Source organism: Myotis myotis, unplaced genomic scaffold (genome assembly GCF_014108235.1).
Source record: "Myotis myotis isolate mMyoMyo1 unplaced genomic scaffold, mMyoMyo1.p scaffold_m19_p_21, whole genome shotgun sequence".
Lineage (NCBI taxonomy): Eukaryota > Metazoa > Chordata > Mammalia > Chiroptera > Vespertilionidae > Myotis > Myotis myotis.
The window spans coordinates 15,427,752-15,571,274 of record NW_023416326.1 but is presented as its reverse complement, the minus strand read 5'-3'; the positions used below and the strand labels follow the sequence as shown (position 1 = coordinate 15,571,274).

The window sequence follows — 143,523 nt, the reverse complement described above, 5'->3', positions numbered from 1 at the left end:
CCTGAATGGTGACACAGGGAAGCAGGACCAAGACCAGAGCCAACCTGGAGGAGACAGGAAGCCAAGAGCCTCCGTGGAACAGGCTGGGCAGGGCCCAGGCCCAGGGCAGGGAACATGCAGAGGGTACGGGCAGTGGGCTGCGCGGAGATCAGCCAGGAGGACAGCCCCCAGCCCAGGGCCAGGGGACACAGCAGGCCTGCCTGGGGCACAGCCTCCGGCCTGGGCTGGGCTGAATAAGGGGTCTGCGCTGGGGTGGGCTGGGCCAAAGGTGGCTGAAGTGGACAGAGTTGTTTAAAGGGAGATGGGGTATCCTCGGCTCAGCTGGGCCAGGTTGGTCAATCTGGGCTGTGCTTGGCCATGCTGGGTTGAGCTGGGCTGGACTAAGCTGGGCTGGACTGGGCTGCTCCCTGCTGAGCTTGAGCTTTAGCTGAGCCAAGCTGAACTGGGCTGAGCTGGGCCCACCACCCTCATGGGATGGGATGGGCTGAGTGAACTGGGCTGAGCTGGGCTGAACTGAGCTGGGCTGAGCTGAGCTGGGCTGAGCTGGGCTGAACTGAGCTGGGCTGAGCTGAGCTGGGCTGAGCTGAACTGGGTTGAGCTGGGCTGAGCTGAGCTGAGCTGAGCTGAACTGGGCTGAGCAGAGCTGGGCTGAGCTGGGCTGAGCTAAGCTGGGCTGATCTGGGCTGAGCTGAGCTGAACTGGGTTGAGCTGGGCTGAGCTGAGCTGGGCTGAGCTGGGCTGGGCTGATCTGGGCTGAGCTGAGCTGGGCTGAGCTGAGCTGAGCTGGGCTGAGCTGAGCTGAGCTGAGCTGAGCTGGGCTGAGCTGGGCTGAGCTGAGCTGGGCTGAGCTGGGCTGGGCTGAGCTGGGCTGAGCTGGGCTGATATGGGCTGATCTGAGATGGGCTGAGCTGGGCTGAGCTGAGCTGGGCTGAGCTGAGCTGAGCTGGGCTGAGCTGGGCTGATATGGGCTGATCTGAGATGGGCTGAGCTGGGCTGATATGGGCTGATCTGAGATGGGCTGAGCTGGGCTGAGCTGAGCTGGGCTGAGCTGAGCTGAGCTGGGCTGAGCTGGGCTGGGCTGAGCTGGGCTGAGCTGGGCTGATATGGGCTGATCTGAGATGGGCTGAGCTGGGCTGAGCTGAGCTGGGCTGAGCTGAGCTGAGCTGATCTGGGCTGAACTGGGCTGAGCTAAGCTGGGCTGAGCTGGGCTTAGCTGAGCTGGGCTGAGCTGGGCTGAACTGGGCTGAGCTAAGCTGGGCTGAGCTGGGCTTAGCTGAGCTGGGCTGAGCTGGGCTGAACTGGGCTGAGCTAAGCTGGGCTGAGCTGGGCTTAGCTGAGCTGGGCTGAGCTGGGCTGAGCTGAGCTGGGCTGAGCTGGGCTGATATGGGCTGATCTGAGATGGGCTGAGCTGAGCTGAGCTGAGCTGGGCTGAGCTGGGCTGATCTGGGCTGAGCTGGGCTGGGCTGGGCTGGGCTGAGCTGGGCTGAGCTGGGCTGAGCTGGGCTGGGCTGGGCTGAGCTGGGCTGGGCTGAGCTGGGCTGATCTGGGCTGAGCTGGGCTGAACTGGGCTGGGCTGAGCTGGGCTGAGCTGGGCTGAGCTGGGCTGAGCTGGGCTGGGCTGATCTGGGCTGAGCTGGGCTGCGCTGGGCTGGGCTGAGCTGGGCTGGGCTGAGCTGGGCTGAGCTGGGCTGAGCTGGGCTGAGCTGGGCTGGGCTGATCTGGGCTGAGCTGGGCTGAGCTGGGCTGGGCTGATCTGGGCTGAGCTGGGCTGAGCTGGGCTGGGCTGAGCTGGGCTGAGCTGGGCTGGGCTGAGCTGGGCTGAGCTGGGCTGAGCTGGGCTGAGCTGGGCTGGGCTGATCTGGGCTGAGCTGGGCTGAGCTGGGCTGGGCTGATCTGGGCTGAGCTGGGCTGAGCTGGGCTGGGCTGAGCTGGGCTGATCTGGGCTGAGCTGGGCTGAGCTGGGCTGGGCTGAGCTGGGCTGAGCTGGGCTGAGCTGGGCTGGGCTGGGCTGGTCTGGGCTGGTGAGCTGAGCTGGGCTGGGCTGGGCTGAGCTGGGCTGGTGAGCTGAGCTGGGCTGGGCTGGGCTGAGCTGGGCTGAGCTGAGCTGGGCTGGGCTGAGCTGAGCTGAGCTGGCCTGGGCTGGGCTCTGCCTGGTCCTACAGAGTAGTGCTGTTTTCTGAGATCCTCCTGACTTGGCTCAGTTGTGCTAAATGTACCCCATCCGTGAGAAAGGTTGTCCTCGGCTGGCCGGTGGAGATGGATGAGGTAGAATGCATTAGGTTTGACTTTGTAGACAGAGATAAGATTAGTTTCATGGCTTGAAATGTCTATCCTGGGTTGATTTGGGCCAAGATGGACCCAGGTGGGCTCTCTGGAGCTGAGCTGGACTGGGGCTGAGCTGGATTGGCTGCACAGAGATAGGCCCGGGTTCGATGGGCTGAGGTCTGGGGTTCCCAGGCCAGGGGACGGCAGGCAGGGTCACTGCTGGTGGTGGGCCTGAAGTGAGCTCCCTCGGGCGGTCAGCAGGGAAGCCTGGCTGGTCAGAGAGGTGGGGTGAAGGGGGACCCTCAGCTGCAGAGCGTCCAGCCCAGTGAGCAGGAGGTGGGGGTGGGATGGGCCACACTCATGATTCCTATGGGTTGGGGGCCTCTGGACCCCAGGCCTAAGGGGGGGCCTGAGGGTGGGGTAGAGGAGACATCTTGCTGATCCCTGGGGTCTCGGGGTCCCTGCTCCATAGTGGGGGGGCGATGGCACTGAGCCTCTGCTGCTTGAGGAGCGGAGAGCTCCCCCATGGGCGGGTGGTGTGTACTGCTACTCAAGGCCCAAGGGTCCGACCAGAGGCGGGGACAGCAGCAGCTTCGGGCAGCACAGGCTTTGTCACAGGGTCTGGGAGGAACCAGGGATGAGCCCCAAACGAGCCAGGGCTGCTCCGTGCCCCAGGCTGGAAGGAGGGCCCAGGCTCCCTCCCAGACTCCCGGGGCCCTGGGAGAGGCTGCCCAAGGCCAAGGCGCCAGCACTGACGGGACCCCGTTCCATCCTGCAGTCTCCATGCGGCACCCAGACGTCTTCCCCTTGGCCCCCTGCTCCAGAGGCACCGCCGGGGGGGCCGCCTCTGTGACGTTGGGTTGCCTGGTCAAGGACTACATCCCGGAGCCTGTGACCGTGACCGTGACCTGGGACACGGGGTCCCTGAATACAAGCGTCGTGACCCTCCCCGCCGTCTTCACCTTGAACTCCGGCCTCTACACCACCATCAGCCACATGACCGCCTCTAGCCAATGGGCCGAACAGACGTTCACCTGCAGCGTGAGGCACGCCGGGTCCACAATCGTCAGCAAGCCCAAAGGTAGGCCCAGGCCAGCGGGCGAGGAGCAGGCCGGGCAGGCGGGCGGCGGAGGGGGGCTCAGAGGCTCAGAGAGGCCTCCGTGGGGCCCGCCACCTCTGTCCCCAGCGTGCGCCACGAACGTCACCCAGCCCACGGTGAGGCTCTACCACTCGTCCTGCGACCCCAGCGGCGACACCCACGCCACCATCCAGCTGCTGTGCCTCATCACCGACTTCACCCCGGGCGACCTGGAGGTCACCTGGCTGGTGGACAATCAGAGGGGCGAGAACCTGTTCCCGACCACCGACCCCCCTCGGCAGGAGGGCGCGCTGGCCTCCACCTCCAGCCGGCTCAACATCAGCCAGGGGGAGTGGGTGTCCCAGAGAACCTACACCTGCCAGGTCAGCCTGCACGGCTGCACCGTTAAGGCCCAAGCCCGCACCTGCCCAGGTACAGCCCTCCCCGCACCCACACCCGCCTCTCGGGGCCGGCAGGGGCCGGACGCAGCCTCACGCAGCCCCTCCGCACCCTCCAGAGTCCGAGCCCCGCGGAGTGAGCGTCTACCTGATCCCGCCCAGCCCCCTGGACCTGCACGTCCACAAGTCGCCCAAGGTGGCCTGCCTGGCGGTGGACCTGGCCAGCCTGGAGGGAGTGAGCCTGCAGTGGTCCCGGGAGAGCGGGGCCCCCCTGACCGGGGCCACCCACAGCAGCAAGCGCCACTTCAACATGACTTACTCCATCACGTCCACCCTGCCCGTGGACGCCGGCGACTGGATCGAGGGCGAGACCTACAAGTGCAGGCTGACCCACCCGGACCTGCCCCACGCCATCGTGCGCACCATCGCCAAGGCCCCCGGTGAGCGGCCGGGCCGAGGGGAGGCGGGCGGGCGCCCCTGGAGCCGGAGCCGGCTGACCCCACGCCCGTCCACAGGCAAGCGCGCTGCCCCCGAGGTCTTCGTGTTCCCGCCGCCTGAGAAGGAGCAGGGGGCCCAGGTCACCCTCACCTGCCTGGTCCAGAACTTCTTCCCCGCGGACATCTCGGTGCAGTGGCTGCGGGACGGCGCCCTGGTCCCCAGCCACCAGTACGCCACCACGCAGCCCCTCAGGGACCCGGGCGCCAGCCCCGCCTTCTTCGTCTTCAGCCGCCTGGAGGTCCGCCGGGCCGACTGGGAGAAGAGGAGCAGGTTCACCTGCCGAGTGACCCATGAGGCTCTGCCCAGCTCCCGGACCCTCGAGCGATCAGTGTCCAGAGACCCTGGTAACTAGCGCCTGCCTCCTCCCGTCCAGGGCTCTCACTGGGACGGGGGAGGGCCTGCCGGCCCTGCCCCTGTTGTCAATAAACTCAGTGCCTGCTCAGAGCCTGGTGCACCAGTTCTTGGGGGTAGGACTGGGAGGCTGGGGTGTCTGGCAAAGAGGAAAGGACTTCCGAGAGGGGACAGGAGGGTTGGACGGGGCTGAGCGGGGCTCTGTCCACCATCCTCCTGCCAAGCCCCCATGCATCCTGCCCACTCCAAGGAGCCCTGGGAACCAGAGGGCAGGCCAGGGGAGGACCATGGGGACCCCAGCTCAGCCCACAGCCCCTGCCTCTCCGGAGGCCCTGGAGGCCTTGGTCTCCACCCCAGGCTCCTGCTGGCCCCTCTGGACACAGACAAGCTCCCCCAGGTGCAGCTGCACACGCAGACCCTTCTGGGTGGAGAGACGGGCTGAGTGCGATGCCCACACAGACGCCCTCAAGCAGGGAGCCAGACAGCCCCCGTCAGCCCCACAGCTGGCGTCCCCAGAAACATGGGCAGGGACAGGTCCCAACCCTGAGCCCACCCCACCCTGACCCTCACCTCACTCCACCCAGGCTGTCCCGGGAAAGGCCGGCCCTCACAAGCTCGCAAGCATGCCCCCATGGGCCTCACACGCAGTCATGCCTGCCATGCTGGCCCTGCCCCCACACACTCTGCAGTGACCCAACAGCACAACCCACCACCAACCTCGGTGCCCCATGTGGGCAAACACATTGCCCATGCCCACCTAGGCAGCCTCCCTTGATCTATCTCTTACCCAGGCCACCCCGAACCCTTGCTCCCCATCATGCCTGGGCCACAGGACCCAACACGGGCATGGAGAAAACCCCCCCCTCTCTGGTTGGGAGCCCAGCAGGCCTCCCCCCAAACCCTCCCTGCCAGCTGCGTCCACAGAGGACAGACACATACATGGAACAGACACACACACTGATGAACAGGGCACAGACACAGAGACATATATACATGGACACACACACACACAACACACACAGAAACAGACAGCTACACACACAGATACACATAGACACAATGCAAAGACACACACTGACATACTAACACAGGGAGAGACACATGTGGACACACACATGGTTGCACTGACACACATGGACACACACACACCGCAGAGCAGGCTGCTGGCCCTGTGTCTGGGGCCTGGAGGCTGCAGGGATCAGAGTCAGGGACCAAGCCCTCCCCCACTCCAAGCTCGTGTGCACATCCAACAGCGTAGACCCCCAATCCATCCTGTGCACACACGCGCACATGCATGCACACACACACATGTGCACACACACACATGTGCACACACGCGCGCGCGCACACACACACCCCAGCATTCGGGAGCATTTCTCATGGGAATGCCAGCCCACACCCTGAGGGCACCGCCCAGAGGGACCGGCTGGTGCACTGCCCATGAGCCTGGCTCCTGTACGCAGGCACGCCTCAGTCCTCGAAGCAGGAGGCCAAGGGACAGCGACGGGACCAGCACAGGGCCAGGGGCAGCTCGGGCCCCGCATGGCCAGGCCCCTTGGAGCGATGGCCCAGGCTGAGGGGCTCAGGTCCCCCTGAGGGCTCAGGGCAGCCGCTGTGCACAGTTTAGAGGGGTCTCCGGGCCGCAAGCGAGAAGCTGAGCGAGCACGGGGCGGGGTGGGCGCCGTCCTCCCGGGTAGGGGCTGGGCAGAGCAGGAGCTGCGGTGAGGGCCACAGGCCTGGCTGGGGAGACCAGGGTCCGGATGGCAGCCTGAGGGATGGAGGGAGAGAAAAGGCGCCACTGGAGTGGGGGCAGCAGGCAGCGGGCTGCAGCCCTCCCAGCAGCCACCCTGGGCCAGGCCAGGCAGTCTCAGACCCCAGCCCTCCTGCTGGGCCGGCTGCTCCGGGAAGAGGCCACGGGGCTGGACAGGGACTGCCTGAGCCCCAGGCATCAGGGACCAGGCTGCAGGGCCCTGTGCTGCCCACACTGAGGCTGGGGGCTGACTGACCCCCCACACTGAGGTGGGGCTGACTGACCCCCCACACCCAGGCTGGAGGCTTACTGACTCCCCACACCCAGGCTGGGGGATGACTGACCCCCCACACCAGGCTGGGGCTGACTGACCCCACACCCAGGCTGGGGCTGACTGACCCCCCACACTAGGCTGGAGGGCTGACTGACCCCCCACACCCAGGCTGGGGGCTGACTGACCCCCACACCCAGGCTGGGGGCTCACTGACCCCCACACCCAGGCTGGGGGCTCACTGACCCCCCACACCCAGGCTGGGGGCTCACTGACCCCCACACCCAGGCTGGGGGCTCACTGACCCCCACACCCAGGCTGGGGGCTCACTGACCCCCACACCCAGGCTGGGGGCTCACTGACCTGCACCCGCAGAGCTGGACCTGCAGGACCTGTGTGTGGGGGCGGCCGAGGGTGAGGAGCTGGACGGACTGTGGAGCAGCCTCTTCGTCTTCATCGCGCTCTTCCTGCTTAGTGTGAGCTATGGCGCCTCCGTCACCCTCTTCAAGGTGGGACCCTGCCCCCCTTCCAGGGCCGAGCGGGGAGGGGGTGGGAGACTCCGCAAGATGGACAGAGAGCCCTGGCCAGTGTTTCTTAGTGGGTAGAACGCCGGCCTGTGGACCAAAGGGTCCCGGGTTCGATTCCGGTCAAGGGCACATACCTTGTTTGCAAGTTCCCCGGCCCTGGTGGAGGTGCATGCGGAAGACAGCCAATCGATGTGACTCACATCAATGTTTCTCTCTGTCTCTCCCCTTCCCTTCTACTCTCCCTAACAATCAATGGGAAAAATCCTCGGCTGAGGATTAACAAAAAAACAAAAAAACTAGACTGAGTCGGGCGGAGGCCCTCACAGGCGCCCTCCTTGCAGGTGAAGTGGGTCCTGGGTGCTGTCCTGCCGGGGCCGCCCCAGGCCACCCACGACTACGAGAACATCGAGGACATCGCACGGCCGGCGGCCTGGGTGCGGAGCAGCAGCCCCGGCCTCGCTGCCTTCCTCCCCCGGCCTGAGCGTCCTTGAGGCCGCTCTGCCCCAGGCTGACGGGAGCTGATGCACCTCCAAAGGGGCCAGGGACCAGGACCCAACCACAGCTCACAGACATCCGGAAGGTTCCAGCTCAGGCCCAAGGCCCTGGCACCCAGGGGGCCACCAATCACAGCCCCAGTCCCACCCCATCTGCCCGCCCCCAGAGTGGCCAGGGCTGCTTGACCCCAGCCCTCGAGGTCAGGGCTGCTCCGATTCTTACTGGACAACTCCTGGACCACAGTGAGGCCTGGAGCCATGGCCTGGCCCACCGCCCAGAGTCCGGAGCCAAGCTGAGGACCCAGAGCCACGTCCAGCCCCAGGTCTCACTCCCTGGCCTTCCTCCCAGTCTGAGGGCTCTGCCCCTGGGGCCCTGGGCCCTCTGCTCACCCTCCTGCCGCCACCCTACCCCTGTCCCTGCCGGATGTGGAGGCAGAGAAGCCCTTCTGGGAGAGGCTCCGAGACTGTGTGGGGCTGTGGGCAGGGCCTCACTGGTGGGAAAAGGGGTCCCACAGGCAGAGAAGGGGTCCCACGGCGTCCACACAGCAGCCACACCATCCAGCAGCCCCAACCCCACCCACCACAGCCTCGTCCCACCTCCCACTCTGGCTTGGCAGTTCGGTTTCCTACCCTTTGGGTTTCTTAGTAAAGTTCTTTTTTTACAAATTCCAGGTCCCCTGGGTGTGCTTTGGAGGTGGTGCCTGTGGTCCCATGGGGGTGGTCAGACGAGGGGCACAGGGCACTTCTGGGGCTGCAAGGGGCCCTTCGACGCCCCCAGAAACACCTCACCTGGCCCCCATCATACCCGCTTGCTGGTCTGCGGCCCAGACTCGTTGCCCCTTCCCACACTGACACGAAGCCAGCACCCCGACTCCGGTGGTCAGTGCCGGCCACGGGGACACAGCTTCCAATCCCCAGGCGGGGCCAGGATCAGCCTCCCCCAGTCACCGCTCCAGCCACCCACCCGCTGAGCACACACACACAGGCCGTCCTTGGCCCCCGTCCTCCCCGGGCCAGGCTGGGTGGCTGGGTGGGCTGGGTGGGGCTGGCCGCCATCCTGCTGGAAAAGGAACCAGGTGAGCCCAAGAGACGGCCGGAGGGCCAAGGGCCGTGGGGGCACCAGGCCCTGCTTCCCCAGGTAAAGAGGCAGCTGCCCTGGTTGGGGGACCCGCCCCTGAGGGCCTCTGTGCAGCCGCTGGAAATGGGAGGAGAATGCGTGAACACACATGATGAAGAGCAGGGTTCTCTCACATACAAAGAGCGCTCGGGAGCCAATAAGAGGACAGTGAGCAGTGGGTCCCTCACAGCAAGAAAAAACCAAGTGGCCAAAAACAGGAAGAGCATGTTCAGTAACTAGAAAAGGTGCCATAGGAGGAACCCGGGTGGGGGTGGGGGTGGGGGTGGGGGTGGGGGTGAGGTGGGGGAGTCTGCTCAGGGTCTCACCCCGTCTGTGGTGTGGACAGTGTTAAGGCCACTCTGCAGGCCCAGGGGCCGTGTTGCCAGTATCCAAATGCCCAGGCCCCCTGGACAGGAGACTCCAGCCCCCCAATGTCCCTTCAGAGAGCCTGGCTCCATGTGGGGGAGGGGGGGGAGGGGCCCACATCACACAGCCGATGTGGACGAGGATAGAAACACCAGCGCGCAGCCTGCCAGGCTCAGACCTGGGCACCCAACCCCATTGGAGTAGAGAGGCCATGACCGGGGAACTCTGGGCCTGTCCAGAGACGCTGGGGGCACGCCAAATAGGGCACCGGGGCACAGGGCACTGAGGGCAGGGGCCTTCAGGCTGCGGCCCGCACTGCTGTGCACTCACACAGACACACACTCGGGGACACACACTCACTGACACACTCAGGGACACACGCTGTCACACACTTGGGGACACACACTCTCACACACAGATGCACACACAGCCGCAGGGAGCAAGGTCTCCCCGCCCCCTACACAGGCCTGTCCAGCAGAGCCTGGTGCCCTCCTGCCCTCCTCCTGGTCTCCTGCCCTGGGAGCCCCCAGCCCAGCTCAGCGTCCTTGCTCTCTGACTTGCACCCCAGATCATGAGACACCCCACAGTCCCCAGAGCAAGGACAAGGGCTCGATTCACACATTGAACTGCATCTCTGCCAAGCCCAGGGGGGAGGAGTACGGGTCATCCCACCTGCAGGCCACCCCACCTGGGGGCCAACCCCTGGGGCCTGAGCATGGCAGGGCAGGGAGGGGACAGGACCACCCCCGGGCCATGGGACCTGCCACCCGCCTCCCAGCAGCAAGAGGCTGCCTCCCAGGCCCCCCTCTCCACCCCCTCCCCCTATTAACCCCCACAGTGGCCTGAAGGGTGACCCCAAAACTGGGTCCACATCCCCCTGGAACCTGTGCCTGGAGCCTCATCTGGAAAAAGGGTCCTTGCAGACGTGACTAAAGCTGAGGGTCTTAAGATGAGAGCCTCCCGTGGCCCCCAGTCCGCTGGCTGACAAGCATCGTCACGAGAGAGAAGAGGAGATGCAGACACAGAGGAGACTGGGCACTGTGTCCACCAGCCGAGGGACACGTGGAGCCCGGAGGCTGGGAGTGGGGCCTCCGGAGAGCGCGCTGCCCTGGCCTCCAGACTGAGAATGAATTTCTGTTTGAAGCCACTTAGCCCGTGGTCCTTTGTCATGGACGCCCCACAAGCCGGCAAGGCTTGGACACACAGAGGCCCCCCTCCTTCCAAAGAAGAAGCCCAAGGAGGACCCGTCCCCGCTCTCCCCTCCCAGCGGGCCCCTCGAGCAGCCCGACACTCCCACTCGGGCCTCTGCCAGCTGCCGCCGCCACCAGTTATCACTAGTCAAGGTGGTGTCTCAGGCCCCAGTGGACGCCTCCTCTTCTGCCCCAAGTCACAAGCCCGTCTGCTCCCCCATCTGGGGGGCCGTGCCATCCCTGTGTGAGCCGGCCGAGTCCCCCCATTGCTCCCACTGCCCTCCTTGGTTTCGCCCATGCCAGGCACTGTGCCAGGCATGAGGCCCCATCACGCATCCCTTGCTGGTACCCCTGATCCCTGGGGCCGGGCTTTGGACCCCATGGCCTGGGGGTTCCCGGGCAGGCAGGAAGGCCGAGCCGGGTCTCGCTGATTTTGCTCAGTGGATAGAGTGTCAGCCTGTGGGCCAAAGGGTCCTGGGTTCGATTCCAGTCAAGGGCACGTACCTCAGTTGCAGGCTTCTCCCTGGTCGGGGCTCATGCAGGAGGCAACCAATCGATGTATTTCTCTCTGTCTGTCCTCTCTCTTCCACTCTCCCTAAAAATCAACGGAAAAATATCCTGGGGGGAGGATCAACAACCAAAGAAAGAAGGCGGAGCTGCTGGACACTCATCCCCACGCAGACAGCGCTGGTGCCGGAGGCTGTGCAGGCGGCTTTGGGACAAAACCCAGGCGGCCTGGCGCCCCGGAGTCCTGGGGTCCTAGGAATACCCAGAGGCTCTGAGGTGCCCCAGGCTCTCCGCCTCAGTCCACCCTCTGCCTCCGGCTCCGCCTGCCCTGGGCCCCTGATCCCTGTGAGGACCTGACCTCCCTGGGGCCAGTGTCACTGACCTGGAGGGGACAGTCAGCACCTTCTGCATGTGAAGTAATGACTGACAGGTAAACACAGGCGCCAGCCAAGCCCAGCTGCCCTTGTGTGTCCAGGCCGGGCCACCTTCTGGGAGTGGGGGTCACCGGTGGGGCCCCTGGGGCCTGTGGGAAAGCCCTGGACGGGAAAATGGGCAGATGCGGGCCCAGGCAGCACGTGCTGCCCCAACCTGCAGGGGTGGCCTCATGCCCACCCTGGCTTCAGGCTGGGCCCTAGATGTTCACAGTCTTCTTGCCCACCCTGTGGCCTGCTCACTGGGGGTCAGCCCTGTGCCCGGGACCCCTGCCCCATGGCCCTCACAGCCTGGGGCCACCTCAGCCTGTCCCTCGGCTCCCACTGCACTGCCTCAGCCTCTGCGTCCCTGCAGCTCGGCCCCCGGCCCAGCCCCATGAGCAGCCACCTGAGCCAGGACCCACCGCCAGGCCCAGGCTCCTGAGGGTCACAGCCCAGGCCACACACACCTGGCCTTGCCACAGCCAGACCACAGACCAGACATGACGTGCAGACGGGCAGCCGAGACTGGTGGGACAGGAAGTGGCGAGTGACCCCATCTAGGGTGATGACACGGTCTGAAGCCCCTCCCCAGACTGCCCCTCAGTATCAGCCTTCCCAGAGCGAGCGAGAGCCAGCAGGGGCAGGGGTCTCTGCACCACACAGCCTCGGGCAGGGCAGCTGGCCAGGGGCCTGGCCTCTCAGCCTCAGACCCTCCAGCAGCCTCGAGCAGGTGGGTCCTGGATGCTGCCCCATCTCCTCCTCATCAGGCACTCTGAGCCGTCCTGGGACCAGGGATGCGGAAAGCAGACACCAAGACAGAGGAGAGAGAAAAAGCAAACAGGACTGAGAGCCAAGAGGACCCAGGGCAGGATGCTCTACCCGGACAGGGATGAGCTGGGATACTGTGGCCTGGGCTGGACTGGGGTGGGCTGAGTGAACTGGGCTGGGCTCGGCTAGGCTGGGCTGAGCTGAACTGGGCTGAGCTGAACTGGGCTGAACTGGGCTGAGCTGAGCTGGGCTGAGCTGAACTGGGCTGAGCTGGACTGAGCTGAACTGGGCTGAGCTGGGCTGAACTGGGCTGGACTGAGCTGGGCTGAGCTGGGCTGGACTGAGCTGAACTAGGCTGAGCTGGGCTGAGCCGAACTGGGCTGGACTGAGCTGGGCTGAGCTGGGCTGGGCTGAGCTGAACTGGGCTGAGTTGGGCTGAGCTGAGCTGAGCTGGGCTGGGCTGGGCTGAGTGAACTGGGCTGGGCTGGGTTGGGCTAAACTGGGCTGAGCTGGGCTGGATTGAGCTGAGCTGGGCTGAGCTGGGCTGGATTGAGCTGAGCTGGGCTGAGCTGGGCTGGGCTGGGCTGGGCTGGGCTGAGCTGGGCTGGATTGGGCTGAGTTGGACTGAGTTGGACTGAGCTGAGCTGAGCTGAACTGGGCTGAGCTGGGTGAGCTGAGCTGAGCTGAGTGAACTGGGCTGAGCTGGGCTGAGCTGGGCTGAGCTGAGTGAACTGGCCTGAGCTGGGCTGAGCTGGGCTGAGCTGGGCTGAACTGGGCTGAGCTGAGCTGGGCTGAGCTGGGCTGAGCTGGGCTGAGTGAACTTGGCTGAGCTGGGCTGAGTGAACTTGGCTGAGCTGGGCTGAGCTGGGCTGAACTGGGCTGGATTGGGCTGAACTGGGCTGAGCTGGGCTGAGCTGGGCTGGATTGGACTGAACTGGGCTGAGCTGGGCTGAGCTGGGCTGGATTGGGCTGAGCTGGGCTGAGCTGAGCTGGGCTGAGCTGGGCTGAGCTGAGCTGGGCTGAGCTGAGTGAACTGGGCTGAGCTGGGCTGGGCTGGGCTGAGCTGAGCTGAGCTGGGCTGAGCTGGGCTGGGCTGAACTGGGCTGGGCTGAGTAAACTGGGCTGAGCTGAACTGAGCTGGGCTGAGCTGAGTGAACTGGGCTGAGCTGGGCTGAACTGGGCTGGGCTAAGTGAACTGAGCTGAGCTGGGCTGAGCTGGGCTGAACTGGGCTGGGCTGAGTAAACTGGGCTGAGCTGAACTGAGCTGGGCTGAGCTGAGTGAACTGGGTTGAGCTGGGCTGAGCTGGGCTGAGCTGGGCTGAACTGGGCTGAGCTGAGCTGGGCTGAGCTGGGCTGAACTGGGCTGAGCTGAGCTGGGCTGAGCTGGGCTGAGCTGGGATGGATTGGGCTGAGCTGGGCTGAGCTGAGCTGGGCTGAGCTGGGCTGAGCTGGGATGGATTGGGCTGAGCTGGGCTGAGCTGAGCTGGGCTGAGCTGGGCTGGGCTGAGCTGAGTGAACTGGGCTGAGCTGGGCTGGGCTGAGCTGAGTGAACTGGGCTGAGCTGGGCTGGGCTGGGCTGGCCTAAGCTGGGCTGAGCTGGGCTGAGCTGGGCTGAGCTGGGCTGGGCTGAGCTGAGTGAACTGGGCTGAGCTGGGCTGGGCTGGGCTGAGCTGAGTGAACTGGGCTGAGCTGGGCTGGGCTGAGCTGAGCTGAGTTGAGCTGGGCTGAGCTGAGTGAACTGGGCTGAGCTGGGCTGGGCTGGGCTGAGCTGGGCTGAGCTGGGCTGAGCTGAGCTGAGCTGAGCTGGGCTGAGCTGGGTTGAGCTGAGTGAACTGGGCTGAGCTGGGCTGGGCTGAGCTGAGCTGAGCTGGGCTGAGCTGAGCTGGGCTGAGCTGGGATGGATTGGTCTGAGCTGGGCTGAGCTGGGCTGGATTGGGCTGAGCTGGGCTGAGTGAACTGGGCTAAGCTGGGCTGAGCTGAACTGAGCTGAGCTGAGTGAACTGGGCTAAGCTGAGCTGGTCTGAGCTGAGCTGGGCTGAGCTGGGCTGAGTGAACTGGGCTGAGCTGGGCTGAGCTGGGCTGAGCTGGGCTGGATTGGGCTGAGCTGGGCTGAGTGAACTGGGCTGAGCTGGGCTGAGCTGGGCTGGATTGGGCTGAGCTGGGCTGAGTGAACTGGGCTGAGCGGGGCTGAGCTGGGCTGGATTGGGCTGAGCTGGGCTGAGTGAACTGGGCTGAGCGGGGCTGAGAGGGACTGAGATGAGCCGGCTACCAGTTGTCAAATGGGAAGACGTGGGTTCTGTATGGATCACCTCCAGAGCCAGTTCCCTACCCGGGCTGCCCCCTGTGTTTCCAAGGGCACATGAGGGCCATGCAATCAGAGGTACCTGTGCCCTCTCTTCTCCCACCATGTCCCTGAGAGAATCAGAAACAGACCAGTGGTGTCCTGTGTACCCAGCCTGTCTGGGTGGGACACCTCACAGAGCTGGTTTGGTTGAGTCCCTAATCGCCAGAGCTTCGTACGCCCTGCGGTGGGCCTCTGCTTGCTGGGGGCTGCGGTGGGCCTCTGCTTGCTGGGGGTTGTGGTGGTTTGCAGAGGGGGCTGGTTAGACTGGACTCTGACCAGGGAAGTCTCAGTGGCCCACGGAAGCCCAGGCCCCTCTCCTCTGCGTGTGCCCTCCAGCACAGCAAGGCTGGCCCACGGGGCAGGTCAGCTGTAGGACCAGGCCCCTCGGTGCTCACCTGTGTCCCCCTCTGGGCTCACCTTTCATGACCCCAAAACTCTGGGAGAGACATGGCCATGCCCACTGCACAGAGGGAGCTGAGGCCCCAGTGGTGCCCACTGACTCAGCTGGTCCACGGAGAGCCATGTGGATGACGTGGCTCCATTCGCACGTGGCCTGTGTAAAGAGCGTTTCCCGGTCCACGTGCCGGAGCCCGGAGCAGCGTGTCCAGAAACAATGTGGCTGGACTCAGCAGCGAGTCCCAACCCCGATGCCTGGCCTTCGGGCTGAGTGACCTTCGGGCAGTCACTCGCCCTCTCTGTGCCTGTTTGCCCAGGGCAGAGGGGCGGTGGGCATCGTCTCATCTGCGTGGGGCTGTCCGGGGTCTCACAGCGTGTCCTGTGTTGCAGTGAGCCCCAGCAGCCCCACACTCTTCCCACTGAGCCTCAGGAGCACCGACTCAGCTGGTCACGTGGTCATCGGCTGCCTGGTCCAGGACTTCTTCCCATCGGCGCCCATGAACGTGACCTGGGGCAGCAGCGGGCCGGGCACCTCCATCCGGAACTTTCTCCCCGCACCCACCTCCCGGGGCCTGTACACCATGGTCAGCCAGCTGACCCTGCCAGCCGACCAGTGCCCAGAGGGCGCGACCCAGAGGTGCCACGTGCAGCACCACACCAGCGCCAGCCAGACCAAGGACGTGCCCTGCAAAGGTCAGAGGTCGGGCCAGGGCGGAGTGGAGGCACCACCACACCCACCAGGGCTCCCCTCAGACAGCAGTGGGCTCAGGTGGAGCCCCCGCAGAGCTGGGAGAGGGTGAGGGCGGGGCTGGAGCAGGAGGACGGAAGGGGATGTGGGCCCAGGGGCACTGAGGGCTCTGTCTCCCTCTCAGTTAAGACACCCACATGCTTGAACTGCCAGCCCCGCCTGACCCTGAGCCCGCCAGCCATCGAGGACCTGCTCCTGGGCTCCAGTGCCAACCTCACGTGCACGCTGAGTGGCCTGAGAAAGCCCCAGGGTGCCAGCTTCACCTGGAACCCCACGGGTGGGAAGGATGCCATCCAGGAGGCCCCGCAGAGTGATGCCTGTGGCTGCTACAGCGTGTCCAGTGTCCTGCCAGGCTGTGCCGAGCCCTGGAACCGCGGGCAGAGGTTCACCTGCACCGCCACCCACCCTGAGGCCAAGAGCCCGCTCTCCGCCACCATCGCCAGAGCCTCAGGTGGGCCGGGCCCCACCCCAGGGGCGCCCCAGCATCCCATGGTGGGCCAGGCGCACGCCTAAGCCTGCCTGCCCCAACCCCTGGCGCCCCACTCACATTCTACAGAGGGAAACTGGGCACAGGGCACCCAGTGGGCAGAGGGGCTCTCTCCTCCCTGCCCACACCCCTGACTGGCTCCTCTGTCCCCCAGGGAACACCTTCCCACCCCAGGTCCACCTGCTGCCGCCGCCCGCAGAGGAGCTGGTCCTCAACGAGCTGGTGACGCTGACGTGCGTGGTACGGGGCTTCTACCCCGGCAACGTGCTAGTCCGGTGGCTGCACGAAAACCAGGAGCTGCCCCGAGAGAAGTACCAGACGTGGAGTCCCCTGCCCGAGGCCAGCCAGGGCAGCGCCACGTTCGCCACGACCAGCGTGCTGCGCGTGGACACCGAGGCGTGGAAGAACGGGGACAGCTACTCCTGCATGGTGGGCCACGAGGCCCTGCCCCTGAGCTTCACACAGAAGACCATCAACCGCCTGGCGGGTAAACCCACCCACGTCAACGTGTCTGTGGTCTTGTCAGAGGTGGACGGCATCTGCTACTGAGCCACCCGCCCACCCGCCCCACCCTTGAATAAACTCCGTGCTCGCCCAAAGCAGCCACCATCCCTCCAGCGCCTGACTTGATCCTCTCGGCGGGGCACCTCGAGGTGCCCTCACACCCATGCGCTTGTGTGTGTGTGTGTGTGTGTGTGTGTGAGCGTGAGTGTGAGCGCCTGGATGTGAGCACGTGAGTGTGAGTGTGAGTGCGTGGTGCACAGTGATTGAGGCCAAGCTGGAGTGAAGCCTGAGGCTGGCAGAGCCGTGGGAGGCAGACACGGCTCAGTGGGCCCTGAGGGCATGGACACCACAGATGGTCCCGCTTGTCTCAGAAGCTGCCTTAAGGCTTAGCGGGAGGGAAAGCGGCGGAAGGGAGCAGGGCAGCCAGGGCAGGGTCTGCGCCACCTGCTGGGGCCAGGGCGTGAGAGGAATGGCATGGAAGGAGGGCTGGATTCCAGGGTCCCTCACCCCCGATAGGCACCACACAGAGATGCAGGCCAGCCCACTGACTCACAAAGAAAGGGGACCACACACAGGGATGCACACAGGTGTGCACACATGTTCCCTATGTGCTCACACTCACGTGGGTGCACACACAAACTCCCTGTGCTCACACTCACATGGGTGAGCACACACACAGAGAAACACACACACACACACACTGAGCCTTGCAGGTGCAGGAAGTTCATGGCGTAGGTCCGGCTTCGGGAAGGCAAGGGGAGTCCCCATCCAAGCCCCCAGTGGGTTTTCCCCAGGCCCAGCCCATTGTCCCAGGTCCCTCCTGGCCCAAACCACAGGGCAGGAGCAGGTGTGGGGCGGGCAGAGAGATAGCTCCCACCAGGAACCCCCTCAGCTTCTGTGTGGGGTCTCTGGCAAGGGGAGTGTGGGGGGAACAGAATGGAAAGGGCAGTCCCATGACCACCTGGAACACTGGGCCCTATGGCCCCAAAAGGGGGCAGCGAGGCCCTGCTCTTGTCTTAGACACCTTCTGGGCCTCCCCAGGGGACCTGGCCTTCGGGCTACCTCTGTTCCCAGGGCCAAGGTGGGGTGAGAGTAACAACCCTGCCCACTGCTCCCCTCTCAAGTGTCACATCACCCAAGGGCAGTAGGGAGAGCAAGGTATTGACTGGGGAAATACTGCCATAGTGAAGGTGCCCCAGCCACGAGGGACCCAGGACCTGCCTAAGGAGGAGCTTCCTAAGGAAACCAGGAAAGGAGGAGAAATAAATAGATGAGGGGCTGGACCAGCAGATGGACAGAGGGCAGATAGGTGGATGGACCATAGGACATACGATGGATGAAAGGATGGACAGATTGATGGAGGACGGATGGATAGATAGATAGATGATGGATGGATGGATGGATGGATGGATGGATGGATGGATGGATGAAGGATGGATGGATGATGGATGGCAGATAAATGGATGGTGGATGGAGGATGGATGGAGGATGAATGGAGGATGGATGAAGGATGATGGATGGATGGATGGATGGATGGATAATGGATGGAGGATGGATGGATGATGAATGGTGGATGGAGGATGGATGGAGAATAGGTGGATGATGGATGATGGATGGATGGATGATGGATGGAGGATGGATGGATGATGAATGGTGGATGGAGGATGGATGGAGAATAGATGGATGATGGATGGATGGAAGATGGATGGAGGATGGATGGATGAGTGGATGGGTGATCAGTGGGAGAGTAAATGGATGGATGGGTGGATGGATGGATGATAGGTGGTTGAGTGGGTGGATGGATGGATGGATGGCCGAATGGATGAATAATTGGATGTATCAGCATGTGACAAGCAGGTCCAAATTTCATTTAGCATGGCAGTCTGTGCCCTAGGATCCTGAAGCCAGCAGGGCTACCTGGCCTTCACTGGGCCCTCCTTCATGGTCCTTGTAGCTCATCACTACATTCCCTGGGAGGGTGACAGAGGGTCCTGGTCACGTCCATCCAGCCCTCAGAATATGAACCACAGCTCCAGATCCACGTCTCAAAGTGGGGCAGCTAAGAAGTGGCCTCGTCCATCCTCTCCGGCCCCTTCAGGGCCCATGCCGGCTCAGCCCAAGAGCAGGAGCGTTGTGAGGACACAGATAGGGGTTGGGCTCGAGCTCTCCTTGGAGCAGCAAAGACAGTGCCCACCCTCCTGCCCTGCCAGCTCTCTCTCCCTAAGGCGGCCCAAGACCCTCCCAGACAGAGGCCCTGTGGGCATCTCCAGAGCCACAATGGCCCCAGCCCCTTCCCTAGGGACCTGCCACTCATCCTCTCTAAGGCAGCCTCACCTGTGAGATAAGGAACCACACTGCTGGCCCCGACCCCAGGGGTGCTGGGAGGGGAGGGTGGTGGCTCGGCCCACACCCACACAGGCGCATGCTTCGCAGGCGCTCAGTGTCTTGCAGGTTGCCAGGAGCTGCTTCCCTGGGTGATGATAGACCTGCCACAGGAGGACCTGGAGGAGGACGCCCCAGGAGCCAGCCTGTGGCCCACCACGGTCACCCTGCTCACCCTCTTCCTGCTCAGCCTCTTCTACAGCACAGCACTGACCGTGACAAGCGTCCGGGGCCCACCCAGCAGCAGGGAGGGCCCCTCGTTCTGAGCAGGAGCCAGCCAGGCACAGGTGGGGGTGAGGAGACAGCGTGGTGGGCTAATGGGGCATGGGGCACCTGGCTAGCAGGGAAGCATACGCCACAGGTGGGCTGGAATCTGAGGGAGTCGTTCCTCACAGACATCGAAGACGTGCGCAGACCAGAGCCCGGAGCACAGATGTCCCCCAGACAGGGTCAGGGAATCTGCTTCCCACCTGGTGCATTTGCTGCAGGGTTCAATCCAGTCTGCCCTGAGCCAGCCCAGGGCTGAGGGTGGGGCATTGGCAAGGACCCTGCCCCCTCAGGAGCGACCCCAGGGCCTGACCCTCCTGTGTTTGCAGGAAGGAGCATGGAAGAGCCTCCCAGAGCCCAAGCGGACACCAGAGCCAAGCCCGGGAAGGAAGCATCCACCCAGCCCCACACGAGCCTTCCTCGTACAATAAACTTGTGACAAACACAGTGGTTCTCTGTCTCTGAATGAGGGGAGGGGGAAGGGGCCAGGGAGGCTTCGGGGAGAAGGGAACCAACCTCATGCCCCAAGGCAGGTTCACAGTGAACATAGAGACAGGGCCCCCTGCCAAGGCCACCCGAACAGGTCCTGCATACGGCACAGGTGTGAGCAAAAACAGGTCTCACCAAGGGGAGTATAACCAAGATCATCACAGGAAGTGGGCCCGGCTCACTGGTCCTAATCACTGTGCCCTGGGCCTGAGCCATGAGCGCTAGGCCTGAGCACTGAGCTCTGGGCCTGATCACTGGGCCCTGATCATGGTCACTGGGCCCTGGTCAGTCACTGGGTGATCATGGGCACTGGGCCCTGGTAGGTCATTGGGCCCAGATCAGTCACTGAGACCTGATCAGTCACTGAGCCCTGATCATGGTCACTGGGCCTTGATCAGTCATTGGACCCAGATCAGTCACTGAGACCTGATCAGTCACTGGGCCCTGATCAATCACTGGGCCCTGATCATGGTCACTGGGCCCTGGTCAGTCACTGGGCCCTGATCATGGTCACTGAACCCTGATCAGTCACTGGGCCATGGTCCTGGTCACTGAGTCCTTCTCCTGATCACTGGACCCTGGTCCTTGTCACTGAGCCTTGGTCCTGATCACTGAGCCCTAGTGCTTGTCACTGTGTCCTGTTCAGTCACTGGGCCCTGGTCCTGGTCACTGGACCCTGATCAGTCACTGGGCCCTGGTCCTGATCACTGGGCCCTGATCAGTCATTGGGCCCAGATCAGTCACTGAGACCTGATCAGTCACTGGGCCCTGATCATGGTCACTGGGCCCAGATCAGTCACTGGGCCCTGATCAGTCACTGGGCCCTGATCATGGTCACTGGGCCCTGATCATGGTCACTGGGCCCTCATCAGTCACTGGGCCCTGATCATGGTCATTGGGCCCTGGTCCTGGTCACTGGGCCCTGATCTGTCACTGGGCCCTGATCATGGTCACTGGGCCCTGATCAGTCACTGGGCCCTGATCAGTCACTGGGCCCTGGTCCTGGTCACTGGGCCCTGATCATGATCACTGGGCCCTGATCAGTCACTGGGCTCTGATCAGTCACTGGGCCCTGATCATGGTCACTGGGCCCTGATCATGGTCACTGGGCCCTCATCAGTCACTGGGCCCTGATCAGTCACTGGGACCTGATAGGTCACTGGGCCCTGGTCCTTATCACTGAGTCCTGCTCCTGATCACTGGACCCTGGTTCTTGTCACTGAGCCTTGGTCTTGGTCACTGAGCCCTGGTCCTTGTCAATGGGCCCTGATCAGTCACTGGGCCCTGATCCTGATCACTGAGCCCTGACAGTCACTGGGCCTTGGTCCTGGTCACTGAGTCCTGGTCTTGATCACTGGGCCCTGGTCCTTGTCACTGAGCCTTGGTCCTGATCACTGAGCCCTAGTGCTTGTTGCTGTGCCCTGTTCAGTCACTGGGCCCAGATCAGCCACTGGGCCCTAGTCCTGGTCACTGGGCCCTGATCAGTCACTGAACTCTGATCAGTCACTGGGCCCTGATTCTGGTCCCTGGGCCCTGATCAGTCACTGGGCCCTGATCATGGTCACTGGGCCCTGATCAGTCATTGGGCCCTGATCATGGTCACTCAGCCTTGATCAGTCACTGGGCCCTGATCAGTCACTGAGCCCTGATCATGGTCATTGGGCCCTGATCAGTCATTGGGCCCTAATCATGGTCATTGGGCCCTGGTCCTCATCACTTGGCCAGGTTCTGGTCTTATTTCCACCTGCTCTGCCTCTGAATCCCTATTGTCATCCTGCGTCACTTTATCTCAGATCTTGATTCCGGCCACCATGCCCTGGGTCCCAAGCACTGACTCTCAGCAGGAAGTGACCCACATGGAGAACGAGGAGGCTCTCAGAGGACCTTTCATCCTCTTGGTCTGGGCACTGGATGGAGGATGAAGGGATGACCCACCACCAAGGGTTGTGTGGGTGCCAGGCCCAGGCGGCCTGAGCCAGACCCTGTCCATGAGGGTCCCCGGGCACAGAGGTTACCCGGGGTGGGGCAGGAGGGTGAGGCACTGGTGTTTGTGTTCTCTTGTTTTTCTTGTTCTCAAGGCTCCGGTGCCGCATCACCTGCTGAAACTTCCAAAATTACCCCTCAGGCAGCTGAGTCATTGTGAGCCCGCCAGCCAGGTGTCCCAGCCAGAGCCCGCAGTGCTGAGGTCTCGCCCCAAAGCAAGAGCTGGCCAGGTGGCTGGGCCTGGGCAATGGGCCGGAGCCTAGAGCAGAAGGTCCCCATGGCCTGCAGAATGCCTCCACCCACAGCAGCTCCCACAGAACAGGGTCAGCCGGGCTCACCCAGACCAACCAATGTCAGCCTACATCAGCCAGGTCAACCAGGGTCATCCAAGGACTGCTAGGGTCAGCCTGAATGGCGCCCAGATATGGATGGAACAGGTGGCCAGGGAGACTCCAGGGTGTCCCAACACCAGGCCCACTGGCATTGGCCATCATTTCATAAAGGGTCAGAATGGCCCCATTCCTTTCATTCCTTCCTTACATGTCACCTGGGAACCTTCTGGAAGGAGCAGTCTCCTCGTCACCATCTGGTGATTGTGGAGCCACGACCGGGCCTTACAGAGGCCAAGGTCAGCCTGGATCAGTAAACGTCAGCCAGGCCTGGCTGGTGTGGCTCAGTGGTTGACCCAGGAACCAAGATTTCGCCATTTTATTCCTGGTCAGGGCACAGGCCCGGGATGCAGGCTTAATCCCCAGTGGGGGGTGTGCAGGAGACAGCCGATCAGTCAGGATCCTCTCTCATCATTGATGTTTCTCTCTCTCTATTTCTCTCCTTTCCTCTCTGTCTAAAAATCAATAAAAACATATTTAAGAAAAAGGAGAGAGAGAGAGAGAGAGACAGAGAGAGAGAGAGAGAGAGAGAGAGAGAGAGAGAGAGAGAGAGAGAGAAGGAAGGAAGGAAGGAAGGAAGGAAGGAAGGAAGGAAGGAAGGAAGGAAGGAAGGAAGGAAGGAAAGAAGAAATGGTCAGCCAGGCCTGTGAGCTCAGCCAAGGAGCCACTGCACCTATTGTTCCGACATCACCACTTGGCCAGGTTCTTGGGCGTCTTACTGGCCACTGGACTCTTCAGCCTGCAGCCCCCGAGCCTGTGACCATGACACTGCCAGGCCCGAATGGCATTGCCCACTGCCGGGTTCTACACCCCATGCATCCCTCCTTCCTGCTTCCCCTGTGTTGGGCCCCACAGCCGGGGTAGCGTGGGCACAGCCCTGGGACCCCAGCAGACCTCCCTGTGGGCTCCAGGCCCGGACAGGCATGAACCATAAGGCTCATGGCAGGGCCCACAGCCCACACCCAGGGACACTGCACCAAAGTCAGAGACAGAAGGGACAGAGACAGGGACAGAGAGAGATAGGGACAGGGACAGAGAGAGACAGGGACAAAGAGAGACAGATAGAGACAGAGAGACAGGGACAGGGACAGAGAAAGACAGAGAGACAGGGACAGAGAGAGACAGACAGAGACAGAGAGACAGGGATAGGGACAGAGAGAGATAGGGACAGAGAGAGACAGGGACAGAGAGAGACAGGGACAGGGACAGAGAAAGACAGGGACAGAGAGAGACAGGGACAGAGAGAGACAGGGACAGGGACAGAGAGAGACAAGGACAGAGAGAGACAGGGACAAAGAGAGACAGACAGAGACAGAGAGACAGGTACAGGGACAGAGAGAGACAGAGAGACAGGGACAGAGATAGAGAGAGACAGAGACAGAGAGACAGGGACAGAGAGAGACAGGGAAAAGGACAGAGAGAAACAGGGACAGAGAGAGACAGGGACAGAGAGAGACAGGGACAGGGACAGAGAGAGACAAGGACAGAGAGAGACAGGGACAAAGAGAGACAGACAGAGACAGAGAGACAGGGACAGGGACAGAGAGAGACAGAGAGACAGGGACAGAGATAGAGAGAGACAGAGACAGAGAGACAGGGACAGAGAGAGACAGAGACAGAGAGAAACAGGGACAAGGACAGAGAGAGACAGGGACAAAGAGAGACAGAGAGAGACAGAGAGACAGGGACAGAGAAAGACAGAGAGACAGGGACAGAGAGAGACAGGGACAGAGAGAGACAGACAGAGAAAGAGAGACAGGGACAGGGACAGAGAGAGACAGGGACAGAGAGAGACAGGGACAGGGACAGAGAGAGACAGGGACAGAGAGAGACAGGGACAAGGACAGAGAGAGACAGGGACAAAGAGAGACAGACAGAGACAGAGAGACAGGGACAGGGACAGAGAGAGACAGAGAGACAGGGACAGAGATAGAGAGAGACAGAGACAGAGAGACAGGGACAGAGAGAGACAGGGAAAAGGACAGAGAGAAACAGGGACAGAGAGAGACAGGGAAAAGGACAGAGAGAAACAGGGACAGAGAGAGACAGAGACAGAGAGAGACAGGTAGAGCAACAGAGAGAGACAGACAGAGACAGAGAGACAGGGACAGAGAGAGACAGGGACAAGGACAGAGAGAGACAGAGACAGAGAGACAGGGACAGAGAGAGACAGAGACAGAGAGACAGGGACAGAGAGAGACAGGGAAAAGGACAGAGAGAAACAGGGACAGAGAGAGACAGGGAAAAGGACAGAGAGAAACAGGGACAGAGAGAGACAGAGACAGAGAGAGACAGGTAGAGCAACAGAGAGAGACAGACAGAGACAGAGAGACAGGGACAGAGAGAGACAGGGACAAGGACAGAGAGAGACAGGGACAAGGACAGAGAGAGACAGAGACAGAGAGACAGGGACAGAGAGAGACAGAGACAGAGAGACAGGGACAGAGACAGAGACAGGAACAGAGACAGGGAGAAAGACAGGGACAGAGAGGCAGAGGTGGGAGACACAGAGCCAGGCCAGGAGGACCCAGGGGATAGACAGAGAGAAAGGGGTAGTAAAGGGAGCAGCAGGCCCAGGTGCCAGGTTGGGCCCCTCATCCACATGCACACTCAGCCACACTCCGCTCTGCACACACAGAACATTTACAAGGTCCCCTAGCACTGCCTGGCCTCTTCACACTCAAGTCACAGATTTCACTCACATCCAGAGATGGACAGACTCACACTCACACTCACACATTTGCTTATGGGCACACACTCACGCACTCAACTCATCTATCCCACTCTCACTCACACATTCACTCTCACACTCACATAGTCACATGCTCTATCACACTCAGACACACTCACACTCTCACACACACACAGTCATACATGATTTCACACTCTCACTCACTCACACTCTCACACTCACAGTCACACACTCTCACAGTCACACACTCTCACAATCACATAGTCACATGCTCTATCACACTCAGACACACTCACACTCTCACACACACAGTCATACATGATTTCACACTCTCACTCACTCACACTCTCACACTCACACACTCTCACAGTCACACACTCTCACAATCACATAGTCACATGCTCTATCACACTCAGACACACTCACACTCTCACACACACAGTCATACATGATTTCACACTCTCACTCACTCACACTCTCACACTCACACACTCTCACACTCACACACTTGCACACCCACAGGCTCACTCAGAGTCCCTCTCATGCACAGTCCTCCCTTTGGGCTAAGGGAGAACCACTGAGGCTCACTCCGGCCTGGCTGCTCCCTGTGGGGGGAGAACATACTGAGTGTGGGGTCCACCAGCCCCACGGCTCACTCCCCAAGTGCCCGGTCCTGCCTGGGGTCTCCTCTGGGAGGGGCATGTGCTCTGTGCTGGAGGAAGGCCCCAAGCACGAGTGGAGTGGGAGCCGTGGGGGAGTCAGCAGAGCTGGGAGAGGCCGAGCCAGGCAGAGCCGGGCCTGTGTGGGGTGGGGGCAGAGCAGGCCGGGCCCACCTGCAGCTCCGGGTCTGGCCCCAAGGTTGCTGGGACGCCCACCAGCCCTCTGCCCTGTGCAGGTCGCTGTGCTGGCGAGGCAACTTCCGGCCCTCGGGGAAAACCCAGGCCTGTCTGTGCCCGGACACGGGGCTGGGAGGGGGCCTTGGGGCCAAGGCACCAGGGGAGGCGGGGGACCCCGAGACAAGGGCTCCCGGACCCCAGCCTGGGGCTCAGGCCTGGGGCTGGGGATGGGGCAGGACCCCTAAGAGGTGCTGGCAGCCTAGGGCTTGGGCCTGGGGCTGGGGCAGGACCCCAGGAGGTGCTGGCAGCCTGGGGCCCAGGACTGGGGCTGGGGCAGGACCCCCAGGAGGTGCTGGCAGCCGGGGGCTCTATCACAGAGCAGGACACCAGCCAGCACCACCTGACAGTGATGGGCACTGCCAGGAGTCCCAGAGTGGAGGGAGGGCCTGGTGGGGCTGCCTGTGGGGCTGGGGTTTGGGGGGCAGGTTTATCCTGGGGGTCAGTGAGCAGCGGCAGCTGGCAGGCTGGGTGGACAGAGAGGATGAAAGGCCTGAGGGTGACTGAGCCCAGGCACAGGGAGCCTGGGGAGGTCATGCCACAGGGTCAGTGTGGGTCCCCTTCCTTCCTCAGGTGTCAGCAGGAACCTTGTGGAGAGAAAGGCCCCTCGGCAGTGTCAGGTGCTTATGGACGATGGAGCATTCTGGGAAGAGCAGGGGAGCCTGGCCCTCCCTAGATTCTCCTGTTTTCAGAATAATGAGCCCATTTCCCAGTGTCTTGGTGGCTTGGTGTGGCTCCCTGCCCATGCCCACAGTGGCCCTCAGCCTCAGCTGCCAGCCCCCCAGGCCTGTCACCCCCACGGGCAGCCTCCTGGGCCTGTCACCCCCAAGGGCAGCCCCTGGCCCTCCTCCAGGGCCGCTCCTCTTGGTACCTCCCAGCGTTGGCAGGGGCACCGGCCTGGTTGGCATCCATGACACCAGTGGTGGAGCCGGCCCAGCCCACGCTCAGCAGCCTCCTCCCACCCCCCCAGCACCCTCACTGGTCACTCGTGTGTGCCCCCACGGGACCCAGAGCTCTGGGGCGAGGGAGTCTCACTGTCACTCCCCCACTGCCCAGCCAGGTCCCAGGCCACGTCCTGGCTGCCAAGGGCACGCAGAGCCCTGGCTCCTCATGGCCCAGCCTCAGGCCCAGCCACAGGGTTCCTGTCCTCCTTTGTGGGGGACCCTCAGGGCTCCGTCAGGGAGGCTTCGTGCTAAGCCAGTACCATGGGGGCTGGGGCTTTACTGTCGGGGTCTCTGGGCCCACAGGGCCCACTCCTGCCCCCCCATGCCACCTCCCACAGGGCCCACTCCTGCCCCCCCATGCCACCCCCCACAGGGCCCACTCCTGCCCCCCCATGACACCCCCCACAGGGCCCACTCCTGCCCCCCCATGCCACCCCCCACAGGGCCCACTCCTGCCCCCCCATGCCACCCCCCACAGGGCCCACTCCTGCCCCCCCATGCCACCCCCCACAGGGCCCACTCCTGCCCCCCCATGCCACCCCCACAGGCCCACTCCTGCCCCCCCATGCCACCCCCACAGGGCCCACTCCTGCCCCCCCATGCCACCCCCCAGGCAGGTGCGAGGGGCTCCTCTCAGTTTCTCCCCGAGTGACTCATTCAGGGCAAACATGGCCCCAGAGGGCACATGCAAATGGCTGTTTGTTCCACACGAAACGAAAAACTTCTTTCTCACCCACAGAGGCTGTTCCAGAAATAGCTCGGCCAGTTCCCCACCTGCAGCCCCCGGGTAGGCCTCCTCCCTGCGCCCCCTACCATGGCCAGGCCGCCGGCCTCAGGGCTCAGCGACCTCCCCCCCGCATCCCCGCAGGGCAGAGCCCCCAGCCCACCAGGCCCGTCAGTGACCAGGCGACCACCTGACATGGTGATTTCAGTGAACTGAACGGCTCCTAGCGGGTTTCCATCCCTGTGACCCAGGCCCACGCGCAGCTGCGGGCGTCCAGGGGGCAGAGGACAGGGCTGCTGGGACCACCAGGGACCCTGCCTGTCCCATCCGCAGGCCGCCGGGCTCAGCAGGGGGCTGTCCCGAGGTCTCCCGCTATGGGCACTGTGGGCCCAGGCGGTGGTCAGAGAGCCTGAGCCCTCGTCCTGTCGCCTCCCGGACCCGGCCTGGCCTGTCCTCGCCCTCACCCTGCCCGGCCCTGGCCCTGGACACACACGTCCCCACCTGAGCCTCTGTTCCCTCTCCCGACCCTCTCCTCCTCTCGTCTCTTGCCTTCTCGGCTCTCCCTGTCTCTGCCTCTCTCTCTGCTTCCCTCTGGCTCTCTGACTCCCTGGAGCTCTCTATCTCCGTCTCTCTTTGTCTCTGTCTCTTTCTGTGTCTTCCTCTCTCTGTCTCTTCATTTATCTGTCTCTCTGTCTCTATGTAACTCTGTGTCTCTGTCTCTCTCCCTCTGTCTGTCTGTCTCTCCCTCTGTCTGTCTCTCTCTCCCTCTGTCTGTCTCTCCCTCTGTCTGTCTCTCTCTCCCTCTGTCTGTCTGTCTCTCCCTCTGTCTCTCTCTCTCTCTGTCTGTCTCTCTATCTGTCTGTCTCTCCCTCTCTGTCCGTCTGTGCCTCTCCCCTGTGTCTCTCCTTGTCTTAACCTGGAGGATTAGGGAGGGCCAGGCTGCTCTGCTCTTTCCAGGGTGATCCATGCTCCAAGTCACCAGAAGGTTCCCAGCTGCCCCGTGAGGAAGGAGTGAGAGGAATGGGGCCCATCCCAACCCTCCATGACAGGGTGGCCGAGGCCAGTGGTCCTGGCGCTGGGACACCCTGGAGTCCCCCGGGCTGGCTGGTGCACCCACATCTGGGGGCGACTCTGGGGGCCACACCAGGCAGCCATGGACACAGGCTGCCCACACCCACACCTGCAGCTCCGTGAGCTGCACAGAGAGTCCCTCGTGCCCAGAGCCCGAGGAGCCGGGGCTGCCCCCGGGCCCACCTCCCGGTCCAGGACGGCAGGGCAGGGCGGGCAGCAGGGCACGCACCCCAAGGCGAGGTGGTGGGGAGCCCGGCAGGCCTGTGTGACACCAGATGCTGTGACTCCTCAGAGTGACGAGGATGATAGCTGTGCCCGGCTCCTGTCTCAGACGCCGGCCATGGGCTTGCAGGCGAGGCCGGGGCGTCTGAGCTGCCGGGGCAGGCAGGCACGTAGGGCACCCCAGGCAGGCCTCACCCACACTATCCTCGGCCAGTGTTTTCAGATGGGCCTTCAACGTGCCCGACCAGCACGGAGGAGGGCCCGGCAGGACACGGACACGTGTGACATTGACACGCCAGCCATGGGAGGCGGACAGATGGGGTCCAACACTCCCCACCTCCACCTGGACCCCAGGCATCTGGGCTCAGGTGGACCCCAGGCATCAGGGCAAAGACAACACCCCCCCAGAGGTGCCCACCGGCCCTTTCGCCTCTCCTCACAGCCTCTGCCTCCACCCAGCCTGCCCGCTCCAGCTGCTCACAGGCCCCTCAGGATAAGCCTGGCCTCCCAGACACCCCCCTAACGCCCCCCAGCCCCACACGCAGCCCTGCCAGGCCCTCCCTCCACCCTGGGAATCCTGACAGCTTCTATCACTGTCAGCAGCGCTGGCTGGTGTTCTGCTCAGTGACTGTCCCAGGCACCAGCCGCAGGCCTGAGCCCCCGGCTGCCAGCACGTCCTGGGGTCCTGCCCCAGCCCAGGCTTGAGCCCCCGGGTGCCAGCACCTCCTGGGGTCCTGCTCCAGCCTCAGGCCTGAGCCCCCGGCTGCCAGCACTTCATGGGGATCCTGCCCCAGCCCCAGGCCTGGGCCCCAGGCTGCCAGCACCTCCTGGGGTCCTGCCCCAGCCCCAGGCCTGAGCCCAGGGGCTGGGGTCCAGGAGCTCTTGTCTCGGGGTCTCCCACTTCCCCTGGTGCCCTGGCCCCAAGGCCCCCTCCCAGCCCCATGTCCGGGCCCAGACAGGCCTGGGTTTTCCCCGAGGCCCGGAAGTTGCCTCGCCAGCACAGCGACCTGCACAGGGCAGAGGGCTGGTGGGCGTCCCAGCAACCTCGGGGCCAGACCCGGAGCTGCAGGTGGGCCCGGCCTGCTCTGCCCCCACCCCACACAGGCCCGGCTCTGCCTGGCTCTGCCGCTCCCAGCTCTGCTGACTCCCCCGCGGCTCCCACTCCACTCGTGCTTGGGGCCTTCCTCCAGCACAAAGCACATGCCCCTCCCAGAGGAGACCCCAGGCAGGACCGGGCACTTGGGGAGTGAGCCGTGGGGCTGGTGGACCCCACACTCAGTATGTTCTCCCCCCACAGGGAGCAGCCAGGCCGGAGTGAGCCTCAGTGGTTCTCCCTTAGCCCAAAGGGAGGACTGTGCATGAGAGGGACTCTGAGCGAGCCTGTGGGTGTGCAAGAGTGTGTGACTGTGAGAGTGTGTGACTGTGAGAGTGTGTGACTGTGAGAGTGTGTGAGTGTGAGAGTGTGTGACTGTGAGAGTGTGTGACTGTGAGAGTGTGTGACTGTGAGAGTGTGTGACTGTGAGCGTGTGTGACTGTGAGAGTGTGAGTGAGTGAGAGTGTGAAGTATGGGAGTGAACATGTGTGTGGGTCTCTATGTTCATCTGTGTGGTTTGAGTGTCAGTGTGTTATGAGCGTGTGGAGGGGTGAGTATGAGTCCGAGTGGCTATGTACCTGTGTTTGTGTGTAGGAGGGTGCGGTGGTGTGTTTCTCTCATGTCTGTGCGTGTGGCTGTGCTGGAAGTGGGAGTGGGTTTGTGTGTGTGTGGGCCTTTGTCTCTGTCCAGTGTGGGACCCTGCACTGAGGCCCCGGCTGCCTCTGAGGTGAATCATGGCCCCGTCCCAGGCCCTCCACACACACCAGCCGCACCCCAGGGCCCCTCAGCCCCTACTAAGTGCATGTACACCAGACATGACTGTGTGCAGGCACATGTGGATTCACTCAGGCATGTACACCTGCATGCACACAGAGACACATGTGCACGTACACAGAGGCACATGTGCACGTACACAGAGGCACATGTGCACGTACACAGAGACACATGTGCACGTACACAGAGACACATGTGCACGTACACAAACGCATAGGCACGCACACTCAGAGAGGTGCACATACCAACATGCACACACAGACGCACACACACACAGGCCCGAGATGGGGCTGCACACACCTCACTTGGGGACACCCTCCCAGCCACCGTGCACCGTGCTGCCACGTCATGAGTGTGCATTGGTGCCCACTGTGCTGGGGGCAGGGCCGCCCCTCCAGCCCTGTCACTGCCCAGGGGCTGCGGTCACTGCTGCAGACCCAGGAGGCCTGGGGCGTGGACGGGGGCCTTGTCCTGGGGTGGTGACAGCCAGCCTGGGGGTGGGAGGGGCTGCAGGGTCTCCTGGGAGCCCCACTGTCCACCTTACACACCCCTACACACCACACACACTACACTCAGTACACACTACACATTCGTATGCACACATCTGTACACACACATACACTGCCTGTGCACACACCTGTACACACACATATACACACACCTACACACATCTGTACACACTACACATGCCTGTGCACACATCTGTACAGAGACCTACACACATCTACACACTCCACACACACCTATATGCCACACATACATACGCTCACTACACCTGCCTGTGCACACACCTGTACACACACCTACACACACCTATACACACACCTACACACATCTGTACACACACCTACACTCACTACACACTACACATGCCTGTGCACACATCTGTACAGAGACCTACACACATCTACACACTCCACACACACCTATACGCCACACATACATACGCTCACTACACCTGCCTGTGCACACATCTGTACACACACCATACACACTACACACATTTGTGCACACCCCTGTACATGGACCTACACTAACTATACATATCCACACACACCTAACTATACATATACACACACCACACACACATGTGCACCATCAGCACTCACACCACATACTCACACACGTTCGCACACATCTGTACACACACCTATACACCATGGACGATGCTCCCTCCACTAGCCCCTGCACTCTCGCGTGCTCACGCGCATGGTCACACCCACATGCACAGCGGGCAGTGTGCGGTCCAAGCTCCCAACTTGTATCAGGGAAGGCGGCCCAGGGGCATGTCTGTGCCCAGGGCCGAGGGCAGAGCCGTGAGGCCACGGTGCCAGGGCTGTGGCCGCACAGAGCACAGGAGGGTCAGCTCCTGCCCCTGGGCAGCCAGTGCTGGGCCACAGCATGTGCACACATGTGTGTGTGTGTGTGCGTTTGTGTGTGTGTGTGCACCCACGAGTGTGACTATGGAGCGGGTCCTGCTTTCCATTTGCCCCCAGCCCAGCGACTGTGGTTCTGGAAGTTTCTATGGAGCAGGGCAGGGGACCACACTCAGGGCCTCCTGCAAGGACATGACCGGGCTGGGAGTCCACGCGCTGCCCGGGGTGGGGTCGCACACCTGGCCCCGGGACCCTCCCTGCCCCCACGGGGGAGGCCGGACCCAGCCCCCTCCCCCATGCCCCATCTGAAAAACAAGCCACAGTCCAGCTTGTTTCCACCCCCACCCCCACACACACAGGCACAAACACACACACGCAAATATTTCTAAAAACACCAAGGCCAGAACCGCAGAGCAGGTGGGCCGGGGTGGAAAGCCCCGTGCATTTGCCCCTGAGACCACAACAGCTGAGCCAACTGGGCATTTGCATGGGTGGGGGAGGGGCGGGCAGCTGTTTGGAAGGATTCCTGACTATTCTCCCCCTACCTTGCCCCCCAGCTGCCCAGGCCTGTGTGTGGCCAGGCCCTGAGTGACCAGGCCTGGAGGCCTGCCTGGAGGAGGGAGCCTCCCTGGCGGGAAAATGCAGCTCCTATGAGCAGGTCTCCAGCTCCCTGGGAAGTGGACTTCGCAGGACCCAGGGATGATATCCCGGCCCAATCTCACCCCCACACTCACCTGCACTGCCCTCACAGCCTGTCCTGCTCTGGGCACAGCCACCACCCTCTGTCCTGCTGGCCCAGGACAGGACCTGCCCGCACACCTCTGGCTGCAGCCTCCATGGGGCTCCCAGCCCACCCACCCCCACCCCAGGCCCCACAGGGCCACCCTCGGACAGACCTGCCCCTTGTCCTGTGTGGGCTGTGGAGGCCCCTGAGACCCCACCCTGCACATTGAAACCCTGGAGGGCCAGCAAGGCTGTGGGGGCGATGGGACAGGCAGCCCTGAGGGGGCCCTTGTCTGGGGCTGCGGGACAGGGTGTCCTGGTCAGGTGTGGCCTGGGTGACCGGGGTCAGTAGGGCACCCCCTCCTTACACACAGTCTCCCACACAGTCATGCAGACTCACAGTCACATGGAGACACAAACAGACACACACAGAGACACTCAGAGAACAACAATCACACGGGACACAGATACATACAGACACACAGAGACACGGGGAGACAGACACACACAGACACATAGACATGGGGAGACAGATATACAGACACACAAACACACACAGAGACACAGACACACAGACACACACAGACACATAGACATGGGGAGACAGATATACAGACACACAGACACACACAGAGACACAGGGGGACAGATACACAGAGACACACAAACATGGGGAGACAGATACACAGACACACAATTTCACAGAAAGACAGAGGTACAGACACACACAGAGGGACACAGAGACACAGACACAGAGACATAGAGACACGGAGAGACACAGAGACACAATCATACAGAGACAAACACACAGAGAGACAGACACACAGAGACAAAGAGAGACAGAGACAATCATACAGAGATAAACATAGAGAGGCACACAGAGAGATACAGTCACAAATAGAAAGAGACACAGACACAAGCAGATGTACAGAGACATGGAGACACAGCAAGGCAGACACACACAGACACACCCAGGCTTTCAGACACACGCCTGGACACACACAGACACGCATAGGCTCAAGCACACATGTGAACGCATATGGACTCTCAGGTAAACATGTGTTCACACTGACAGACAGATACATAGACACACTCAGACTTTCAGACACACACAGACCCCATAGGCTCAAGCACACATGTGAACGCATATGGCCTCTCAGGTAAACATGTGTTCACACTGACAGACAGATACACAGACACACTCAGACATGCACCCAGGCATCCTCCAGCCACACACACACAGGCTCACACTCAGCATAGCCATGTGGACGCTGTGCACTCACACACGCAGGCACACGCCACCTCCAGAGACTCATATGGAGCTGGAAGCACATTTTCCACCACAAATATGAGTGAGTGTGTGGGGATGTGAGTGTGGGTGTGTGTGAGTGAGTGTGTGGGGATGTGAGTGTGAGTGTGGTGTGTGTGAGTGAGTGTGTGGGGATGTGAGTGTGAGTGTGGTGTGTGTGAGTGAGTGTGTGGGGATGTGAGTGAGTGTGGTGTGTGTGAGTGTATGGGGATGTAAGTGTGGGGGGATGTGAGTGAGTGTGGTGTGTGTGAGTGTATGGGGATGTAAGTGTGGGGGGATGTGAGTGAGTGTGGTGTGTGTGAGTGTATGGGGATGTAAGTGTGGGGGGATGTGAGTGAGTGTGGTGTGTGTGAGTGTATGGGGATGTAAGTGTGGGGGGATGTGAGTGAGTGTGGTGTGTGTGAGTGTATGGGGATGTAAGTGTGTGGGGATGTGAGTGAGTGTGGTGTGTGTGAGTGTATGGGGATGTAAGTGTGGGGGGATGTGAGTGAGTGTGGGTGTGTGTGAGTGTATGGGGATGTAAGTGTGGGGGGATGTGAGTGAGTGTGGGTGTGTGTGAGTGTATGGGGAGGTGTGAGTGTGAGTGAGTGTGTGGGGATGTAAGTGTGGGGGGATGTGAGTGAGTGTGGTGTGTGTGAGTGTATGGGGATGTAAGTGTGTGGGGATGTGAGTGAGTGTGGTGTGTGTGAGTGTATGGGGATGTAAGTGTGGGGGGATGTGAGTGAGTGTGGGTGTGTGTGAGTGTATGGGGATGTAAGTGTGGGGGGATGTGAGTGAGTGTGGGTGTGTGTGAGCATATGGAGATGTGTGAGTGTGGGTGTGTGAGTGAGTGTGTATGAGTGAGTGTGGATGTGTGTGATTGTATGGGGATGTGTGAGTGTGGGTGTGTGTGAGTGAGCATATGGGGATGTGTGAGTGTGGGTATGTGGGGGTGAGTGAGTGTGTGGGGATGTGAGTGTGGATGTGTGTGAGTGAGTGAGTGTGAGTGTGTGGGGATGTGTGAGTGTGGATGTGTGTGGGTGAGTATGTGGGGATGTGTGAGTGTGGATGTGTGTGAGTGTGTGGGGATGTGTGAGTGTGTGGGGATGTATGAGTGTGGATGTGTGTGGGTGAGTATGTGGGGATGTGTGAGTGTGGATGTGTGTGGGTGAGTATGTGGGGATGTGAGTGTGGGTGTGTGTGAGTGAGTGAGTGTGTGGGGATGTGTGAGTGTGGGTATGTGGGGGTGAGTGAGTGTGTGGGGATGTGAGTGTGGATGTGTGTGAGTGAGTGAGTGTGTGGGGATGTGTGAGTGTGGATGTGTGTGAGTGTGTGGGGATGTGTGAGTGTGTGGGGATGTGTGAGTGTGGATGTGTGTGGGTGAGTATGTGGGGATGTGAGTGTGGGTGTGTGTGAGTGTGTGGAGATGTAAGTGTGGGGGGATGTGAGTGAGTGTGGGTGTGTGTGAGTGAGCATATGGGGATGTGTGAGTGTGGGGGTGTGTGTGAGTGTGTATGAGTGAGTGTGGATGTGTTTGATTGTATGGGGATGTGTGTGTGGGTGTGTGTGAATGTGTGGGATGTGAGTGAGGGGATGTGTGAGTGAGTGTGCATGTGTGTGACTGAGTGTGGGTGGGTGTGAATGTGTGTGAGGGGGTGTGTGTGGTGGTGTGAGTGTGGGTGGGTGTGAATTGTGGGGGGTGAGTGTGTGGGTGGGTGTGAGTGTGTATGTGTGTGAATGTGTGTGCGGGGGTGTGTGTGGTGTTGTGAGTGAGTGTGAGTGGAGTATGTGCTCACGGCCTGGGTCACATGCTGCCCTCCTGCCCCATCGTGTCCCCTGTGGGGCAAGTGCACAGGTGACTGCGGGTCCCTGGGTGGGCTGGTGCACCTGTGTGTCTGGGACCCAGCCCCCGGCTCAGCCTGAGCCCGTGGACCCTTTCTGGGGTGTCTCTGTGCTGTGCCAGGTCCCGAGTCCCCAGAATGAAGAGCTGAGGAGGCCTGGGGTCTCTGGGCTGGCAGAGGCACCCCTCTCCCCCACGCTCTGAGATCCCCACGGGCCCCACACAGCTCCCCTCCCCCCTCATTCCTCTGGGAGTGACGGTGTCTTGGAGAGCATGTGAGAGCCCGTGTGGACTGTATGAGCCATGTGAGCCCGTGTGGACCCGTGTGAGCCTGCGGTCTAGGGGCCCGGGGCCCACAACCCAGCTGCCTGTCCCTTTCCGTGGACCCCACTCTGGCCCCTCCCTGCTGGCCTCCAAGCCCTTGACTCTCCTCTGCCACCTGAGGATGGTTCTGGAACCCAGGCCACCAGCCTCAATGCCCCAGTGGTGACTCCTGGCCAGGCCCTGCCTCCTCCCTCCACAGCCCCTCCAGGCACCCGGCCCGGCTCCCACCGGCTGTGGAGGAGTCTGTGGGCAGGTCCATGCGGGGCTGTGAGGGCCCAGCCGAGGGCAGCTGGTGCCGAGCCACCATCACCCCCAGCCCCTCCTGTTGAGCCCAGGAAACCCCTGGTCACAGCCAACGCCCTGGCTGAGGCCCCACACCTGGTCTTGCTGCCATGGCCAGGGCGTCCTGACCCCCGGGGCCACCCCCACAGAGGCTGAGCCCCCCCCCCGGGTCACCCACCCAGAGGCTGAGCCCCCCTCCCTGGGCCATCCACACAGAGGCTGAGCCCCCTGGGCCACCCCACCCAGAGGCTGAGCCCCCCCTCCCTGGGCCACCCCCACAGAGGCTGAGCCCCCCCGGGTCACCCACCCAGAGGCTGAGCCCCCCTCCCTGGGCCACCCCCACAGAGGCTGAGCCCCCTGGGCCACCCCACCCAGAGGCTGAGCCCCCCGCCCTGGGCCACCCCCACAGAGGCTGAGCCCCCTGGGCCCGTGTCCCCCATGCTCCATGGGACTCGGGGTGCCTTTGGGTTGAGGGGTTGGGAGGGTGGCTCAGCCTGGGGGGGCGTATGGCTGCTTTTGGCGGCTCTTGTATTGTGTGTCTTGGTTTGGGGCACTTTTCTGTCAGAAAGTGACATTTCACAATAAAAAGGGTTTTTTCTTTAAGGGAAGCAAGAGTGCAGGGCAGTCCCGGGGCCTCAGGGGCGGGAGGGCAGGGCCTGGGGCTGGGGGAGACCTGTGCAGAGGAGTCAGGCTGGCCAGTGGGGCCTGGGGAGGAGAGCCCACTCTGCCACCAGGAACCAGAAGCCTCAGGCCCAGGCCTCCAAGGGCTGGGGGGTCCCTGAGGGCCGGGGGGTGTCCCTGGGGGCTGATGGGGACAGCCTCACCCTCCTGGCCTCCCTGCGCCCCCAGGCAGAGGCCCCACTGGCTGGCTGGCCTCCCCTCCCCACCCTCCCCCCATCCTTCCACACCCCCGGAGGGGGGAGGGCATAGCTAGGGAGGAGGGTCTGGTCATCCTGGGGCTGCACCCCTCCTGGGCCGTTCTCTCCAGCCTCAGGCCCAGCCCCTGCCCCCCAGACAGTCTGCACGGCCAGGGTCCCAGCCGCTCAGCCGGCCTCAGTGGCCTCGGGGCTGCCCGCTGCTCAGGGAGGAGGCTGCTTTGTGGTCAGCCCCAGGCTGCCCCAGAGGACCCCAGGCCAACTCGCCCGCCTGCCCACTGGTGAAGGTCTCCAGCTGAAGTGGAAGGGACCAGCCCCTGAGGGCGGGGCGGGCAGGCCTGGAGGTCCTTGCTGGGCAGAGGACAGGGGCACAGCGGGGCTGCCTCCATCAGTCTGCACACACCCACATGACCTCTAATACAGCGGTTCTCAACCTGTGGGTCGCGACCCCTTTGGCGGTCGAACGACCCTTTCACAGGGGTCACCTAGGACCATCCTGCATATCAGATATTTACATTATGATTCATAACAGTAGCAACATGACAGTTATGGAGTAGCAACGAAAATAATGTTATGGTTGGGTCACAACATGAGGAACTGTATTAAAGGGCCAGAAGGTTGAGAACCGCTGTTCTAATACAATTAGGCGGGTGGCGGGGGGGAGGGGGGTGTCCACTGGGGCCTCGGGAAGAGCTCCTGCACACCCCACACTCAACACTAGGGCACTCTGAGCCGGGGCGCTCTGACCCCCAGGGCCCAGGAGGGGCGGGCAGGCGGGAGGGACTGGGAGCAGGAGAGAGGTGGGGTGGGGTCATAAGAAAGGGGGACCCAGGAAGCCAGTGAGCAGGAAGTAGGGAGGCATGGGGGAACAGGCAGGAGGGGGTGTAGGGAAATGGGGGGAGGTGTAGGCAGGAGAGTGGGAGGCACCGGCGAGGAGTCTGAGAAGTGGGGAGTCTCCAGGGAACAGGTCAGAGGGGCCCCGACTCTGCGCCTCCACCCGTGTTGGCCTCCTGGGTCCTGGCCTCTCCCCAGGCTCGTCACCTATTTTGTTTGTTTGTTTGTTTTTAATATATTTTTATTGAGTTCAGTGAGGAAGGGAGAGGGAGAGAGAGATAGAAACATCCATGATGAGAGAGAGTCATTGATCAGCTGCCTCCTGCACGCCCCACACTGGGGATGGAGCCCACAACCCGGGCCTGTGCCTTAATTGGGAAGCAAACCCTGACCTCCTGGTTCATAGGCTGGCACTCAACCACTGAGCCATGTAGGTCACCTCGCCAGGGCCTCGTCCTAACCAGGCTGCAGGTCTCCCTGAGGCCACACAGGTGTCCCCGCGTGCAGGGCCTGGGGCCTGGGTGCTGCACCTGGGGTGTGGCCGCCCTCACCCTCGGGGATCCTGGTCCTGCCGTGCCCTGGACCCCGCCCTGTGCCCTGACCCGGACCTCCCGGCCCCTCCTTTCTCACAGGTCACCTGGCCAAAGCAAAGGGGCAGCTTTACGGTTTCTATGGGCAGTGCTTCCGGGGTCACAAGGACAGTGGTCAGGGTCGGCTCTGCTCTGCGGTGGGCACAACCCCAGCTGCTTCTCCTGCTTCCCACAGGGCATGGCTGACACTGTGAAGCTCAGCAAACAGCCAACATACAACAAACAGCAAGCACACAGCAAACAGCCAACACACAGCAAACACACAACAAATAGCAAACACACAACAAATAGCAAACACAGCAAACACACAGCCAACACACAGCAAACAGCCAACACACAACAAACAGCAAACACACAACAAATAGCCCACAAACAGCCAACACACAGCAAACAGCCAACACACAGCAAACAGCAAACACACAGCAATCAGCAAACACACAGCCAACACACAACAAATAGCCAACACACAACAAACAGCAAACACACAGCAAACACACAACAAATAGCCCACAAACAGCCAACACGCAGCAAACAGCAAACACACAGCCAACACACAACAAATAGCCAACACACAGCAAACAGCAAACACACAGCAAACAGCAAACACACAGCAAACACACAGCAAACAGCCAACACACAGCCAACACACAGCAAACAGCCAACACACAGCAAACACACAGCAAACACACAGCAAACAGCCAACACACAGCAAACACACAGCAAACACACAGCAAACAACCAACACACAGCAAACACACAGCAAACAGCCAACACACAGCAAACACACAGCAAACAGCCAACACACAGCAAACACACAGCAAACACACAGCAAACACACAGCAAACACACAGCAAACAGCCAACACACAGCAATCAGCAAACACACAGCAAACACACAGCAAACACACAGCAAACAGCCAACACACAGCAAACACACAGCAAACACACAGCAAACAGCCAACACACAGCAAACACACAGCAAACAGCCAACACACAGCAAACAGCCAACACACAGCAAACAGCAAACACACAGCACACAGCCAACACACAGCAAACAGCCAACACACAGCAAACAGCAAACACACAGCACGCACAAGAAAACAGCCACCACGGGGCTGACAGGCTCTGTCATGATCCCAGGTGGGACAACAAAAGGAGACGGCACTCCAGGGCCACATAGGACCTGGGTCACATGAACAAGTTGCAAGGATTTAGAACATGTGCCTGCCACGTATGCACACACAGGTAGAACACGGACACAGGACGACACATGTGTGCAGGTGTGGCAGCTCAAAAAGACCTCACAGACACTACAACTTGGAATAAGAGTCCACACATAACCTTGGACAGGAACCCTATTGGCTGCCACCAGCTGACCTCCCCTGGAAGCCCCAGTGGCGCCAGGCCAAAGCTGTCTCCCTGGCGGGCACCAGGCACTTGCCTCCTGCCCCACTGGGTCCCCACCGTGGAGGTGCCCAGGACAGGACAGGGGACCAGGAGTGTGGTGACGAGCTGTGTTCCAAGCACCCATCTCAGTGTCCAGGGCCCAGTGGCCCCTAAAGTCTCCAAGCACTGCCCTCAGGGTGGACGCTCACCACAGGCCCATGCAGCTCAGCCTCATGGCTGTCCTATTGTGATGAGCTCAGCCTGGCGGCGATGGGGTCAGGTGACCATGGCGGGGGTCTGGTGACCTGGACAAGGGTCAGGTGACCTGGGACAGGGATCAGGTGACCCAACAGGCTGCCCAGCAGGTGTCCCCTCTGGCCCACTCCTGGCCCCAGGCCCAGCACAGCAGCTCTGAGCTGGGCACAAGCACCAGCACACGCAGGGCTCTGCTGCCCCCGTGTGGCCGTCAGCAGCATCTCAGCCCGTGGTCAGCAGGAGGCTCTTCCCAGACCTCTGGCTGGGGCAGGTGGGGAAGGCGGGAGCAGAGGGCAGGGGGCAAAGGGTAGAGGGCAGGAGAGGTTCAGATGACATGGACAGCACCACCTGGGACGCGGGGATCTGATTCATCCCGGTACCTGGGGCTGGGCCCAGTCAGTGGCAGTTCTGGGACCCGCCCTGCCCCACACCCTCTTAGGGGACTGGCCTCTGGGTCCTGAGAACGACCTCCAGGGAGGGTCACGCGGGTGCGGGCACAAGGCGTGTCTGCTGTCCTGGGGGCTCCGGGCCCAGCCCAGCCTGAGGTTGGAGGCCTGAGGGGGTCCCTCCGCTCCCTGGCAGGTGGGTACTGTGCTCATCACTGCAGTTTGGGGGACACTCCCCAAGGCGCATCCCCACCGCCCACAGAGTGACATTCGGGATCCTCTCCGCACCCTCTCCCAGGTTCCCCTGAGGCAGGGTCTGGAGGCGGTGGCGCTGGGGGTCCTGGGAGAAGGCCTTTGGCACCTGCAGGGCTGAGGCCACGCCCCGCCAGGATGGGCCCACGGAGCCGGCTCGGGCGCCCCCTGGGGGCCACGCTGCGCCATCGACGTTCTGCCATCTCCCCCCCCCCCCCCCCCACCAGACCCTCCTCACAGGCGGCTCTGGGCCAGTCCTGGGGGTTCAGGCCTCAGAGGCGGCCTCGGGGGGTGCAGGTGGAGGTCAGAGCATCGGAGTCCACGGAGCAAGGAAGTCAGAGCGGAGCCAGAGCGGAAGCCCCCGAGGAGAGTGGGAGCCTGGAGTCTCCGTGAGCCCAGGGGCCCGTTGTTAGAATCCTGGGATGTGGGACCTGCAACCTGTGTGTTAATGTTGTAAGAGCTGAAAGGCAAACCCATCCTCTCCAGTGATCATAGAGAGGGTTCCGTCGCCACCTGGTGGCTGTCCTGCGCCATTGCACACGCTCCAGACTCGCCCCCTGTGACAGGCTGGACTCCCTGCTGGAGAGACCACGGGGTGGGGCCTGAGGATTCCATCCATCAGCTTCCGCCTCCACCTGACCCATCCGTGCCCAGAGCGACCAGGGATGCCTACAGAGCCAGCGAGCGTCCCCAGACCTCAGCTCCAGGTCCCGGAAGCTGGGAGGGGCCCTCCTTGGGGGGGGTAGAACCTGCAGGAGGGGCAGCAGGAGCCGCCTTTCCAGTTCTGAAGGCGATGATGCACCATCTTTGCTCTAAAGCTGATGGCAAAGAGCTCACCTCATTCCGGGAGCCCCTGAGAGCAGCAAACCCACACCCACGTGCAGGGGTGGCCGCCTGGGAGCACCTCCGGGAGGGTGGGTCCCTTAGGCCCTGAAACCTGTGACGTGAGTCCACCTGTCACCTCGGACCCGGAACCCTCCTGGCTGCCACCAACTGACCTCCCCTGGAGGCCCGAGTGGCCACAGGTCCAGGCTGCCTCCCTGGCGGGCACCAGGCTCCCTCCTCCTGCCCCACTGGGTCCCCACAGTGGAGGTGCCTGGTACAGGACAGGGGACCAGGAGTGAGGCCCCTGAGCTGTGTCCCTAGCACCCATCTCAGTGTCCAGGGCCCAGTGGCCCCTCGAGGTCTCCAAGCACTGCCCTCAGGGTGGACGCTCACCACAGGCACATGCAGCTCAGCCTCATGGCTGTCCTATTGTGGTGAGCTCAGCCTGGTGGGACTGGGGCCAAGGTGACCATGTGGGGGGGGGGGTGTCTGGTGACCTGGACAAGGGTCAGGTGACCCAGGAGCCTGCCCAGCAGGCGACCCCTCTGGCCCACTCCTGGCCCCAGGCCCAGCACAGCAGCTCTGAGCTGGGCACCAGCACACGCAGGGCTCTGCTGCCCCCGTGTGGCCGTCAGCAGCATCGCAGCACGTGGTCAGCAGGAGGCTCTTCCCAGACCTCTGGCTGGGGCAGGTGGGGAAGGTGGGAGCAGAGGGCAGGGGGCAAAGGGTAGAGGGCAGGGGGAGGGGCAGACGACATGGACAGCACCCCCTGGGGGACGGGGGGATCTGGTTCAGCCCGGGGCTGGGCCCAGTCAGTGGCAGTTCTGGGACCCACCCTGGCCCCACACCCTCTCAGGGGACTGGCCTCTGGGTCCTGAGAACGACCTCCAGGGAGGGTCACGCGGGTGCGGGGCACAAGGCGTGTCTGCTGTCCTGGGGCTCCGGACCGACTCCTCCCGTGTCCTCGCGCCGGTCCCTCTGCGCGTGTCTGTCCGCGTCTCCTCTTCCTCTGAGATCACCACTCATGTGGGATCAGGGCCCATGAGGGGCCCCGTTTTACCTCCTTCACCTCTTGAAGGGCCCAACTCCACATACAGCCACGGAGTGGCGTCCTGAGGGTTCGGATGTCAATGTAGGAGTTTATGGGACACCGTTCAGCTCTGCACACTCACACACACACACACACACACACACGCACAGCAGTTCCGGGCAGTTTGGATGAGAACAGGGCTGAGCAAGATCCGGACAGAAGGGCAAGTGGCCAGGCTCCGGCAGGGCAGGAGCGGGCCTGTCTGGGGGGACAGTCGGGGCTCCTTGTGCTCAGGTCTCACTGCCTGGTCCTCAATCCCCAGCGACCAGAGAGCGGGTTCGCGCGCCACCTGGCGGCTGTCATGCGCTATTGCACAGGCTCCAGACTCGCCCCCAGGGCCTGCCCATGACAGGTTGGACTCCAGGCTGGAGAGACCGCGGGGTGGGGCCTGAGGAGTCCATCCACCAGCGGTCACCACCAAGTGACCCATCCGTGCCCCGAGGGCCAGGGATGCCTACAGAGCCAGCGAGCGTCCAGGACCTCAGCTCCATGTCCCGGAAGCTGTGAGTGCCCTTCTTCTCTCTGGCTCAGAACCAGCAGGAGGGGCAGCAGCTGCCTTTTTAATTCTGAAGGTGATGACGCACCACCTTTGCTCTAAAGCTGATGGCAAAGTGCTCACCTCCAACTGTGGGCCCTGGGAGCCCCTAACCCACACCTGCGTGCAGGGGTGACCTTCTGGGAGGAGCCCCTGGGGTGTCCCATAGACCCTGCAACCTGGAATGTGAGTACCTGCCACCTACACACCTGGACCCCCTCTGGCCGCCACCAGCTGACCCTGCCCTCAGGCCCAGGCTGTCTCCCTGGCAGGCACCAGGCACCCACCTCCTGCCCCACTGGGTCCCCACCGTGGAGGTGCCCAGGACAGGACAGGGGACCAGGAGTGTGGCCCCCCGAGTTGTGTCCCAAGCACCCATCTCAGTGTCCAGCGCCCAGTGGACCCCGAGGTCTCTGAGCACAGCCCTCAGGGTGGACGCTCACCACAGGCCCAGCCAGCTCAGCCTCATGGCTGTCCTATTGTGTTGAGCTCAGCCTGGCGGGGAAGAGGTCACGTGACCATGGCGGGGGTCTGGTGACCTGGACAAGGGTCAGGTGACCCAGCAGGCTGCCCAGCAGGCGTCCCCTCTGGCCCACTCCTGGCCACAGGCCCAGCACAGCAGCTCTGAGCTGGGCACCAGCACCAGCACACGCAGGGCTCTGCTGCCCCCGTGTGGCCGTCAGCAGCATCACAGCCCGTGGTCAGCAGGGGCCTCTTCCCAGACCTCTGGCTGGGGCAGGTGGGGAAGGTGGGAGCAGAGGGCAGGGGGGAAAGGGTAGAGGGCAGGGGGAGGGACAGGCGACATGGACAGCACCCCCTGGGGGACGGGGGGATCTGGTTCAGCCCGGGGCTGGGCACAATCAGTGGCAGTTCTGGGACCCGCCCTCGTCCCACACCCTCTCAGGGGACTGGCCTCTGGGTCCTGAGAACGACCTCCAGGGAGGGTCACGCGGGTGCGAGCACAAGGCGTGTCTGCTGTCCTGGGGGCTCCCGGCCCAGCCCAGCCTGAGGTTGGAGGCCTGAGGGGGTCCCTCCGCTCCCAGGTCAGATGGGGTGCTGTGTTCATCATTGCATTTTGGGGGACACTCCCCAAGGCGCATCCACACCACCCACAGAGTGACATTCGGGATCCTCTCTGCACCCTCTCCCAGGTTCCCTTGCGGCAGGGCCTGGAGACGGTAGCGCTGGGGGTCCTGGGAGAAGGCCTTTGGCACCTGCAGGGCTGAGGCCACGCCCCGCCAGGATGGGCCCACAGAGCCGGCTCGGGCTCCCCCTGGGGGCCACGCTGCGCCATCGCCGTTCTGCCATCTCCCCCCAACCAGACCCTCCTCACAGGCGGCTCTGGGCCAGTCCTGGGGGTTCAGGCCTCAGAGGCGGCCTCGGGGGGTGCAGGTGGAGGTCAGAGCATCGGAGTCCACGGAGCAAGGAAGTCAGAGCGGAGCCAGAGCTGGAAGCCACCCGAGGAGAGTGGGAGCCCAGGGGCCCGTTATTAGAATATTCGGATGTGGATCTGCAACCTGTAGGTTATTGTTGTAAGAGCTGAATGGCAAACCCATCCACCCCTGTGACCACAGAGCAGGTTCGGGCGCCGCCTGGTGGCTGTCCTGCGCCATTGCACACGCTCCAGACTCGCCCCCAGGAGCCGCCTTTCCAATTCTGAAGGCGATGACGCACCATCTTTGCTTAAAGCTCATGGCAAAGTGCTCACCTCATTCCGGGGGCCCCTGGGAGCAGCAAACCCACAGCCACGTGCAGGGGTGACGGTCTGGGACGCGCCCTTGGGGGGTCCCATTGGCCCTGACACCTGTTATGTGAGCCCCCGTCTCACCTCGGACCCGGAAACCTTCCTGGCTGCCACCGACTGACCTCCCCGGAGGCCGGAGTGTCCCCTTTCTACGCTCTTTCCTCACGCTGGGAGATGATTACCATTTGTTTTGTAGCTATTTTGTAGACTTTCACTTCTAAATGTGAGGAAAGATTGTAAAAAGGTGTTTGTACAATGCGGAGGAATCCCTGCTGAAGGCTAGTAAGCACACTATAGCACAGGGTCAAAAACCACAAGGAATTCGCTGAAACGCAGCAGTGAAGTTTACAAAAGAGTTAAAAAACCATGTGCTAATCCCTTCTCAACATGAGGAAGGCGTGTAGAAAGGTGCTGGTACATGAAGGGCAAGTGAGAGCAGTGAGCACAGCATAGCACAGCGTTCAGAAACCCCGGGGAATGCACCGAAAAGCAGCAGTAAACGGTACAAAACAGTGAACAACTGGAAATCGCTTCTCAATGGGAGGAAAGAGTGTAGAAAGGTGTTTGACAAAGCGTGGAAACCATTGCTAAGGAGCTGTAAGCACACTACAGCACATTGTCAGAAACCACTAGGAATTGACTCAGAAGCAACAGTAAAGTCTACGAAATAGTAAGAAAACCAGTGGGGATCACTTCCAAAAGTGAGGTACGATTGTAGACGTGTATTTGTACAATGCGAGGAAATCACTGCCAAAGAACAGTAAGCACACTCTAGCACAGGGTCAAAAACCACAAGGAATTCACGAAAAAGCAGCAGTGAAGTTTACAAAAGAGTTAGAAAAGGTTGTAATCACCTCTCAACATGAGGAAACAGGGTAGGTAGAAAGGTGTTTGTCCAATGCGGAGAAATAGCTGAAAGAGCAGTACGCACAGTGTCAGAAACCACCCGGAATACACTGAAAAGCAGCAGTAACGTTTACAAAATCGATGGAAAACACGTGGTAACCATCTCTCAAGGTGAGGAGAGTGTATAAAGGTGTTTGTACAATTCGGGGAAATCCCCGCTAAAGAGCTGTAAGCACGCTATAGAACATTGTCAGAAACCCACTAGGAAAACATCTGATGAACAGAGTAAACTGGTGAAGGTAATAGAATCAGGAGCATGGAAAGGGAGCGGACTGACAATTCTCGAGGGGAAAGGGGTGTGGGGGTGCGGGAAGAGACTGGACAAAGATCTTACATCTATGGATGAGGACAGTGGAGGAACAAGGGCCTGGGGTGGGGTCAGAACTGCGTGGAGGGGAGCTATGGGGGAAGAAAGAGGAACATCTGTAATAATCTGAACAATAAAGATTTTTTTAAAACTGCGGTACATCTACACAATGGAATACTACGTTGCTGTAAATAAAAAGAAGGGATTCTTACCATTCGCAACAGCATGGATGGAGCTGGAGAGCATTATGCTAAGTGAAATAAGCCAGTCAGAGAAAGATAAATATGACATGATCTCACTCATTTGTGGAATATAATGAACAACATAAACTGATGAACAACAACAGATCCAGAGACAGAGAAGCATCAATCAGACCTTCAAACCTCAGAGGGAAGGTAGGGGAGCGTGGGGGTAAGGGGGAGAGATCAACCAAAGGACTTGAGTGGGGGGTGGGGGGTAATGGGGGGATAAGGACACATATGTAATACCTTAATCAATAAAGAAATTAAAAAAAGAACTATTACCATTTCTGAAATACTTTCTGAAGTTTCTTCCCTAAAAGCAACCTTTCCCTTTGTTCTCTCCACACATTTGAATCTGTCCTGTGAAATACTGGTAGATCACCAGACAGAGATGGGGGTTCATTACATGTTTCCTGCTCTATCTGGTGAATTAATAATCAGTACTTGGAAAAATTTTGCAGTTAGTCATTTTTTTAGTTGATTTTAGAAAGAGAGGAGGGGAGAGAGAGAAACATTGATTTGTTCCACTTATTTATGCATTCGTGGGTTGATTCTTGTATCTGCCCTGACTGAGGATTGAACCCACAGCCTTGCTTATGAGGACCATGCTCTAGAGCCAATGGAGCCATCCTGCCAAGGTGCAGTTAGACTTTTTTTTTAAAAAAAAATGTTTTTATTGATTTCAGAAAGAGGAAGGGAGAGATAGAAACATCAATGATGAGAGAGCATCATTGACTAGCTTCCTCCCGCATGCCCACCGGACATGTGCCGTGCTGTGAATCAAACCATGACCTTCTGGTTCATAAGTTGACACTCAACCACTGAGCCACGCCAGCTGGAAGTTTGTCTTTCCTGGTAAAGCAATGCAATTTAGGAGTGATAATTATTTTTTGCTCCTTGAGTGTATGTATCTGGAGGACAAAGGCCATGTCCCTGGACTCCCACAGGCCCTAACACAGGACGGGAAACACCGTAGACACTGCGCATATTTTATTGCTGAATCAGTGAAGGTATAATTACATCCTCTACATTCAATAGCAACTCGGCGCCGCATGCATTTAAGGAGTGTCTTGTGTTCCAGACACTGTAAGAAATCAAAGGTGGGAGGCTGTCGTATCTAAAAAGAAGGAATGAGACCACGTGAGAAGCCCTATATTAGGGTCAGGCTACCAGTCCTCGAATGCATTTACCAGCTCATTGGCCTTGGGCAGGTTCCTGACCTTCTGTTTCCTTCTTGGTAAGACGGGGATAATAATGGCCCCCACTCCTTGGGCTGTTGAGAAGACTGGCTGTGTGAATGCATGAAAAGCACCGAGAAAATAACCTGGCTGGCACGTGGTGAGCTTTTAATAAGCGCTGGCTACTGTTAGGCACAATGTCCGTTAACATGTGGAAGAGTCCTGGCCGGGTGGCTCGGCTGGAGCAGCATGGCACACACCAAAAGGTGGCGAGGTTGATCCCCGGTGGGGGCTCACTTGATTGAGGTTTCTCTCTCACATTGTTGTCTCCCTGCCGCCTCCCTCTATCCTCGCCCCCTCTTTCCCTTCTTTCCTCTCTCTAAGAACAATTATTTTTAAAGCAGAAGAGAGTTCACACTGGAGGCTCACAGGATAGTCTGCACAGTGGTCTTTTTCTTGGCTGACAAGGGTTGGCCCCTAGGTTAAATGGTGTTTTTTCAGAAGAGTTAATAATCCTATGGGTTACATTTGCTCAGTAACTATAGATGTTGAGAGGTGCACATTTTCATAGGCTTTTTAAAGTAATTATTTTTGCTATATAATTTACAGACTCCTCAAATATATTTGGCATGTTCGTTTCTTTCTGTTCCTGTAACAAGAAAAAGTGTAAATTGAAGAATTTTTATATAAAAAAGTAAACTTTTGCCCAGCTGGCATGGCTCAGTGGTTGGGCATCGGCCTAAGAACCAGGAGGTCACAGTTCAATTCCCGGTCAGGGCACATGCCCGGGTTGTGGGCTCGATCCCCAGTGTAGGGCGTGCAGGAGGCAGCTGATCAATGATTCTCTCTTATCACTGATGTTTCTATCTCTTTCTCTCTCCCTTCCTCTCTGAAATCAATAACAATAAAAAAGTAAACTTCACAAGCTTCTGTGGACTAATACTTGTTGGCCAAAGTTTCTGACTGTTTTACTTTTCATGTCCATGTAAGAGTGTCTAGAAATCCATTATGAAATCATTTGAAAAACTATTAAGTAATGTATTTCTTTAAAAGCTTAATACTTTATTTTTTGTTATAACATATTGTAAAGAATGATCTCAAACTTTTAAGTACACTTTCAATTTCTTCTCTGAATTATTAACATTATTAAATATCTCATTTATAAACACTAAATTCTGTCACCATCTGTCATCTTAAAAATTTTTATTTATTGATTGATTTGAGAGAGAGAGAGAGAGAAACATCTATATGTCATTTCACTTATTTATGTAGTCATTGGTTGATTCTTGTATATGTATGTGCCCTGACCGGGGGTTGAACTCACAACCTTGGAGTTCCTGGACGATGCTCTAACAAACTGAGCTACCCAGCTGGCCAGGGCTCACCTTTGGTCATTTTATATTTTATTCATTTAAATGTGTTTTTTCTTATGTGTTTTATAAAAATGTATTTTCTGATCTCTTACCTAAATACATACATGCAAATGGAAAAAAAAAAATGTTGGCCCCTACAGTGCTTTAAATCTGAATCGGTTACTAACATTTTAAAAGCTGGACTTTTGGTATAAAACCATCCAGATTTCTAACTTACCCTTTAAAAATTAAGAAATTTGATGACCCTGGGCCGGGCTTGCGTCAGACCACAGTGGGCTGGAGCTGCGCAGCGCTGCCACCTGGAGGACGGACACGCGCTCTCCAGGGTGCAGCAGACCCAGGCCCCCGCACTGTCCTCGCTCTTCACCATGGGCCTGTACCTGGGGCTACTGGTCTGTTTACACAGACTCTGCCTACACAGTTACCTGCCGGGGTGTAGGTACTGATGTTTCTAATTCTCTGACGTAGAAAGAGAACGGCATGCTGCCGGGAGGCTTGGGCGTGGCTTCAGAGGGGAGATGATTCTGATCTTGCATCTTCACATTGAACACCGTGAAAACCCATTCTGGGCAGAAGGAATGCTACTTGCTACCTGAGGGCTAAGAGAGCCTGGCAGGTTTGGTTAGCCTTGACCAAAGCAGGTTCTGTTAGGGGCGGAGCCACAGGAGATGTAGGCAGGGGCCAGCGGTGCAGGGCCCAGAAGGCTGGTCAGAGACTGCCCTAAGGGGAGGGCATGAGGGATGCCTGGGCGGGGGAGAGTGTGGAGGGGAGCTCAGTAGGAAGCTGCTGTTAGCCCTGATAAAGACAATGAGATCCTCAGGGCTGGGGGGTGGGGGGGGGGGGGGGGGGGTGTAGGGAGCAGACAGGACGAGGAGCTCCCCAAAGAGATGTGCAGCAGAGGCGGGAGAGCCAGCCGCACAGCTCAGGGCAGGGCTGGATCTGCCACTTTCAGCTCGTGTGGCTGAGGCCCCTGTCTGACCTCCGTCTCCTTAGCTGCAGGAAGTAGAAATTGTTTCTGCCTGGTTCCTTCACGAGATGGAACGGCCTAACTTAACGTATAGCTGGGAAAGTGCTTTAGAAAGGATGAAGCATCCGAACAGATGAGCTGTGACCCGGCCCTGGCTGGTGTGGTTCTGCCGGTCGGGCGCCATCCATGCACCCAGAGGCCACTGGTTCGAGGCCAGGTCAGGGCCAGGCCTAGGTCTCATGCTGGGTCCCCCCAGGGGGTGTGCAGAAGCAGCCACTTGGTGATTTTCTCTCCCTCTCTCTCTCCCTCTCTCTTCCCCCTTCTCTCTAAAATCAATAAAAACATATGGAAAAAAAAAGATATGATTTGTGTAGCAGCTATTACCATTCCTCTCTGGCCTTCACATCCAAAACACAAAAAGACACTATGAGAGGGGTTTTTTCAGATTCACAAGTAAAAATTAGTCTAATAAAAGAAACCAAAGACATAGAAAGGTGTATTTAAAAAAAATACAAGACTCATAGTATCTTTTTTTAGTGTCTTTGTTAAAAACATACCTTTATTGAAGGCTCGATGGGGAAAAAAGGAGACATATGTAATACTTTATACAATAAAAACAGTGTCATAGGGAAGCTGGAAATATATATATATATATATTTTTTTTTTTTTAATTGCCCTAGCTGATTTGGCTCAGTGGCTATAGCGTCAGCCTAAGGACCAAAGGGTCCTGGGTTCAGTTCTGGTCAAGGGCATGTCCCTTGATTGCAGGCTCCTCCCCGGCCAGGGCCCTGGTCAGGGCTCGTGCAGAAGGCAGCCAATCAATGTGTTTCTCTCACATCGATGTTTCTCCCTGCCTTTCCCTCTCTCTGCCACTCTCCCTAAAAATTCCATGGAAAAATATCCTCAGGTGAGGATTAACAAATAATAATAATAATAATAATAATAATAATAAAATATTTTTTATTAATTTCAGAAAGGAAAGAAGGAAGAGGGAGAGATAGAAACATCAATGATGAGAGAGAATCATGGATCGGCTGCCTCCTGCACGCCCCCACACTGGGGATCGAGCCCACAACCCGGGCATGTGCCCTGACCGGAATTGAACAGTGACCTCCTGGTTCATACCACTGAGCCACACCAGCCGGGCTCAGTGTCTTTTTGAAGACAAAAACATTTTGATTTTAATAAAATTCAATTTATTGTTTTTAAAAATAACATAGTCTTCGATAATGCCATTGCTGAGATCTCACCAACATTGACAATGTGGAGTACGTTCTTCCACGTGTCTTACAAATGCTAATATTCATGTCATAACAAACTAACAATTATTGTTAACACCGGAAATGATAATAATACTGAGTTGTTATTATCCTCCATTTGCAGTGAGAAGAGGTGAAAGGTTTGGGAAAGGGCCTGTTCAACAGAAGCTCCAAAAGAAAAGAAGAAAAAGAAAAAATAAAAGCTCAGAGACAGAGCTTAAGCTTCAGGGCTCTTATCGCCACCAGCTGGCCGGAGGCAGTAGCGCTGGCCCGTGGGCTCACCCGCCACCAGGTGCTCCTGGGACTGCCCACTCACATCCGGGAGGCTCTGTGCCACCTCCTGGTGGGGGTGAGGGAGGGGGACCCCGCCCTGGGGCGGCGGGGGGCGGGGACAGAGGCTGGAGCTCTGGGTAGGTCTGCCCCGGGCAAGACACTGCGGATCATGGAACTTTTCTCAACGATTGTTATTAAGACCAAAATTCAGTTAACCACACTAGAGGAAAGCCTGGATTACCTTCCCATTCTCTCCGTAGAAAATCAAATTATGAAATTGGTATCAAATGGAGACCAAGGAGTTTGCAGCCAAAAAATGTAGAAAGAGAAATATAGAGACATGTATGTCCAACAGTAATAATAGTTGTTATTATTACTGTCTTTTGAACTTTGTCTGCTTATTTAACATTTGTGATTCATTGTGGCTTTACTTGTTATTCTAAATAAACATTCCGGCCCTAACTGGTTTGGCTCAGTGGATGGAGCATCGGCCTGCGGACTCAAGGGTCCCAGGTTCGATTCCCGTCAAGGGCATGTACCTCGGTTGCGGGCACATCCCCAGTAGGGAGTGTGCAGGAGGCAGCTGGTCGATGTTTCTCTCTCATCGATGTTTCTGACTCTCTGTTCCTCTCCCTTCCTCTCTGTAAAAAAATCAATAAAATATATTTTTAAAAATAATAAATAAATAAATAAACATCCCGTTTTCTACATTATTTTCTATTGTTTTTCTTAAATAACTGCACTTCGCCCCCAGAACCGAATAAGCTGCAGGCCCCATAAATTCTGCCTGTGCCCACGCTTGAGTGTGCTTGAGGCTGCTCTTTTAAAAAAAATTTTTAATCCCCACCCGAGGGTATTTTTCTATTGAACTTTAGAGAGAGAGTGGAAGGAAGGGAGGAGGAGGAGGAGGAAGAGGAGGAGGAGCAGGAGAGAAACATCAGTGTGAGAGACACACATCGACTGTTTGCCTCCCGTCCAGATTGAACCTGCCACCAAGGTAGTGCCCCTGACAGGGAGTCAAACCTGGCACTTGGGCCTGTGGCCAACGCTCTAACCACTGAGCAACCAGCCGGGCATGAGGGCTGCTCCCGAAAGAGCACAGAACTGAAGGCCGAGACCCAGCTTCGGGAGGTCAGTCACTCACCAGACTGGGCCTCGGAGCTGGCCCACACTTCCTGCCTCACACACACACACACACGCACACACACTCACACACACACTCACACACACACACTCACACACACACACACACACTCACACACACTCACACACACACACACACACACACACTCACACACACACACACACTCACACACACACACACTCACACACACACACACACTCACACTCACACACACACACTCACAACACACACACTCACACACACTCACACGAACACACACACACTCACACACACATACGCTCACACACATACACACACTCACACACACACACACACACACTCACACACAGCTAACACACATCACACACTCACACACACACCACTACTCACACAAATCACACACAACTCACACACACATACACTCTAACACTACACCACACACACTCACACCACACACACCACACACACCGGCACACACACACATACACACACACCTACACACACTCACACATCACTGCACACACATACACACACACTCACACACACACTCACACTACACACAACACTCTCACACATCACCGCACACCACACTCACACACACACACACTCTCACACACACCTACACACAACACACACACACACGCACACCACACACACTCACACACACACTCACACACTCACACACACACACACACTCACACACACACACACACACTCACACACACACACACTCACACACACACACACACTCTCACACACATACACACACTCACACACACACACACACACACACACACTCTCACACACATACACACACTCACACACACACACACTCACACACACACACACTCTCACACACACATACTCTCACACACACACACACACTCACACACACACACACACACACTCACACACACACACACACTCACACACACACACACACACTCTCACACACATATTCACACACAAACTCTCACACACACATACACACACACTCACACACACACTCACACTCACACACACTCACACACACACACTCACACACACACATACTCTCACACACATATTCACACACAAACTCTCACACACACATACACACACACTCACACACACACTCACACTCACACACACTCACACACACTCACACACACACTCACACTCACTCACACACACACACACACACACACACACACACGACTCCTGAACCTGCCCGTGTGCTGGCGCTCCAGGGGGCCAGCTTCCTGGAGGGCCTGGCTGTGGCTCTTCCATCTCCGCACTCAGTGCCTGGAGCCTTCAGTTGCTCAGAAAAAGGAGGGCACCCCGGACGTTGGCACCTGCAAATCGGGACGTGGCGCAGACAGCGACTGGAGGGCCAGGTGCCAGGTGCAGTTTGGGAAGGTTCCTGGAGGAGCGGAATTTCGAGCCTTACTGACAGTAAAAAGCGCCCAGCACAAGAAGCACCAATGGGGACGGGAGCTTCGCGGGTAGGGCAGAGGGAGGCTGAGCCTGGGCAGAGGTCCATCCGGGGACAGGCGATGGCTCTGCTCACCTATGCCAGGCGCCCTGCGGAGACGGGAACTTCTCCCAGCTCAGGGACTCACAGGCCTGCCCAGTCCCCGGCACACAGGCCCCGACACACAGTCCTGCCCAGTCCCCGACACACAGGCCCCGACACACAGGCCCCGACACACAGGCCTGCCCGGTCCCCGGCACACAGTCCCCAACCCACAGGCCTGCCCAGTCCCCGGCACACAGGCCTGCCCAGTCCCCGGCACACAGGCCTGCCCGGTCCCCGGCACACAGTCCCCGACCCACAGGCCAGCCCAGGCCCCAACACACAGGCCTGCCCAGTCCCCGGCACACAGTCCCCAACCCACAGGCCTGCCCAGTCCCCGGCACACAGGCCCCGACACACAGGCCCCAACACACAGTCCCTGACACACAGGCCTGCCCAGTCCCCGGCACACAGGCCTGCCCAGTCCCCGGCACACAGGCCTGCCCGGTCCCCGGCACACAGTCCCCGACCCACAGGCCAGCCCAGGCCCCAACACACAGGCCTGCCCGGTCCCCGGCACACAGTCCCCAACCCACAGGCCTGCCCAGTCCCCGGCACACAGGCCCCGACACACAGGCCCCAACACACAGTCCCTGACACACAGGCCTGCCCAGTCCCCGGCACACAGGCCTGCCCAGTCCCCGGCACACAGGCCTGCCCAGTCCCCGGCACACAGTCCTGCCTAGTCCCCGGCACACAGTCCTGCCCAGTCCCCGACCCACAGGCCTGCCCAGTCCCCAGCACACAGTCCCCGACCCACAGGCCTGCCCAGTCCCCGGCACACAGTCCCCGACCCACAGGCCCCAACACACAGTCCCCGACCCACAGGCCTGCCCAGTCCCCGGCACACAGGCCCCGACACACAGGCCCCAACACACAGTCCCTGACACACAGGCCTGCCCGGTCCCCGGCACACAGGCCTGCCCAGTCCCCGGCACACAGGCCTGCCCAGTCCCCGACCCACAGGCCTGCCCAGTCCCCGGCACACAGGCCTGCCCGGTCCCCGGCACACAGTCCCCGACCCACAGGCCTGCCCAGTCCCTGGCACACAGGCCCCGACACACAGGCCCCAACACACAGTCCCCGACACACAGTCCCCGACCCACAGGCCTGCCCAGTCCCCGGCACACAGGCCCCGACACACAGGCCCCAACACACAGTCCCCGACACACAGGCCTGCCCAGTCCCCGGCACACAGGCCCCGACACACAGGCCCCAACACACAGTCCCCGACACACAGGCCTGCCCGGTCCCCGGCACACAGGCCTGCCCGGTCCCCGGCACACAGGCCTGCCCAGTCCCCGGCACACAGGCCAGCCCAGTCCCCGACACACAGTCCTGCCCAGTCCCCGGCACACAGGCCTGCCCGGTCCCCGGCACAGAGGCCTGCCCAGTCCCCGGCACACAGGCCTGCCCAGTCCCCGGCACACAGGCCAGCCCAGTCCCCGACACACAGGCCTGCCCAGTCCCCGACACACAGTCCTGCCCAGTCCCCGGCACACAGGCCTGCCCAGCCACCTCGGGACCCTGAACCCCCCTCCCTCCAGGACGTGCCATAAACTATTTAAGAAAAAGTCTAGCCCTGGCCGGTTTGGCTCTGTGGCTAGAGCGTTGGCCTGCAGACCAAAGGGTCCTGGGTTCGATTCCAGTCAAGGGCATGTCCCTGAGTTGCAGGCTCCTCTCCAGCCCGGGCCCTGGTTGAGGCTCATGCAGGAGGCAACCAAACGAAGTGTTTCTCTCACTTCGATGTTTCTCTCTGTCTTTCCCTCCCTCTCCCACTCTCCCTAAAAATCAATGGGAAAACATCCCCTGGTGAGGATTAAAAAAAAAGAAAAGAAAGTCTAGGTTGCTTTTTTAAAAAAAAAACTGTCAACATACATGTTTGCTGTAGGAAATTTATTCAATGAATAATATGAAGGAAAAATAATCATGCAGAACTCTGCCACCCAGAGCACCACCTGAGCCAGGCCTCCCCCCTCTCCCCCCTCCCCAGGTCTCAGCAGCATCTCCTGGTGGTGCTCCGCCCCCACCCCCACTGCCGGGGTCCAGCCCCAGCAGGTCCAGGGGTCCCCAAAGGTGTAGACGGAGTCGGCAAAGAAGGAAGGACACGGAGACAGTGTTCAGTTGATCAGCAGCCTAGCCAGGATCTCCAGCCAAGTTCTGGTCTGGATCTCCAGAGAGGTTCTGGTTAGGATCTCCAGCCAGGTTCTGTAGCCATGTTCCCTCGCTAGGTTCTTCAGCCAGGTTCTGTCCAGGTTCTCCAGCCAGGTTCAGTCACCAGGTTCTAGTCAGGTTCTCTTGCCAATTTCTGTAGTCAGGCTCAGTCCAGGATCTTTTACCATGTTCTCTCCAGAGAAGTTCTTCTGTCTGTAGGTTCTGTGTAGGTTCTGTGCCTAGGTTCTGTCTCTCGATTCTGTGTAGGTTCTGTGTCGAGGTTCTCAGTGTAGGTTCTGTCTTCTTCTGTCTGTGTTCTAAGCTCTGTATTCTAAGTTCTGTGTTCTAAGTTCTGTGTTCTAAGTTCTGTCTCTTGCTGTCTTGTTACATCTGTATTTATACCAGTTGATTCAATCCTATCAATCTCTATTACAAAGGTTAGGGCGTTTCTTATCTCCATTCCCGGGAGTAAAGATTATGTAGCTTAAGCATGATTGTTCGTAGTTAAAGTGATTAATTACCCACCTGGCACTAGTTAAGAGGTTTTATTCCCTCCCTAACTTCAGGGGAAAATCCCTACCTGGGGAAACAACCTTTCTCAGAGAGGTGACCTTGGTTAAAACACATAGTGCCAAGAAGGTGAGCAAACATATTAAGAACAGTATGCCATATATGCCAGGTCCTTTGAAACAGCAAGGATGGACCGGCTCCCGGCACCCCACCCCCACCCCTCCAGCAGAGGCTGGTCTTTGAGACAAGTCACCTCCCCAGGCCCCCGGCTTTGCCTGGGCTGACCAGGCGGGAGTGAGATCAGAACCCAGGCTCTTGTTGAGGGCTGCAGAGTCCCTCCAAATTGTCCCAAGCTGCAGACACAGGGATGTTTATTACAACAGGACTTACAACAGAAAGAACCTTAGTGGCAACCAAAGGGCCCAGCAGTGACGGACAAGCAGCTGCATAATGGAGCATCCACTCGGGGCGTCCTAGGAGCTGTTAGCAAAGGTGCCCCAGCACAGGGGGATCTCAAACGTAGTTCCCTGTGCCCGGCTGGCGAGGCCGAGGAGTGAGCCTCGACCCATGAACCAGGAGGTTCAGTTCCCCGTCAGGGCACTTACAAGAAGCCCCCACTGAATGCATAGATAAGAGGAACGACAAATCTCTCTCTCTCTCTCTCAAATCAATCTATAAATTAAAAAGATATGTTACTATGTTCCAAAGGCAAGGTAGAGCCACGTGTATACGATGGATCTTTTGGGTTAAAATCTTTGTGTAGCGAAAGAAATTAAGGTTCATGAGATAAATGAGGGAGGCGTTCCCCTGCATTTTCTACCTCTCTGTGTTGTTTTGCATTTTCTAATTGTATACGGGCATTATTTTTCAAATGCCACCAAGGAGCCCGGCCAGTGTGGCTCAGTGGTTGAGCACCGACCTATGAACCAAGAGGTGGCTGGTTTGATTCCCAGCCATGGCACATGCCCGGGATGCAGGCTCGATCCCCAGTAAGGGGCCTGTGGGAGGCAGTTGATCGATGTTTCTCTCTCATCAATGTTTCTGTCTCTCTATTCCTCTCCCTTCTTCTCTCTCTCAAAAATCAATAAAAAACATATTTTAAAAAGCAAAAATACATGAATCTTCTATTCTTATATTAAAAATAACCTACTATTCTTATATTTAAACAATCTTTTCTTCAAAGCCTATTATAGGAATTTGTGCAGTGGGGCTGCTATAGCTACCGTGACTGCTACCCGTCCTAGTGTCTGGCACACAGTAGGTACGAGGTAAACGTTTATCCAAGGGATAAGATTGGTGAGTAGGTTGTAAGCATTTCTTTCTGATCTTTACAGTATTTCCCTTCAGAGAACATTCCCTAAATTACATTCACTGCGACAATAGAACTCAGGCCTCAAACCCTCCCGTGGTCTCTAAAGTGACAAGGTTATTGTAAATGTGACCTTTAACCCCCGCTGTTTTCACATTTGCATTTATCCATGCTTTGCCCCTGACTATGTGCCCAGGACAGAGCAAGGGGCAGGTGTTGACTTTCTCCGGTTGTTTTCAGAGTTAAGTTATTCGTTCAGCAATATTTGTTGAGCACTTACTATATTCCAGGTGCAGGGACTGCGGGGTGTGCAAAGCAGACGTGGTCCCTGCCAGTGGACCTGGAGGTCCAAGCGCCTGCGTCTCAGCTTCACAGCCTCCTCATAAGACGAGCCCTGTGTTGTTTCCCTTCTATTGCCTGAAAGAAACCCCCTGACAAAGCAGCAGGCCTGCACAATCGTTGTTAAATATCTCAAATGTCCTGTAAGGCAGAAACGCAGGGCAAGTGATTCATAACAAAGCCGTGGGGTTTGGGTGTAACTTCAGGGCGGGGATGCTTGCACCTCTGCACGTGGGAGCACTTTGAATCGCACGGGGTCGCTGTTGAGGACATGATCGCTGAGCCTGTGACCTTGGGGGTCTGTGGGGACAGTCGTTACAGGCTGCCTTTTGTCTCCTCGACCATTCCGCAGGGCCCGGAGGATGGGTGACCCGGGCGGGGGGCGGGGAGGAGAGGATGGGACATTCTGAGCCCCTGGCCCCACCCAGGGGTCTCCAGGCTCTTGTCCCCAAGGCTGAGAAAAGCAGAAATGCCTCGAGGGAAGACCCGGCCCCATAAGGACACCAGGTCAGGCAGCCTCCTGCGGCCTGGCCTCCCCTCGCCTTGCTTCGCCTCGCGGGAGGTCACACTGCATATCTCCACACGGTGGGGTCCCGACACCCAGGAAAGGGAGGGGTGCGGCGGGGCAGGGACCGGGGTTGGCCTCCAGGTGCCAGACGGCAGGATTCTGGCTGAGGCAGGTAGAAGGTGCTAATCAAATGAAGCCCTCCTCATAAAGGGCCTTAAAATAAGACAGGGCCGTGTGCAAGGTCAGATCTATTTCATTTTTTAAACCAACAGTTTGCAAGCTGCTCGGGAAGCACAGCTATAGCTGCTCTTGCGTCAGGGTGTGGCCCCGGCGAGCGCCCCAGAGCCCAGGCCCCAGTGACAGGCCAGGCAGTGGGACCAGGCAATACTTCCTTCTTATTGCCTTTATTTCTTACAAAGCTTATTTCATTTCATTTTTATTGATTTTCTTATGTATTGACTTGAGAAAGAGAGAGAGAGGGAGAGAGAGAGAGACAGAAAGAGAGAGAGAGAGAGAGAGAGAGAGAGAGAGAGAGAGAGAGAGAGAGAAACATGGATTTGTTGTTCCACTTATTTATGCATCATTGATCGATTCTTGTCTGTGCCCTGACCAGGGATCAAACCCACAACCTTGGTGTATCAGGACGATGCTCTAACCAACTGAGCTACCCGGCCAGGGCCTCTTATGAATTTTATTGATTAATCCTTACTAATAATAGCAATTATAATCAATACATTTCAATATAGGATGTATTTCATCAAGAATAATTAATATTAATCCTTAATAAAGACACATTCTTTATTAACTGCTTTCTAATATATTTATTTTTAGTGAATTGCAAAATAACACATATTTGTGGCAAAAAGAAATATCCAGGCAGCACGAAAGGGAATGAGGTGAGAAGTACGATCCCCTCCCCGACACTTACACTCCCAGTCCCACTTCCCAAGGTAAGCGATTCTCATGTTCCCTTCCTGATTCTCTCTGCATATGCAAACGTACACATGCATACTCAGTACAGAGCCTTTAGGAAACATGCAGATGTGCTTGCAGGATATATTGCCGGGCAATTTGCTCGTTTCATTCCACAGCGTCATGGGGGACCTCTTCCCACAATAGCACATGGTGGGGGTCCATCGGTTTCCTTCGAACCAATGGACCCCAGTTTATTCCATGAGGGAGTACACCCTCCGGAGTCTGGGTGAGGGCACACCCCCCCCGATGGGATGAACTCCCGGGCAGGAGCCCCTCACGCCCCCACCCCCCGCCCAGGGAGGGGCAGCGGGGCCATGTCCAGAGGGCCATGTGCTGGGTAATGCCCTCCTCCCGGGGCTGTTCCGTCTGCGTCATCACGCTGAAGGGACTGGGAAGCCCTGGCCCCTCTATCTGATGAGGAGCCTGAGCAGCTGAGGGTGAGCTAAGGCCCGGCCCCTGTGGGGGAACCACATTGGCCTGAGCCCCTCAGCCCAGCCGGCCCACCCCCTCCTGTGGTGTCCATCCTGCTGCGGGCGATGGAGGGGTGTGGGGTCGGCAGGTGTGGGCGCACCCGTCCCCACCGCACCAGTGCAGGCGGACTCCTGGCTGGTCATCTGCACCTCAGGGCCTCGGTTCCCCACCTGCCACGTGGACGAGGAGGCACGCGGAGAGTGGGTTACCGGGAACTGATGGAGGTAAATGTGCAGAGCATCTGGAGTGTCAGGCCAGCACAGACCTCCTTCCCCCTCCTTCACTGGGCTGAAGGGGCTGAACTGCAGTGCACCGAGCCCCCTGCCCTCTCAGCAGGCGTGTGACAGCCAAGTCACCTAAGAAGGTTTGCAACATGGGTGTCCACGAAGGTCACCCTCGGTCACGTCCACGGGAAGGTGCAGTAAGAAAAGCCCCATGTCTTGCATCCTAAGGGTTTTTATTGGAAGTCAGACGAAACATGTGACCTCCCAGCAGAGGTGAGCATGACGCTGCTGCCTGGGCAGTCGAGGGCACCTCCTGTCCGCCAGGCCTGGTCCTGTGGCGTCACGTACAACCAGGGCACAACTCAGGCCTGATACGGAGCCCCGCTGTGGGGGGATCGGCGAGGGGGCAGGCATGAGGGCAGGTGTCACGGAACTCGGTGCACGTGAACCACTCGCTGGGCGTGTGGTCACCTCTGCCGGCCGCCCCTCCCTGCACAGCACCCCATCTTTTTCCATCCCCTTCGTGTGGGGGCAGATGTCCTGGCGCCGCTCTGAGTCCAGAGGCCTCTGCACAGCGTGCGGGAAGCAGCCAGACCCCGAGGGCCTCACCTCTCTGAAGCGGCCTCTGTGCTGAAGAAACAGTTATTCGTGACACTTGTTAACGATGGCAGGGCTAAAGAAACCAAAAGGGCAGTTAAGGGTTAGGCCAAGACCCCACCCCTGTGGGAGAACCCAGCCAGTGTGGCTCAGTGGTTGAGTGTCAACCCATGAACCAAAAGGTCACAGTTCAAGTCCCGGTCAGGGCACATGATCCCCAGCAGGGGGCGTGCAAGAGGCAGCCGATCAATGATTCTCTCTCACTGATGTTTCTCTCTCCCTCTCCCTTCCTCTCTTTGACACCAATAAAAAACTTTTTTTTTTTTAAAGATGGCAGGGGGGTTTTTTCTGTTTGTTTGTTTTTTTTTAATATATTTTTATTGATTTCAGAGAGGAAGGGAGAGGGAAGAGAGAAATAGAAACATCAATGATGTGAGAGAACCATTGATAGGCTGCCTCCTGCACACCTCCTACTGGGGGTTGAGCCCACAACCCAGGCATGTGCCCTTGACCGGAATCGAACCCAGGACCCTTCAGTCCGCAGGCTGACGCTCTATCCACTGAGCCAAACCAGCTAGGGCAAGATGGCAGGGTTTTATTCAGGACCGTTTTGCTAGAGAGAGGGACCACGACCATAGAGTTCCGCAGGGCAGGGAGAGAGATTGGTTTCCACCCCCCAACTCCAAGCACAGCACGAGCAAGGAGCAGGGCGGTGGACAGTGGGTGGGAAATTGTCAAGAGGTGATTAGTATTAAAACCTAAAAAAGAGAGGTAATTAGTAAAATTACATTAAAATTACTAAGATGACATCAGGATAAGGGGGGATTCTTGCTGAAGACAAGCCAGAGTGGTCAGACATCACTGGGGGGAGTTTGAGGATGAGGAACCTGGTCGGTCATTGAGGGTGTGGGGTTCTTACTAAAACGGGGTTTTACGAAGAGGTGCACCCCATGGGCCTGGCAGGACTCGCGGACTCGGTGAGGATTCTGGAGTCTCTGAGGCAGAGAAGGGGAGAGACCAGACTGAGGCTGAAACTTCTCCCAACTCTGATGATTGAGACCTGGTGCCTCCTCCCGCCCCCCCCCCCCCCCCTCTCTCTGCTGCTCACCAGTTCCACCAGGAGGGTCATAGAAATAAAGACACCGAAAACTCCAATTAGCCTCTGGGATTATCTACTGGCAACTCTGTTTTTTAAAAGAGAATCTGTCAAAGAAGAGGCTAAAACCGGACTAAACAGAGTACTAGAAAGATTTTTAAAATTTATTTTATTTTGTTTTATTTTTTGGTTGTTGTTAATCCTCACCCAAGGATATGTTTCCATTGATTTTTAGAGAGTGGAAGAGAGAGGGAAAGACAGAGAGTAACATTGATGTGAGAGAAAAACATCGATTGGTTGCCTCCTGCACGAGCCCTGACCAAAGTCCTGGCTGGGGCGGAGCCTGCAACCAAGGTATTTCCTTTGACCAGAATCGAACCCAGGACCCTTTGGTATGCAGGCCAATAGCTCTATCCACTGAGCCAAACTGGCTAGGGTAGTACTAGAAAGATTTGACATGGATTTCAGTTCTGCCATATTCTGCCTTCTAGTGTACAATTGAGCAGGGGTTGAAAATACAGTGTGTCCCCAAAAGTGTTTACACACTTAACAGCTGAAAGCTCATTTTTAAAATGAAATGTATTTCAATAAACACTGTCTTTATAATTATTCAAGGTATGTGTACAAATTTTGGGATATATATATATATATTTACCCGAGGATATTTTTCCATTGATTTTGAGAAAGAGAGGGAGGTGGAGAGAGAGAGAAACATTGATGTGAGAGAGAGACATTGATGGGTTGCCTCCCCCATGTGCCTGACCAGAGCCAGATGGAGCCTGCAACCAAGGTATGTGGCCTTGGCCGAACTGAACCCAGGCCCTTCAGTCTGTGGGTGACACTCTATCCACTGAGCCAAACCGGCTAGGGCGGGACCCGTCTGTATTAATAACAGTTCCGCACACAGAAGTGCTCCAGAGGACTCGGCTATGCCGGTTAAGTTTCCAAATTCCCTGGCTCATCCCCCAGAGACTCCTCCCAAGGTGGGAAAGTGAGTTCTGATTAGCGAATGAGCCAGAGAATTCTAGGGATCCTCTCTTCCACAGAATTCTAAAAGTCCTCTATTCCACCAAATTCTAGAAGTCCTCTCTTCCACAGAATTCTAAAAGTCCTCTCTTTCACAGAATTCTGGAGATCCTCTCTTCCACAGAATTCTGGAAATCCTCTCTTCCACAGAATTCTAAAAGTCCTCTCTTCCACAGAATTCTAAAAGTCCTGTATTCCACCAAATTCTAAAAGTCCTCTATTCCACAGAATTCTAAAAGTCCTCTATTCCACAGAATTCTAGAAGTCCTCTCTTCCACAGAATTCTGGAAGTCCTCTTTTCCACAGAATTCTAAAAGTCCTCTATTCCACCAAATTCTAGAAGTCCTCTCTTCCACAGAATTCTAGGAGTCCTCTCTTCCACAGAATTCTAAAAGTCCTCTATTCCACAGAATTCTGGAAATCCTCTATTCCACAGAATTCTAGACTCCTCTCTTCCAGTCCTCACGGCTGACACTGGGATCATGGGGGAGTTTTAACTAGTCTGATGCCAGGATCCCACCCCAGAGGCTCAGATTCATGTCGCCTGAGGGGCAGCTTGGAGTCAGGAGTTAAAGAATCTCCCTGGGCCACGATGACAGGCAGCCAAGCCTGGGGACCCCTCAGTCCCCGGCTCCTCCTCTGCACACCAGGAAAGAGAGGCCGGAGAAGCAAGTCCCCTCCTCAGGGAACGGACAGATTTCTGTCCCTGAGGCCGCCCTCCTGGGTGTGGCTCATTGGCATGCTAATGCCCCAGCCGTCACCTCAGCTTCGCAAGTACCTGCCAGCTGACCACTTCCTCCAGCCGCCTCTCCGGCTGCAAAACCTTGAAAACCACAGCCCTTTCATCTCTTCCGTGCCTTTCATCTGAGCCTTTTAAAGTGAAAGTTCCAGCCATCAAAGACCCCAGGAGGAAGGTGGAGGCAGGTACCACTCTCCCCATTTTACTGCTGGCAAAACTGAGGCTCCTGGGAGCGCGGGCAGGTGCCCCAGCAGAGCCCTCGGTTCCCATTGAGATAAACCCGTTGACAGAAACCTGCGGGGGCTGACAGCAACCCCACTGAGAGTCTTCTAGAAAGTGCTGCGGAACCAGACAGCTGCCCTCGCTGGTGGGTGCTGGGCTCAGCATCGTAGGTGGGTGCTGGGCTCACCTCTCACCCGGGAGCTCGCACCTGGCTCCTGGACAAGCGCACACCTGGGGCCCTGCCCGGGAGCGCCCAGCCGGATGGAGCCCAGAGGACACACCTGAGAAAACGGGGGCTTTGCGAGCAGCGCGTGAGACGTGACAGACGCGCACATGGGTGCCTGCCAGGAGCCGGCCCGCGGGAGGCCGAGCAGGCGGGAGGGGTGTGGACAGAGCCAGTGGCACCGAGGTCCGAGGTCCGTCCGCCTCACTCGGATGCAGGAGACGCCCCGGTGCCTGTGGCGTGTCCATCACCATGTGCTGCCCTCGCCGGCCGGCCGGCCGGCTTTCAAAGCCTCTGGCCAGGGAGCTCCTCTGAGGCACAGCTGCTGCTGAGCAAACCTCAGCTCAGAGGACCCTGTGGGGCTGCACACGTGATGGGGACTAAGGTGCAGACAAGCCCAGGCTGCACCTGCCTGGGTGGGGCCGGCCCGGGGGGGGGTGTGGCCTGCCTGGGCTCGGAGCAGCGACAGAGGCTGCCAGGCCCTGCGGTTCCTCCATCCTGGAGTGTTCCCTGAGCGGCCGGCGTGTTGTGTACCAGATGCCGGGCTGGTGCCGGGGAGGGGACAGCCAGTCAGCTTCAGCTCCCGACAGTCCCCCAGGGAAGGAGACAGCGACGCAGGGGTCCATCGGGTGCGATGGCACGCAGGTGGGGGCTGGGAGCGCCCGCAGAAGACCCTGACCTGGTCTTGGGGTGTTCACACCCACACTGCTCCCTGGGGCAGAACCCCAAGCCATCTAGCTCAGGTCAGAAGCCTTGGCGACTGCTGGGAGGGAGGGAGAGCCTCTGGGCAGGGCCGGCTGGGCCTGACGCTCGGGCACAGCCCCGTGTTATCCCTGAACAGACGCCTGTTGTCGGGAAGGCTGTGGGGCTGAGATGGGGGGAGGCCTTTTAGGGTCTGAGATAGATGCGCCCCAACAGCCTCTTCCCAGGCTGGGGCTTCCTGGGAAATCCTGTCCTTCCAAACCTGGAACCCAGGGCAGGTGTCAGGAGGTTATGTGACAGCTGCACATAAACACAGGCACTGCCAAAGCATGAGAGGGGAGTGAGGATGCCTCTCCACATTCGCCCCCTCCCACCGCCCCTCCACCCCCACCCGCAGTGGGCATCCACCGGCTTTGGATCATCAGCTGAGATCGCTTCCAGTGAGTCAGTCAAATACACACCGGGCGCCTATTATCTCGTGTCGTGTGCTGGGCTCCGGGGGGACAAAACCACACTCCACAGTTGTGCCCACAAAGAAAGCAAATCCAGGTTAGGGAGACAAGGTTAGTTTCACAGACATGAAGTGTCTGTATAACACACGTGTATGTGTGAAGACCCACACATACCTACATACACTCACAGAGGAAAGGTTTTACACGAAAGGGTTGATAGCAGCTGCCCTCATATTTATTTACTAGAGGCCCGGTGCACGAAATTCGTACATGGGTGTGGTCCCTAAGCCTGGCTGGCAATCAAAGCGTGAGCATCTGGCGTGGAGGGCAGGTCCCAGCTGACCTCTGGGCCCTGGGCAGCACCTGGGCCCCTGGGCCCCCGTGCACCCCTCTGCCTGAGTCCCCACACCTGAGTCCCCATGTGGAGATGTGGTGAGTGCAGCCAGATGCCACGGGCCAGGATGTAGTATGGGCCTCTGGGCCACCCAGTGGTGCCACATGGAAGCCAGGTGGGCAGCGTGCACTCTCTCTCCTGGCCAGCCTCGCAGACCGGCTCCTGCGTGAACCCACGGGGAGCCCGAGTGGCCCCTGTGGTCCCGGCGGCTGCAGCCTGGCTTACCCGGAAGAGGCCACACAGGTGTAGGGCGGGCTCCTCATGGGTGCCCGGCACCTGAGCGCAGGGGGCTTTCCCAGCGTGGGAGCCCTGGCGTCCCAGGGGAGGGTAGCAGGGGGAGTGAGAGCGAGCTCAGCAGACACTCTGCATTCTCACACCCCACATTCTCACTGCACCTCCATCCCTGTCACCCCAGCCCCCTGGTAGCCAGCAAGATGTCATAGCCCCCACCCAGGTGCCACCACCCCCAGTTCCACGTCCCAGCCCTAGGCTCAGCCCTATTGGGCAGTCAGGGCCTGTCAGCTGCTGGTTGCCATCTGTGGGGCAATCAGTTGGTGCCGCTGGTTGTGGTCTGAAGGGTGATGAGCCGGGCGATTGGGCCCCGCTTGCACCCACCTTGGCCTGGCACCGCCCGCTCACCTGCTCCACCATCCCACCATGGTCCTGCTCTCATCAAGGCCCATCAGGACCGGCAGCGCCTCCACTGCCGCCCATTGCCAGCTCCACCATGTCGCCGATGCCCGCCATGTTTCTGCGCCGCCTCCTGGTAGTCAGCACACGTCATAGCAAGCAGTCAAACTCCCAGTCAGACTCCTGGTTGAACAATTTGCATATTAGGCTTTTATTAGATAGGATAGTTCTTTTCTTTTTTTCTGTGGTTTATGTCTGATTTCTACAGAAAAAGGACTCACGTGAAACGACTGGGAACCGTGGAACTGTGAGGGCAGCTGAGGGCAGGCCTGGGAGAGGAATCTGTGTTTCCAGGGGAAGGAGGATTTCAACTGGGTCTTGCAAGGTGGGTGGGGTGTGGACCCGAATCAGGAGGAGGACCACGTTACCCTTGAGCAGGCCCGGTAGTGGGCCGGCGGGATTTGAGAGGTGAGGAGGGATGGCCTAAAGGGGGAGCACAAACTCTGGATTTGGTCAAAGGGCTCTGATTCCAATGACCTCAAACCTCCCGGGCTCATTTCCTCCTCCAGCCGCCCCTCACCCCCACGGAGCCATGGAAGGAAGGCTCCGTGGAACCACATGGCAAAGGCCCACCGCCTTCAGTGCCTCGAGGGCTGAGCCGCGCCGACAGGAGGCAGCAGGAGACCTTGCGTGGTCCTCAGGCTGCTGTGACCCAGAGGCGGCCTGCTCTGCTCTGGGAGGCTCCTGGGTGGGTGCCTCAGCTCTGAACCCCCGGGAGAGGGCCCCTGCCACCCCACCCACTCCTGCCCAGGTCCCAGGACCAAGCACAGGGCCAGAGGAGGGCTCCCACAGCCACGTGTACCTCAAAGCACACCCCGCCCCAGAGAGGCTGCCCCAGGGGGTGGGCCCCGTATTTGCAGCTCGGAGTCCCTTCTCCCAGACTTCCAGAGAAACCGTTCCAAAGGCCCCTCGCCTGAGGGCTCTTTGCCACCTGGCTGACATGATTTCCAGCACCTTCAAGTCATAGGAGACATAACAGATAAGAGGGTTCTTGGAGGTACCCCAGGACTCATCCCAGAGCCCCCTGAAACATGCCCAGGACAGTGGGGAGCAGACAGGACCTCCAGGGTGAAGGAGTGTTTGCTGGATTCGACGCTGGTTCTACGTTTTGGCAAGAACGGCTCAGAGGTACTATGTGTGTCTACAAGGCAGCAATGGTCATCGCTTAGGTTCATGATCTCATTAGAGCAGCGGTTCTCAACCTGTGGGTCGCGACCCCTTTGGGGGTCGAACGACCCTTTCACAGGGGTCGCCTAAGACCATCCTGCATATCAGATATTTATATTACAATTCATAACAGTAGCAACATTACAGTTATGAAGTAGCAACGGAAATAATTTTATGGTTGGGTCACAACATGAGGAACTGTATTTAAAGGGCCAGAAGGTGGAGAACCACTGCGTTAGAGGCTGCGAAGTGGGGCTGTTCCAACTCCAGCGTCCTTCTTCGTTTATCATTACACTTCTACCAGGAGAAGCTTCCTGTGTCAACGGGTTCCCCCGAGATACAGTCATTACAAAAGGCAGGGGAAATACTTGCTTCCTTCTCTTTGTGACCAGAATAAAGGGTTTGCTCCGTGGAACCCTAAGAGGAGACCAACCTTTGTCTTTCATGTTCATGTCCATGGTGATGTTTTCATGTTTGTGCTCAGGAGGCACGTTCCAGAAGGAAGTCGCAGCGTGTTGGGTTTGATGACCGACGTTCTGCTCGCCCTCTCAGTTCTTTATCGCGTGTGCAGACACACACCTGGCAAATCCACGTTTTCCTCTCTCTGACGCTGACTAGGTCCTTCAACCCCATTGGTTTGCTGCGTGAACCGGGGTCGAGAAAGGCTCACACAGAGGCTTTGGGTGGAAAAAAACTAGACGAAGAAAAGGAATCATTTTAAGAAACTCGACCTGGTGGGTTCAAAATCTGTTTTGAGTTTGTGATGTGAATGCATATGGGTTCACCCCTTTCCTGGCACAGTAACGCCTTCGGGGGTGGTGTCTCTCAATCTCCTGTAACCACTGGGTCTGAAGTAAACCTGGGGACTGGGAGGCCCAGGCAGGAGAGGATATCAAAGGGAGGCCGAGGCCGGGATCAAAGGGGCACAGCTGCGGGGCCTCCAGGTGAAAGCGGAGCCATCGACGCCCCTGGGCTGCCTTTGCTGGTTTTCTCTCCAATAAACAACCAGGCTCACAGCCCAGGGCGTTGGGCCGTGCGGAGGGGCCGCTGAACAACAAAGAGGCCTGGGGAAGAGGGTACTTAGCACTTAGAGGAAGGCAGGCCTCAGAGCTTTGGGGAGTCAGGACCCGGTGGGAAATGAGGAGACGGAAGGGGCCAGTGGCCCCGCATGGCTCCCCCCTCCTCAGCCTGCTCCAGGCAACACTTCTTTTCTTTCAAGCTACTGCCTTCCTGTTGCATCTTTACTTATAGTTACTGGCCTTTCCTCACTAGACCGGAAGCAGCTCTGAGGGTTGCCTTCTATTTTACCACGCCCTCCCATCGATCGAGTCTATTTCACAGACGTGACTGACAGGCCACGTATAAATGCCGGCCCAAAGCTAATCCAGTGGCCAGCCAGTGCGCCCCGGGGTGGCCAGGGCAGCGGAAGCTCACTGGCTCTTCTGAAGTCGGGCACTGACTCGCTGCCGTGGGAGAAAGCTCTTACGGAGCCGATCGGAAACGCGCTTCAGTCCCACAGCTTCTCTGTTCGGGGAAAATAACTTGCAATCATTGCTTGTTAAGAGATTGCCAAGGACTGGGCTCTTTCCATTGTCCAACTTGGGGTACAGGTAGCGAAGAATTAACAAGTTGTTCATTGTACGCATGCGGCAGGGTGACTGAGAAAGGAATCTAGGCATGGCGTTTAGGGAAAAGCGCATGACTTCACAGGTGTCTGTCACACCCACGAGGAGTGGAAATAATTCGAGTTTTGAGTGAGTGCACACATCAGAGCTGTGGGGCCCTGCCTTTCCTGGTTTTCTCTTTCGCCTCCAGAGAGGACACGTCCTGTGATTGCTAAATGTGCCCGCGTTTTCCACCCTGCGCACCTACGGGATCCTTATTCCCAGGCTTACGTCTTGCTAGCTGCCTCTCATCAGTGAAGGTCCCCAAGCATTGGGAGATCCATATCCGTGGCAGAGCAAATCTCTCTTTTTCAGATTCATTGCATTGCCTCCTCTGCTTCTGTTCTTAAAAATTGTTTCTTTTTCATTCAGATTTCATCAGTTTTCTCTCTAATGTCCTTTTTTTAAAGGAATATATTTTTATTGATTTCAGGGAGGAAGGAAGAGGGAGAGAGAGGTAGAAGCATCAATGACGAGAGTCATGAACCAGCTGCCTCCTGCACACCCCACACTGGGGATCGAGCCCGAACCCTGGCATGTGCCCTGACCGGAAATTGAACCGTGACCTCCTGGTTCGTAGGTCGTCACTCAACCCCTGAGCCACGCTGGCCGGGCACTAATATCCGTTTTTGCTTTTTAAAGATCTGACTCCGAATCCCATATTGCATTTAGTCATCAAAAAAACTAGGCTTTAAAAATGTACTTATAGCCCTAACCGGTTTGGCTCAGTGGATAGAGCGTCAGCCTGTGGACTGAAGGGTCCCAGGTTCGATTCCTGTCAAGGGCATGTACCTTGGTTGTGGGCACATCCCCGGTAGGGGGTGTGCAGGAGGCAGCTGATCGATGTTTCTCTCTCATCGATGTTTCTAACTCTCTATCCTTCTCCCTTCCTCTCTGTAAAAAATCAATAAAATATATATTTTTAAAATGTACTTATAACACTAATACATACATATGATTAAAAAATAATAACAAAGGAGCATCAAAGGGAATAAGATAAAGAGTTTCTCTCAACCCTTCACTCGAATTCCAACCCTGGGTTTCCACTGTATCCTCTCCAAGGGACACACAATTAAAACTTCATTTTAAGCAACAGGAGAAGAGAGGGTGAAAGCCTGGGATCTATTTCAACATAGAAGATTATAATGCCACACAAACTCCCAGGAAAAACCATAAAAACATACTTGTTTAGTTCGTTTGGATAACTATTACGCCACAAAGGAAATGCTGAAATTTCTTTTGCTTTTTTAAAAAATATATTTTATTGGTTTTTTACAGAGAGGAAGGGAGAGAGATAGAGAGTTAGAAACATCGATGAGAGAGAAACATTGATCAGCTGCCTCCTGCACACCTCCTAGTGGGAATGTGCCTGCAACCAAGGTACATGCCCTTGACCAGAACTGAACCTGGGACCTTTTGGTCCGCAGGCTGACGCTCTGTCCACTGAGCCAAACCAGTTAGGGCAGAAATGCTGGAATTTCTTATCACCAGTTTAAAAGACAGAGAAGAACTGTCGTTCAAACTTGGTGAGATTTTTTTGTCAGACCATCTCCAGTTTCCATGCATGGCCAGGCGCATCCTCGTCTCTGCAGGTCCGCATTCCTGGCCCACTCGGGGCCTCCCCAGTGAGCACAGCGGAGGGGTGAGACCTGGCCGGGGGCCTCAGGGATTCCCACCCAGGCCGGAGAACCCCGAGACCCTTGATCCGTGGCAGAGTTTCTGCGTTCCTGGGCCATCCCTGGTAGTTAAACCTCAGCTGGCAGACAGCAGCCAAGAAACCTCTGGCTTCCTGGGGGTTGGCTTCCTGGTCCCCATCACTATAGCAACAGGTCTGCCTAGATCTGGTTTCATCACCACTGCCAGTGACTGGGAGGACAACCCTCCCCTTCCCCTCCCCCCCACCCCCCCACACACACACCTTCTACCTGAGGTGACAGGGAACTCAGCAGTGGCTTTGGAGTCGTTGGGCCTGTCTAGATGGTGGATTGTCTCCTGGTCTGTGAAACTGGGACACTCCACGCTCTCTAAAAAATCAATGGGAGCCCTGGCTGGTTGGCTCAGTGGATAGAGCATCGGCCTGCAGACTGAAGGGTCCCGGGTTCGATTCCAGCCAAGGACACATGCCTGCGTTGCAGGCTCCATCCCCAGTAGGGGGCGTGCAGGAGGCAGCCAATCCATGATTCTCTCTCTTCATTGATGTTTCTACCCCTCTCGCCCTCTCCCTTCCTCTCTGAAATCAATAAAGAAATATATTTTTTTTAAAAAAAAAATGGGAAAATATCAAGTGAGGATTGACAAGTAAATAAATAAATAAATTCACTGTAAAAAATTGGGGCAGAAATACCCAATTCACAGAAACACCCTTAAAGCACAGCCCAGCTCAGGGACCCTTCAGAAACAGCTTGTGAGTTCATGAATGTCTGCCCTCCATCCCATCCACCTTCTGCCTAAATACCCACAGTGACCAGGCGCAGGCATAAGGAAGAAAGGGAGGAGGGAGGGGAGGGGGAGGAACAGGCTGCCTCTCCGAGCCTCGGGGCTGTGCAGGGGTCTGGGTCACAGCCCCGGACACCACACCCAGAGGAGGAAGCCCAGCGCGGAACTCCTCCCGCAGCCCCAAGAATTCTTGCTGCTTCGACAGCCGAGATGTCCCCTGGCTGCGGGGGCGGGGCGGGGGGGGGGGGGAGGTCCGAGAGCTCTTCCTGAGGTTGCCCTGGAGCATTCTAGAAAAGATGGCAGCAGGACGGGGACCCGGACAGACCCTCCCAACAGAGCGCCCTGAGGGTCATGGGCCGTGAATGGTGCCGGGGAAATCAGGGCTCAGGTTCTGGGAACAAGAAGGGTGGCCTTCCCAGCTTCTCTCCCGGCCACGCGCCTCTCCTCCTCGCAGTGGGTGCAGCCACAGCTGATTCCGCAGCGCACAGGAGGTCTGGCGCGGCAGCCGGTGCACGGATGCGCCTGGTGCACGGATGAGCCTGGTGCACGGATAAGCCGGTGGGTGATGCGCCGGGTGCACGGATGCGCGGGGTGCACAGAAGTGCCTCGTGGGTGCGCGGATGCGCCGGGTGCACGGATGCGCGGGGTGCACAGAAGTGCCTGGTGGGTGCGCGGATGCGCCTGGTGCCCTGATGCGCCGGGTGCGCTGATGCTTGGGGCAGACACTCCGCAGACTCCAGGGAGAAGTGGGGCCCTGCCCTCTAAGCCTGGTAATCCAGGAGGGGACGCAGGCACACAGCCATGGCCATACTGCACATAGGACAAGACGGGTCCTTACAGGAGGCCCAGAGGGCAGAGGCAGGAGGAGCGGACCTCCCCGGAGCCCTTCATCTTCCTTCCCCTGGACACGCCTTGAGCCTAACTGGGAGCCTCTGAAAGGCCACGTCCTGTGTTTGCTAAACGTGACCACGTCTTCCACCCTGCGCCCTAAGGGGTCCGTATTCCTAGGCCCACGCGGACATCCAGGCACAAGGGTCGCCCCCTCCCCAGGTGTCACTGCCCCTTCAGGCCCCTTATCTGCGCCCCTCCTCCTGGTCAGGATGTGGGGGGAGGCTTGCGGGGGTCGGGTCCGGCTGTTTGACCAGCCTTACGGGTCTAGCACGTAGCAGGGGGGTAAACAGACGCCTTTGATGACGGGCGGGATGGCGGGCAGGCTCACCGCCTAGTCGGGGAGAGAGAGGCCGGCCTGGCCGGGTGCCGAGCGGGGGCCCGGACCGTGGGGGCGGGGCGCTCTGCCAGCTCCGGCCCTCGCTGACCCTCCCGGAGCAAACCTGCCCTGGATGTTGATTGCGGTGCAGGGGCCGGCGGGGCACCTGGACGGGGAGGGGCCGGGGGGCCTCCGGGCCCAAGTTCACGCCTCCCTCCCGCACCCCACGGCCGGCGGAAGCGATTACTCCCCGCCGGTGTCTGGCGGGGCCAGGGCGGGCTCACACCCCAAGGGCCGCGGCCTCCCTCCGTCCACCTTTGATCGCCCGGCACCCCGCCCCTCCTTCGGCCCAGGGGCTGTATAATTGCAGACCGTGCCCCTCGCGGTGGCACACGGGGTCGGGCAGCGATGGCCACAGCGGGGTCCCGCCAGCTCCCGTTCGGGGACAGCGCCGCGTTCCCCGCGTACCGGCCCACGCACCGCGGGATCCTCCCGCCGCCTCCGGGCCCCGCCGCCGCCCTGCTCCCCGCGCGCCCCTCGGGGCCCGGCCCGGATCGCTCCGCCCCGGCCTCGTTCCCCGGCTTCCTGGGGCGGGGCCCCGGGCCCTCCGCGCCGGCCCCCGCGGGCCTGGGCCCGCCTGCGCCCCCCAAAGGCGCGGCCGCCCCGTCGGCGTCGCAGCGCCGCAAGCGCACGGCATTCAGCCCCGAGCAGCTGCGGCTGCTGGAGCTGGTCTTCCGCCGGACGGCGTACCCCGACATCCACCTGCGCGAGCGCCTCGCCGCGCTCACCCTGCTGCCGGAGTCCAGGATCCAGGTGAGCGGGCGGCGGCCGCGGGGCTGCGGGCGGGGGCCGCGGGGCGGGGGCCTGGGGCCGTGGGGCTGTGGGGCAGGGAACGGGGGGCGCGGGGCGGGGGGCTGGGGCCGTGGGGCTGTGGGGCAGGGAACGGGGGGCGCAGGGGTGCGGAGCTGCGGGCCTGGGGCGCGGGGCTGCGACAGGGGGCACGGGGCTGCGGGGCGGCGACAGGGGGCACGGGGCTGCGGGGCAGGGGGCGGGGGCGCGGGGCTCCGGGCGGCGGCTGCGGGCTGGCGGCGGGGTCCCCAGGGCAGCACCCGCGGCCGCTCACTTACCGGATTGTCTGCAAGTGGCTCCCCTGGGCCTCCGCGTCCGGTTGTCATGGGGACAATATCGCCCCTACAGCGTCGGGCTGTGAGGCTGGAGGGAAAGGACGGGCGCGCACCCGAGACTCCGTGTCCAAGTGCTGAGTGTCACAGCGGGGCCCCTCCGAGGAGGCTGGCCGGTCCCTGAAATAGTGAGAAAGCCGGTCCGCACCTTTTCCTGGAGAAAGAGGGCGACGGGCGCAGCCGGGTGCCCTGGTGGGAGAGGTGCGGGGGGCGGGCTGACGCACACGTCACCGCTGGGCTCGGGCCCCTTTGCCCGCAGGTACTGGCCTGGAATTTCGGTGCAAAAAGATGTAGCATCTTGGGGTAAAGCTGGAAGCAGATGAGCTTATCACAGTTTGAAAGTTCTAGTCCAGGTGCACTTAGTGCGTAACGGAGGTGGAATCCTGGCGGCTTGCGCTGCTGGCCTGGGGCCCCCGTCGGGGCGCGCGCGGCGGGAGGAGACGGGCCCGGACCCCGCGGGATCCAGCCTCTGCAGCGCCCGCCGCGCCCCGCCTTCCCGAGCGGCGCGCCTGCGGGATTTGCCGGGAGCAGCGGGAGAGTGAGGTCCGCCGAGCAACACGCGTCCTTGGCGCATTTAACCGGGAGCACGCGCTCTCAGAACGCGCTGCTCTGCGCTGTGTGAACTCCACCGCCTCTAGCACCGCGGGCTTCCCCCTCCGGCTCTCCTGCTGCGGGGTCCCCGTGGGGAGGGGGCGCGCGTTCCCTGGGACGCGTGACGAGCCCGCAGGAAGCCCGGCCCCGGGACTCACCGCCTCTGCCCCTGCAGGTTTGGTTCCAGAACCGGCGCGCCAAGTCGCGGCGCCAGAGCGGGAAGTCCCGGCCGCCCGCAGCCCGCCCCGCGCTCCTCCCCGACCCCGCTGCTCACGGAACCGGAGCCGGAGCGCCTTGTTTGAAGGCCCAGCCGCCTCTGCCGGTGGATGTGACCTGCCTGCCCTCGGACCCCAGTTCCCACGGCCAGAACGGCGAGACCTGCGCGCTCCCTGAGGACATGGCCACCAAGCTGGACTCCTGGGAGGAGCACATCCTCTCTGCCTTCGCGAGCTCTTGAGGAACCCGGAGTTCAGGACACGCTCGGGGGAGCCGCGGCTCACAGCCCGGGAGGCACCAGGACCCTGTCCTTCCGGGCTTCCTGTTAAGGACACATCCGTGCTCATCTCAGTCCTGGTTTTGACAGCCATCTGTCACCTGTGGAGGCTCCGCCCCTTTGCCTCTGAAGCCCCGCCCAGGCCCAGGTTTTCTCTGAACCCTCTCCCCCCCTGCCCCCCACCCTTCAGTTCTGGCTTCATTTCCATTTCCACCTGTACATTTTGTACATTTCCAAGTCTGCACGTTCCGTTCGGTCTCCGTCCCTGCTGACTCCTTGCCAGTCCTGTTCTTACTTTTAAAAATATATATATTTTATTGATTTTTTTACAGAGAGGAAGGGAGATGGTTAGAGTTAGAAACATTGATGAGAGAGAAACATCGATTAGCTGCCTCCTGCACACACACACACACGCACACACACCCCAGGGATGTGCCCGCAACCAAGGTACATGCCCTTGACCGGAACCGAACCTCAGACCTTTGAGTCCGCAGGCCGGCGCTCTATCCACTGAGCCAAACCGGTTAGGGCCCAGTGTCTTCTTCACAGAACGCCTGCTGGACTCCGGTTCCCTTTCTGCTTGACAATTGCCCTCCTCTCTGCTTCCTCCAAGGTTATGCCTTAAACCCCGCCCACCTCCTTCCGTCCTGGTCCTCATCCTGACTTACTGCTCCTTATCCGGCCCAGCCTCTCCACCTCAGTGTAGCGCCCAGGACTGTGTCCAGGTTATTCCGAGAGCTCCCTGTGTCTCGGTTCTCAACTTCTAAAAAACTACTCTCTTCAGGTGATGTGGGTCAATTGCAAAATGGGAGGACACTTTTGGACTACGGAACTAAAATACAGAGTTTTGTGCGTGGTTTATTTATTTATTTTTTTAAATATATTTTATTGATTTCTTTTTTTCAGAGAGGAAGGGAGAGGGGTAGAGAGCTAGAAACATTGATCAGCTGCCTCCTGCACACCTCCCACTGGGGATGTGCCTGCAACCAAGGTACATGCCCTTGACCGGAATGGAACCTGGGACCTTTCAGTCCGCAGGTCAGCGCTCTACCCACTGAGCCAAACCCATTAGGGCTGTGTGTGGTTTTTAAAATTGTTAAGACAGCAAGTGTCAAATCCTTTACAATTTGACAAACAGATCTCTGATTTTAAAAACTCAATGTACAGTTTTTTTTAAAAGTAAAGCTAAAAGTTGTTTAGAAAAAGCAAATTAATGCAAAATGGATAAGATTTAAACATTCTCAGAATCAAATTAAAATAACTGTAAAAAAAAGTTAATTGACAACTCACATACCCAAAAGATAATAAAACCAAGTGTAAAAGTAAAATAAAATAAAAATTTACTCTCTCTAGAAATTGCTACCCAATTATAAAAACCTCCCGTCCCCTCCCAGATGACTGCCACCCATAACCCACAGCGCAGTCACACAGATCTTAGGGTCACCCGTCCACAAGTTACACCGCCGTCTCAAAGACACTCCCTTCCGTTTTTGGAACCAAACAAATACCTCTTTGGAAACCCTGGAGACCCCCTTCTTTCTGGAGTCTGAAACTTCCTGTAATCCGATTTTGTCCTGTTACTTCAATCACTTCAATAGTCATCACCCTTAGCACTTGTTACTGCGCATCTATGCAGCCCACTGGATTATTAAATGTCTTCCACAAATGTCTCATTGTCCTTCTATTGAAATGCATTCTGGCCTGTAGACAGGGTTTTGTTTCCAGTTGATCCGTATATATCATGTGACCATGGAAAGCATTTCTCAAAGAAAAACGTCTCTGCAAATGCAGTTTAAGCAGGAATCCCTTATCCGCAGGCCGCTGCGCCGAGAAATTCAACCTGGTTAAACACATACCTTCGGTTTGTTCAAAGTTTAATCACATGAGTTTTTGGTTTCAGGAGATTTCTCTTTCCCAATTTATATATTAAGAATGTATGTAAATTACTGTTTCTAAGTTAGACTGAGATTAATTATTGTTTTAATATTTTGAGGGTTTTCAAACTCTTGAGGGCCAAAGGAAACTGTATGAGGGAACCAGAGATGAGGTTTCTTTATAAATGGCACTTTGGAGAAAGCTAGAGAGAAGCCAGGGCCAGGGCCATGGTTGATGGTTACCGGAAGAGTCTGAGCTATGTGCCATGTCCCAGAGGTTTACAGGCCAGCTCCCTAATGTTCACAGAGGTATTATCTAAACGGCTTGACTCTCCAGAGTGCCAGGCCCACTATTAAGAGCAACAAGGAGATAGTTCAGGCTTTAGTAGCAGACGTGACTTCTGAACCTAGAAACTACCTGAAACCACAAATGAGATGATCACATTAGCGATTATCATTGTAAGTGCCAGACAGTGTGCTCAGGGCCCATGGTGGGGTAGCCAGGGCTGAGAGCTCCCTTCACAGTGACCGGTAGACTTGTGACATGGCCAAATGAGATACATTCACTGAAAGACATAACACTTTAAACTTACAGCCCACCAAGGGTCACATTTAAAAGTAAACCTTGTCACAGACGGGTGCAGCCACTATGGAAGACAGTATGGAGTTTCCTCAAAAAACTAAAAATGGAACTCCCATTTGACCCAGTGATCCCACTTCTAGGAATATATCCCAAGAAACCAAAAACGCCAATCAGAAAGGACATACACACCCCTATGTTCATAGCAGCACAATTTATAATAGCTAAGATTTGGAAACAGCCTAAGTGCCCATCAGCAGATGAGTGGATTAAAAAGCTATGGTACATCTACACAATGGAATACTACACTGCAATAAAAAAGAAGGAATTCTTACCATTTGCAACAGCATGGATGGAGCTGGAGAGCATTATGCTAAGTGAAATAAGCCAGTCAGAGAAAGATAAATATGACATGATCTCACTCATTTGTGGAATATAGACTGCACAACATAGACTGATGAACACAAACAGATTCAGAGATAGAGAAGCATCGATCAGACTGTCAAACCTCAGAGGGAAGGTAGGGGAGGGTGGAGGGAAGGGGGAGAGATCAACCAAAGGACTTGTATGCATGCATATAGGCCTAACCAATGGACACAGACACCAGGGGGGTGAGGTCATGATTGAGGGGGGGGGGGGAGGGCAATGGGGAGATAAGGACACATATGTAACACCTTAATCAATAAAGAAAAAATAAAAAAGTAAACCTTGTAATTAGCTTATTAATTGTATTATTTTATTTATATTGTTCTTTTCCCCAGGAAACAATTGAAAGAATTTTGTTACATTTTTAATTTTTTTTAAAAAAATATATTTTATTGATTTTTTTTTTTACAGAGAGGAAGGGAGAGAGATAGTCAGAAACATCGATGAGAGAGAAACATCGATCAGCCGCCTCCTGCAGACCCCCTACTGGGGATGTGCCCGCAACCCAGGCACATGCCCCTGACCAGAATCGAACCCGGGACCTTTCAGTCCGCAGGCCGACGCTCCATCCACTGAGCCACACCGGTCTTGGCTACATTTTTAATTTTTAAAAATTGTGGGATCTTCTAGTCTGCACCTCTTTCAAACTCTTAAGAGATCCTATCTGTTAAATGTGCCACAGGCATTATATGTTTAGTCCTCACAACTGCCAAATAAGGTAGGGACTATTATTTTAGAGATCAAAAAACTTAAGTCGGTCACAACCACACAGCTAATAAGCGGCAGCTGGACTCAAACCTAAGACTAACCCAGTCCACATTAATCCACGATCAGACAAGCCTCCTATACTGGCCTGGCCTTTTTAATCCAGACTAGGGTTAACATCGTAGTTTAAAGGGAAGCCCCTAATCAGGATTTCTGTATCTGATGACTGTCTCATCTTTCAAAGCCACCATCACGAAAAACCGTACTTTCATTCCAGTGGCACTAATGTTGCTTAGAGCTCTTTTGAAACTCTCGTTTGCTCATTCATCCCACAAATATTTGGTGCCTAAGAACCGATGCCTCACTAGGGCCGGGAAATAAGTGATGAGAAAACCAGAAACAGTCCTTCCCCTCGCTGAGCAAAGAAGGCAGCACGGACTCAAAAGAAGTATCAAATTGCAAAGGTGCTGGGAGCAAAGGCCCATGAAGATCTGAGGGTGTGCTGCAGCCGCGGGAGCTTCTGAGGTGACGCTGAAGGTGAGCTCTGCAGGCTCAGCGGTGACCCAGGTGGAGGAGCGGTAACACAGCCGGCCCTGCCTGCGCTGCCCCGCGGAGCAAGGGGTGGGATTGACAAGTGGGGAGGCGGGCCGGCCAGGCATGGCTTTGTCGGTCTCGTAAGAATTCTGCATTGGTCCTGGGCCCTAGGCCTTTAGATGGGGACGTGACCACTTCTGCATGTTCCACACGTCGCTTCACGATGCTGCACCTGAGGGCTGCGTGAGCACCGATCTGTGCCGGGCTAGTGATGACAGCGGGCCCAGCGTTGTAATGACAATGACGGAGAACGGCGCATGAATTCGAGGGGAAATAGGTCACAGGCAAATCTCTTGGTAGATTCTGAACGGTAGCAAGTGAATCTGATCTTTAAACTAACAAAGTAATTAAGAACCAAATCTATCTAACACATGACGTGCTTGCTTATTCACTCAACCTGGCTTTGCCGGCTTTCTTCAGAGCTCCAGAAAGGCGTTAGGCAGTGGCAGCAGCATTCAAAGTAACACTCAGCTGACCCAAATGACTGCTTTGGATTACATTGATTTCTGATTCCCTAAACAAGAATTCAAATATATTCTTAGCACCATTCCTGCCGTCAACACAGGATGGCACTGACAGACATCGACAGCACTTACCTATGTGCAGAATGAGGTATACTGTACGTGTGACGAGTAAGCCTTAAGAAGTGTAAGATGTGAAATGTATGCCTGCCTGTTGTGGCTCATTGTTTGACCTTCGACCCAGGAACCAAGAGGTCGCCAGTTTGATTCCTGGTCAGGTTTTGGGCTCTATCTCCAGTGTGGGGCGTGCAGGAGGCAGCCAATCAATGATTCTCTCTTATCATTGTTTTTTCTCTCTCTCTCCCTCTCCCTTCCTCTCTAAAATCAATAAAAATGATTTTTTAATGTAGAAAATACTTACCTAATGCTAGGCAGAATACATTAAAATTGACCTTTCACTAGGTCTATAGTAAGCCAAGTAACTTACTTGTTTAGTGTTTTCCTGTGATTTACTCAGGGATGGAAAAAAACTCCTCCTTAAAATAATATTGGATGGTTTTGTTATTCAGAATGAGTTAGTAATTAATCTGTACTATTTCCCCTAAAAATAAAATTTAATAGAAATTGTAATTCCTTAAAACTTCTTAAACAGAAGGAATACTTATCAACTTATATTAATGAAAATGTAGACAATATTAATTTTCATAGATCAATTTATTTAGAATTACAAATATTAAGAATAAAAGATTTATGCTTTTCTTAATTAACATAACAGTTGAGCTAAATATAAACTCTGCACTAAAGTTCTGCAGTGGCACAGAATATGGAAGCATTTTTAAACTATACAAAAATTTAAAATGGAAAATAATCTTGTTTGGTTTTTTATACATTAACATATAAAAAGCCTCATTTTATGAGACATTTAAAAGAATTAAAGCCACTTCTACAGCTATATCTTAAACTCCAAATCTGAAAACAATTTATTATATTTTGACTTTATAATATTCTATATTAAAACAAAGAGAATTCCAAATACACTTTTTACAAGATTAATATTTTAGGCAGGGTTTTCTTTAAAAAAAACACCCACAACCAAATACAAACCTTTTCTCTGTATTTCACAGCACAGGTTATTATGTTTTCCTTATAAAATCTTTTTACTTTATAAATGGTATATTGTTGGATTTTAACCAATAATTTGGTCTAAAAGTTGTGCAAATAAACAAAAAATATGAAAATAGTGTGTTATCAGTCTTTTCCTTTTAAATAAATCTCATAACAATAGCACTTTTTGCCCTGAACTGACGGGGAAAGACATGCCAAATCCACTTGCTGAGATTCAGCATTTTGCCAGTAATGGTTTTTTTCCTGCTCCTTCATTTTCTTTCAACAGACAAACAACAAAGGTTTCTTTTATAAATTATGATAAATTAAAATATTTATTATTATAAAATGATCTACAGAACCATGTCACATGGCAAGTATATACTATATATACTAGTACAGTCTGTATTCCCATCTATATTCCAGTGCCTTCCTCACTCTAGGGCTTCCCATAGCTCATGATGTCCTTTGAAGACTGAGATGGTGATAGACTGAATGAACCAGAGTCGCCGTTTTCTAGACGCAGTTTCCACACTGCCACACGTGTGCACAAAAGACCGTTGCTCCATGTTCTCCACTACAGCTGTCTGCACGTGTAGGGTTGAATTCATGCACATTAAAAAATGGCCAATGTATTCCTCCATGAAGTTATGTTCAGACATTTTCAGTTTAAAAACGACTTGCTAATTAACATATGTAATACAAGCAATGCTACTGCAGCTGAATAATAAAAGAAAAATAAATATACTGATGGTCAGCAATGCTGGCATAAGAAGCAGTACAGTATATTAAAATGCCTTATTTGCAGACGTAAATTTCCCTTGTTTTCCAGCAGTCAGGTTATTTGGTCTTGGAAGCCTATATAAAGGGAAAGAACTTCTCCAAAACCATGTCCTACCAGGAGGGATAATTAAATCTTCTACTCAGTCCCTGTTGGTGTTATTTTCTGCGAAGGCGTGTAAGTTCCCCATCTGGCTTAGGCCGCTCTGAATATGTGCAACGTGGATTTCTACATTATTCTGAAAGCAACTAAAGAAAGAAAAAATAGAGTTAACTGCTGTATTTCACAAAACTAAAAACAAGTTTTTAAAAAGGCAAATACCTAAGAATATTAGGAAATAGCTAAGATAAGGATTCCAGCCTTCACAGTGGCCCTAATTCTACGTCAGAACTAACTGAAGAAGGACACTCGAGAGCAGCAAGGAGCCCAGGAGTGATGGAAACAGGATGCTCTCTCCACCTCTACGCTGAGCCTCCTGCTAAACCAGAACCGGGCCTGGCTGGCGTGGCTCAGTGGTTAAGCGTGGACCTATGAACCAGGTGGTCACCGTCCAATTCCCCCCTCTCCCTCCCTCTCAGAAATCAATAAAAATATATTTTTTTAAAAAACTAAATATTATGTTTTCTGATTCCTTTATATAAAAATTCCATGTGAAAAAAAAAATTCCATGTGAAGGCCGAAACCGGTTTGGCTCAGTGGATAGAGCGTCGGCCTGCGGACTGAAAGGTCCCAGGTTCGATTCCAGTCAGGGGCATGTGCCTGGGTTGCGGGCACATCCCCAGTAGGAGATGTGCAGGAGGCGGCTGATTGATGTTTCTCTCCCATCGATGTTTCTAACTCTCTCTCTCTCTCTCTCTCCCTTCCTCTCTGTAAAAAATCAATAAAATATATTAAAAAAAAAAAAATTCCATGTGAAGTTTCTATTCTATCAATAGACTGGATATAACTGAAAAGCTCTTTTACAATTTATTTAAAGGACACAAATTATGTAAGTACTTCACAAATATGCATAATTCTTAAAACTAGTACTGGAAATCACTGAATTTAATATAAAAATGATTAGAGTACATCTAATGAATTACCTGATATTAGAAACATCTATTGTACTCTTGATATCATTCAATGAATCTGTAAGTGATTTGAATTCAAAGGAATTCAGGTCTCCTCCTTCTGCTAGACACTAAAAGGAAAAAATATTTCAAAATTTAATTTATAGTTCAACTACAGACTAAAAAATACCGATATAATCTATACATTATAATTTTTTTAGCAACAAATTAGCATAGTCCGTTTAGGTGTCGATATTAAGAAAACATTTTCTCTGAAATTTACCTTAATTTGTAATAAAATAGCTGTAAGTCTGGAGATGAGGTCTGTCAGGTTTTTATTTTCGACACAGGGCTGCCCTGCTGAGGAGTTCGCATGCCGAACGATTTCCTGTGCTTCCTCCTCACACCGCCGTCTCAGGTCTGTCGGCTGGTCTGCAGGCTGCAGCCCCTGGTCTGGAGCAAGCTGGACATGAGGATTGACACGTGAGATGGACTTTCATGAAGCCGTGTCATTTGTGTGCTTGTGCCGTTTCGGATCTGGATTTTTACAAACCAGCATTTATAACAAAACTATGTGCACTCTTACCTTAGAAGTCTTGTTCTCCTATAACAGTTTTCTAAAGAAAATGAAACAAGCCCTAGCGGGTTTGGCTCAATGGATAGAGCGCCGGCCTGTGGACTGGGGGGTCCGGGGTTTGATTCCAGCCAAAGGCACATGCCCAGGTTGGGGGCTCGATCCCCAGTGTAGGGCGTGCAGGAGGCAGCCGATCAATGATTCTCTCTTACTGATGTTTCTATCTCTCTCTGTCCCTCTCCCTTCCTCTCTAAAATCAATAAAATATATATATATTTTTTAAAAATTCTAGATAACCTTTTACCCAGATTCACTGTTTATGGCTTATTGCATTTGACTTAACATTTGATCTCTCTGTTTGTGTACATATAATTCTTTTCCCTTATACTTTTTATCCCTAAATACTCATTATTTCCTAAATACAAGAATATTGTCTTACATAAGAATAGTGCAGTTGCCCTAGCCAGTTTGGCTCAGTGGATAGAGCATCCGCCTGCGGACTGAAGGGTCCTGGGTTCGATTCCGGTCAAGGGCACATGCTTGGGGTTGCAGGCTCAATCCCCAGTGAGGGCCGCCGTGCAGAAGGCAACCAATCAATGATTCCCTCTCATCATTGATGTTTCTCTCTCTTCCTCACCCTTCCTCTCTGAAATCAATAAAAAATGTTTTTTCAAAAAAGAAGAGTCCAGTTATCACACTCAGGAAATTTAACATTGATATAATTCCATTTTCTAATAGTCCACATTCAGATTTCTTAATTGACTCAATGATGTCTTACACATGGCTGTTTTCCCTGAATGCATTTGGTTATCATGTCCCTTTAGATTCCTTTACTTCACGACCTTGATGTTTTTGAAGAGGACCCTCCAATTACTTTGTGTAACATCCCTCAGTGTGGTTTGTGTCTCCTCCTGACTACACTGAGGCTATGCAGATTGGGCAGGAATACCACAGCGTGAGGCTGACTTCTCTGTGGATCATGACCAGGAGGCACCTAGTCCCATCACTGGGGTGTTATCTTTGATCACTTGCTTAAGGCAGTTAAGTGTCTGCAGATTCCCCAGAGTAAAGGACCTGCCCCTTAGTCATGAATAAGTATTTGAGAAGAAATATTGTGAGGCTTTGTAAAGATTATGTTCCTCATCAAACTTTTACCCACTAGTCTTAGCATCTATTGATGACTCTCATCTTTACCAAATATTACTATGAGAGTTGACAAATGGCGTCTTTCTCACTCTTATCATTCCTTCCACGTCTATTACTGATATTTTACTATTAAGAATTTTTCCTTAAGAAATAATTAATATTAGTGGACTCATGGATCTTATTTTATTCAATGGGTTATAACTTCTTACTATAATTACTTATGCTGAAGCTCAAATTGTCCCAGATTTGGCCAGTGGGGACCCTGTTGAGCTGGTCCCTTCTGATACGTCCCCATAATTCTGGGGCACATTTTACTTCCCTGGCACAGTAAGTCGGTCCAGGCTCATCTTCTACACTCTCTTCCCCAGCTCTGGGTCAGTCTCCTTTCCTAGGAGCGCCGCTTCCTTTGTGGGAGAGCAGTGTTCAGACACGGAGATGCGGATGCGGGGTGTGCTCAGTGCGCTCAGGGTGTCCTGGCTCTAGGTTCTCTCAACACACACCCACACGTACTTATACCCACGTTATAAACATAAAATGAACCAGGAATTCATACGATTCTTCCTAGTCTAGTCGCATGCCGAAGGGCTCGCTCTGGTCTCCCCTTCTCGGTAAGTCCTTTCTCCAACAGGGCGAGGCTTGGCTCCCATTATCCTCATATACGCACTTAACCGTTTGCTGAGTCCGAGGACAGTGGCTCAGCATTGCTAACCCTTCACCACCATGAGAGAAGCCCTATCAACCAGAGCTCAGTGCTGGGTTAACGTCTGGTTGACAAGATACTATGGTAAAGTCATGTGGATATGTCTCTGCCCTTCAGTGTGCTCATGCTGCTCCTCTGAACCAGTCAGGCTCCTCTGTTTGCATCGCACTTTACAGTTTACCTGTATTTGCTGAGGAAACAAACACGGACAGAAATGTCACTCCTCCTCGCTCCTCTATCCCCACTCGGCTCCCAGGTGGGTTTCTGGTTCATCCTTCCAGGTGTTTTGGAAAAACTATGCAGAGGCATGTCTATTCTATTTCTGTGGATTTCTGCTCCCCAAAGGGGACCCACATCTTTTGGGCCTTACTTTTTTCACTTACCACATCCTGGACACTCACTCCATCAGCAGATAGAGAGTTTCTGGGTTCGTCCTCACAGCAGCAGAGCACCCCACTGTGCAGCTACACCATATTATTCAGCCAATCCCCTGTGTGTGGGCTTTTAGGTTTTATCTAATATTTTGCAATTACCAGTATGCTTCAGTGAGTAGCCTAGTCCTCTAACACTTTCTAAAAAAATTTTCCATTGAAGTATATACATCACTACATGAAAGCTCACAAATCATAAAGTATATGGACTACTGAATTTTCACAAATCAAACATGCCTGAGAAATCAGCATCTAGATTAAAAAACAGAACATTACTTCAGAGGCCCTCTAACGCCAACTTCCAGTGTAATGCTCTGAGGGTAACCACCACCCTGACTTCTAGCATCCTAGACTAGCTTTTGAGCTTTACATACTGGTAAATGGAATCATGCATTATATATATTCTTTTGTGTCTGATTTTATCCGTTCAACATTATATTTGTGAGTTCATCCATGTGTTGCATTTAGTTGCGTTCATTCATTGTCACTGCTGAGAATATTCCGTTGGATAATTTTATGACAGTTTATTAGAAAATTAAGTAATTTTACTTGATTAGAAAATGAGCCTATCGCAAAGGGCCTCGTGTACGTATGAAATTATACAAAAAGACTGATGGGTAACCCACTTCTGCATGTATCATCAGCTTTGTTATGTGTCATCTTTTTGTTGTTGTTGTTAATCCTCACCTGAGTATATTTTTTTTCATTAATTTTTAGAGAGAGTGGAAGGAAGGGAAGGAGGGGAAGAGAGAAAGAAACATTGATGTGCGAGAGACACATCGACTGGTTGCTTCCTGTAAACGCCCCGACTAGGGCCTGGGATCGAACCTGCAACCACATTCATATATATAATTTTTTAAAAAATATATTTATTCATTTCAGAGAGGAAGGGAGAGGAGAGAGAGATAGAAACATCAATTATGAGAAAGAATCATTGATTGGCTGCCTCCTGCATTGGGTATCAAGCCCACAACTCGAGCATGCAGCCTTGACTGGAATCAAACCTGGGACCTTTCAGTCCGCAGGCCGACGCTCTACCCACTGAGCTAAACCAGCTAGGGCCATATATATAATTTTGTGTGCATGATAATGGCAATTCACAAATAACCCTATGACCTATGTGCTTGAAGTTCAACAATCCACAGTTGTAATGTAAAGTTTAAAGGAGGAAGAAACAAAATTGTATACACGGCATGATCATAACTTAGTGATAACAAGCATATACTAGTACATATAAAAACTAAGAGGAAATAAACCAAAATATAGTCTTTGGGACAGCAGAATTAAGTTATTATATTTCTCCCTGACCAGGTAACTCAGGTGGCTGGAGCATTATCCTGATGTGCCAAGGCAGGGCACATGCAGGAATCAACCAATGAGTGCATGAATAGGTGGGACAACAAATCTCTCTTCCCCCACATCCCGTCCTCTTTCTCTCTAAAGTCAATCAATAATATTTTTTTAAAAAGAGTAATTATTTTTCTAAAATTTTTGAGACCTATATCAGTTGTAATCCAAATGAACAAAATCAATAAAATTGATAGCTCACTGGATATAAAAGCACTGTTCGACACTGATACTGTAAGGAATAAAAATATATACGAAATATGGTTCTGTTAAAGGATTTTATAAAGGTATTGGCTTAGTTTGGATTTTCTAAAGTGTGTAACAGTATTAAGCTTCAAATGAAAGTACAGAGGGCACAGATCCTCAAGGGAAATTCATGCAAATTACCTACCTCATAGCAGTACTGCTGAACTTTATGCAAAACTTTGTTTAGGTCCTTGTTCAGCTGTTCAAGCTCTAGAACGATTGTTGCATATCTCCGCTGAAATTCAATGCCAATGGGCATGGAATATGATTTCTGAGAAGAAAATCAGATTTTCATAAGGATTTTTTTGAGCAGTGTAATTTCAATGATCTAATAAGAGATGACTTATCCAGTACAAACTAAAGGTTATTAGAATTGTCAATACTCAATGCCATACTTCTTGTGTTTCATAACAACACTATGTACTGTTACTTAGAAGACGGTCTATTCTTAGAAGCATCATGATGTTTGCTATTTACTTTTTTAAAAAAAATATACTTTATTGATTTTTTACAGAGAGGAAGGGAGAAGGATAGAGAGTTAGAAACATCAATGAGAGAGGAACATCGATCAGCTGCCTCCTGCACATCCTCCTCCGGGGATGTGCCTGCAACCAAGGCACATGCCCCTGACCGGAATCGAACCCGGGACCCTTCAATCCGCAGGCCGACACTCTATCCACTGAGCCAAACAGGTCAGGGCTGCTATTTACTTTTTTAAAAAGGAAATATTGTACAGATAAACCACATGAAGCAAAATTGCTGATTCTATATAATGTTCCTTATATTAGTGTTTCAACGTTTTTCTAAGTATTGTGATTTTTCAAAATAAAAAGTTGGTAAAAAATTGTATGTACTCATTTAAAGGGTTTTAGTTATTTAAACTTAGTTGATTCTCCATCTGGAATCAATTCAATATAGCATCATGGTTAAGCATGGATGCTAGTTGGAGTATAAATGTTCAAATCCCAAGTCAGTCATCTATTAGCTGTGTGATCTTAGCAAGTTCCTTAATCTTTCTGTGCTGCCTCCTCATCTGCAAAACGGGGATAATAAGAATATATACTAGATGGGATTATGGCAAAGATAAAATGAAATAATACATGTCCCCCCCCCCCCCCCATAGAAAAAGCTCAATAAAGCCCGGCAGGCGTAGCTCAGTGGTTGAACCAGGAGGTCACCGTTCGATAACCAGTCAGAGCACATGCCCGGGTTGCGGGCTCAATCCCAGTGTGGGGCGTACAGGAGGCAGCCGATCAATGATTCTCTCTCATCACTGATGTTTCTAGGTCTCTCTCCCACTCCCCCATTGAAATCAATAAATACATATTTAAGAGGGGGGAAAAGAAAATGGTCAATAAATGTGAACTGTTACCATCACTGCCATCATCCCATATTTGCATCCCATTAGTAAGTGTAAATGGACTTTGATTTCACTTCCTTTCCTCTTTGCAGTACCGCCAATAAATTACACTCTCCCTTCCATTCCAGCTACAAATGCTGCAATGAAATGCCTCCAGTGGAGCCAAATTTAACCCCATTTCTTTTTTCAGAAGATTTCCAAGAAACCAGATCAACTGCACCATCTAGGAAGTATGGCTAAGGAGCAAGTACAGTGTACCTAGACTGTATAGGAGTAAACTACTCACATGAACACCATCACAACATTACAATTATTCGAGCTAACAGAAACCTCATGCAGCCTGTCATTTTAGAGATGAGAAAACTGAGGCCAAGTTAAATGTCTTCCTTAATAAGCACACAACATGAAAATGTTTTAATGACTTAATGGTGACGATGAAGAGGCTAACATTAATTAGAGCTGACTAAAGTGCCAGGCACTCTGGTACTGGCACAAGAACAGACATATAGACCAATGGAACCAAACAGAGAACCCAGAAACCGACCCAAGCCATTATGCTCAATTAATATTTGACAAAGGAGGCAAGAGCATACAATGGAGTCAAGACAGTCTCTTCAATAAATGGTGCTGGGAAATTTGGTCAGATACATGCAAGAAAATGAAACCAGATCACCAACTTACACCATACACAAAAAATAAACTCAAAATGGCTAAAGGACTTAAATGTAAGATGGGAAACCACAAAAATCCTACAAGACTCTATAGGCAGCAAAATAGCAGACATATGTCGTAGCAGTATCTTTACCGACACAGCTCCTGGGGCAATGGAGACTAAGGAGAAAATGAACAGATGGGACTACATCAAAATAAAAAGCCTATGCACAGCAAAGGAAACCATCAACCAAACAGTAAGAAAGCCACTGCACGGGAGAACACATTTGCCAATGTTATCACCGATAAGGGTTAAATCTCCAAAATTAACAGAGAACTCATACAATAAAAGGAAGATAAACAATCCAATCAAAAAATGGGCAAAGGACCTAAATAGACACTTTTAGAAAGAGGACATACAGAAGGCCGAGAGACATGAAAACATGCTCAAAGTCACAATTCATCCAAGAGATGCAAATCAAAACAACAGACACCTGTCAGAATGGCTATCATCAACAAATCAACAAACGGCAAGTGCTGGCGAGGATGCGGAGAACAAGGAACCCTCGTGCACTGCTGGTGGGAATGCAGAATGGTTCAGCCACTGTGGAGAACAGTATGGAGTTTCCTCAAAAAATTAAAAATGGAACTGCCATATGACCCAGTGATCCCACTTCTAGAACTATATCCCATGAAACCGGAAACACCAATCAGAAAGGATATATGCACCCCTATGTTCATAGCAGCACAATTTATAATAGCTAAGATCTGGAAACAGCCTAAGTGCCCATCAGCAGATGAGTGGATTAAAAAACTGTGGTACATCTACACGATGGAATACTACGCTGCTGTAAAAAAGAAGGAACTTTTACCATCTGCAACAGCTTGGATGGAACTGCAGAGCATTATGCTAAGTGAAATAAGCCAGTCGGAGAAAGATAATATGACATGCTCTCAATTGTATGTGGGATATAATGATCAACATAAATTGATGAACAAAAATAGATCCAGAGACAAATGGCAGGTGAAGGGGGGGAGGGGTTAGAGAGCAACTAAGGGACTTGTATGCATGCATATTAGCATAACCAATGGACACAGACACTGGGGTGATGGGGGCTTGCCCGGGGTGGGAATGGCTGGGGGTCAGGGGTCGGGGTCAATCAGGGAAAAAGGAGACATATGTAAAACTTTAGAGAATAAAATAAAAAATAAATTTAAAATAAATAAGTAAAATAAAGTACCGGCACTATTCTCAGTATTTAATGTGGTCTTACGGAATCATCACAACCACCCCATGAGAAGGGTACTAGAATTACCCCATTTCACACAGGGGGAATCTGCGGCCCATCTACCACAGCCACTAAGTGGTGAGCATGCAGGAGCTGAAGCCAGGCTGCGTGGGTCAGATTCCTCTGTCTGGGGCCACTCATGCCCTGGAAGAGGAGGAGAGGAACCGTCACAGGAGAGGAGGGGAGGGTAGCTCTAGACCAGCCTGGAATCATGTCCAGGATGCCCTGCTTTCAGTCTACCACTGGTGCCTCCTAAGCCTCAATTTTTGTGGATTTGCCCACTGTACTACCCCAAAACTTAGTATTTTATCAGAGTGCAAGGAAAATAGGACCTGGTAAATTTAAGTTCATTTCCCTGTTGGATGGACTGGGGGTTACTGAAGACAGTGTTGAGTTTAATTAAGCATCTGACCATGTCTTTTCTTGAGGATAAGTATATAATTTGATAGGCTCAGAACTAGTTAATCGAAATCAAAATAATTAAAGGCTCTACCATAGCCAATTTGGCTCAGTGGATAGAGCGACAACCTGAGGACTGAAGGGTTCCAGGTTCAATTCAGGTCAAAGGCACATGCCTGGGTTGCAGGCTAGATCCCCAGTTGGGGGTGTGCAGGAGGCAGCCAATCAATGATTCTTGTGGGGAGCCGCTATAGGGTTAGACCTCGACTGACCTGTTGGCAAAGTCACAAACAAGCCCCAGCTTAGAGGGCACAGTCCTCTTAGCATAATTAGGCTTGACCTTATGAAGCTCCCTAGATCTTACCTGGGAAGCTAATGGGCTGAGGGAAGTGCAGCAAGAACAAGAACAAAAACAAGTGAAACTCACAAGAACTGTGTAACTATGGTAACCACTACCTTGTTTACCTCTGACTATAAAATAAAGGCTCAGTTTGCCTTGGGATCTCTCTCTGTGGCCTCAGCCAGGCACAGGAAGATCCACGGAGACTAAGGAGAGCTAGAGAGTTATGAACGCTGTCTCCATGTAAATCATTCTTCGCCGACTCCGTCCACACCTTTGGGAACCCCTGGCCCACTGGGGCAGGATCCTGGCAGATTCTCTCTCATCATTGATGTTTCTATCTCTCTCCCTTCCTCTCTGAAATCAATAAAAATATCTTCCGTAATAATCTATAATAATAAAAGAATAATATGCTAACTAGACTGGACAGCCAAATGACCTTCCGGACGTCCTTCCAGACAAAGCCGGGGCTGCGAGAGCCAAGGAAAGCCGCTGTGGCTGCGAGTGCCGAGTCCCTTGCACGAATTTCATGCATTAGGCCTCTAGTATTTAAAAAAAAATAAAAAATATCATTCTGCACAGAATTCATTAGTAGGTGTCAAAAACCTTGATCCTCAACTTTTGTGTTCAATGGGTCTTCTGTTTTGCTTTTTTGCTTTTTTAAAGTACATTTTTATTGATTTCAGAGAGGAAGGGAGATAGAAACATCAATGATGAGAGAGAATCATTGATTGGCTGCCTCCTGCACACCCCCTACTGGGGATCGAGCCTGCAACCCAGGCATGTGCCCTTGACCTGAATTGAACCTGGAACCCTTCAGTCCTCAGGTTGTCGCTCTATCCACTGAGCCAAACAAGCTAGGGCTATGTTCAACAGTTTTATAAGTTGTTTAAAAAACATATAAGGACTTTACATACGTACATCAAAATGTAAAAAGTTGGGAAATGGCTAACATGTTAGATATGTTAAATATCCAGGCGGAAATAAGTTAGATTAGTGGTTACCTATGTATGGGGTGGGGGAGTGATTAAGGGGAAATGAGGAATGATTCCTAAAAGGTATGGGATTGCCCAGCTGGTTTCGCTCAGTGGATAGAGCATCGGCCTGCAGACCAGGGGGTCCCAGGTTCGATTCTGGTCAAGGGCACATGCCCAGGGTTATGGGCTCAATTCCCAGTAGGGGACATGTAGGAGGCAGCCAATGAATGATTCTCTCTCATCATTGATGTTTCTCTCTCTCTCCCTCCCCCTTCCTCTCTGAAATAAAAATACATTTAAAAAAATAAAAAATAAATAAAAGGTATGGGATTTCTTTTGAAAATAATGGAAATGCTCTAAAATTGACTGTGATGACCACACAACTTGTGAACTGAACTGTAAACTAACAACTACTGAACTGTTCACTTACTGCAAACAGGTGAATTGCACGGTATGTGACTATTTTAATAAAGCTGTTATTTAAAAAAGCCCTGCCCTTTTAAATATGTTACTCTTATTGCTATGGCTTTCTATCAATCCCTCCTATAATCAGCTAGTGCGCTTTAAGTGATCACATACAGGTGGAGTGTGACATACAACATGGATTCTATTTTGAAGACTGGTTACTGTTAAGAAGATTTCTGCAGAGATTCATGAACTAACAGACATGGTAAGGACAATGTGACAGCAGAATCAGGGCGAGAAAACCAGCTCTCGCAGCAGTGAGTATGAGAAATGGAAGGAGCACAGAACACGCAGTATCCAGTGTCCCAGAACCACTGAGACAGGGCTTTAAAGGATGACTCAGCGCTCTCAGCGATACACTCCCCTTCCCTACTCCTCAACGGTTCAGGTCCACGTGTGACAAGACAGATTTTCAAAGTGGAAAAGCAGTTATGAGAGCCTGAGACTATCAGTTCAGTATCTATTTTTGTGTATTGCTGAGGCAATTCAAATCTATCTTAATAAATTCCACACACACAATTTCTATGTGAATGATCTATATGAGTATTTCTTGAATATTTAAATAATCTGAAATAGAAAAGGCATATTGAAATTAAAAATCTTAAGACAAACTTTCACTGACTTTAATATACTATGTAATTTGACCAAGAAATGGTAGCTCAAACTTTAACTCTGAATGAACCTGGTAAGAAAACTTCTCAGGTATATGATTGAGAAATGTGTCCTTGTTCCATAAAAGTGACTAAAATGTCCTATATAATAAAGCGGTACTGTGCAAACTGACTGTCACTCCGTCACGCTGTAACAAGATGGCTGCGCCCACAGCGGAAGCGGGGTTCCCATAACGAGCCGTAACAAGTGATCAGCAGGGACCTGAGGCTGTGTGGCACCGGGCAGTAGTGGGGGACCTGAGGCTGCGCCCCCCCAGCCCAGCGGGGCTTGAAGGGGGACCTCAGGCTGCGCCCCCCACTTAAAGGGGCTTGGCAGGGGTCCTTAGGCCATACCCCTTGCACCAGCGCCAGGCTGGGGGACCTCAGGCCGCGCCCCCCACCCTGGCACCGGGCCAGGGACCTGAGGGGACACTGGGGGACCTGAGGCTGCGCACCCCGCCCAGCGAGGCTTGACATGAGACCTGAGGCTGCACCCCCCACCTGGTGGGGCTTGATGGGGACCTGAGGCTGCAGCCCAGGGCAGGGGGCATGAGGCTGTGCCCCCCACACAGCGGGGCTTGTTGGGGGGTTGGGCCAGCCAGGTCTGGATCTCGCCCAATGGGGGTGGGGCCGGCTTGGGTCTCACGCAATTTTGAGGTGCACACGGGTGGGCGGGAACTTGACTCTGGGTTCCGCGGCATGCCCCAGACTCTAACAGGAGGAAGATTTTCAATATACATTTTACTAATTTTCTTTTATCTCTGCCACTTCTATTATAGACAAAGGGTAAATAGAAATATTAAAGTATTTCCTCTAATTAATTCCCTTTTAATGTGCACAAATTTCGTGCACCAGGCCACTAGTTTTAATATAATATAAAGTAATTTCCTCCCCCTTTCACTTTACAAACAGAAAGTTTAAACGTTTGTTTTTACTGGGTAAAATATGAGATAAACATTTGAGCTTTCCAAAATTCAAGGAGACTTTACCAGACCAACATTCTATTTTCTTTGTAAATTCCGTATGAACTTTCGACTTTGTTGATCACCTCAATCCAAAACACTTTCTTAGTCTCCAACATAACTTAATTATTTGATCAATAGTTTAGTGCTGCATTTAAAATTTGTCAAGCATTTTTTCTTGGCATCCTTTTGTTATTAACTCCTAAGCTTATTTGCACTGTGATCAGAGGACATTCTGGAGAATTCTAAACATCTCGAAATTTGTTGAAATCTGAGTCAGGGCCAGCATATAATTAATTATTGTAAATATTCTATGTGTGTTTCCAAAGAATAGTATCCTGTAGTTGGTAGGTATAATATTGTACCTATGTCAATAAAATCAAGTTTGTTGACTGTATATCAAATCTGTATATCCTTATTGATTTTTGACTACTTGTTTTATTTGTTACTAAGAGGCTATGGAAACTGTCCCATTATAGCAGTGGCTCTTTTTCCTTTGAATTTTGGCGATTTTTGCTTTATATATCTGGAGGCTAAATTATTAAGTACATATAAATTTCAAATTATTTTTAAATTATACCTTTATCATTAGCAAGATACCTTTATGTCTTGTAATATCTATTGCCCTGAATTTTACTGTCAGCTATTACTATAGCTATAAGATCTTCTGTTGTTATTTTAAAACTTTGCACTGTATATCTTTTCATTCATTTTCATTTTTATCCTTTGAGAGTCCTTTTATATTCAATGTGTCTCTTTTATATATCACAGAGTTTGGATTTTATTTTTCCTCCAGTTTGGAATTCTTGGCGATAACAAATGAATATTTAAAAATAACATTTATCTCGCCCAGTTGGCGTGGCTCAGTGGTTGAGTGTCAACCTATGAACCAGGAGGTCAAGGTTGGATTCCCAGTCAGGGCACATGTCTGGGATGTGGGCTCGACCCTCAGTGGGGTGCGTGCAAGAGGCAGCTGATCAATGATTCTCTCATCGTTGATGTTTCTATCTCTCCCCCTCTCCCTTCCTCTCTGAAATCAATAATAATATATTTTAAAAAATAAACATTTATCTCAAAGTTTTCTTCCATAAAATATTTAAAAATCCTTATAGAAGCTCCCACTATTTCAAAAGTAGACAAGCAAAGAACAATGAAAAACATCCTTACCAATTTTTCTGCCTCGGTGTTCATTTCCCTTAATTTCTTGATATGTTCCTTTTTAATCATGAGAATTTTTGATAATTTGGTCTACAGAGAAATAAGAGATGTTTTAAGTGTATCAGTTAGGCATCAAATTTCCAATTTTTCACGAAGATATTTGAGCAGATTTCAGTGCTTCAATATAAATATAGCACAGGCATCTATAATAATAAAAGCGTAATATGCAAATCGACTGAATGACTGAACAGCAGAACAATTGTCTGGACGACCAAGCTATGACATGCACTGGCGCCAAGGCAGGTGTGATACAATTGGTCAGGGGGCCCCGCCATTGCCCCACGATCACCCCGCAGAGGGAGGCCCAGGCCACCCTCTGCGCGGTGACTGATCCCGGAGCCCCGCTGGGTAGGCAGGCCTCCCTCTGTGGGGCGATTGACCTGGGGGCCCCGCGATCCATCACCCCACAGAGGGAGGCCCAGGCCACCGGCCAGCGACGCTGAGGCAGGTGTGTGGGGCCAGCCAGCGATCGCCCCGCAGAGGCGGGCCAGCCAAGTGATCACACCCCACGCCTGTCACCCAAAGAGAGAGGCGACCGGTGGCAGGGGAGGGGAGGGGGCAGTGCTGCACAGATAGCTAGGTGGGGCCAGCTGCCGGCAGCCGGGTGGGGGGCGGGAGGAAAGCCCCGATAGGCCCTGATCACCGGCCAGGCCTAGGGACCCTACTCAAGGGGTCCTGGATTGCGAGAGGACACAGGCCGGGCTGAGGGACCACCCCCCCCCCCTCCCCTGCACAAATTTCGTTGACCCGGCCTCTAGTTTTATTTTATAAATCTGATTGGCTCTCAGAAAAATATTATTTAAAATCCACTGCAACTAGGACACGTCAAAAGGACTACAGAGTCCACCTGAACAAGCTTTCACTGCCCAAAATGGGACAACTGGTGAACCACCAAGAGCGGTAACTGCGAGGGATTAAAGCACAAATATGTTAAGATCCATGCGTTCATATTAATACTCTAAAAAAACAACCACTGTTAAAGAATGCTAGTGACTACACGCATTATTTTATAAAATGGGGGAAAGAGGAAAATCAAGCATTTATCCTGCCTTTCCTATGTAAACTATACCATAAGGTAACCAAGTAATAGATTAGGGGAAATTTTTCTTTAGAGAACTCTTTCAACTAATAAGTGAAGAAGAAGTAAAAGAACAAGAATAGCACCATTTATAATCCTAATGAATGGTGGATCTGGGCATTGATAAATAGTACCAGCTAACATTATATTTAAAAAGAGATAAAATAGCAGGAGTTTCTTATCAGAATACATAACTACCTACAGAAGTAAGCACATAAAACAAGTAAACCAACCAAATAAAAAACCCAAATCTAATCAAAACTCTATATCCAATAAGCAATTTTCATGAAACACAAAACACAGATCATGTTGAATGATACCACAAGGATTCAGTCAGCAAAATCCACAGTGCGAGCCCTGCCGGCGTGCTCAGTGGTTAGAGCATTGGCCTGTGTACGAACCGTTGCGCTCCCATCTTTGTGGGGGAGGCAGCCAGTCAACGTGTCCCTCTCACACTGAAGTTTCTCTCTCTCTCTCCCCCCTCCTTTCCACTCTCTGAAAATGAATGAAAAAAATATCCTCAAAGGATATATATATAAAAAAAACAGACTCTGGGAGACTCTATGGACAAGTAAATTGTATGGGGAAATAGAGCATCTAACATTTAAGAGACAACTGAAAAATTTAAATGCTGACTGGATATCTGATACTAATAAGATATTTTAACTTTTTAGATGTAACAATATTAGAGTTGTGATTCTTTCTATAAAAAGAGCCCTTATCTTTTGGAAACACATAATGAAATATTTACAGATAAATGACATCCAAATTACACAAAAGGGAGAAAGTGGGAGTAAAGGTGAAATAGTGCGGGCCAGGAGTTTTGCTTTGTTTTTTAATATATTGATCAATATTAGCCAGCAGTTGTTGATAACTGTTACAGCCAACGATGGGTACAAAGAAGTACATTAAACAATTCCATCTGCTTTTATGTGCTTTAAATTTTTGATACAAAAAATTATTTTAGAGAGCGAGAGGGATACAGAAATATCCATGTGAGAGAAACATAGACTGGAGCCTCCCGTATACACCCCAGCCAGGGGTCGAACCCTGAGTTTGTGTCCTGACCAGGAATCAAACCTATGACCCTTGGTGCACGGGACGATGATCCAACCAACTGAGACACACTGGACAGAGCCTGATATACAAAGTTCTTACACGCTGGCAGGGGCCTGAGGTATGTTACACACTTGTTCACGCAGACCTTTATTTACTGCTCAGTAGGTCCAGAGCTCCAGACTGGTCTGCCTTCGCCTCTAAGTTGCTGAGTTTTTAAGGAAATGTGTGATATTTTAGGGAGTTAGAAGCATTAAAAATGGGATGAAGGCACAGTCTCTCTCCCCTTTTTTGTTCGTTTGTTTTGTATTGCTTATTTGTTCTTGATAGAAAATCACTTTGTTTCCTTTCAATGCTTTTCAAAACTGAGTTCTCTTAAGAAAGTAGATGAGGGGAGACAATCCAGATGGCGGCACAGGTAAACACCTGAATTTGGTGCCGGGCACAAACACATTAAAACTACAACTAAAAGACAAAAAGAGTATCGCCCAGAACCAGGGGAAGCTGGCTGAGTGGAAATTCTACAACTAGAGGGAAAGAGAAAAGCGCAGAGTCCGGTAGGAGGTGCAGAGGTGGGGAGGTGTGGAGGTAGGGAGGCTCACGAAAAAGGGGCTGGCAGCTGGGTACGCTGTTGTCTTTTCCAATCGGGAGGGAGACACAAGCTCCTGACTGCTCTGAACTCCAGTTCCGGGTGAGAATTTGGGACCCAGACTCATACGAGGAGAAACTGGACTGCCTGGCATCGGGCCGGAACATGAGGGCAGCTTTCTCACAGAGGTGCTTGCAGTGGTCATTGTTCCTGCACGGGGCCGTGGGACACAGATCCGGGACCTCTCCGAGGCAGAGCAGACTGGCAGCCATTGCTGTTTGCTCTGCCCTGGTGATTCCCTGAGACCCCGCACCACCCAATTTACAACCCCACCGAAGCTGTGCACAGAGGCTTTTGCATACCAATGGCCTGGCCTTTCTCCACCTAAAAACCTGGGCAGACTCAGTGAGCGCCAAAGCCCCACTGAAGCAAGTCCTGCCCCAGAAGGGCGTCTCCAGCAGAGCAGTTCTCCCATTGTAGACATAACTGCTCCTCACAGCCAACTGGCCTGGAGGTCAATTCCTCCCAGTGATACCAACAGCAATCAAGGCTTAACTACAACAAGACTGTGCATACAGCCCACAAAGGGGTGCACCAAGAGTGTCCACCTCAGGTAATTGGGGAGGCTGAGCCACTGGGCCCTATAGGACACCTAGCACAGAAAGCCACTCTACCAACACAGGGAGGCATAAAAAAAATGCGGAGACAAAGAAACAGGTCACAAATGACAGAAATGGAGGAAAACAAACTACTGGATATAGAGTTCAAAACCACGGTTATAAGGTTACTCAAGAATCTTCTAGAAACCTCCGAGAAATGTAGTGAGACCCTCAAGGATATAAAAAAGTGTATGCCAATTAGAAATTAAGCATACACTGACTGAAATACAGAATAATATACAGAGATCCAACAGCAGACTAGAGGATCCCAAGAATCAAGTCAAAGATCTGATATATGAAGACGCAAAAAACACCCAACCGGAAAAGCAAAAGAAAAAAAGAATACAAAAATATGAAGATATTGCAAGGAGCCTCTGGGACAGCTTCAAGCGTACCAACATCCGAATTATAGGGGTGCCAGAAGAAGAGAGAGAGCAAGATATTGAAAACCTATTTGAAGAAATAATGACAGAAAACTTCCCCTACCTGGTGAAAGAAATAGACTTACAAGTCCAGGAAGCGCAGAGAATCCCAAACAAAAGGAATCTAAAGGGACCACACCAAGACACATCATAATTAAAACGCCAAGGGCAAAAGAAAAAAAGAGAATATTAAAAGCAGCAAGAGAAAAACAGTTACCTACAAGGGAGTACCCATACAACTGTCAGCTGATTTCTCAACAGAAACTATGCAGGCCAGAAGGGAATGGCAAGAAATATTCAAAGTGATGAATAGCAAGAACCTACAAGCAAGATTACTCTACCCAGCAAAGCTATCATTCAGAATTGAAGGTCAGATAAAAAGCTTCACAGATAAGAAAAAGCTAAAGGAGTTCATCACCACCAAACCAGGATTATATGAAATGCTGAAGGGTATTCTCTAAGAAGAGGAAGAAGAAGAAAAAGGTAAAGATAAAAATTATCAACAACAAAGTGACAGCAAATACATATCTAACAAGTGAATCTAAAAATCAAGTGAATAAAAAATCTGATGAACAGAATAAACTGGTGAATAGAATAGAATCAGGGGCATAGAAAGGGAGTGGACTGACAATTCTTGGGGGGAAGGGGGTGTGAGGGGTGTGGGAAAAGACTGGACAAAAATAGTATACCTATGGATGAGGACAGTGGGGGGGTGGGGGGGTAAGGGCAGGTGGTGGGGTGGGAACCGGGTGGAGGGGAGCTATGGGGGGAAAAAGAGGAGCAACTGTAATAATCTGAACAATACAGATTTTAAAAAAAGAAAAAAAGTAGATCAAGCCCAGCCAGAGTGGCTCAGTTGGTGAGCATCTCAGTTAGCTGAGTGTTATCCAGTGCACCAAAAGGTTGCCAGTTCGATTCCTGGTCAGGGCCTATTCCTGAGTTGTGGGTTTGACCCCCATTCAGGGCAAGTACAGAAAGCAACCGATCGATGTTCTGCTCTCATATAGATGTTCTCTCTCTCTCTCTCTCTCTCTCTCTCTCTCTCTCTCTCCCTTCCTCTCTCTTTCTCTCTAAAACAAAACAAAAATCTTAAATAATAAATAAATAAAAGAGGATCAGTCTTTTTAGATTCCTCCAAATCCCAAACCCTAGGAATAAAAAGTTCCCTCAAAAAGAACATTCATTATAAACTATGAATTATGAAACTTGTAAAAAATTTTAATGTTTCTTTTGCCATAGGAAAAAATATTAGAAATAAAAGAAAACACTCATATACTTCGAAGTTTAATATTAACAAGAGTAAACCTGAGTTTCATAAAACCTTACATATTACAAGACAAATATATAAAAGGACCTTATTTTTACCTCTCAGCTTAAAATATTACTGACAGTAGTGTTTTAACTAGGTTTTAGACATAGATTTTGAAGTTAAAAAAATTAAGCACTGAAACCAAACATCTAAGCATTAATGAAAGTATCAATACTTTAAAAGCAGTGCAGTAGTACTGTTTCTGGCTCCCTCTGCTGGTTGATATCTCTCTCCCTCTCTCTCTCTCTCTCTCTCTCTCTCTAAATATGACATATTAGCTTTGTTTACACTTTCACTATTTAAAGAAAGCATGTCTTAAAAAAAAGGGGGGGGAACAGTATCCTATTTGTGTAAAGCATAAGCTTTGGCTCTTTTCATAATTTAAACTTTTTATATAAAAATATCTTTTCTACCTTTGAAGCCAAAGGCATAATAAAATTCTATATTATTAGGAAATTTAATAACATATGATTGAGGAATACAAAATGCTATACACATGCACACAAATGACAAGACTTTTCCTTGAAATAACATCAGTAATTTAAGGATAACGATGAACTGCAAAAGGTAACACTGAATTTTAAGGTAACACTGCTTTATAACATAATATACATATATACAAACTTTCTTATTTATAAAGACTATCCTAAGCCAAAGTAGTTTTTCTTTTGAAAAAAGGCAAAAAAGAAACAAATTAAGTACAGTGGGGCCTTGACTTACGAGTGTCCCGACTAACGAGTTTTTTGAGATACCAGCTGTCTCTCGGGCCAATTTTTTGCATTGAGTTGATAGAGTAATTTGAGTTAACGAGCTCCTTAATGAACTCGGTCTCAGAACGAATTAATCTCGTAAGTCAAGGCCCCACTGTATTATTAAACTATGACTCAAAGGAAATAATGCATTTAACCTAATTTTCAAAACAAACGACTCATTACATTCTTAAGAGGCTATTTAGGAAAAGTGTCCTATATAATAACTCTATACTTGCTTTAATTTAGGCTTAGATCAGGGGTGGGCAAACTTTTTGACTCGAGGGCCACAATGGGGTCTTAAACTGGACTGGAGGGCCGGAACAAAAGCATGGATGGAGTGTTTGTGTGAACTAATATAAATTCAAAGTAAACATCATTACATAAAAGGGTACGGTCTTTTTTTTTTTAGTTTTATTCATTTCAAACAGGCCGGATCCGGCCTGCGGGCTGTAGTTTGCCCATGGCTGGCTTAGATCTTAGTTGAATAGATATTTCTAGTATCAGTAAGAAAGTTCCTCTTAACCAAAAAGCTAGCCAATACATCATAATTGTTGATGAGTTGGCAAGATGCATTGAGATAACCAAATAAAAGCTTTATACTTTTACAAGTTACTAACAGCCAACCACTCAAAGTTTCACAGAGGACAGGCAAGAATGGGAGAGTCCTTAACATAACAAAATAATAAGAACCAAACCCAATAAAAGCCCCACAAAAAGACCTCTAAGTCTTTTATGGCTGTTATAAATTTTTATTCTTAAGCTTTTGATGGAAATAATGAAGTTCTTAACACCAATACAATGGTAAAAAAAAATTTAAATATTTGGTCCTAGAAAAACTTTCAACTTCAATAACACAAAAGACATTTGAGGGTTTTTTTAAGAGTCAAGATATTAAGAAAAATTCTTACCACTTGAATAAGGAATTCTACTGGGAAACCACCCAATGTTTCAGTGTCAGAGCCTGAAATCTTACTTCTCCAAGGTGACTGTCCTAATAAAGGATCATTATCCTACGGAAATAAAAAGGAATCATTTAACCACTGCCTGTTCAAAAGGAGGTATCTTATCTATTTATATAAAAGGCTAATGTCCTTCCCACCTTCCGACCAGTCGCTATGATGTGCACTGGCCACAGGGGGCAGATGCTCAATGCAGGAGCTGCTGTGACAGGCACAGAGAAATGGCACCGCAGACTCGGCTTCCCCCAAAGTGGGACAGTGGCCCCGCCACCACCCTGGAGCAAAAGCCCACCAAATCCCAGCCGATGCTGCCGAGACCCATAGCACAAAATGCAGCCCACAGCCCAGCCTAGCCCAGAAACGGTCGCTGTGGGGGCAGGGTAATGATGTCATGTAGCAATGCCCGACTTCCTCTCCCTAGTGACTAGCCTCCTTGGAGTTCCAAGAACACAGGTGGAAATATTTTACACTTTAATCAAATGTTTGTGAATTGTTTTCCTGTGTCTCATCTCATTTGATCCTCACAGAAGTCCTGGAATAGGTAGATAGGAGACTTGCTGGAATCCTATTTTCTTTCATTAGCTGGAAAACGGAGATTTAGAAAGCTTAGAAACTTGACCAGACTTGAAAATGACTTCAGGTTTTCTCACTGCGCAGAATATAGTCAAACACTGCTGCAGTTAAATATTTTACCGTTTGTTCTCCCTGTGTGATCTACAATAATAATCTGCTTCGTGTTGATATTTACTGCTGTGTTGCTGACAACTATCTGAAAGAGAAGTTGGGGTGCCTCACTGGGCTGGAAAAAGTTTAGCTAAGTCAGAAAGCAGGTCAAATTAAGCAACGTTATTCTATATCTATAAAAGGCTAAGTTGACTTGCACATGCATGATACATATAAAGCTCTCGCTGGCGCCAATCCCATGCGTGTGTTTCCATCTGTCATTGTCCATTGTGAATTGGTTGACACTTCTAGTATAGAGAAAGGGTGAATAGCGACATTAAAATATTTCTTCTAATTAATTTCCTTTCAATGTGCATGAATTCGTGCACCAGGCCACTAGTATATAGATAAAGAGTCAATTCTCTTATATTTAATATTGTATTAAAAAGTCTACAAAAATATTTCCAGTTGAAGCAACTGTTTACTATTTTATTTAAAATCTGACAATTCAAAATAATATGGGCCCCTCCTGAGGTTGCTGTAATAGATGTATATTTCATAAAAACATAATTCACATTGATAATAACCATTTAAATTACTGATGACATTTTAAAAACATTACCGTAGTGGGTGCTGGGAGAAGAGGAGGGTAATGCAACCGTGGTGGAGTCATAAAAAACCGAGAAGGCCGCTGTTTTTGTCCAAAGGCAGCAATGGGCATTGTCTCGTGAGGCTCATTACTCTACGGGAAACGAGAAAAGTTGTAGACTTGTAGAAGTTTGCCAATCATTTTAGTCTCATACACATGACTTTTCTGCTTGATATACACTAGCTCATACGGTTTTCCAGAGAATATATTATCCTACAAAGATCAAAGGGCTAGAACTTAAGTCAGAGTATGAAAATACTACTTGACTACCAAGAAAGTGAACCCACAAAACAAGAAGAATTAAGAAAAAGACCAAAAGACCAAAACAGAGGATCAAAGATGCTGCCTGTGTGTTCAAGACCATCTAAATGCTACCTACTGCAATTAAAGTGAACTCTCTGGCCAGAGAAAATTAGTTAGGTGTTCTCAAAAAGGAAATTACATTGATGAAGCAGAAACCATTTTCCTATATTGGAAAGGAAGGTTGAAAGATTTCATCCTTCAATGAAAAAACGTATATTTGGTGTTCTTTGCTCTATAGCTAGTCCAAATTTTCTTTCTCTCTTATTTGTCCTCTCTAAAAATTATGTTGGATAAGGAAACCCTCACAGTAAATAGTCATAGTTTTTAAAAAGTACGTATCAGAAAAGGAAGATTCTTTTATTTTTACACTAAGGAGATAAAGAAATTTTGATTTTTTTATTTTGTTTTTGTTGTTCATCCTCACCTGAGAGTATTTTATCCATTGATTCTTAAAGAAGTGTAAGGGAGGGAAGAGAGTAAGAGAGAAAAACATTGATGTGAGAGAGACACATCAATAGGTTACATCCTATACATGCCTAAGAGACAGGGATTGAGCCTGCAACCAAGGTTCATGCCCTTGACTGGAATCGAATCCGCAACCCTTCAGGCCACAGGCCAATACTCTAACCCAGTGGTTCTCAACCTTCCTAATGCCGCGACCCTTTAATACAGTTCCTCATGTTGTGGTGACCCCCAACCATAACATTATTTTCGTTGCTACTTCATAACTGTAATTTTGCTACTGTTATGAATCGTAATGTAACTATCTGATATGCAGGGTGTATTTCCATTGTTACAAATTGAACATAATTAAAGCATAGTGATTAATCACAAAAACAATTTGTAATTATATATGTGTTTTCCGATGGTCTTAGGCGACCCCTGTGAAAGGGTGGTTCGACCTCCAAAGGGGTCGCGACCCACAGGTTGAGAACTGCTGCTCTAACCACAGAGCCAAACCAGCTAGGGCAGAAATTGTGATTTTTAATTGTAGGCTCATAAACCTTAAAAGTCAAATTAAAGAAATTTTTAAAAAGCGAGGCTAAAGGCTAACAATTTAATTTCCAAGATGCTTAGAGGCAAACAATCTATATATATATTAAAAGGCTAAGCGACTGCCCTAGCCGGTTTGGCTCAGTGGATAGAGCGTTGGCCTGCAGACTCAAGGGTCCCAGGTTCGATTCCCGTCGGGGGCATGTACCTTGGTTGCGGGGCACATACCCAGTGGGGAATGTGCAGGAGGCAGCTGATCGATGTTTCTCTCTCATCAATGTTTCTGGCTCTCTATCTCTCTCCCTTCCTCTCTGTAAAAAATCAATAAAACATATTTTTTTAAAAAAAGGCTAAGCGACTGTCCGACCAGCGGCTAGGTTTGATGCACACTGGCCACCAGGGAGCAGGCGCTCAACACAGGAGCTGACTAGCTGCAGTTACTGAGCAGCGGTGATTCTTGAGTGACACACCCCGGAACCAGAGAGGAGGGAGCCCAATTCCAGGGTGTGTTACCTGAGAACTGCCCTGTCGCAATCCGGGACCCCTTGGGGGATGTCAGAGAGCCCGTTTCGGCCCAATCCCCACAGGCCAGACCAAGGAACCCCACCTGTCAGAGGGACCCCGGCTCACTCCACAGACGCCCTTTGAGCCACGGTGCTGCCCAGGTGCGGCCAGCCTGGGAAGGACCTTGGGAGGTTGGCCCAGGGCATGTCTGGCCCGCCTGGCCCAGTACCATCCTGCCAGCCACCTTCTAATTAATTTCCTTTCAATGTGCACAAATTTGTGCACTGGGGCACTAGTTTTATTATAAAAAATTCATTACTGTCCTGGCCAGTGTGGCTCAGTTGGTTGAGCATCGTCCCACATACCAAAAGGTCATGGGTTCAATTCCTGATCAGGGCACATATCTAGGTTGCAGGTTTGATCCCTGGTTGGGGTACACAGGGGAGGCAGCTGACCAATGTTTCTCTACCAACCTCCCCCCCCCTAAAAATCAATAAAAGCACATCCTTGGGTGAGGATTAAAAAAAGAAAGTTCATTATTGAGCCCTGGCCAGGTAGAGCTCACTTGATTAGTGTTGTCCCAATACACCAAGGTTGCAGGTTCAATCTCTAGTCAGGGCACATATAAGAAACGACCGATGAATGCATAAATAAATGGAACAACAAACTGTTTCTCTCTCAAATCAATCAATAAAATTTTTTTTAAAGTTCATTATTCACTTTTTAAAAGCTTTGTTAGATTGCAGAGATTAGTCCTTAAAATTATTTTAACTTAATAGAAAGGTGTATAATTTTCATGACATGGCTAGATCAAGTATGATCATGAAATAACGGACCAGTAGTTTAGTGGACTGTATCAGAAACTCAAAAGGCCTGAATTCCTCTCTCAGCCCATCAGGAAACCAGCTCTAGAGCCTGGACTAAATTACTGACAGTGTCTGTAATGACTAATGTCTCTGTCACCATGCAAGACGTGGGAGTGGCCAACACCTGCCCTGTACAGTGCTGGGGACAAACAGAACAAACCTGAAAGTGAAAGATGTTACCTCAGACTTTAAAAATCACTTTGCAAGAGGACTACACTCTAACAAAACAGCTGAAACGAAAGTGTTTACAGAGCTTATTCGAGTCAGAAGTGACGAGTTCTGTTTCACTAAAGTGCTATGTGGTTAAGGTATAACAGAGAAACGGCAGATTCTCGACAATGTGGAATGCTTAAGTATAGTTCTGTCCCAGGGGACCCAGAGGCAGGGCGTGGAACCCTAAGGATCTTTTCCTCAGTGACCTGAAATCTTGGTGATATCATACCGCACAATCTCTAAGAAAATTCTACATAACATAGTTAATATGCATAACATACAAATATATTATGAAATACTCACAAGAACTTCGTAGTCAGGGATAGTATGGGTTCCCAGCCCTGTCCTATCGAAAGTGACTCTGTAAGTAGCATTACAAGTATCCACAGCCTCTATCTGTCCAGTGAACAGACCATCATGAACACCACGTAATCGTGCTGAGAAAAGAACCAAAAAGGCATTGTGTTTGGAAGATACAAAGAACTGTCAAATCCAAAACTGCTCCAAGCATGTAATTTGAAACATAGAAAGAACAGTATTGTTGTCTGTTATAGTTTCCAAAAAATTTATGCATTTTATTTTCAGTTTAGAGAAAAAAAAAATTTCTGATAGAAAACTATAAATGAGCCCTAACCGGTTTGGCTCAGTGGATAGAGCGTCGGCCTGAAGACTGAAGGGTCCCAGGTTTGATTCCGGTCAAGGGCATGTACCTTGGTTGTGGGCACATCCCCATTGGGGGTGTGCAGGAGGAAGCTGACTGATGTTTCTCTCCCATCGATGTTTCTAACTCTCTATCTCTCTCCCTTCCTCTCTGTAAAAAATTAATAAAATATATTTTTTTAAAAAGTAAAAGCTAAGGCTCCCTTCCCTCCAGAAACAGCCCCTGATTAGTCCAAACATTTCTCAGTTACTAACCCACCCACTCACTTATCACCTTGCTATTTCTTGTACTACATAAGTTGTGATTTTAGGTTACCAAATTCTTTTTTTTTTTTTTTTAATATATTTTATTGATTTTTTACAGAGAGGAAGGGAGAGAGATAGAGAGTTAGAAACATCGATGAGAAAGAAACATCGATCAGCTGTCTCCTGCACATCTCCCACTGAGGATGTGCCCGCAACCCAGGTACATGCCCTTGACCGGAATCGAACCTGGGACCTTTCAGTCCGCAAGCCGACGCTCTATCCACTGAGCCAAACCGGTTTTGGCCCAAATTCTTGAAGATTAATTTAAACTTGGTTTTCGCGGTACTTTCCCTCCCTGTTATAAATGAAGAATATACAGAATCACATCTACAAATGGACAAAATTTATACCCTTACAAAATTTTGGGCAAACTACCTAGTGAATAATTTAGTTTTATTAAATCATTAGAAATGGACTATATCTAGACCCAAGGATCCTAAGAACAATGGTGTTTATGAACTACACAGAAAAGTCTGCTTTAAAAAAGGGGAAAAAAATAATTTTAAATTTTGAAATTTAAACAATTCACAGATGAAGAAACAGTCATCTCTATAGTATACTGCTGTAGAACTATATTTAAGCTTTCTAAATTTAAAAGTCATTTCTCTAATGGAGTTTATTTTGGAGAAAAATTAAAAGTCAAAATATCAGTAAGCTTGTCTTTACTAACCTGTAACTTTGGTTCCAATGACCAGGGGCAGAGGAATCTCATCTGGGAGATCTTTGAATTGTGAAAGATCTGCAACTTTCCTTTGTTGCAAGAGCCGGATTTTCTGCCGTTTCTGTTTTAATGCTGATCTTTCTTCCTCAAAAAATGCAGAAGAACATCTAGAATAAATTATAAAAATAATATAAAATAACTACCCTATACGAAAACTTTAAATCAGGCCATCCATCTCGTTCTTGAGTACTGTATTTAAAATGGGTTCATAGAAGGAATAATTTCTTTTCAAACATCTTATTAAAAACAGACCTTGCAAGACTCAAAGATACATAAGCAAGTCTAGATTGTTCCTTCCTACAAAGCAGAAGGATTTGTTCACATCCTTTGACAAACCTGTGGCTGGATCCCAGGTCTTCTCTTAAGGAAAAAGTTCCATTTTAATATTCTATTAAGAAGAGCATGACATTTTCCCTGTCACCCAGTGAGCCTACTAATACAGGAATTAAATATTAGACGTGCATGTGTAAACGCTAATCATTCTTCCTGCCTTGAAGTATGAATAATAAATTTACTCTTATCTTTAGAGCTTGTCTTACTTATATTTTCAAATTCTATGAAGAAACACAGGTATTTAAACATAGATTTCATGCCACAAAATATATATCATCACAGTCGAGATTAATAAAGAATGAAGACATTGGTTACCATTAAGTTTCCTTGTGCCACTTTATTATTCTTATTTTGCACTCCTACTTCTATACTCCCATTTCCCAATCACTGAGTTGCTTTCCATCATTATCATTTCTATCTTCTAAAATTTTATATAAATGGAATCATCTAGTATGTACTCTTTTGTCAGACTTCTTTCATTTAGCATAGTTATTCTAAGATTCATACATGTTGTCATGTATCAGTGGTTCATTCCTTTTACTGGAAAACAGTATTCTATTCTATGAACGCATCACAATTTGTTTATCTATTCTCCTATTGGTGCATGTTTGGGTTGTTTCCTGTTTGGGGCTTTTACAACAAAGCTGATACGAACATTTGTGTATAGGTTTTTGTATAAACATATACTTTCATTTCTCTTATGTGAATACGTAGGAGTGAAATGGTTGGGTCATATGGCCAGTGTATGTTTAAACTTTTAAGAAACCAAATATCACCAAAGAAGAAATATAGATGGCAAATAAACATATGAAAAGATGATCCACATCATATTAAAGCATCCATCTTATATAAAAACTGCTGTTTGAAATTTTAACCCTGCTATTCTGGCTTCTGTCTTAAATAATAAGGAAAATAAGACTACTCCCCTTCCAGAGGCCGTAAACCATGCCCCAGACAGAGCTGTCAGTGCTGGCGCCAGGCCAGGCCTTGAGAGATGGTCTCAGGGCCCCTGTCCCAGCACACAGGCCTCCTTTCTCAGAAGACCCGGAAGACTCATTCCAAATTTGGGAGACAAAGAACTGGAAAAAGTATAAATAGGGAAAGTTTCCACCATGTTGGGGGCTCAGAATTTGAAAGACATTTTTCTCTGCACCCGTGCATAATAATAATAATAAAATATAACTCCCTTTCTCTAAGCCAGGGGTCCTCAAACTACAGCCTGCGGGCCACATGCAAATACAAATATTGTATTTGTTCCCGTTTGGTTTTTTTACTTCAAAATAAGATATGTGCAGTGTGCATAGGAATTTGTTCATAGTTTTTTTTTTAAACTATAGTCCGGCCCTCCAACGGTCTGAGGGACAGTGAACTGGTCCCGTTTAAAAAGGTTGAGGACCCCGGCTCTAAACGTTGCTTAGTTTTTCTCCGTTCTTCTGTAACAATATGTCATTAGGGAAATGCAAATGAAACGAGATGCCACTATTCTATCAGAATGCCAAAGTCCACGCACTGACACAAATGCTAGCCAGGCCACGGAGCAACCAGACTCTCATTCACCGCTGGCGGGAAAGCAAAATGGTGCAGCCATTTTGGAAGACAATTCATTGGTTTCTTATAAAACTAAACATACTCTTACCATATGATCCAGCAACCACAGCCCCGGTATTTACACAAATGAACTGAAAACTTAGGTCCACACTAAAATCTGCACATGGGTGGTTATAGCAGCTTTATTCCTAATCATCAAAGATTGGAAGCAATGAGGTGTCCTTCATAGTGAATGGTATACATATAGATCATGAAATATTACTCGCGGCCAAAAAGAAGGTGCTACCAAGCCATGATTACTAAGTGAAAGAAGCCAGTCTGGGAAGGCTACATACCCTATGATCCCAATGCATGACATCCTGAAAACGCAAAACTAGGGAGACGACAGGAAGGGCAGGGGCTGCCAGGAGCTGGGTGGAGGGAGGGACGCACAGTGCGGCTGAGGATTTTTAGGGCAGGGACTCTGCTCTGCCTGATGATAACGGCGGGTATATGTCCTCACATAGTCCTCAAACCCACGGAATGTACACAACTAATCACAAGAATGCACCCTAATGTTAACGATGGACTGTGGATGGTTATAATGCAGTGATGGCGAACCTTTTGAGCTCAGCGTGTCAGCATTTTGAAAAACCCTAACTTAACTCTGGTGCCGTGTCACATAGAGAAATCTGTTAATATTTGCAGCCATAGTAAAACAAAGACTTATATTTTTGATATTTATTTTATATATTTAAATGCCATTTAACAAAGAAAAATCAACCAAAAAAATGAGTTCGCGTGTCACCTCTGACACACGTGTCATAGGTTCTCCATCACTGTTATAATGTGTTGATGTAGGCTCACCAATTGTCATACATGTACCCGTGTTGGAGGGTGTTGATCACTGTGAAGGCTAGGCCTGTGTGGAGGCAGGGGGTATATGGGAAATCTCTACACCTTCCTCTCAATTCAGTTGTGAACCTAAATCAACGCAGTAATGACACTCCCAACAGACTGATTTTACTTGAAACAAAACACTCTTACCTCCGTGGTTTTCCCATTAGCCGCCTGATTTTTCCCCATTCTACTCTTGTTAACTTTCTTGTTTTCAAATTAGGAAAAGATTCCTTTAGACATACACAGAAGTCATTATCACCTTCAAAGAGCGGTCTACAAAATAGAAATGGTATTTTAATGGTTAATAGACAGTGTGTTACTTAAAGAGACAAAAATTTAAATATGCATTTCAATTTTCAACATCAAACTAATCACAAAATGCAAACTTTCAGTTTTACACAAAATATATACACATCAGATACACAAAGGGCTAAAACTGCATTAAATTCTTGGCTTTTGTGGAACAAATCATGTGGAACAGTTAGCCTGTGCTCGAGAGGCCCAGGAGACACTGATGTTCAATGTCCTACAGGAGTATACCCTCGGGGCTATCCTGGCTCTGGCATTGCACCTGCGAGGATAAGCAATGTTAGCTACAAAGTGTTTGTCCCAAAGGAACACCTTCATCAAGGAGTCCTCTTTGAGAATAAATCCATTTTAGAAGACTGGAGCACTCCAGAAAGTTAGAATGGAATTCAAGAACTCAGACCGCACTCCGACACCCTCAGAGCCTGCTTATATATCTATGGAAAACCTGTGGACAACAATAATTCTATTCATGGGTTTGGGCAGTCAAGAACTAGCAATGATACACAAAGGTCTTGGGCTCTGGCCAGGGTGGCTCAGTTGGTTGGGTGTTGTCCTGTGCACCAAAAGGTTGCTGGTTCGATTCCCAGTCTAGGCACATGCCTGGGTTGTGGGCCCCATCCCCAGTATGTGGCATGCAGGAGGCAGCCAACGGATGGCTCTCCTCACATCAATGTTTCTTTTTCTCTCACCCTCTTCCTTCCTCTCTCTCTAAAAATCATATAAATAAAATTATATAAATAAAAATATATATTGCCGAAACCGGTTTGGCTCAGTGGATGGGGCGTCGGCCTGCGGACTGAAGGGTCCCGGGTTCGATTCCGGTCAAGGGCATGTGCCTGGGTTGCGGGCACATCCCCAGTAGGGGTTGTGCAGGAGGCAGCTGATCGATGTTTCTCTCTCATCAATGTTTCTAACTCTCTATCCCTCACCCTTCCTCTCTGTGAAAAATCAATAAAATATATTAAAAAAAAAAATAAATGGTGGATTTAAAAAAAAATATATATATATATATATATATATATATATTTTTTTTTAGAAAGGTCTTGGGCTTAAATATGAACATTCATGAGATTTACCAGAGGAGAGCAGGCCACTGGTGTGGAAGGGACGTAAAGATAAGTAGCCAGCAAAGCACCACCCAGAACCAGCAGGGAACAGAATGTGGCGGCTGAGAAACCAACGTTCTTCCTCAGCAAATACTGTTATTGCATAGATTCTTAATGTTTTATTTAAACATTTATGTGTAACTAAGGTTCCTAAGTGCTACCAAATAAGAAAGACTATCCGTCTAGAAATCTTATTGAATCCACTATTTCTCTACTATTATACTAACAGTTAAAATCTGAACATTTATAAAACAAGCCCCATTCATTGCAAATACTGGTTCTTTGTGTCACAGTCTTTATAAATTATAATATAAAAATTATACTTTCATTTTATTTTACACTAAAATTATAATAACTTCTTCCTCAAAAAAGGGGAAGAAAACTATGAGAAATGGCAACAGGTCAAACCAGAATAAAGAACAGAAAAAGGAATTTAGGAAAAGATAGGATCAAAATGGACCTAAAGAAAAGGTTATAGCTTATAATGTTTGAAAAACTTAAATTTTTGCTTCAAGTAATATTCATCATATAATTCATGACACATACTTATCTATATTTGAGTAGAACCACTCATATATGCACCATTTATGCGCTTTGGGAAGCTTGAGTAGGTTGCGTAATCGAAAACCAATCTTTTGTGAGGCTTTCTTATCTGGTGTTGACATTGTTGCTGTAAATTTCTATACAATAAAGAAACAGATTAATTACATTTCCATTAAGTAAAAATGAGCTTCTACAATATTGAATACATTTGTAAAAAAGTAGATTACAGTTAAGTACTCAAAAAGACTCAACAATATCCAACATGAAACTTTTGTTATTATTTAATAAGCATTCTAATTAATTATGACAAAGTTAATTAAAGCCTCTGGTTTCATAACATTCCTACAAAGAAGGTGAACTATGTGTCCCCAACATGTTTGCACTGCAGTACAATTTCAACTAAGGCAAGCAGGAAAAAGATGCCTGTGAGAAATATTCCTGGAGTTCCTGGGCCAGAAAAGACCAGTAAGAGAACTTTGCTGCTCCCGAGAGAGTCAGAGAGAAAACATACAAGCGAGCACAAGGCCCAGACGGCTTCCAGTGAATTCTTTATTAAACCAGGGCTCCAATGCTAGTAAACTGCTTCAAATCACTGAACAAGAAAACATAGTTCCAAACTATTTTCATAAAGATCACGTAACCTAGATAATAAAATCTGCCCCAAGTATAATAAAAGTAAACCTCAGAAAATATCACATATTTCTATGAAATTTAAAAACACTTGGAAAGATATCCTGTATTCATGGGCTGCAAAAAATTAATACAGAGTGGGGCAAAAGTAGGCTTACAGTTGTTCGTATGGAAAATAATACAATAATTAATAAATAATAATCCAAGAATAAACTGTTTCACATACAAAGAATAAATTGTTTCATGTACATACAACTGGAAACCTACCTTTGCCCCGCCCTGTATTATTAAAATCTCCATATTACCCAAAACAATCTAGAGATTCAATACAATACCTGTTAAAATCCCAATGGCATTTTCACAGAAGTAGAACAAGCAATCCTAAAATTTGTATGGAACCACAAAGCCCCCAAATCTCCAAAGCAATCTTGAGAAAGAACAACAAAACTGGAGGCATCATGCCCCCTGATTTCAAACTATATTACAAAGCTACAGTAATCAAAACAGTACGATACTGGCACCAAAACAGACACACAGATCACAGAACGGAGTGGAGGGCCCTGGTATAGACTCACACAGATGATAAATTAACTCAAAGGAGCTCAGAGTGTTGAACAGGGGGAGGACAGTCTGCTCCACAAGCACTGCTGGGAAAGCTGGAAACACACGCCAAAGAGTGAGACGAATTGCTCTCTCACACACATAAAACTAGCTCGAATGCATTAAAAACTGAATGCAAAACTTGAAATTCTTCCCAGAAGAAAACAGGCAGTGAGCTCCTTGACCTTGGTCGAAGTGACGACTTTTTGGGTTTGACATCAAAAGCAAAGGCACTGAGCCCAGCCAGTGGCTCGGTTGGTTGCGTGTAGTCCCACGAGCCAGGTCATCATTCAATTCCCAGTCAGGGCACATGCCCAGGTTGCAGGCTTGATCCCCAGTAGGGGGTGTGCAGGAGGCAACCAATCAACAATTCTCTCTCATCACTGATGTATCTACCTCTCTTTCCCTCTCCCTTACTCTCTGAAATCAATAAAAGCATATTTAAAAAAAAAAAAAAACTTTTAAAACTCAACAGCAAAAAAACTAGCAATTAAAAAATGGGCACAGGATCTAAATAACATTTTTCCAAAGACATACAGAGCGCTGACAGATACACGGAAAGATGCTCCACATCACTAACCATCAGGGAAATACAAATCAAAAGCACAATGAGCCTGGCTGGTTTGGCTCAGTGGATAGAGCGCTGGCCTTCGGACTGAAGGGTCCCGGGTTCGATTCCAGTCAAGGGCACAGGCCCAGGTTGCGGGCTGGATCCCCAGTAGGAGGCGTGCAGGAGACAGCCGGTCCATGATTTTCTCTCATCACTAGTGTTTCTATCTCTCTCTCCCTTCCTCTCTGAAATCAATAAAAATATGTATGAAAGTAAAACACAATGAAATCTCACGTTATGCCTTTCAGAACGGCTATTGTTAAAAAGTTAGTAAATAACAAGTGCTGGTGAGGACATGGAGAAAAGGGAGCCACTGTGCACCATTGGTGGGAAAGTAAACTGGTGCAACCACTACGGAAACCAGTATGGAGGTTCCTCAAGTAATAACAGAACTACCGTATGATCTAGCAATGCCATTGCTGGCCATTTATCAGAAGAAAATGAAACACTACTTGAAAATACATATACCCCCTTTTTATTAACCAATGTCACCCCAATAAATTTAATAATAAAAAGAAAAGATATACCCCCATGTTCACTGTAGTATTATTTACAATAGCCAAGACACAGAAGCAACCTAAGTGTCTATCAATGGGTAAATGAATAAAGAAAATGTGACACACACACACACACACACACGCACACACTAGAATATTATTCAGCTATAAAAAAAGAACAAAATCTTGCTATTTGCGGCAACATGGATATGGACCTTGAGAGTATTATGCTAAGTGAAATATATTAGACAGAGAAAGACAAACACCATATGATCTCACTTATATGTATAATCCAAAGCAAACAAACAAACAAACAAAAACAAGTCCAAATTCATAGATACAGAGAACAGATTGGTTGCCACAGGTAGGAATGGGAAATGGGCCAAATAGGTCAAATGGTAGAAACTTCCAGTTACAAAATAAGTAAGTCATAGGGATGGGCTACAAAGTATGATGACTATAGATAATACAGTATTGCATATTTAAAAGTTGCTAAGAGATTTTAAAAGGTCTCATAATAAGAAAAAATATTTGTAACTGTGGTGACAAATGTTAACCAGACTTATTGTGGCAATGATTTTGCAAATATACAAATATCAATCATTATATTGTATACCTGAAAGTAATATGTTATATGTCATTATATCTCAATTTTTTTTTTAAATATATTTTATTGATTTTTTACAGAGAGGAAGGGAGAGAGATAGAGAGTCAGAAACATCGATGAGAGAGAAACATCGACCAGCCGCCTCCTGCACATCCCCCACCGGGGATGTGCCCGCAACCCAGGTACATGCCCTTGACCGGAATCGAACCTGGGACCTTTTAGTCCGCAGGCCGACGCTCTATCCACTGAGCCAAACCGGTTTTGGCCATTATATCTCAATTTTTAAAAAGCTTTAAAAAAAAGAATGTTACCAGATAAACACCATCAGAACATCAAAAGAATACAGCACAACCAACTAAAATTTCTGTCAAAAATGCAAGGATTATAAATAGACACACAAAACAAAATGTAAGGAGAGTCCAGTATTAAAAAACTGTTAATATAACTTGCCATTATTAATAAATCAAAACAATAAAACTCATATGATCACCTTCACTGATGCTAAAGACATTGATAAAATTCAATATCCATTAAAATAATTCTTAATAGAATAGAAACAGAGGAAACCACTGAAAAAATACAATAAACTAAAAGTTAAATGGTACACCTAAAGTAATGGTTGGAGGAAAATCTATAGGGTAAATGCCTATATTAGAAAAGAAGAAAGATCTCAAATATACAACCTACCTTTCCACTTTAAGAAACCAGAAAAGAACAAATAATACCCAAAGCAAGCAGAAGAAAAAAATAATTAAGATTAGAACAGAAATAAATGAAATAAAAAACAGAAAAACAATAGAAAAAAAAATGTGATGAAACCAAAAGTTCTTTGAAAAGAACATCAAAGTTGGCAAACCTTACCCTGGCAGGGTAGCTCAGTTGGTCAGAGCATTCTCCTACACCAGTGATGGCGAACCTGTGACACGCGTGTCAGAGGTGACACGCGAACTCATTTTTTGGTTGATTTTTCTTTTTTAACTGGCATTTAAATATATAAAATAAATATCGAAAATATAAATCTTTGTTTTACTATGGTTGCAAATATCAACAAATTTCTATATGTGACATGGCACCAGAGTTAAGTTAGGGTTTTTCAAAATGCTGACACGCCGAGCTCAAAAGGTTCGCCATCACTGTCCTACACCAAGGTTGGGAGTTTGATCCCCAGTCAGGGCACATACAAGAAGCAACCAGTGAATACATAAGTGAGTGGAACAACAAGTCAATGTTTCTTTCTCTCCCCCCCTCTCTCATCAATAAAATAAACTGACAGCCTGGCCAGTGTGGCTTGGTTGGCTGGAGCATTGTCCCATGCATCAAAGGATCACAGGTTCCATTCCCAGTCAGGGCACATGCCCAGGTCAGGTTGCTAAGTGTCTCTCTCACATCGATGCTTCTCTTTCTCTCTCTGTCTCTCCCTCTCCCTCGCTTCCTCCCTCTTTCCCGCACTCTCTCTTGAAGTCAATGAAAGCATCTGCTCAGGTGAGAGTTAAAGAAAAAAATAAAAAATTGACAAACCTTTCCCTAGATTGACCAAGAAAATAAAAATACTTTCTTAACCTATAAAACACATTTCTCTCCATTCCAATACAAAGGTCAGTATTCAATGTTTAAATATTAAAAACATTCTCATTAAAGTGAGAAATATGTCAAAGATGTTGACTGTCACCACTTTTTAACTTTGTTTTGATGGAATTAGCCAATTAGATAAGAAAATTGTAAAGAGAAGACAAAACTACCATTATTTGTAGGTAATATGGCTGACCCAGAAAACTCTAAGAAAATCAACTATAACTGCTAAAAATAATAAGATAATTTAATAATGTGGGTGAATACAAGTTGATATAAAAAATATCTTTAAAAAGTCACTATCTTTTCAATATGTAAACGAGAACTGGTTAGATAATAAACCAGAAGAAATATCCTATTTATGACAGCAAAAATGACAAGAACAAAAGTATTAAATACCTAGGAATACACTTAAGAAATGTGTAAGACTGCCCTAACCGGTTTGCCTCAGTGGATAGATCGTCAGCCTGCGGACTAAAGGGTCCCGGGTTCGATTCCAGCCAAGGGCATGTACCTTGGTTGCGGGCACATCCCCAGTAGGAGGTGTGCAGGAGGCAGCTGATGGATGTTTCTCTCTCATCCATGTTTCTAGCTCTCTATCCCTTTCTCTTCCTCTCTGTAAAAAATCAATAAAATATATTTTTTAAAAACACACAAAGAAATGTGTAAGACTGACATGAAAAAAAAATGTTAAAGTCTACTAGGGACATCAAGGCTTTTAAGTAGGTGGAACTACAACCAGTTCATGGATAGGCAGTCTCAATTTAACGTGTCAAACCCCATAAATTATAATATTAGTGTAATACCAACAGAACTGCCAACAAGATTTTTTTTTCCTGCCGAAACCGGTTTGGCTCAGTGGATGGAGCGTCAGCCTGCGGACTGAGAGGTCCCGGGTTCGATTCCAGTCAAGGGCATGTACCTGGGTTGCGGGCACATCCCCAGTGGGGGATGTGCAGGAGGCAGCAGATCAATGTTTCTCTCTCATCGATGTTTCTAACTCTCTCTGTCTCTCTCCCTTCCTCTCTGTGAGAAATCAATAAAATATATTTAAAAAAAAAAAAAAAAGTTTTTTTTCCTAATCAGGTTGAATCTAAAGTTTACATAGAAAAAAATGTACAAGAATATTTAGGAAAATCTAAAAAAAGAGTAAGTAAGAATGTCTTATAGACATTTAACCAAAATATAAAGCAATATTAAAACAACTTGACACTAGCACATAGAGACATAGTAGACATAAAGAGAGAAAGCCTAGAAATAATCCCAAATATATACAGAAGTTTGCCTCGTATTGCAGGCAGCATATTAAATCAATGTATAAATGATGGATTACGCAGTAAATGTGACCAGGACAAGTAAGTAGTTGTCTGGGGGCGGGGGAGGGGGGCGGGAGGGGGGTGGAATCAGGTTGCAGTCTTACCTCATTCCTTACTCCAAAATAAATTCCAGATGGACCGAATATTTAAATATTTAAAAAATGAAATAAGAAATATGAGAGATGGGGTGGGCTAGAAGGGGTTAAAGGGGGAGGGAAAGGGGGCATATGTAATACTTTCAACAATAAAGATTTTTAAAAAAAGAAATTTGAGAGAATTCTAGAACTTAAGCATAAATTTCAGACTAGAGAAGAAGGTCTTTCTGAGCACAAACTCAGTAAATCATAAAAAGAAAAGATAGTTATATTTGACTCTTAAAATTTTTATTCAATCCTGCATGGTGAAAAATACAAAGTAAAAAAACAAACTAAAAAATAAAAAACCTACAAACTCTGAAGAAAAGTATAGCCAATATAAACAGCCCAAAGGCTAATATTCTTAATATATACAAAATTCTTACAAACTAATAAGAAAATAACTGCCCAGCCAGGTGTGCTCAGCAGTTGAGCATCAACCCAGAGATCACCAGTTCGATTCCCGGTCGGGGCACACGCCCAGGTTGCAAGCTCAGCCCCCAGTGTGGGGTGTGCAGGAGGCAGCCGATCCATGATTCTCTCTCATCACTGTTTCTATCTCTCTCTGTATGTTGGGAGTTAAGCATAAATAATAACCAATTTACTATAAATTATTATTATCAGAAACAGTGTTACTTTTCTTTCCTTTGAATTACTGACCCAGATTTTTTAATGGCTCACTGGATATAGTAAAACTATAGTAGAGATCCCTTGTTGAGTATGGGGAAATATATTCAAACTATTAGTGGAAATAGAAATTATTCCAACTTTTATGAATTGACTTTGTTGGCACTATCTTCTAAAGTTTCAATGTTCATACCCTCGTAGCCATCACACCTCTTTCATTCAGCACATGGAAAATGAAGTGACTGTACAGGGCACAGGGTTTCTTTGGGGGGTGATGAGGACGTTCTAAAACTGGTTGTGCTGCTTGCTCAATTGTGCCTACATTAAAACCACTGACGTGTCACGTTAAATAGGTGAGGTGGATGATACATGAATTATATCTCCATAAAACTGCTAAAACATAAAAAAGCAGGGCTCTGGAGACAGGATGTCTGCCACGTAGTAGCAGCTTCACTTCCTAGGTTTGTGGCCCTGAGCAAGGTACCTGTGTCTGTCTTCTCATCTGAAAAATGGGAGATAACATAATAGTAACCTATCTCATCAGGACTGCTCAAGAGCAAATCAACATAATACACATGCCGGGGCGGGTAGGAGTGGGAGGCGAGGGGCAATGGGGGACATCTGTAATACTTTCAATAATAAAGGTAAATTTAAAAAACAAATAAAGGGATATGCCCCAGCCAGTGTGCTCCGTGGTTAGTGTGTCAGCCAGAGAACCCAAGGGTCGAGGGCTCTCTGGCCCAGGGCAGGTCCCTAGGTTGCGTGTTCCCCGCCCTGGCTGGGGTGTGTGTGGGAGGCAGCCACTTGATGTGGCTCTCTCACATCAATGCTTTTCTCTCTCCTCTCCTCCTCCCTTCTTCCTTCCACTCTCTTAAAAATCAATGGAAAAACTATCCTCAAGTGAGGATTAACAACAACAACAACAAAAAACACAGACAGACTATAAGTACTTAGAGGCTGAGTACAAGGATAAGGGAACAAGCCATGTCATGTAAATACAACTTGAAAGAACTAGGCATGTTAAGGCTAGAAACGACAATCTCAGACGTCTCATCTCAGAAGCACAGGACTGTAATAGTCCTAGAAGGACGATGTGTCTGCAGAGCAAGGCAGTGGATGAGTTGGGCAGGATGGCTTTATAGTCACAGAGACTAAAGTTTTCTGAATGCTTGGAAATTTTCCTAAGAAACAGCTAGAGGAAGAAAGAAGTTTTAAAACAATCCACTTTAGACAGCTGTTACTCAAATTATCCTAATAACACACCTCCCCTAAGTCAATACAGGAAAAAGTTATTTAACTATTTCTTATATTCATTGAACCTTGTATCCAACACCTACTAAGTCCAACTATGCACATTTTGTATTATTTCCATTTTTTAAACTGAAGTTTAGATGCTTATGTACATTTGTTATTAAAACTTTTCAAAATATCTTTTTGTTCATTTTACAGAACATAAGCATTTGTATTATTTGAGATTATCATAAAGGCATGGAAGGCGTTTTATGTGCTTGGTAGGCATGTTGCTGGTCACTCCTTTAATCCCTCTGATGCCCAATCCCTGGCTGAGGAAATCGCCTACTATGACCCACCACACTGAAGCCTCCAGCACTCGGGGGAAATGAGCCCTGGCCGGTGCTGTTCCTTCAGTGGTTCCATTCCCAGTCAAGGGCACATACCTGGGTGGCAGGTTTGATACCCACCCAGTAGGGGCTCATGCAGGAGGCAACCAACTCTCTCACATTGATGCTCTCCTCTCTCTCTCTCTCTCTCTCTCTCTCTCTCTATCTCTATCTCTATCTCTATCTCTCTCCCCCCCCCTCTTTCTCCCCTCCTCCCATTCTTCTTCCCTCCCTCCCTTCCACTTTATCTAAAATCAATGGCAAAAATCCTTGGGTGAGGATTAACAAAACAAACAAAAATGACAGGGAAGTAGGGAATCACTTTCAAAAAATAAAAATTTGATAGGGAAAAAAAAGTCATATTCTTCTTTTTTTAATATGTATTTTTACTAGATGCCCAGTGTATAAAATTCATGCACTGGGTGGGACGGGGGGCCCTCAGCCCAGCCTGTACCTCTCACAATCCAGGACTGCTGGTTCCCAACCACTCGTCTGCCTGCCTGCCTGATTGCCCCTAACTGCTTCTGCCTGCCAGCCTGATTACCCCCTAACCACACCCCTGCCAGCCTGATCGATGCCTAACTGCTCCCCTGCCAACCCAATTGCCCCCAACTGTCCTCCCCTGCTGGCCCAATCGCTCCCAACTGCCCTCCCCTGCGGGCCCGATCACCCCCAACTGCCCTCCCGTGTCAGCCTGGTCACCCCTAACTGCCTTCCCCTGCAGACCTGGTCCCCCCCCAAATGCCCTCCCTACCCTGCAGGCTTGGTCGCCACCAACTGCCCTAACCTGTCGGCCTGGTCGTCTCTAACTGCCCTCCCCTGTTGGCCATCTTGTGGTGGCCATCTTGTGACCACATGGGGGTAGCCATCTTGTGTGAGGGTGTGATGGTCAATTTGCATATTACCTCTTTATTATATAGAATTGATTCCAGAGAGGAAGGGGGGGGGGGGGAGAGAGAGACACAGAAGCACCAATGATGAGAGAATCATGGGTTGGCTGCCTCCTGCACGCCCCCTATTGGGGATCAAGCCCACAACCAGACAAGTGCCCTTGACTGGAATTGATCCTGGGACCCTTCAGTCTGTAGGCTGACACTCCATCCACTGAGCCAAACCACCTTGGGCCACATTATTCTTGAAGTTAGTCTTTCCTTACCCAATTTTCATTCATTGCTTTGATTCTTACATGTCCACCATGACTTTTAAAAGATGCCAGCCCCAGCCAGTTTGGCTCAGTGGATAAAGCATCGGCCTGTGGACTGAAAGGGCACATGCCCAGGTTGTGGGCTCGCTCCCTAGTGTGTGTGTGTGTGTGGGGGGGGGGGGGGGGGAAGGGCCTGCAGGAGGCAGCTCATCTCCATGCCCAATTCCAAACTGATTCCATATTGCCAAACCCATTTGCTTAATGTCCACTATCTCCATTCTTAGAAGAAAGCGTATTTGTAAGACTGAGGACTGGCTTTCTACTCTGGTTTCAAGTCCATCAATAAAATAATAGCATTTTCTAGGTAACTACAATAGCAGCTAAGGTGGGGCACTGATTTAAAGAAAAAAACTTGTTACTCAAAATGTAAAAATAAATATAAACTTATTACGCTGAGCAGTTGCTCACTTCCTATCACATGAAACAAAGTTTTAGCACACACATACCTGTGGAACCATTGCAACCCTCTGGTTTCTTTTAGGTGATCTTGTATTTATTTGTCTGTCATCTTCATCAGAAAAGAATCGACTTCGTTTTGAATTTCTGAAAGGCTATGATATAAATTATTTTATTTCATGAAAAGACTGAACACTTCCCACTTTTGTTCCAAAATATAATTCTATATAGGAAAGTACAGCTAACTCTAGATTATTAGCAAGCAGTACAGGAGGATGAAGTAGGTAATACAAAGTACAAGTGATCTCAGATTTAGAAAGTAGTAAGATACATATTTATGCAAAATGTTTACAAATAGAACACCTAGCTGATGATTGAAACTGGAACCCAAATCAAGCAGCTTTGAATGAAGGCAGGAAAATAAATTCTGGAAATTCCAGTTCTTACTATGTTGGTGTCTGGGTTAATGCCAGCTGGGTGCATCCCACATGTCTGTTGAATAGGGTGGGGCTAGGGCAAAGTGACTAGGTCACTCCAGACCAGGGGTGGGAAAACTTTTTGACTCGAGGGCCACAATGGGTTATTAAACTGGACCGGAGGGCCAGAACAAAAGCATGAATGGAATGTTTGTGTGAACTAATATAAATTCAAAGTAAACATCATTACATAAAAGGGTACGGTCTTTTTTTTTTAGTTTTATTCATTTCAAACGGCCGGATCCGGCCCGCGGGCCGTGGTTTGCCCACAGCTGCTCTAGACTCTAACTCTAAATGTATATAATATGCTAGATCTGAGGTCAAAAATTGTTAACAACTGGAAAAAGAAGTGTTAGCTGAATTTCCACTTATAAATAAAAATATGAGATACCTATAACAGATACCTGATAAATGCCTGTAGAACTAAAAAAAACTTAAGTGCCCAAAGTACATCATATACTTAAGGGTCTATAATATGAAAACTTTTACAGTCCATTCTAGGTTCAGAGGTCTCATGAAAAGAACAACAGAAATAATATCCCATAGTACCTGCATCCTTTTTCAAATCCTTCTTCCACTATTCAAGACAGAGCTTCATGCCTATTTAGAAGGGAGGGAGGTACAGAGAGCTAGCAACATGTGGGCAGCATCCAATCGCATCAAGGTTAGAGGTTAGGATCCTTGAAATTAAATCCACTGAGAGTCTCAACACTCCACAGCCCTGACCCGAAGCCCTTCTCCCCTGCTTCCTCCCAAGAGGAGGAAGAGGATGATGGTGACAGAACTGACAGGAGTGTAACAGCCTGCACATTCACTGTGGTCGGCTGTCCAGGTACAGTGACCACTGCTGTGTATCCCAGCTCCAGGCTTGTTCAGGACTGACCCCTAACCTCCTGGGCAGGGGAGGAGCAGAGGTCCCCCAAATCATTAGTCCTGCCAACTATACGCTCACCTCTACTTCCCACCCCTAAATGCAGTTACCCTTGACCTACACAAGATTTTACTATTTTACCACTTATTTATATATCTTTTTGTAGGGACCAGAGCCATGCAAATTTTACTATCTAATAAAAGTACGAGATTGGGTTGTTGGAATTTTGTTGTTTTTGCCTATTTAAAAAAAAACTACAATTACTTAACAAATGCTTAACAATGACCAGATTATCACAGTCTACAGATTATTTACTTATACAGGATCATATACCGCTCAATGGCACTTAAAGTCTCAAATGCGCCGAAACCGGTTTGGCTCAGTGGATAGAGCATCAGCCTGCGGACTGAGGGGTCCCAGGTTCGATTCCGATCAAGGGCATGTACCTTGGTTTCGGGCACATCCCCAGTGGGAGATGTGCAGGAGGCAGCTGATCAATGTTTCTCTCTTATCGATGTTTCTAGCTCTCTGTCTCTCTCCCTTCCTCTCTGTAAAAAATCAATAAAATATATTTAAAAAAAAAAAAGAAAGACTCAAATGCTTGCCCTGGTGGGGTAGTTCAGTTGGTTAGAGCGCCTTCCTGATATGCTAAGGTTGCAGGTTCAATTCCCCCGCTAGGACACATACAAGCAGCAACTAATGAATGCATAAATTAGTGGAACAACAAATTGATGTTTCTCTCTTTCAAATCAATCAATTAAAAAAAAACCCTCAAATGCTTAAAGGTGGGGGAAAACCTTGGAAAATTTTTACTGTGCTGTAAGAACTTGCACATGACAATAATACAAACAATGTAGCTATCATATTCTAAAAACTAATTCCTTACCATTTCCACAGCAGAGCCTGTATTCCTGCCTTTCCAAACAGGTGTTTTTTGTAAAGAACTGAACTTTTCATTCCATGTGTTAGATAAGCTTCCCTCTGTAATAAATAATTATTACTAATAAGATTTAGGTTTATCTCAACGGATTTCATACTATGAACATTGCCTTTTTAATAATAGCAATATATCTGAAGTATTTACCAAGAAAAGAAAAAATACACTGATCATAATAACTTTAGTTTATTTCAAATGAAAGGTCTCTTCTGTGTGTTTTTGTTGTTGTTGTTGTTTTGGTCAAACTCTAAGTAACTTGGCAAGGCAAGGCAATGCATCTTGAAAATATTAAATTTTCTTATTAAAACATGTGTGGCTTCTTTCTTCTTGGTTTTTAGTAATTCCTCTATTCTAATTTTCCAGGAACTATCTCATAAATACAATCTAATCGAAAGCAGGCAATGAAAAAAACTTCTTCTAACCTTGAATTTAGAGCATATTTCTAAATGTTTTCTACTTCAGAATATGAACCCTTGATATTCAAAAAAGGAAATGTGTGATGTTTCTGTTTTCCTTAATTCTAAGAAGTGTCTTGAGTTGTATGCACCCAGAAGAGCTTCAATGAAGTGGCTAATTGGACATGCTATGGAAAGAAGGGTGAGTTTAACTTTTATAAAAAGGATCTTTATACAGAGAAACAGAGAGTCCCGGGATGGATACACCAAACGCAGTTAGCTTCGTTTCCTTCTGGCTGCTCATCAGCATTTTCTAATTTTTTTCTATAAGAAATTTTATCGGGTGTATCATACATACATATAATATACACAGATATATGTATTTTTAAAAGAAAAGTGATTTTACTATTGAGGAAGAATATGAAATACTTTTAATAAGTATGAAGTATTTCATAATGGTGAAATACTGTTTTAATAAGTACAAAAGAAAAAAGGTAGGATGGGGTTGATCTTGGTAGGCAGATAAATTCGGGTAACTCTGGAAGATAAGTGTTCTCAAGCCAGAGGATTTAACTTGGTAAATCACCAACTCAAAGCACAACACAGTAGTTTTAAAAATTAAAAGTACTAATGAGGCTTAGAATACCTAGCTTAGTTCCAAATGTACTTACCCAGTAGAATCTTGCTCAAAAGGTAAAATTTCAAAATGAGCTATATTAAGAGGGTTGGTCTAATGTACTACTTACAGAAAGAAATAGCAAGACCAAGGAACATTTATCTTTTTTCTCAGAAAAGGAAATTATTATTGTTCTTTTATTTTTAAGAGATTTGCATTATTACTTAAAAGCAAGATTCTTAAAAAATAAGCTATTATGCAAAAATACAGCTTAGCATAATTGTTTAATGAATGTTTAAAAAATAAATGTTTTAAATCTAATAAGGAAGTTCTTTAATCAATAATTCTAGGGGGGAAAATTCTTAGTAATTTCTAACATCCAAGGACCAATTTGTAACAGCATATGAATGTAAAATTGTCACCAGTGAAAACCAGTACTGAAAAGCTATAATGAATCATAACTCAGAAGAGAGAAACACTAACCCACATTCATTCAATGAATTAAATCTCTAGCTTATGCCATACCTAGAAAACCAGGGTGAGACCCTTACCTTTTAAACTGACAAGGGCTTTTGCTGAAGAGCCTGCAATTAAAACAAATCACTATTATTCCATAATCAAAGTGAGAGAAAAAGAACTGGATTGGGGTAGAAGCAATCCATTTAGTTTTAGATGTTGAGTTTGAAGTGATGGTGGGATGTGCAATTAGAAATAACTAGTAGACATTCAACTCATAAGGTAAGGGAGAACTGGAGAGACATCTGGGAGTCTTACTGAAGTTGTGACAAGTGGAGACCTTTCCCAGGGTGAAAGAGGGGAAAGAAGACGACTTAAGGACAGACACAATTCTGGATCTTCATCTAGAAGTGTGCTGGTGCTGGAGAAGAAAAAGAGAAGGGAACCGACACTTACGGAGGCAAAGATCAGGGGCAATACAGGGGGAAACAGAAACCGTCCCGGCCCTGTCGCAGTAGGCAGCAAGTCCCCTGGGTGTGCAGAATGCTGGTTCGTGCAACACTTAAAGACCCAGGCTGCAAAAGGAGTTCAGGAAAGGCCAGGGGGACTAGCATAGAGATGGAGGGGTTCACTGGCTGAAAGAAACTTTAGTGCATATTAGAATAATCAGAAAACTCCTCCAGCACAAAGAATCTGTACGATTAATAAAGGTCCCTAGGGATTCTGGTGCAGGTAAGCTGCAGGCTCATCTGAGAAACACTGAGCTACTGGTGTGAATCAAGGACAGGATTTTTATGAAAACGGGAGAGCACTAAGTTGAAAATCTCTGAACTGAATATGTGAACTGCAAAGAAGTCTAAGTCATTTGAAAAATAATAAAGGGTGATCTCTGTCACTTATATGTGGCATCAAACAAACAGACAAACTCAGGTACAGAGAAGAGGCTGATGGCTGCCAGGGTGGGGGAATGGGTGAAAAGTACAGGCTTCTAGTTATAAGACACATACACCTGGGGATGTGACGCACAGCATGGTGACTACGGCTAACAATGCTGTCACACATCTGAAAGTTGCTAGAACAGATCCTAAAAGTTCTCATCACAAGGAAAAAACTTGTAACAATGGGTAGAAATGGGTGTTAGCAGGACTTAGTGGGGTAGTAACTTTTGCCCTATATATATCTATAATAATGAAAGTGTAATATGCTAATTAGATCGGACGTCCTTCTGGATGAAGTTGCCGCGGCAGGGCCGAGGCAGAGGCAGGGGGTCAAGGCAGGGGCGGCCACCACAGCGGTGGGGCCAAGCCCCTTGCACAAATTTCGTGCATCGGGCCTCTAGTATATCTATGTCCAATCATTATGTTGTACACCTAAAACAATACAATGCTATGTCAATTACATCTCAATTTTAAAAAGAAATTAACAAGGGAAAAACACCCTTTCTATGCTCCAAAACAGAAGTTATTCATAGAATTATAGATGAACAAATCTTCTTCTGTTTAGAATACCTATTATTTTCTTTTACTAGTCAAATTATTCATCACTCCTAGTTTTCAATTTTATTTTATAATCATCTACTTTCTCATCTCAGTTACTGTGACATCCATTTATATTTGTAAGACTACAATCTAAACTCAGAAGTGAAGTTATTTGAAATGTGGTCAGTTATTTGCATTGAGAAAAGACAATTTTTTTATTTTTTATTTATTTATTTATTTTGTATTTTCTTATACTTAAGCTTTACTTGTAGAGAGTGGGCTGTCTTCATTTATTGACACTGCTAGGTGCTGGGGACCTGGGTGTAATCCCTACAGTCACTGAGGTTTTGTTTTTTTGGGTTTTTTGGGGGGGTGGGGTGGGGGGGTTGTTGTTTTTTTCATTGCTTAAAGTATTACAAAGAGTATTACATATGTCTCCTTTTTTATTTTCCCCTTGACCTTCCCCCCCCCCCCCCCCGGCCTCCCCTACCCCCCAGTGTCTTGTGTCCATTGGTTATTCGAAAAGACAATTTTTTAAATGGCATGTTCAAAATGTGTGTAAATATCTTTAAGGAGCCACTACACATATAAAAATTGAGAAATGAAAGATAATCTCAGGGGATAAAGAAAGAAGAACATGAACTTAGTACAGAAATCAGTGAAGAAAGATTCTCGGTGTTTAATAGAAGTAGCAGTAAGTTACAACTCATATAAACAGACAGACCTGAACTGAGAAGCAGCAGATACAGTATTGTAGTTCTGGATATGAAACATTTTTTATACATCTCAGATCCTTAGACCTCACCTGACTTTTCCTCCAGGGGCAGCAGAACAGACAACCCATCAACATCAAAGCCACTGCTGCTTTCACTACCCTCTTGCCTAGATGTGGAGAATGGTTAACAGGACAACTGAACAGCTTCTGATGGCAAATTGAAGCTTAATGACCAAAGGCAGTAACGCTGTGGGGAGAAGTTGGGAGAAACGCTGTCAAGTCTTGCTAAGAAACTTCCAACAACACAACAGACAGAAACAGTGGTGGGCAGGACACATCCCCCAGCGTGGCTACCGTGAGAAACGTGGTTCCCGTGAGAAAAAGGAGCGACCCTGCACGCATTCGGGAGTATGTACGGACTGCCAAGGCATCCCGGTCCCTGCTATAGGCACATGGGATAGGAGAGCACACAAAGCGGCTGAAGTCCCAGCTCTCAGAGAATTTCCATTCTAGTGAGGGAGGTAAACAAACATCACCTGCACCAAATAATGCAGGGCGATATGAACAGGGAACCTGCACCGAATAATGCAGGGCAGTACCAACAGGGAACCTGCACCAAATAATGCAGGGCGATACTAACAGGGAACCTGCACCAAATAATGCAGGGCAATACGAACAGGGAACCTGCACCAAATAATGCAGGGCGATACAAATAGGGAACCTGCACCAAAAAATGCAGGGCGATATGAACAGGGAACCTGCACCAAAAAATGCAGGGCGATATGAACAGGGAACCTGCACCAAAAAATGCAGGGCAATACCAACAGGGAACCTGCACCAAATAATGCAAGGCAATACCAACAGGGAACCTGCACCAAATAATGCAGGGCGATACAAATAGGGAACCTGCACCAAATAATGCAGGGCGATACGAACAGGGAACCTGCACCAAATAATGCAGGGTGGTACCAACAGGGAACCTGCACCAAAAAATGCAGGCGATACGAACAGGGAATGCAGAGAGGGGTGGGGGAGGGAAGACGATTTCTCTATAAAATGCTCATGATTAGCTTCTCTTAAGGTGATATTTGAGCAGAGATCTGAAGGAAGAGGTGTGAGCAGCAAGGATATCCATTCCAGCTCCATGAAGGCAGGAACTTTGTCCTGGGGATTCTGACCTCTTTTAACCTTTGACCTTTTTTGAGACAGCACTGCAGAGGGTTGAGAGCAGATTGAGACTCGCTGTACTTGAATCTTGGCTCTTCCACATTCTTGCTATGTTACCTTAAGCAAGTCACTTAACCTCTCTGTGAGGCTGACCCATCATTTGTAAAATGGGGATTAAGTGAGTTAATACATGTCAAAGTGCTTCGAGAACAATGCACATAGTACATGGCTAATTCTTATATCATGCTGCTCGTATTACTTTTGTCAGTAAAAACCCCCACAACTATTAGGTTAAGAACACAGACTTTACAGGCATGTGGATTTAAGTTAGATTCCTGCTCTAACTGGGTATGTTCATTCAGTCATTCGACAAATACTCGCCGGGTGCCTGACAGCACTATTCTAAGGGCTGGGTTCCAGGAAGGAAAAGATAAGCAAACCCTCTGCTCTGGGGAGCTGCACTCCAGTGGGAGGGGACACACAGACAAGCACACAGACGGACAATTACACGTCGGGCAGCTGTTATAAAGGAAACCAGCCAGGTGAGCTCAGGGTGGGGAGTGACTTCACACAGGGCAGTCAGGGGAGGTCCTCTGAGGAGGGAAGATCTGAAACCATGCGAGAGCAGGAAGTCAAACCAGAGTCTGGGTAGAACAGTAGGTTAAAAAAAAAAAAAAAAAGCCTGAGGTAGAAAGTTTAGCATATTCCAGGGAGGGAGGGAGGGCGGGCGGGAGGCCACCAAGCTAGAGGAGTAGCAAGGGACACAGGATGAAGAAAAGTCAGAGAACCAGCCAGGTGCTCTGCATGGGACTGGAATAGAGAAAAACAGCAATGGTACCTTCTCTAGAGCAACTTCTAAGCAGAGTTAACCAACCACATTGCAGTGTAAAGCTGCACCTGTGACAGCCGCCACTCGGCGTGACATCGCGGCATGAAAAGGTGTGATAAGGAGATGTCATCTTCATCAGGGAGGAGAGGAAGAGCGTCTGAAGACACTCAAAAGGGGCCTAAAGGATGAGCAGCCGTTAACCAGAAGGGACCGGAAGGAGGAGCATTCCAAGTGGAGGGAAGAGCAGGTGCAAAGGTGAGGGTAGGGGATGAAAAAGGCCAGACGCAGCTCAAATGGACAGAACGAGAGGACGTGCTATCACATAGAGCCTGGGGGGGGGGGGGGGTCATGGAGGTGTGTAAGCAGCAGGTGACATACCTATTTGTCATTCTAACTGTGTGCAGGCTGAGCTGGGATGACAGGTGGGTCTGTAGAGTACGAGAGGCTGAAGTCATTAGTGCAAGGAACAGATGCTGACAGCTTGGACTAGGGTGTGGTGAGAAATAGGTAGAATTTTTTTTTAAGGCAAAAGTTACAAGACTTAGTAAGGCTTAAACAGGGAAAGTAAAAAAGGGGGAAGTTCCAAATATAACCTCTAGGTCTCAGCTGAGCGCATAGTGCAGCCTCACTGAGGCAGGAGTCACGGAAGTGTCCGTCCCTGGGATGGGACTGGGAGGTGGATCTTGAGCCCGTGAAGTTTGAGGGGCCTCAGGCATCTAAGAGGAGACGTGAAACAGGCAAGAGATATCAAGAGCAGGAGCTCCCAGGGAAGACCTGGGCTCCTCACACATGCAAGCAAACTAGGAAGAGCACTTACCTCAACGGAAATGAGGGTTCAATGAGCAAAGCCGTCTCACCCAGCAGCTGTCTACCCTAAGTCCTCAGTAAGTGGTGCTTTTAGCACTGGTGATGCCGGACCAGCTGCTGGCTAAAGGACTAGCCAGTCCCCTGGACCGGAACTGGCACAGGAACCTATGGCTATTCCCTGCACCCCTTGTCACGATTCAGCTCGTTCACTAATCATGCCTCTTACCCTACGTTCAATCCCATTTAGATGAAGTGTTTCTATGGACTGGCATGTGGCACTGAGCGACAAGCCAGGCGCCGCCAGGTCACACTGTAACCAGCGATGCTGCGGCGAGCGCAGCTGGAGTCTGAGCACCGGGTCCTCCGGGGTCCTCCGGGGTCTCTACAAAGACCCGCAGGAAGTCAACACACGCCCCGTGCGGAGCGGACATTCCAGGGACAGGTGTAAGGAACGCACTTAAACGCCTCTCATCTCAGCACAAGGACAGTGACCGAGTCCGTGGCCGTGACTCCAGGAGGAGATACAGACTCTGTATGGCCCATACGGCGGGGGAGACGGCAGCCCATGGACCGCCCGGCAGCGCACCCAGCAGCGCACCCACCCTGCTCTCCGCACAGCGAGCTCCTGGGCGCCCACCCTGCGCCCTTCCCGGCTCAGCGGCCACTCGCCACTGTGACCATCTGAAATTCAAAAGGACGGACATTGTGGAAAATTGAAGATTCAGCTCCTGTCACTCCAGCCACGTCTGATGCCTCCATGTGTCCGTCCTGCGCTCGGCTGGGTCCGAGCACACGCCCTGCGCCGCCCTTCCGCCCGGGCGCGGGGAGCGCACCCCCGGACACGGCCTGGCCCTCGGGTAGGCGTCGCCTGCCTCCGGCGCAGGTGGCCCTCACGGTGGCGGGACCTTTCCCGTTAAACTCCCAGGAGCGACACAAACCCTCCGCCGGGAGTGGGGTCGGGGCCCTGTGACCCCTGGAGCAGGTGACCCCTGGAGCAGGCGCCCCCCGGAGCAGGCGGACCCCTGGAGCAGGTGACCCTTAAGCTGGCGCCCCCTGGAGCAGGTGACCCCCGGAGCAGGTGACCCCCTGGAGCAGGTGACCCCCTGGAGCAGGCCCCCCCCAGCAGGTGACCCCCTGGAGCAGGTGACCCCCTGGAGCAGGCGCCCCCCGGAGCAGGTGACCCCCTGGAGCAGGCGCCCCCCGGAGCAGGTGACCTCCCCCCGAGCAGGTGACCCCCCCCTGGAGCAGGCGACCCCCCGGAGCAGCTGACCCCTAAGCAGGCGCCCCCACACTTCACACAGTTCACACATGAATGACACGCGGCCCGAGCCCAGCGCGCTCGCGGGGTTCGCCTTGTTTACTTGCGGGGCGCGGGCGGGCAGGTCCGGCAGGTGGACGCCGCCGGGCGGGGGGGGGGGGGCCGGGGGGCGACCCCGCGCGGGGCACGTCCGTGGGGCCAGGTCCCCGCGAGGCCGGAGCCGCCGTCGCCGAGCAGCCGGCAGGGAGGGGCGCCCGGGGAGGCGGCCACCTGTGGTCCGGGCGGCCAGCCTCTGACACGGAAACACTTCCCGGTGGACGCCCGGGCGGCGGGGGCGGCGGGGCCGGAGGGGTGGGGGGCGGCGGGGCCGGTGGGGGCGCGGGGGCCGGGACCCTCCGCCCGGGGCGCGAGTTACGTAACCCGCCGGCCCCTCCGCGCGCCGGGGGCCGCCTCCCCGCCTCGGCCCGGCCCCGCGCCCCGCCGCCCCCGCCGCCGCCCGCACGGGCTGGGCCCCGGGCTCCCGGTTTCCGGCCCCGGCGCTCCCGCCGCCCCAGGAGCCCACACACCGACACCATAACAAAGGCGGCGGCGCGGCGGCCGGGGGAGGACGGGGCCGCGGCGGGAGGGAGGTCGCCCCGGGCCGGGCGGGGGGCACGGGCGCCGGGCGCGGCCGGGGCGGCCCGCGGGCGGGCGGCCGGCGGGAGGAGGGGGTGCTCGGCGGCGCTACTCACTCTCGTCCGGCAACTGGTCGAGCTCCGCCATCTTGAACGAGCCGCGCCGCTTTTTCAAAGGCTGCCCGCGCGGGGCATTGTGGGGCGGCGCCGCGCGGGCGGTTCCAACGCGAGCGGCCGCCGTCCCGCCGCCGCCGCTGCCGCCGCTCCTCCCGCTGCCGCCGCGGGCGCTGAGGCCGAGACCCCGGATGCGGAGCGGGCGCCGCGGGAGGAGCGGGAGCCGCAGCATCGCCCCTGCGCCCGGGGGGGAGGCCGCGCCGAGAGGCCGGGAGCCGGAGCGCGGGGGGCGCCGCGCGAGCCCCTGAGTCCCCCGAGCCCCTCGATCCCCTCCCCCCCCCCCGAGGGCGGGCGCTGCGGCTGCGGGAGCCGCGGGCTGTCGGCTCCGAGGGGAAGGGGGCGCCGGTGGGACGGGGCGCGCGGGGCGGGGAGCCCGGGGCCGGGCGGCTCCGAGGGGACGCGGCTCCGAGTCCGTTTCCGCGGGTCCCGAGCCCACGCTCCCCCGCGTCGCCGCCCCCGTCTCCGGGAAGCCGGGAGGGCGCGGGCCCGGCCGGGACTCGGGGTTCCGAGCGGGACCCCCTCCGCCGGGTGGGAGCCGCGCCCGGAGGAGAGACCCTGAGCAGCGCGGCTTCGCGCGGGGGCAGCTCCGGGCCGTGTCGCTCCCGGGGCGCGGGGGGCGCGTGCTGAGCCGGGGGCGCCGGCCGGTGCGGAGGCCCCGCGGGGAGGACACGGACCGGCGGGGCCCAGGGACCGCGAGCAAACGGGGTGGGCGCCGGCGAGGGCCCGGCCAGGCCGCGGGAAGCCGGGAGGCGGCGCCGTCCGTGCCGGCCCCACCGGAAGCGAGTCCCGGTCGCCTTCCCACCACCCACGTGGCCGTGGGGCCCGGGTCGCGGCCTGGGCAGGAGACCGGTCAGGTCCGGCTTTAGTGGCGGCGGCGCGAGTGGAACCAGAAACGTGGGCGCGGGTCGGGGTCGGGCGAGGCGGGAGGAGCCCAGGGCCTCGAGGAGGCGTGAGGGCGGGCCGCTCGGGTCCGAGGCGGCGGGGTTCTGGCTGCTGGTGGCATGGCCTCAGGCTTGTTCCGATGCCTCCGTTTCTCTGTGTGCCGTGCAGACAGCGCCCGGTCGGCTTGAGGATTCAGTGAGTTGATGGATGAAGAACCTCCTGTAATAGCTCCCAGCAGCCGTTCTGGCTCAGATGTTTCTGTGCCACCCGCTTCCGAATAGGGGTGTTAGTGACGCCAGCTCCGTGCCGGGTATTGGGTGCTGCTGGCGGGGAGGCAGGATGTGAGCAGAGGTTTAAAAATCAAATGCTACCCAGCACATCCTGATCTCCTTTCTAAGAATATAGCAAACCATTGGTCCCTACTGCCAGCCCCTGGGGGGGGCGGGGGAGGGGGGCAGTAGGATACTGTCAGTTGGAGACAATACAAGAGAAGGTCAACCCTCTGAAAGTGAAAAAACAAACAAAAGCAAAGTCGGTTAGGGAGGGAAGTAGAGGTTTGAGTGTGACCCAGGGGCGAGGTATCCTTAAACCAAGGCAGAGCCTAAGGGGATCCGCACAATAGCAGGTCTGGTGTCTGATAATTTCTGGGCCACTCCGGGCCTGTATGTGAGACAGACACCCTCCTGGATGAGTTTCCACACTCGCCTGGGGTTCTCTCCCCACAGCAGGCCACCGGTTACGAGCTGAGCGACTGCAACAGGCCCTTAGCTGTTATTCTCAGAGGTTCTTCATTGGATGTTTGTGAGAGGGGTTTTAAAATCATCGCCTTGGGTCGGCCCGGGAGACAGCTCTGGAAGTGACATCACCAGGGCCCCCAAGGAGAACCCCACGTTCAGTTCACACTTGTATTGGTGGCGGACGGGGGCACTGGGAAGACGACCTTCGTGAACCGTCACCTGAAGGGCGAATTCGAGAAGTATGTCGCCACCCTGGGCATGGAGGTGCACCCCCTCATGTTCCACACCAACCGAGGGCCCCTCACGTTCACCACGTGGGACCCGGCGGCCAGAAGTTCGGGGGCTGCGAGGCGGCTACTGCATCCAAGCCCAGTGTGCCATCATCACGTTTGATGTACCTTCGAGAGTTACTTACAAGAACATGCCTAACTGGCATCGAGATCTGGTGCACGTGTGTGAGAACATCCCCATCGTCTTGTGGCAACAAAGTGGACGTCAAGGACAGGAAAGCGAAGGCGAAATCCATTGTCTTCCACCGAAGGGAGAACCTTCAGTGCTACGACATTTCTGCCAAAAGTAACTACAGCTTTGCAAAGCCCTTGCTCTGGCTTGCTGGAATCGGAGACCCTAACGGAGTTTTCGCCATGCCTGCTCTCGCCCCTCCGGAGGTGGCCATGGACCCCGCACTGGCAGCACAGCGTGGGCACCATCTCGAGGTTGCTCGGACCACCGCACTCCCAGACAAGTATGGCGACCTGTGAGCGGGAAGCTGGAGCCCAGCATCAGAAGTCTCGTTTTATAGGCCACTGTCCTGTGACGTCGGTGGTGCCGCGTGTTTGCCACTCTATCATATAGCTAAGCAGAACCTGTGCTTGATCCTGGGATGCTGGAAGATGAATGGGCTTCGAGTGAATGTGGCAGTTAAAATACCTTCACTTTTTGGGCCTGCATGTTTAGCTGTTTTGGAATGCAGTTGCTTCCTTACTGAGTTTCACCTATAAGAATGCTGCAGTCGCATCACAACACTCAGTGGTGAAACCTTGTTTGTTACTGTCATTCCCATTCCTTTTTGTTTAGAATCAGAATAAAGTTGTATTTCAAATGTCTAAAAGAAAATAAAATCATCGCCTTACTTGATTCTCCCCAAAACCTGGTGATTTTTTCAAGGACAACATCCACCAGGTGATAGAATCGGGAATCTGGCCCACTTTCCTCGCTTCATTTTCTCCCTCTGTGATGCGAGGATAACGTCCATCACAGGGCTGTTAGATTTTGTATTCCAATTTACAGTGACATGTCTGCTTAAGTGTCATTGTGTAAGAAAAAAAAATTGGATGAGGACACTAAGCCATGAAAAATCTAGGTAAAAATACACCATAAAAAAATAAGCAGCTACATTTTAGGCAGGTCAGGTTTGATCATTTCCCATCCTGCGGCCCATTTATCGAATATTGAGTTATTTCTGTATAAACTTGTGTGCCCCAAAGGATATTATCAAGAATGCATATTATTCAGAATGGGAGGAAATATTTGCAAGTCATATATCTCATAAGGGACATACCTAAAATATATACCTAAATTATATCCAAAATAACCCAATTCAAAAATGGGGAAAGGCTCCAAAGAAGATACAATAAATCAACATGCAAATGAAAGGATGCTCAACGTCATTAGTCATTAGGGGAGTACAAATCCAAACCACAGTGAGATACTTCACACCCACCGAGGTGGCTGTAATCAGAGAGACAGTAACGAGTGTTGGCAAAGTTGTGGAGGAATTGAAACTTGTCCACAGCTTATGGGAATGTAAAATGGTGCAGCCACTATCGTAGTTCCTCAAAAAATTAAACAGAATTACCATATGATCTAGTAATGTCACTTCTGAGTATGGACATATGTTGGAGATGTTGTGCGTTCAGTTCCAGGCCATCTTTCTGCTTGGAGGAGCTGGCCTTCAACTTGTATAAACAAACAAAAAAGCCACATCTGTGAAGCACAATAAAACGAGGTATGCCTGTATATACCAACAGAATTGAAAGCATCGTCTTGAGATATTTGAACACCCTTGTTCATAGCAGCATTATTCACAGCAGCCAAGAGGTGGAAGTAATTCAAGTGTCCCTCAATGGATGAATGGATAAACGAAATGCGGTATATACATACAATGGAATATTATTCAGCCTTAAAAAGGAAGGAAACTGACACACGCTACAACATGGATGAACCTTGACGATATTATACTGAGGTGAGGCAGCCGTCAGAAGACCAATATTCTATGACTCCACTTACATGAGGCACATGGAGTGGTCAACATCACAGAGGCAGGAGGAGGACGTGGTTGCCTGGGGCCAGGGGAAGGGAGAAGTGGGGAATTACTGTTTAGTGGTTCTCAACCTCTGGCCCTTTAAATACAGTTCCTCATGTTGTGACCCAACCATAAAATTATTGATACTTCATAACTGTAATGTTGCTACTGTTATGGATCGTCATATAAATATCTGATATGCAGGATAGTCTTAGGCGACCCCTGCGAAAGGGTCGTTCAACCGCCAAAGGGGTCGCGACCCACAGGTTGAGAACCGCTGGTTTGTGGGATGGAGTTTCATTCCCGAAAGATGGAGAAGTTCTGGAGATGGGAGGTGGTTGTGGTTGCATGGCCATGTGAATATACATAATGCAACTGAACTGTACACTTAAAAGTGGTTAAAACTATGAGTTTTGTGTATATTTTATCACAATAAAAGATCTTCTTTTGCACAGGCAGCACTTACAATATGATCCCAGTTACAAATACACATTCATGATTAAAATCCAGAATGAGCCCTGGCCAGTGTGGCTCAGTGGTTGAGCATCCTGCCATGCACCAGGAGGTCCCAGTTCCATTCCTGGTCAGGGCACGTGCTTGGTTTTCAGGCTGTATCCCCGTAGGGGGCGTCCAGGAGGCAGCCGAGCAAGCGATATTTCTCCCTCTCCCTTCCTCTCTAAAATCAATAAAAACGTATTTTAAAAATCCAGAAGGAAAGATAGCCAATAGTGGCTAGCCCTGGCTGATAGGATTATGGTGGTTTTATTTATATCTGTACCGTTTTTCTACAGAACATTCATACTACTTTTATAATAAAAGCACCTATTGAAAAACTGAGTATTCATGTAATGGAATATTATTGGGCTATAAAAAGAAATGAAGTACTAATACATAGTACAACATAGGTGGACCTTAAGGAAAACAGAATGCTAAGTGAAAAGTCAGTCACAAAACACCACATATTGTCTGATTTCATTGATACGAAATCTCCAGAATAGGCAAATCTATAGAAATAGAAAGTAGATTAGTGGTTGCACAACTCTACATATACTAAAAACCATTGAATTATACATTTTATTTATTTATTTTTAAATATATTTTATTGATTTTTACAGAGAGGAAGGGAGAGGGATAGAGAGTCAGAAACATCGATGAGAGAGAAACATCGCTCAGCTGCCTCCTGCACACCCCCCACTGGGGATGTGCCCACAACCAAGGTACATGCCCTTGACCGGAATCAAACCTGGGACCCTTGAGTCCGAAGGCCAACTCTCTATCCACTGAGCCAAACCGGTTAGGGCTTGAATTATACATTTCAATAGGTGAATTGTGTGGTAAGTGAATTATATCTCAATAAAGCTGTTACAAGAAAAATCTTATATCCTATATAATAAAGAGGGGATATGCAAATTGACCACCACTCCGCCACAAAGATGGCGGCACCCACCGCAGAGGCCGAGTTCCCGTAACAAGCCTTAATGAGAAATCATCAGGGACATGAGGCTGCGCCCCTGCCCCCCGCCCCCATGGGGCTTGACAGGGGACCTCAGGGTGGGCCCCCTTCCCTGGCACCAGGCCAGGGACCTCAGGCCGCACCCCCCGCCCCGGTGCCAGGCCAGGGGACTTGAGGCCACGCCCCCCCACCCTGTGAGGCTTGACAGGGGACCTCAAGGCATGCCCCCCACCCCAGCCTGGTCTGGGGGACCTCAGGCTGTGCCCCCCGCCCAGAGGGGCTTGACAAGGTTGGCACCAGCCGGGTCTGGATCTAGCCCAATGGGGGGGGCTGGCTGAGTCTGGGTCTTATGCGATTTTGAGGTGCACATGGGTGGGCAGGGACTTGACTCTGGATCCCATGGTGCGCCCCAGACTCTGACAGGAGGAAGATTTTCATATACATTTTACTAATTTTCTTTCATCTCTGACACTTCTATTATAGAGAAAGGGCAAATAGCAACATTCAAATATTTCCTCGCCCTGACCTGAATTGATGTTTCTAACTCTCTATCCATCTCCTTCTCCCTTCCTCTCTGTAAAAAATCAATAAAATATATTTTTATTTTTTTAAACATACTTTATTGATTTTTTACAGAGAGGAAGGGAGAGAGATAGAGAGTTAGAAACATCAATGAGAGAGAAGCATCGATCAGCTGCCTCCTGCACACCCCCTACCGGGGATGTGCCCGCAACCCAGGTACATGCCCTTGACCAAATCGAACCTGGGACCCTTCAGTCCGCAGGCCGACGCTCTATCCAGTGAGCCAAACCAGCCAGGGCATAAAATATATTTTTTTAAAAAATATTTCCTCTAATTAATCCCCTTTTAATGTGCACGGATTTCATGCACCAGGCCACTAGTTTTATTATAGTAAAATGTGAAAATAAGATTTGTTTTGATCTATAATTTTTGGTAAGCACTTTTCTACGGCATGTAATGAAGATACAAAGTCAGAGACACTTTGCTGGGTCACTTTAAACAATAGCAACAAACAATATCAAACTGCTCTCCTTTCTATTCTGTCTTTTCTGCTAAACATTCTACTTACTATTCTGCAAACTATGCTAGAGAGAGACGCTGCTCTTCCTGTGGATCCAAGTGGCTACAGAAAGATGCAAATTGCATTCTTGGGAGATCCTGTTTCTTTCTTTTTAAAAATTTGATTTTTAGAGAGAGAGGAAGGGAGAGGAGAGACAGAAAGAGAAACATCAATGTGAGAGCTAAACATTGATTGGCTGCCACACAACCAACCTCATCACAGAGGCCAGAGCGAGAGATCCTGTTTCTTCAGAATAGCCCAACCCCTAGGAGGGTCATCAAATACCTGTTTTCCTGGAACCCAGGTAAAAGCATCATTTGATCTAAAAATAACAAAAACAGCCCTAACCGGTTTGGCTCAGTGGATAGAGCGTCGGCCTGCGGAATGAAGGGTCCCGGGTTCGATTCCGGTCAAGGGCATGTACCTTGGCTGTGGGCACATCCCCAGTAGGAGGTGTGCAAGAGGCAGCTGATCGATGTTTCTCTCTCATCGATGTTTCTAACTCTCTATCCCTTTCCCTTCCTCTCTGTAAAAAAATCAATAAAATATATTTTAAAAAAATAAAAATAAAAATAAAAATAACAAAAACAGAGGAGGGGAATCCTTAGACCTATTTCCCAAGGTGGTAGTGAGAATTAAATGAGATCACTTATGTAAAATACTTGGTCCAGATCCCTCCCCCTCCCCACCACACACATAAACACCAGCTCCCTGCCACTCTTTCCTATATCCTATTTCCCTAAATGGTACCTATGCTAAATGTTGTTAATTGTATTTCTAAGACACAGCCTTTAAAAATACTATGCTGCCCTAGTTGGTTTGGCTCAGTGGATAGAGTGTCAGCCTGCGGACTGAAGGGTCCCAGGTTCAATTCCGGCTAAGTGCACATGCCTGTGTTGCGGGTTCGGTCCCCAGTCGGGGGTGTGCAGGAGGCAGCCGGTCGAGGATTCTCTCTCGTCATTGATGTTTCTATCTCCCTCTCCCTTCCTGTCTAAAATCAATAAAATATATTTTAAAAAATAAAATAAAAAATAAAAATACTATGCTTAGACCCAGCCAGCATGGCCGAGTGGTTAAGTGTCGACCTATGAACCAGGAGGTCACGGTCAGGGCACAGGCCAGGGTTGCAGGCTCGATCCCCAGTGAGGGGCATGCAGGAGGCAGTTGATCAATGATTCTTTCTCATCACTGATGTTTCTATCTCTTCTTCTCCTTTCCTCTCTGAAATATAAACAAAAGATAGATAGATAGATAGATAGATAGATAGATAGATAATAGATAATAGATAGATAATAAAATAAAATAAATAAAATAAAGATACTATGCTTGTTGAAACCGGTTTGGCTCAGTGGATAGAGCGTCGGCCTGTGGACTGAAAGGTCCCAGGTTCGATTCCGGTCAAGGGCATGTACCTGGGTTGCGGGCACATCCCCAGTGGGGAGTGTGCAGGAGGCAGCTGATTGATGTTTCTCTCTCATAGATGTTTCTAACTCTCTATCTCTCTCCCTTCCTCTCTGTAAAAAATCAATAAAATATATATATAAAAAAAAAGATACTATGCTTGGCAAAACTTACCGGTGCATCTCAGGTTACTTGTGGAGGTCTCTGTTTTTCAATCTGCAAAATGGAGCCAACGTTAAGGAAGAACACCACCTCTGTTAGGGAATAATAGCAACCTCTTTCATCAGATACCTTGTGTAATAAGATATGAAAAAGTTATGGTTATCCCATGGAAGGGAAGTAGAGAGACACATTTCCCCCATACAGGAACAGACTCAATCACTGTCCAGAATTTCCTAAATGAATGGGGCACGTCAACTAGGGAGCACATGCGAGCAGGCTCCCCAAAGAGCCTTGTCATCGGAGCTGTCCAAACCAGAAAGATCAGATGGCTCAACACAGTGGATTTGTGGATTCTAACCCAGAAAGAGCTGGAACACGCCCACATGATCAGCTCACGCTAAGAGAGCCCCACCCCAAGTCCGTTTTGGACTTCTCGGTACTCGTGCCAGTGATCTTTGAGAACAGAAAGACTGTCCCTTCCAGACACGTATGTGTCCATTGGATGTAAGGAAACATTAACAGCCGGATAATAATTGACTTTGCCTTCTCTTCTTAACCTCCAGTATTCTAAGCAACTTAATAGGGTAGAATTACCCAGCAGTTGGTCAGCAAATATTTACCTAGTCTGTGGCAGGCGCTCGGTAAAATTCAATGCAACGTTGTGATTTCATCGTCTAATGCAGTGATGGCGAACCTGTGACACGCGTGTCAGCGGTGACACGCGAACTCATTTTTTTGGTTGATTTTTCTTTGTTAAATGGCATTTAAATATATAAAATAAATATCAAAAATATAAGTCTTTGTTTTACTATGGTTGCAAATATCAAAAAATTTCTAGCCTGACCTTTTAAAATATATTTTTATTGATTTCAGAGAGGAAGGGAGAGGGAGAGAGAAAGAAACATCAATGAGAGAGAATCATTGAATGGCTGCCTCCTGCACGCCCCCTACTGGGGATGGAGCCCAAAATCTAGGTATGTGCCCTTGACTGGAATTGAACCCAGGACTCTTCAGTCCGCAGGCTGGTGCTCTATCCACTGAGCCAAACCGGCTAGGGCTACTGATGTTTCTATGTTTCCTTCTCCATTCCTCTCTGAAATCAATGGGGGGAAAATATATATATATATAATTTAAATGCGATATCATTTTAATATATATATATAAATGATATCACATTTCAGATTTGGTTTTTAAGTTTAATGTGGGCAAGTTTTTCAGCACTTGTAAAATCATTCAGCCATGCCTTCACATTTCATGTTCAACGAACTGATTCAAATAAAGTCATCTCACCATGTAAAGAGAGAAGTCTGTGCAGTCATTTTAAACATGACGTTATCTTGATTTAACCACTGGCTGCTCTTCTCAGAGGTTCTTCTCCTTCTTCCTCTGACAGGTAAGAACAGCTCTGAATCTCACAGGGATCTCGGCCTGAGGTTAGTCGTCCTCCCAAACACAGAGGAGTCAATGTCATGTTCTCCCCAGATATCATCAGATTGAGCTGGTGGTGAATTTGTGTTAAATAATTAACGTCTTCGGGAGAAGGCTGCTCCCATGGGGATTTTTAATTCACCTTCTAAGGGGCTCTGTGCCCCCTTCTGC

At 51.4% G+C, this 143,523-nt stretch overlaps 2 protein-coding genes, 1 pseudogene and 2 gene segments (V, D, J or C); 4 read left to right on the top strand and 1 right to left on the bottom strand.

Annotated features, from left to right (window-relative positions):
* The first annotated feature begins 3,048 nt into the window (after window positions 1-3,048).
* Window positions 3,049-4,591, top strand: LOC118678965. The segment is given in 4 exon segments: window positions 3,049-3,346; window positions 3,398-3,775; window positions 3,861-4,181; window positions 4,257-4,591. Coding segments are annotated over 4 exon segments (1,332 nt in total).
* A 228-nt stretch (window positions 4,592-4,819) lies between these two features.
* LOC118678964 lies at window positions 4,820-16,529 on the top strand. The segment is given in 6 exon segments: window positions 4,820-5,015; window positions 6,987-7,120; window positions 7,480-7,572; window positions 15,051-15,426; window positions 15,606-15,932; window positions 16,123-16,529. Coding segments are annotated over 6 exon segments (1,521 nt in total).
* Window positions 16,530-73,695: 57,166 nt separating this feature from the next.
* MIXL1 (Mix paired-like homeobox) lies at window positions 73,696-75,575 on the top strand. Its single transcript, XM_036354632.1, has 2 exons — window positions 73,696-74,100; window positions 75,235-75,575. Exons 1-2 carry the CDS (start codon window positions 73,696-73,698, stop codon window positions 75,514-75,516), a joined length of 687 nt encoding a protein of 228 aa, XP_036210525.1. The 3' UTR covers window positions 75,517-75,575.
* Window positions 75,576-80,955: 5,380 nt separating this feature from the next.
* On the bottom strand, window positions 80,956-133,932 carry LIN9 (lin-9 DREAM MuvB core complex component). 9 transcript variants are annotated; one of them, XM_036354920.1, is made up of 19 exons: window positions 131,868-132,850; window positions 131,644-131,766; window positions 131,429-131,536; window positions 129,145-129,301; window positions 126,957-126,989; window positions 125,344-125,438; window positions 124,136-124,186; window positions 123,161-123,265; window positions 113,305-113,438; window positions 111,491-111,616; window positions 108,533-108,690; window positions 107,200-107,333; window positions 103,991-104,110; window positions 102,655-102,756; window positions 95,831-95,911; window positions 87,716-87,841; window positions 83,410-83,589; window positions 83,160-83,257; window positions 80,958-82,325 (listed from the first exon to the last, which is right to left on the bottom strand). In XM_036354920.1, exons 7-19 carry the CDS (start codon window positions 124,139-124,141, stop codon window positions 82,220-82,222), a joined length of 1,476 nt encoding a protein of 491 aa, XP_036210813.1. In that variant the 5' UTR covers window positions 124,142-124,186; window positions 125,344-125,438; window positions 126,957-126,989; window positions 129,145-129,301; window positions 131,429-131,536; window positions 131,644-131,766; window positions 131,868-132,850; the 3' UTR covers window positions 80,958-82,219. The 9 variants fall into 9 exon arrangements, 8 of the variants coding, with proteins under 8 accessions (XP_036210810.1, XP_036210812.1, XP_036210809.1 ...); XM_036354921.1 differs by lacking the exon at window positions 129,145-129,301; XM_036354923.1 differs by lacking the exons at window positions 124,136-124,186; window positions 125,344-125,438.
* A 361-nt stretch (window positions 133,933-134,293) lies between these two features.
* Window positions 134,294-136,671, top strand: LOC118678969 (annotated as a pseudogene).
* The last annotated feature ends 6,852 nt before the right edge of the window (window positions 136,672-143,523 follow it).

Bases quoted from the DNA above. Each gene is read 5' to 3' on its own strand.
- LIN9 (XM_036354916.1), bottom strand. From the start codon at position 133,877: ATGGCGGAGCTCGACCAGTTGCCGGACGAGA. The intron at 123,266-125,343 runs GTAAGGAATTAG...TTTATATCATAG, and splicing joins CAGGCTCTGCTGTGGAAATG to CCTTTCAGAAATTCAAAACG. The intron at 82,326-83,159 runs GTAATTCATTAG...TTCTTTCTTTAG, and splicing joins ATAGATGTTTCTAATATCAG to TTGCTTTCAGAATAATGTAG.
- MIXL1 (XM_036354632.1), top strand. From the start codon at position 73,696: ATGGCCACAGCGGGGTCCCGCCAGCTCCCGTTCGGGGACAGCGCCGCG. The intron at 74,101-75,234 runs GTGAGCGGGCGG...CTGCCCCTGCAG, and splicing joins TGCCGGAGTCCAGGATCCAG to GTTTGGTTCCAGAACCGGCG.